General features: G+C 33.2%; 2 protein-coding genes and 1 non-coding gene across 3 annotated transcripts in view; 1 reads left to right on the top strand and 2 right to left on the bottom strand.

Annotated features, from left to right (window-relative positions):
- Positions 1–15,466: 15,466 nt before the first annotated feature.
- Trnar-ucg (transfer RNA arginine (anticodon UCG)) lies at positions 15,467–15,539 on the bottom strand. Its single transcript has one exon. It is a non-coding gene; the product is annotated as a tRNA-Arg (tRNA).
- A 33,270-nt stretch (positions 15,540–48,809) lies between these two features.
- LOC131851599 (transcription factor SOX-21) lies at positions 48,810–111,081 on the bottom strand. Its single transcript, XM_059202113.1, has 5 exons — positions 110,883–111,081; positions 95,471–95,727; positions 79,614–79,808; positions 59,833–59,975; positions 48,810–49,538 (listed from the first exon to the last, which is right to left on the bottom strand). Exons 1-5 carry the CDS (start codon positions 110,885–110,887, stop codon positions 49,089–49,091), a joined length of 1,050 nt encoding a protein of 349 aa, XP_059058096.1. The 5' UTR covers positions 110,888–111,081; the 3' UTR covers positions 48,810–49,088.
- A 32,979-nt stretch (positions 111,082–144,060) lies between these two features.
- The window catches only part of LOC131851660 (uncharacterized), a 6,233-nt gene continuing 6,114 nt past the window's right edge, over positions 144,061–144,179 (top strand). Inside the window, exon 1 of the mRNA XM_059202181.1 lies at positions 144,061–144,179. This exon is cut by the window's right edge and continues 113 nt beyond it. Coding sequence (XP_059058164.1) covers positions 144,061–144,179 — 119 coding nt within the window.

Here is a 144,179-nt window from a genome sequence, read left to right as displayed (position 1 = left end):
TTGTTCGTCCCTTTTGAGTTGAATTTTAGGACAAAAAGCTTGACATCTTAGTCCTCTGAAATTTAATATATACATACTTGGATGTATATATATACATGGATATACACATAAACATGTAGCGCTGATATTATGTTGCCTGCAACATATAAAAGTTATTATATATATAAAAATCTGTCTATCCCAGTTTAGGTAACTAGAGATAGATACATTCTCAAATCCACAAACTCCGGAACAAAACGGAGTGGGCTGTTAAAAATTAGACCCATATATTCAGTAAATCGTTACACTGCTATCGTCTCTCTAATAAATGGTCCCGGGATCATTCCGTCAATTTTACGATTGCTCTATTACTTATACCGGGGAATGTAGGTTTAGATAGTGCATACGTTCACTATTTCAGTGTTCCGTAGGCTACAGAAATAGAAATAATCTTTATAAAATAAACTTAATATTATTTATATGAACTATATTTGAATAAAGACTATTTTACTTTTGTATAATCATATTTTTTTACTTCTACCACTTCTACAGAACGCAGACTCATCACAAGAAGATTGAGCGAGAAACTTGCGTGTAGCTCATTTAAATAAGTGTATGTTGTTATTTAAGTAATTGTATTGTGTGTGAATTTTATATTGTTAAGAAACACATTTTTTAGAATTCGGTGGTAATACAAACTGCCAAATAGCTTAATAAAATAAGTTGATATATATATATAAATGAATAGTCATAGTTCTTAGAACAGACCAGTCCCTACAAGCAGCACCCGTTCACGAGTATAACGGGTGAGCCAGCCATCACTGCGCTCAACCATGTCTTTGGGACCCTAATGACCCGTCCCACCACAACACCACATTTCAGCGTACATGTCTGACTTATGATACTCTAGTAATAAGCCTGGAACTTAATATCCATTTATTCGTAATAATTAAAAAAAAAGACAGTTTACCATACTATGTGGAACCTGTGGCATTCACAGAATCACACAATACACATTAATAAGAAGGTATGTGACAATCAATTTAGAAACCATTACGCGCTTATTCTTTGTGCAATCGGATAATATTGTCAGCACTAATAGTTTTAAGTAAGTTTTTTTTTTCTATAATAACATTATTATCATTCATAAATTATATTAAGTACTAGTCTACCAGAGGTAGAGGTATAAGTCGTCCCCCTAAATACCCTGATCTCCACTATTTGAGCAGTTAAGCTGCTTTGTTGCAATTTCACGACACCATACTAGTTTTCTTGGTACATGGTATTGAAATAGGTATGTGATTTTATTACCCGTATTAGATATCAGGTATAACTGCTGATATGAACGAAACGGAGACGTGTCTTAAGTATATACTACGATCTATTTACTAGTGAAGACGTGACTATATGAGAGAACTTTAAAATAACAAATATTCTCGTTCTATTTTAACAATGCTCAATTTTAATAGATTCTTGTTGTTGTTTATTAGAAATAAAATAACATTTTGATGTTCAATTGCTTTATATGGTAATATATTATATTAGTATTATACTAGCTTGGAGGTTCGGTGTCCTAACAGCTTAGCACACCTTACTTCCAATGATCGCAGGTTCCATTCCTTGCACGGTGCATTTGTTTTCATGAGAATGATTGTTTGTATCGGCCTATACATACATTAGATTCTATGTATGTATAGGTGCAACAAAGAGGATCTAAGTTTGATAACGTTAACATTAAATAAATTTAAAATTTTGTTGATAATGTTCAATAAATCAAATCAAAATCATTGATGCATGTCGGTCATTTTAGCTGTTTATGAACGTAAAGTTTTTGTCTTAGCATTTTGACTTCCTACTGTCCAGTTCAGTATAAAGAAAGTCAACTGAATTTCTTCTTTTTAAAAGACAGTTTATTTACATTGTAGACTTATATAGATTTCTACATCTAACATTAAATGGACATCCCGTGCAGGAACAACTATTCTCATACACTTTTGTTAGTAATAGAACTTAAGTGTTAGAAAACTGGAAAAACGTGCAATTGTGTATTGTAAATATTTTAGAGAAGAACTAGAGATTTTCGCGTCTATAACATAAACCATAACACACCCCCTACGTTAGCTGTTGACGACACACGAAAGTGGCATAAAGTCATAATCGGCCCTCGTTCAGAAGACGAGCGGCAACCATCACGCAGTGCCCCGGTGGGGACCATCAGACCTTATACATTATGTGGAATGGAAATCATTTTCTGTACCAACAACGCCAAATATATAGAATGGGCGCTTGAGCGAAGTCTAAAAACGGTTACTGACAACCAAATTGCCAATTTGAAGGCCGTAGCCGTAGAGACAGTGTTCCCTCAATAGCTGGTTTTACACGTACGTTCTTTTACGCGCGAATTGGTTTTCATGCAGGAAAAAATGTGCAAGTAAATAAAGATAACGAGAAAGAACACACATACTGTGCATCCAGCGTCCTGCAATCGTGTTTGTTCTAGCGTCTTTTTATAAGAATAGAATAGAATAGAAAATCATTTATTCAAATAAACTTACATTGAAGCACTTTTGAATAGTCATCTATTTTTTTTTATCTACCGCTCATTTGGAAAGCTGTAGCATCACAACAAACGAGCAAGAAACTTGCGTGTTGCTCTTTCATAATGACCGATAGATGGCACCTACAGAAGAAGATTTTTATGGAATTAGACAGGCAATAATAACTGACCACTAGATGTTAAGTGGCAAATGTTGACTATAAATTATATAGCACTGTTGTATATGTAGATTCGTATCGGAAAAATATAACAGTATCTTATTAATGTGTATTTATTAATAATAAATTGTTAACAATGCAAATTACAATTATATAAAACAAACAAAACTGTATGTAGAAACCTATATGACATCTGACTGACATCTATCAATGATAGAACAGGCAAAGATCCTTAGACCGTACAGCCTAGTCTACGTTTAAACTTCTTTATATTTCTATAAGTGATGAGACCAAAGGCCAAAAGACGTTTTTTAGAAAATATGTTGACTATAAATTAAATAGCGCCATAGAGATTATGTTATAATGAGAATTACGATGAATGAATAAAAATTATGCACGAGGAAGATTCCACAAGTATCTTCTATAAAGGCACTTCTATAAATTGCTTTATCTATATCCGCGATACTCTGTGGTACCGTTCCTATTATGGTTTACGCTTGTAATGTTATATAGCGTTATGGTGCTATATACAACCGCGGAATAATGTTAGAAGAACCATCTTCATAATGAAATCCTCCAATCTTTGAACCTTGTATACGAAATATATATTATTTTTTATTTGATTTGTGTCTGCTATTTCCATTAATTTGAGTTAAGGGGAGAGTACCCATAATAAGTAAATGGGCATTCAATTCAATTCAATGCAATTCAAGTAAATGGGCTAATATATATATATATATATATATATACTAGCTGTACCCGCGACTTCGTCCGCGTAAATAATGAAAAAATATTTAACTCAATTAACACAATATAAGTCAAATAAATAAGTATATATATATATATTTAATCATATAAAAAATAAATTTCAAGCTTCTAGCTTTAAACATGACGATACATCTATATGACCTTGGATCTACCCTTTTAATCCTCTTGCAACCCTTTCTCACATTAAAAAGTAACCTATGTCCTTTCTCAGGATCTAGTCTATCTATGTCTGTTTCAAATTTCAATTTAAATCGGTTCAGTATTTTTGGCGTGTAAGCGAGACAAACAGATAAAGTTACTTTCACATTTATAATATCAGTAAGGTATTTAATAAACTAACCCTAAAAAGACAAAGAAAAAAGTTTAATCGTTCTAGCTTCCACAACCACACAAACAGCAAATTTCCACAATAACTTTCATTCTCTATTTTATTTTACTACCCCCCTCCCCCTAAGAGTAAACATTTTACAAACATTGAATATCATATTTATTGATATTTAAACAACAGCCTAAAAATGAGTCTCAAACTTCTAGTTTTAAAAAATGACGATTCTTCCATACAGCCTACCATTGCAACCCCCTTACAATCCTTTTTTCACATTCAAAAGTACCCTATATTCTTTGTCCGGGTGTAAACTAACTGTGTACCAAATTTCATTTAAATTTTTATTTTGTTTTGGAGCGTAAGACTGACAGAAAGACAAACAGAGTTACTTTCACAGTTATAACATTAGTGGGGTTTTTAAAAATCTACCCCAAAAGAACCAATGAAAATAGTTTCATCGTTCTAGTTTCAAAAATTACGAATTTACATAATAACTATCATCCCCTACTTTATTTTACCCCCTTAAGGGTAATTTTTTTACAAACAATGAATGTCATATTTATTTATATTTAATCAACAGCCTCAAAAATAAGTTTCAAGCTTCTAGCTTCAAAAATGACGATTTTACATAAAAACTTGCATCTCCTATTTTATTTTACCCCCTTAAGGGTATTTGTTTTAACAAACAATGAATGTCATAAGTATTTATATTTAATCAACAGTCTCAACAATAAGATTCAAGTTTCTAGCTTCAAAAATGACGTGTTTACATAAAAACTTGCATCCCCTATTTTATTTTACCCCCTTAAGGGTAATTTTTTTACAAACAATGAATGTCATATGTATTTATATTTAATCAACAGCCTCAAAAATAAGTTTCAAGCTTCTAGCTTCAAAAATGACGATTTTACATAAAAACTTGCATCCCCTATTTTATTTTACCCCCTTAAGGGTATTTTTTTTACAAACAATGAATGTCATATGTATTTATATTTAATCAACAGTCTCAACAATAAGATTCAAGCTTCTAGCTTCAAAAATGACGTGTTTACATAAAAACTTGCATCCCCTATTTTATTTTACCCCCTTAAGGGTAATTTTTTTACAAACAATGAATGTCATATGTATTTATATTTAATCAACAGTCTCAATAATAAGTTTAAGCTTCTAGCTTCAAAAATGACGAATTTACATAAAAACTTGCATCCCCTATTTTATTTTACCCCCTTAAGGGTAATTTTTTACAAACATTGAATGTCATTTTTATTTATATTTAATCAACAGTCTCAAAAATAAGTTTCAAACTTCTAGCTTCAAAAATGACGATTCTTCCATACAATCTTTCATCCCCCTTTTAACCCCTTACAACCCTTTTTTCGCATTAAAAAGTAGCCTATGTCCGTTCTCAGGGTCTAGACTATCTGTATACCAAATTTCATTCAAATCGGTTTAGTAGTTTTGGCGTGAAAGCGAGACAGACAGACAGAGTTACTTTCACATTTATAATATTAGTTTTTGTCGCAGCACAAAAATATATTTTTATCGTTTCCGTACAAATAATAATTTTACAGTATTAATCTACAAACCAACATTTTGTTTCTTACAATCAGCTAAATAATTTAAATAGTTCCATAATATATGGCACAATGAAAAGGTCATTTATTTTATAAAAAAGACTTTTAGTTTTTATTTTAGTGAAAAATAAGAAAATTCTATTTTGATACAACAACCATATATTTATTAATACCTATACTTTATTAATTTTGTGTTAATGCTTTTTAAATAAACACCCACACATTATTTCTGTATAACCTACAAAAATGGGTAAATAATTTAATTTCGGATAGTGCCACACCACAACATTCTTTAAAAAATGTAAATAATAAAATTTGAAGAAATTGTGATTGTACTGAACAACTTAAAAAGAAAACTTAATAGTTTTTTTTTTAAGTTGTTCAGAACAGGGAAACAACATTTGACATTTATTATTATTTAACATTGGATATTGACTTTAATTTTTGTAATTTATATTGTAAAACTTTAAGGTGGGCTAAACTGGGCTTGTATCCAGAGCCGTAAAACAAATTGATAAAAAAAATCGCCAAATTTGTCTCGCAATCGGCCAATTTCAGGTTTAAAGAAAAAACACATACACACGATATACGATTTTATCATAAAAAAGTGTCAAAAACAATATTTTCACTAAACGTCAACGTCATGTTTCCGGCAAGATCTTTCGTTTACATTATGTTATCTGTGGTTTTGTTCTCTGTGATGGATACCTTATTGGCGCAAACGCACGCGATGTGTTGATTGGTTGTTAGCTAGTGAAATGAAAAGATGGCGAATGGCGCAAACGCACGCGATGTGTTGATTGGTTGTTAGCTAGTGAAATGAAAAGATGACGAATAAGGATTCAACCGCATAAAGATAACCTTGTATTTCCATTTTGAACCCCTTACAACCCTTTTTACGCATTAAAAAGTAGCCTATGTCCTTCCTCTGCATCTAGACTATCTGCGTACTAAATTTCATTTAAATCGGTTCAGTAGTTTTGACGTGAAAACGAGACAGACAGACAGACAGACAGAGTTACTTTCGCATTTATAATATTAGTAAGGATATTAGGTTTTATTAGTAAACTAGCCGATCTTGAACTTTTTTTTTTAAACCTTTTGTGTAAACCTGTTTTCAGATAGTGTACAGTCCACGGAGACTAGAATATTACACGTTGAGTAATATTTTTATTATTTATGTATAAATATAAATAGTTGAGTTAAACTATAGAATTGACTTTTATTATGTATATTATACTTACAATATACATATCTAATACCTAGGTAGTTATAACAAGTTTTGTTATAACTACTAGTAGCATTTTTATCACGATAAAAATTTTATTGAATAGATTTTTAACGAATTAAAAAATTGTAATATTTAATTAGAAAATTTGTTGTAATAATTTTAAAAGTAAAACAGTATGTTACACGATGTTATCGGTATTTATGAATTAATTATTTGAATTTGAATGATAATTTTTTCAAAGTAAACAGTTTTTTTAATAATTCTCATATTAGTTATTTTTCCTTTAATATTTTAATTGAATTAGTTCTAATTAGTAGTTTGTATTCACACACTTCAACTTAAAAATGTAAAATTATTACTTTTTTTAAATTATTTAAAAAAGTAACACGCAAGTTTCTTGCATTTTCTTCTTGTGATGAGACGTCTTACCAAATGAGCGGTAGATTGAAAAAAATGAGATGACTATTCACAAAAGCACTTCTATGTAAGTTTATTTGAATAAACTATTTTCTATTCTATTAATTAATTCTAACATCTACGACATTGGTTAAGCCACAGGATATGGTCATTATTCATCAAAATATTCGTGGCTTCTCCAGCAAAGAATTAGAATTAAGTCTATTCTTAGAATCTAACAATGTACGGGTGTTATGTCTGACAGAACATTGGCTTAAACAATATGAAATAATTTGTCCTTTTGAACATTATAATATAGCTAGTTTTTTTGCTAGGAACAATGCCATTCATGGCGGGTCAATTATTATTTTAAAAAATGATGTAGAATATAAAAACCGTCAAGACATTGTAAATATTTCTATTGAGCAAACAATTGAACTATCTTGCGTAGAATTAGTTACTTGTATAATAATTTGCGTTTATCGTCCGCCATCGGCTTGTTTTGATTCTTTTGAACTGGCTATGGAGGAAGCATTGAGACGAGTCGCACGGAGGAATAAAACATTATTTGTATGTGGCGATTTTAATGTTGATTTATTATCGGAATGCTCAATAAGCTTAAGATTGATTAACTTATTTAAATCATTTAATTTGCACAATCTTTTTTTAGAACCCACTAGGGTCGCAGGAAATTCTGCCACTTGTATAGATAATGTTTTTTGTAATTGTGAAGTAAAGGTGAAAATGAATTTCGACTGTCTTGGATCTGATCATTATGGACAAAAAGTTATAATTGAAACTAAGGGATCCAAAGGGACTCAAACAATTACATGCAGACAAATAACACAAAAGAATTTGGCACGTTTTAAAAATAAAATTGAACATAAAATATCTAGTGTCATAGTACCTCAATATGACCCGGACATTGTATGTGAACATATTTTTAATTTAATTGAACATGAAGCTAGCAGTGAATTTAAAACAAAAACCTTTTCAACTAGTGTAAAATCAAAGTTTTGTGACTGGGCCACGTTTGGTATTTATAAGTCTAGGGCTAATCTTTACGAACTTTACGAAAAACGAAGCTATATATCCGATCCCTTATTTCATGAACATGTAAAATCTTATTCGAAAATATTTAAAAAGGTTTGTCATACAGCTAAGTCTCTCTATTTAGGTAAAATAATAACTAAATCTAAAGATAAAATAAAAGCCACTTGGAAAGTAATAAATAGCGAAACTGGAAAAGTTAATTTTCAAAATAGTAAAATAGCTTTAAATATTAATAACAAATTGGTAAATTCCGACACAGAGGTCGCGGATACATTCGAATCTTATTTCACTAATATTCCATTAATTACGACACAGGCTCTAAAATCTCCCCCGTCTGCTGCTGAAACTTTACTAACAGACAATGTTAGCAAGTCATCAGCTGTATTTAACTTTAGACATACATCATCAGTAGAAATAATGAAAATATTCAAACAGCTTAATAATAAAAAAACAGAGGATCTATGGGGTATATCTGTTAAAATACTAGATAGTATAATGGAAATTATTGCGCCCTCTCTTGCTTTTATTTTCAATAAATGTATAGATGAAGGTAAATTTCCTAACATAATGAAAATTAGTAAAATCATACCGCTTTTTAAATCTGGAGATAGGAGTGACCCAATAAATTATAGACCTATATCTATACTCCCAGCACTCAGTAAAATTTTTGAAAAAATAATCCTTATGCAGCTTGTCAGTTATTTCAATTTAAATAATTTAATCCACAATAGTCAATTCGGTTTTTCCAAAGGTCGTTCAACTACAGACGCAGGTGCAGAGTTGCTTAGACACGTATTTGCTGCATGGGAAACTAAAATGGATGCGATAGGTGTTTTTTGTGACCTTTCTAAGGCTTTTGATTGCGTTGATCATAATACATTGCTAAAAAAGCTTGCTTTTTATGGCGTCAAAGACCATGCTTTAAATTTAATAAAATCTTATCTATCTGATAGAATACAGAAAGTGAAGGTTAGCAACGCTACGTCTGACGGGTCACTTGTGCAAATGGGTGTACCTCAAGGATCTATTCTCGGTCCTTTTTTATTCCTAGTTTACATTAATGATCTCCCATATGCCATGCAGGATAGATGCGGCATAGTATTATTTGCAGACGATACTTCATTGATTTTTAAAGTTAATAGAATGACTAATAATTATGACGATGTAAATAGTGCTTTGCGGCGTCTCCTGCACTGGTTTACAACTAACAATCTTATGTTAAACGCTAAAAAAACAAAATGTGTTAATTTCTCTCTGTCTAAAAGTTGTAATACTAATTGCAATATTAAATTAAATGACGAATCTCTCGAATTTATAGAATCTACTGTCTTTCTAGGAATCACACTAGATAATAAAACACAATGGGGTGCACAAATTCAAAGCCTTGCAGCGAAACTAAGTTCAGCAGCTTTTGCCGTGCGTAAGGTTAGACAGTACACTGATACTGATACTGCTAGATTAGTCTATTTTAGTTATTTTCATAGTTTACTCTCTTATGGAATATTACTATGGGGAAAAGCGGCAGATATTAAAAATATATTCATATTACAAAAACGTGCCGTTCGAGCGATCTACTGTATGAAGAGTCGTGACTCATTAAGAGAGAAATTCAAAGTGGCAAATATTCTCACCGTTGCTTCTCAATTTATATATTCAAATATCCTATATGTTCATAAAAATCTTGACTTATTTCCAAAAAACAGCAATATTCATAATATTAATACAAGATTTAAAGACAAACTTGCTGTCCCCAAGTATCGTTTAGAAAAAGTTAATAGGTCTTTTATGGGAATAGGTATAAAAATTTACAATAAGATACCAAAGGATATGTTGGAATTACCCTTAAATAAATTCAAAACATCTGTTAAATCATATTTACTGAGCAAAGCCTATTACTCACTAAACGATTACTTGAATGACGAGTGTGCATGGCAATAGTTGTTCATGCACTGAATTTTCATTTAATGTTAGACATAGACACCTATATAAATATACATTGTAAATAAACTGGCTTTAAAAAAAAAAGTAATTCAATTGAGTTTCTTGCCAGTTCTTCTCAATTGGATCTATATACCGAACTGGACGGTAGGGAAAAAAATAAAATTATAATGTAAAAATTTGACGTTCATAAGCGGCTAAAATGTACTACATGAATAAATGATTTTTGAATTTGAATTTGAATTTGAATTATCTAAGTAAATTGTGATAAAAAAGAACAATAGCAGCGAAGAATACAAGATAAACATGTACCTACTGTACAGAAAAAAAATTAAAGTATCTGTATTGAATTAAAATAACTGCCAATACTCCAACTAAAAATTGTTAGGTTATAAAATTTCAAGAGGTCTTTTTACCCAAAAATAAAGTGAGAAAACGGGTCCACTGGCTTCTAACAGTTATAATAAACCTTCGCAAATATTCTTGGGGAAAAGGTATTATTTACCCAAAAAGGTTTGCACATAAAGAAATTTCGCGCCATTTGTAAACAAACTGCTATGTTTACGGGTTTTGGGAAATAGACATAAAACGCATAAAACACAGCGCCGTCCTTCCGGAATTAAGTATCTAATGCGGCGACTTTAAATACAGTGTCCTTAAGATACGTCACTGGACCTGACCGTTTCAGGTATTTTTCTGCAATTTCCATGGGTGTTTCAGTTATTCTGTACCGAATTTTTACAATATCCACTGGCATACTTTTAATGAGATCGAAATCAAAATCAAAAGCATTCACTTTTTTTTATACCACGTAGGTGGCAAGAAAGCATACGGCCCATATGATGGTAAACGGTTACCATAGCCTATAGACGCCTGAAACACCAGGGGTGTCACATGCGCGTTGCCGACCCTTAATAAACCTTAATATACCCTTCATGAAAAACCCCACGCTTTAGTCTCGTGACAAAACCTCGGCAGGTAGTTCATTCCACAATCTAAGTGTAAAACTTCCATCATATTAAAGATTTAAGAATGCACTTAAGTCTTATGTTATTCGTAGACAGGGAGGCCTGTGGGATTGCATCGGAATGCAATGAACTGGTTCTACTTAACTGATCAGACATAAAGCCTTCACTCAGATTGCTCTCGCTCCTTGTCGGAGTTATGCAGTATAAAAGACCATTATAATTGGTTTAAATATTTATGAACTCAAATATTCTTCAATTTTCAATTTGGTTTTGTATTCAATATATTTTAGATTACATGAATTAATATATAATGTTGATTTAATTTTGTTTATTGATAGTTTTTGGATCGGATTCTAATTGTAATTTATAATATATAATGTAATTTCTAATTGTTATATATATATATACATATCTATATATAAATAGATAGGGCGGTAAACCATAAAATGTTAATAAATGAAAATTTTAATTAATTTTAACGGAGATAGATAAAATCAACAAAAGCACGGACCGCTGTCTGTGGAAATAAAAAAAAAGTCTTATGTTATAACTAAAGCTTATTACTTCGTCAATGTTATTGATGACAAATTTCAATTTAATTTATATCCCTGGACAATTCACGGTTGTATGAATGTGTGGCCCAAAATCTTCTTTTAATGATGCAACACCGCAATGTCGGGTTTAAACGGGCTAGAATTGAGAAAAAAACTCGTTAACTCATACATACCAATTGTACTAATTTAAATTAAAAAACTAGCTGGGAATATCTGATTTTATTACACACTCAACAATCTTGGAAATCACATCATGGAAAATTTTCGTAGACCATACGCAAATAGCCGGTGCTCTGTCTTGACTCTGCTGCGAGTATCAAAACATTCAACAACTTTGTTCCCGAAATAGTTAACTTGGATTGCACGCTGTCATAATTCAGATTACGTCAGAGTTGGCAAGTTGAGGCACGTCAGAAATGTTGACTGTTTTATCTGGTAGGCTGTACTTTGAGGAGACGCCTCGAGGGATGCCTTTAAACGTCTGGCCTTAGATACCGACGGCACTTCACTTTGTGGAGGATCCTTGGACGTTATTTTCTTATACGATACTCATATATTACTCATATATTATCCCATTGCTTCTATGTACCTATAGAAGCAATGGGAGAACAGTTTTTTATATTGTAGGTACCTACTAACTATTTTCCGCAACTTCATCCGCGTGATAAATAACTTTTTTTTATTAAAATATCTCATTTTCTTGTTACCTGTAAAATATGGTCGATCACAGTGATGGCTGGCTCATCCGTCATACTCGTGAACGTGTGCTGCTTGTAGGGACTGGTCTCCTCTGATTTACTCTTATCTAGCTACTCAACCAGTTGGTCGTATATTTGATATTTTCTCTATTTGAATATTTAATAGAATTAGTGCTACTTAGTTTTCTCAGACTTCAACTTAAAAATGTAAAGTAACAGTAAAATTAATTAAAAGAGCAACACTTAATTTTCTTGCTCATTCTTCTTGTGATGAGACAGCTTTCCGTTTGAGTGGTAGATTGAAAAAAAATGTGTAAACAGGGTAGATTGAAAATAAATTATTTTCTATTTTATTCTATTCTTGTCACTATCTGATTAAGTGCTAAATTAAACCAGTTCAGCATAGCACTGGTTTCCCTCGAGACTGCTGGCCCCTATTAAATAAACTTTAAAATAAAAGTAAAGCCTAAGTTTATCCTTATAGCATTAACTATCTACCGGCGAGTGAAGGTGCCGTCTAAATCGGTCCAGCCGTTACAGAGATTGGCAATTACAGATTATTTTGATGTAAGAACCATATATACATATATATTTTAATATGCTTTTGTTGTTAATTTGAAATTACAAACAGACACTTGCAATTTTATTTATTTGTGTAGAGAGGTGAGTGACAATAATTAAAAAAAAATCCGACTCCAATCATTAAAAAAGGGTCCAATCTGTAATTGTGATAGTATACATACTCTTTCTATTATAATTTCGAATGGGTTTATAAATTAGCATCCGACATAATATGGTACATACCTAATACACATATATTATATATATAACATATAACTGTCTTGGGCATTTTGAAAGTCACATAAATCAGAAAATATGATAACATTAACCGCGTAAGGAGATTTTCGATCAAACCACAGTAATACGCTTGACCGGGCGGCCCGGATATGAGAGCCTTTTGACCGGGCCGGATCAACGCATCCGCTCGTCATCCGGGCATACTCGATTTACTTACAGATATAGGTTACGTTTTTGATTGGAAATATACTTATATATGTTAGGTGTACACTCCCATGAATAAGGTCATTAGTTAGTTACAGGGTTTTTTTTTATGGATGACAAGGGAATGGTGCACCCGCCTACGCTAACGGCTAACACTGGCGGGGCACCGGTGGAGCATAAGGTCAGGTCAGTTGGCCCATTGTGACAAATTCACCAAGAATTTGTCACGATGGTTTCCAGGGGAATCGCGTGGTCAACTTGACATGGTACATCGCTAGCAATAAAATCACCAGTCTATGGTGTACTGTATATATTTGTATAATAATAATTTCACATCATTACCTCTTTTCATGACAATTGGCCGCGTACAGACAATACAGACGATTATTTATAAAACAATTATTATCGCCCCCACAAGTCCACATTACTAACGATCCCCAGTCCCCCTAGGTTATAGGGGTTTGTATTTTAATAGTAATTATGGTACTGTATATATTTGTATTATAATCATTTCACATCATTACCACTTTTCATGACAACTGGCCGCTTAGAGACAAGACAGACACGTTCCATATTTCACCTATAAAATATTCTCATGTCATCCGTCACTCGCCACATACAACTATAATTCTAATAATATTTTTTAGTATCGATTTCTGTAACTTTTCTTAATATACATTTTATCATTAGCTGAGGGTCTATTTTATTCATATTATAATTACAATTACTACCGACCCCACAGTTAGAATTCACACACCGCCATCTAGTCCCACACTAAGCTAAGCTTCTGTTGTCAGTACTAGACAACTTATAGAAGTATTTACTGTTTTTGTGAGTACATACATGTAAGACTGGGGCAATTTCGTCAACGTCACAGTTTTACTGTTTTTGTAACAATTTTCATTGCAGCTCCGCTCCTGTTAATCATAGCGTGATCTTATAATCCCAATAGATAAATGGCCTATTAAACACTAAATGAATTTTCAAAATAGGTTCAGTATGTTCAGAGATTATTCTCTATGCTCAAACTTTACCTCCTTATAATAGTGTAGAAGGCGGCTATCCGTCAGGCGGGAGTTGGCCTTCAGCCGCTCCATAAATCCTTTCACGGGTTTGGAGTGCCATCTGCACTCGTTGCCTATCAAAGCTTACAGCATTTTTTTTTATGGATCATAACGGAATGGAGCCGCCGCCTGCGCTAACGGTTTACGCTGGCGGGGCACCAGTCATGCTCATCTTATCATCCCCCATTGTCAGGTCTGGCTGGTCAGATCAGTTAGCCCATTGTAACAAATTCATCAGGAATTTATTGCGATGGTTTCCGGGGGAACCACGTGGAGGTCAACCTGACGTTACTATTACTACATTGCTAGCAATGGGGTCATCAGTCCACATTACTAACAACCCCCCCCCCCCCTTAGCTAACAGCAATTTTTTTTTAAGGATGATAATGGAATGGTACACCCGCCTGTGCTAACGGTTTACGCTGGCGGGGCACCAGTGGAGGATGATAAGATGAACATGAAGTCAAGAGTAGTCCGAAAAAATATAATCTGTTAAATATCATTATGAGCAAGGTGTACGAGTAATTAACCTGGCGAGGATGTACGGGCGTAGAACATCAATAATATGCTAAGATTTGATAATGGGTATAACGCCAGCTACACAACTGAGCAGCAACAGCAAACCAGCTGAGGTAGTGTTTTGGGGGCTGGAACGGATTAATGGCATGTCAATTAATTTCAAATGGGGAAAATTGCTTTGAGATACAAGCAATTTGACATACGAGCAAGGTTACGGAACAAATTAAACTCGCACGTACACCACCATCACTGTATATATAAAATATTTACATAACTATAATAAAATTTTATGATAGATGCCATCTAGCGGCGACTACTTAAATTAATTTACATTAGTATCAATAGCACACTCCGCACTCGGTCAGCATAGAACACTTCGTTTCACAGTAACCCGGTAGATGTCGCTTTACGGATGTATATTAAAAATATTAGATAAAATTTTTATTATTAATGTGTATAAGAAAATTACGTAATTAGTAATTTATACTAATTTTAGTATGCAAAGATTTCATAAATTCGTTTATCCTAATAATATTTATTTTGACTTAGTGTACGTCGAAGTATTAGAAAAATAATAACTGTATAAAAAATTAAGGTCATTTTCTTAATACATTGCTATAAAGTAGATGCTCATACACAGTAAGTCAAAATTTAAAATATTCATGATCTAAAAAAAAACATTCGACCGTGACAGGACTCGAACCTGCAATCTTCGGATCCGAAGTCCGACGCCTTATCCATTAGGCCACACGGTCTATACAATGCCATTCTGAAATTACGGAACACATTCACATTTTCATCGATCGCCAATTTCTTATAGATTATATGGCATTTATAAAGGTGGCGTTAAATAATACGAATCTATAATAAACAAAGTGGATAATCTTAATTTTTTAACATTTTTTCATAATCTGTTAAGTGATCAAAATAATATGAAGGTTTAATACTAAATTTCAAAATTAAATTCAAATGAAAGTGATAGAATCATGTGACTAAGTATACAAATTGAAAGAATGAATTCCAGATGAAGAAATAAAAAACTAAAACTTTGACTATATTAAACTTTGTAGGATTTGTCCGTCGGGTAAACAATACCTACAATTTTAATAGCTATTGATTTCTCGAAATGTTTGTGAGAACAGTAGGCATCAAAGTCCGTCTCGCGGTTTAGAAGATGTAAACGTAGAAACAAACAGTTGAAAATGGCAACTTTGCCATACTACTAATTTGTTGTGGATCTCATGGTTTGGCCAAGTGGCCATGGTGGTAGCTTTTTAAATGAAATACCACTTATTTTGCTATAAAAAACATTTATGTAATTTTAACTGTTATTTTTGTGTCATAGCCATATACCATACTATTTACTCTGTTAGCATCCATTTATTTTATATAATTTACGAGTAGATGCAATAGCTTTCTGTATATAAAGAACCTACAAATATATATACAATAATATTATACATCACACTACTTATAGACAGACAATACTATACAAATGTTCCCTTAATATCTATATCCAAAATATTTGAAAACAAGTAAATAAAGGCATAATACAAATAAGTAAAATGCATTTTTCTATCGAGAAACCAACTTAAATGTTATATTAACTTGATTATATTTTGTTATATATAGGAATATCATGATTAATTTCTGGTGATTAAGTACAGGCTTATAATTTTAGCGTATTCAAAACAGATTCCAACATCATTATTAAAAAAAAGCGTCATTATAATCGCTAATGTCTAGTGAAAATAAATGTAAGTCGCATTTGAATATGAAAGAATTAAGAAATACATTTTTTGAACTAAAAAAATTAAACTGCGTATAGCGCCATCTATGGAGTGATGAATAAATTATTTCGCTTAAAGTTCTTGTTGCTTATGATAAGAGTACAGTTAGAAAGTCGCTACCTAGTTCTCAATAGGTAGGCAGTAAGATTTTAGAAGTACTGTAATAGATGGCGCTGTCTGTATTAATTAAATATATACGAATTCCGCTAGATGTCGTTATTATACCGATCACATATTCAATTCAATAGCAATAGGATAATTCAATTCAATGGTATAATTCAACGATATTTTTTATATAATAATTTTATCATTTTAAAATCAAATATATTACTCAGGGTGGTATAAAAACTGTTTACTGACTTCTTATTTTTATTAACGTTGTTTTTTTTATAACCACGATTGTTTTTGTGCATACATTGTCGGTACTTATATAAGTAGGTAGGTACTATATCGATTTTTATAGATATAGAAATAAAATCTTAGACTCATACCTAAATCATAAATATCTACAGAGTAGATATCTACCTACCTCTAAAATATTAGTAGAGACCTACACAACCTTAAAATAAGAAAATAAAACTGTAACGAACCTAGTCTTCACAGCCCTTCAGTAGGTACCTACATACTAGACTAGTGATGTGACATTCCTTTTAAAAACATACATTACCAATTAATCGATTATATTTAGGTACTAGGTACCATAACAATCAATATACCTACCGAAAATCGTTTATTTTTCTAAAACCCAATTATTGTAGCGGTCAAAACTGCTTATTCTAAGTCTTATATTTTTAGACAACATTGTTTGAAAACGTGATAAAAAAACCGTCTTTTTTATTAATTGTATTTTTAGTAAATTTAATCAATTAATAATCGATTTTACTAATCGATTTCTTTGTATGGATGCCTAGTTTCTATAATCGAATATTTCTTCACATCCCCACACCATCGTACAATCATTAGGTCCCCACGACTTGGCACCAGTGGCCGTCTTGAGTACCAATTTGTCGTTCCCGGGAAACACTCATCAGAATGTGTTTGCCCCTTGCGCTCTCCGTGCACAACATGCCAATTTTGCCATTTTCAAGTGTACCCACGTTTAGTTTGGTCCAATTTAATAGCTACAGACTTTATAGACCCAGGGCTGCCAGACGTCATATATTTTCGAACGAAATGTGTATGATTGAGTGGTATTCATTATAATAATTAATATTATCCAGGGTTATTAATATAACCCTGGATAATTCACACAGCGTCATATACCTAGTCCCAAGCCAAGCTTGTCTTATTACCACTAATAGACAACTGATATAAACAGATACTTAGATAATTTTTTTTATAAACACCCAGACTGATACAACCAATCATACCTACACATGAATATAAATGTTTAGATATAGGTAGATACTCTGCGCGGAACCGAACTTGAAACCATCGGAAAATAAGTCATTGTGCTAAACCACTAGAATTACTAAACTGAGGCCGTCAAAAATAACTCGCATTTTACTTCGGATGGTCGCGGGTTCGATTGCTCGCACAGTGATGTAGGTATGCAGGTATGTGTGTATGTGTTTGCATTTATAATATAGGTAGAGTTATAAGTACCTACCTAAATATACCTAAACATGTTTTTTTCGGACTACTCTAATGCTGTTGGTCGCAGCTGGCCGTTACAGCTTCACCGGACGTTAGGTGGCGAGTGCAGATGGCACTCCAAACTTGAAGGAGTTACAGAGCGGCTGAAGGCCAATTCCCGCCTGACGGATACAACTTTCTTCTGAGAGTACCGCTAGGGGTTCGAACCTCGGCTCAGGTCGCCGTAATTTCGATCCCCGTCTGAATTGGACGGGGGATCGATCGGAGGTATGTTCATATACCTACTTGTAAGTGTATACATTCCTAATGTTAAGTTGATTAGGTATAGGTATCAAATGTGCTTATGTGTAGTAGGTACATAAGTAGGTACCCAAGTGTGTGCAACAATAAAATCCTATCTCTAAGTTGGCGGCTTAATAGTGAGTGAAGTAGTTACTATAGTGCCCTATTCACTGTCCTATATAAAAATATTGATTAATTACTCTTTAACGAACCATTTGATAATACAAAACGGAAATATACAGGCAACTTTAAAAGAAACCTAAAATCAACCGCATACAGTCTTAAATCGTATAACAGACGATGAACTAAAAAGACTATTTATAGAGACCTGTCAATTTAATACGGATCAAAGTCCTGCCGGTCGATTAAGACTACCATCTGCTTATAATTCTAATGTGATACGATCAACGAACACAATATCAACTCTAATACGGACGCGTAAAGTTCAAATTGAATTGGCGGCATTTGGAAGTTAAGTGGGTAGCAGAAGATAACATCACGGAATGTGTTGTTTTTTCCATATTTGAAACGGCGGGTGGTCAACACTTGCTGGTCCGCGGTGCAGCGTCTCAGCCAATCAGCGTTGAGTTATTGGGATGAAACAATGCCGCCTTTGTTGTGGGCGGGGCCTGCATTGTTCGGGACAATGGGAAGACGGCCGCTCCCTTTGTACTCTTTGTTAGGGTTTTATTCGCCTATTGTTGTTAAGGGGAGGGCATAAAACCTTCATATATGCGGAGGAGTGGCTACACTCTGAAAGTTACATAATCTGCTACGATCTGGATTGGCGTGACATGACGAATGACATTGTCTTTACGGTGTCTCATATAGATTGCAAAGATTTAACGCAATCTAATGTGAATGTTTGTTTAGCTTCTTGGCGGATTAATTAGTGAAGCTGCAAAGGAAATTGAAACAGAAATAATCTTTATTCAAATAAACTTAATATAAAAACTTTTGAATAGCCACTTTTTCTTTCCACCACTCATTCGGAACGAATTGTCATTACAAGAAGAAGCAGGGTTCGAAGTTTCATACTTGCGTGTTGCTTTTTTAAATAAATATCGTTTTAAAGTAAATACACATTAACAAGGGTTAGGCGTGCGATAATTTACACAGAAACCGCTACGCAGGCCCAGCTATAGAATAGTTCGAAAAAATTTGTCGTAAGGACATGAATTTAAATAATAATAATAACCCAGGACAGTTCATAAAGCGCCATCTAGTTCCAAACTACAGGTACTACTACTGGCTAACGGTTTACGCTGGCGGGGCACCAGTGCAGGATGCTAAGATGAGCATGTGGTCAGGTCAGTTAGCCCATCGTGGTAAATTCACCGGGAATTTAACATGATGGTTTCCAGGAACTGCATGGACGTCAACCTGACATAATACCTAAATTGCTACCTGTCATTTTGTATGAATCTGAATGTTGAGCCGTAATGGGGACGGACGAAAGGCGTGTGCATGTGGCAGAAATGCGAATGTTGAGATGGATGTATGGGGTCACCAGGACAGAATAAGGAATATACGAGGAAGTTTTAAAGAACAGATTGAGCTGGTATGGACATGTTATGCGGAGGAACGAGGATCACGTCTTATGGAAAGTGTATAATATGAATGTGGATGGATGTAAAGGGAGGCCCTAAGAAAAGATGGATGGATTGTGTGAAAGATGATATGAATAAAAGAAGAGTATGTTTAGATATGACGACCGATAGAGAGCAGTGGAAGAGAATGACATACTGCGCCGACCCCAAATAATGGGATAAAAGCAAGGCAATGATGACTAACAATATCCTTCCTCCCTACTAAATGACTGTTTTTTTAACTATATTTGTTTTCTTTCTGTCTATGTTTAACTACTTCAGCCGCGAATTGACACTGCAAAAGTTTTAATCGTTCAATGTGTGTATCTGGAAGAGATGCTAAGTTACGACTATATAAATATATATCTATTATATTTAATATAGGTATATTAGTTATTTAACTATTATAAACACCTACAAATATTATAAACACGGAATTTTGTGAGTAGGTATAGATTGATGTTTTTTACTCTTTCACGCAAAAACTACTGAACAGATTTTGATGAAACTTTACAGTAACGTAGCTTATACATCAGAATAACACATAGGTAAGCTATAATTTAAGAATATATTATATAGATTGGGCGATATAAAATGATAAATATGAAGCAGACGAAGTCGCGCGGGTCACCTAGTACTTACTATCAGGTGCACCGACAGTTGCTAACATAAAAAAAAACACGCGAGCAGAGTGTGGTGTTAGAGACAGTCGGCATAACAATAAAATTGGTTGGTTCGGAGAGTGCCGCTGCTGTGCGGGACGCAGTGATGCCACATTCGAGAGAATCCCACTAAATTTGGGAGATTTGTAGCGTGTAAGGTAATTTTAGGACTGATTGTAAGTGGTAACTTTAGCGTATGATATATACTTACATGTACTTGAATAATACCACCACGCCATCATTCGACGCATGTGACATGCGTTGCCATTCCGGAAAACTAAGATGTCATACTTCGTATCTTATTTATCTATCTGATCTTAACCACACAATGAGATCACAGGCTATTGAAATGTATGAGGTTTGATAAATATGAGTAAAAAAAAACATGAAAATATTGATATAGGTACTGTCACGAACGTAGGAGTATGAAATTTCCCACATTTATTGTTTATATACCCACCTAGAGAAGGAGTAACGAATACTAACATTTTTTTTTATAAGTATGCACTAAAAATATATTAGACCAATATTACACAATACCATGTAAGTATTTGACACTCAAACGCACAAAAATAAGTAGGTATACTCTATTGTTTATGGTTAAAGTCTGTATTCAAATCTACACTAGATTAATATTGTTTTTCTTTAGTATTATTTGTCTATAGTCTTATTGAATGTTAAATTAATTATAATCGAATTTCGAGCACTGGACGACCACTAGGTAATAGTTAACCAAATACAAATTAATGTACCCACATTGTTCACAATACAGATTTACTTTATTTACTCTAGGTATTCTTTAATCTGACTGATTTAATCTTATTGTGTATTAGTGCTAGTTGGTAGTTTGTAATCACACGTTTCGACTTGATAAATTTTTATAACAAAGAAATGTAAACTTACAGCGATTATTTAAAAGAGCAATACACAAGTTTCTTGCTTGTTCTTCTTGTGACGAGACAGATTTCCGAATGAGCGGTAGATTAAAAAAAATGTTATAACTATTCAATAGAAGTTTATTTGAATAAAGGATTTTCTATTCTATTCTATTTTTAATGTACGATTTTTCTGAATAACAGGGAGATTTTGGGCAAAATAGGGGGGAAGCAGTACGGTAGATATCTGGCAACAGTGACGGGGCGGCCCGTGAGCCAGACAATGATATCGATCGGCGCGACAGCCCCGGAGCCGCTGTATTTGGGCCAAAGTGGGAAATGTGTGCGCCCTCTATTCTTATTTATTGTAATTTTAACCGACCCCAAAAAAAGATGTACCTATCATCAGTAGGCTCTTAATTCCAGGTTGCTTGGAAACCTTATAATCACTTTCCGTTCCACTGCCCCACTGCCAACAGTTGCCTATTAAAAATTTTAAGAGGAATAACCCAGAATAATTTACTAAGTAAAAACAAGCCCCATTGAGACGAATGCTCAATAACTGATAGAAATATACAAATACATTTTTTTCTGTAAATACGTACATAACCCTATAAATATATATCAACTGGTAGATCTGGCCACGAGTTGCTAAGGCTGCAAGGTAAAACAATATAGCGATTATAAGTTGAGATGTAAGCAACTATCCTATATTTCAAGTTGGATCAAATTGCACATAATGTGCAAATCAAATTTGCAATCGGTTCAGTAGTTCAGGAGTTCATAACGGACAAACAACGTGACATATAGAAAATACCTAGCCCAAAAACAATCATCTCAATAATACAAATGTTTGCATCGAGCGGGGAATGGAATTCACGACCATTTGAATATGACAATATCCTAAACCGCTAGGCAACCGACAAAATCAAATAATCGAGATTTTCAATTAATTCAATCAGATTAAATATCGATTATTTAATAATCAATTCAACAATCTATATTTTTCATAACAAATTAATAAAGAATCGTGGCTACCAAAATTGTTATCTAAACATATCACGTTCGAAGAATAAAATCCTTACTTAGGTATAAAATCATAAATTAAACATAAATTATACGAAATTAAAGTTTATTATAGTATAATAATACACGAACCTCATAGTCCAGACTGCGGGGGTTGAAAGGCCTGAATGGGGGCGGATGGGGTGGTATTTACTAGTGCCTACATTGTGCCTATACTGGTGAATACACTAATACGATCACAATAGACAATTGTGCTACTAAATGCTTCCAAATATACGGCTATATAATACGATGAGAATGGAAAATTTTGCTAGTTTTTTGTTTAGCTAAAATATTAACAAATTAATTTGATCGGAGAATATTATTGTGGAAATTGAATAATAGAATAGAATTGAATATAAATAATTATTATTCAAATAAACTTCTCAATTTTAATAGTCATATATTTTTATAATCTAGGTAGCACTCATTCGGAACGCAGACTCAATGCAAGAAGAAAGAGCAACAAAGTTTTATGTTGTTTTTTTAAATAAATACATATTAACAAGGAAGAGGTATGACTCACTATTTTAATAATATAATGATAAATATATAAAACACCTTACGACACCTTTATCAGTTGGGGTGGCCAGAGGTATCGTCTAATGCCTATTGTTAAATCAAATGAAGCAGGGTGCAAACCTTCTGCACTCTCTAGGATTTACATAGTTGGCTGTGTTACCGGTGTTACTATCTAAGGGTTTAGTTAGGTATTAGGTTTTACCAATGTGCCGTTTGACCAAAGTTAGTAATTCGTTTTATGGAAATTGCCAGAGTCTGTACTCAATTCTTGAAAAAACATTCAAATGTGTTATAAAATACTTTCTTTGTAAAAATGCTTATTATAAAATTGAAGAATTTATAAATGGTAATAATGTTTTTGTAGAAAATATCTAACTTAAAATTCATAGCGCTGACAATGTTATCTGATTGAACAGAGATTAAGTGAGTAGCGGTTTCTATGTTGTTTGTCGCATGCCTAATCCTTGTTAATGTAAATATAATTAAATCAATATTTATTTAAAAGAGCAACACACAGGTTTCTAGCTCATTCTACTTGTGATGAATCTGCGGTATGATGATGAGCGGTAGAATAAAAAAACTTGACTATTCAAAAGTGCTTATATTAAGTTTATTTTAATAAAGATTATTTCTATTTCTATTACTTTGTTTATTTGGCGTAATACCTATAAGTATTGTATTTTATTTAACCTAATCACATGCACATTCGGTTGCGGGCCTGGTTACCTGTATGTATTACAGATTATACCTATTTCAGTACAAGCGTCTCACGGCAATTATTTGTAACAGATTTATTTTGCAAAATACTACATGTAGAAATAATCATTATTAAAATAAACTTAACACCTATAAGTACTTATGTATAGTCACATTTTTTTTATTTCTTCTTTTGTAGGCTGACAAAGTACCTACCTATATGTTGCGCGTGGCCATATTCCAAATAAAAAACGTGTAGGTACGTACTAATCTTGTGTAGTGTTGTTGTAATTTCTGAACGTATGTTATTAGTTAAGAATATTGCCAATTAGCAATATTTTTTTTTAATAATATATTTTTTTTAATCTTACATAGGTAGTACCTACTACCGTATAGGTAGGTACCTACCTACCGTATTATTTAATAAAATATATAATATCCCCACAATATTAATACACAACAACGCAAGTAAAATATCAAAATTTAAAAGTTATCGTTTTGCGACTTTCGGGATATTTTCCTCATTTGAGTAGATCTTTTGTGTCCACCCCATTTCCCATTGAGGGGCTTATAGGCTGTGAGAGGTCAAATCTGAGATTAGTCAAGTGACCGTCTGCGGAAGACATTCAATAATATCGATTATGTTACAGCCACAGGCTTATTTTATATGATATATGTACCTAATAATGTAGTTAAATATGCATTTATATCATGTTGCAATTGAGGGTTAAGTGTGGTCTGTAATTTTAAAAAATATAATGTTTAAAATATAAGAGTTTTATTATTCACTCAATGATACGTTTCCGAGTAAACCCTTAGTTTAAACTCAAGCTGTAAGTAAAGCAAACCAATTAATTAAAATGCGATGTTGACGGCGATCTCTACGGTTTTAATTATTGGCCTATTGAACCCTGCCTGGCCGTGACGCCGGTTCCGTACACTACAATAAAACTTCGTAGCTTGCCATAATTGGCTCGCTGTATTCAATATAATTGGCCTGTATTCTGCATCTCTGCTAGCAGCCAATCAAAGTTTCGCGGCGACAATGGACCATTCAGCAAGTAATTGGCAAACGCTGTAATTCTAAGAGAAAGAGTTGATAGGGACTCTGTCACACTCTGTTTTTAAATCTATGTACACTTTATACAAAGTCAGTCTAAGTAGGCACTTTCTTTTTAGGGCCCTCACTGGATACTGTAAATTGAATAAACACATGGCAAAATTAGGCTTCAGCTTAACCACAATCTGCAGATTCTGCCAAGCAGAAGAAACGGTACATATATAGATAGTTCTGAAGATTAGAAAAAGGTCCTATTAGTTTTTGGGAAAATGATGACCTTACATGATCTGATGTAATGTAGTTTTCTCGTGATGACTATCTGATAAAACAATGGAAACTACGTAAACTTTATGTTGGGTAATCGAGGAGTAATAATATAAGTATTTTTATTCTCTATCTTTGCATAGTATCACATAAATTCGCAGTTTTAATGATAGTAAGTATAAGACGATTGCTGCAAAATTTTTATATATTTAATTTTCTACCAATTTTAAATGTATTTTCTTTATAAAATTGTCATATTTTTCATTGTCACTTTTGCCCTGCATGTTGTTGTTGTACCTTCATTATATGTATTTATCATTTTTATCCATAGTTTGATATTACGCATACATTCCATTCATATTATCGCCCACAACAATATTATGTTAACATTCAAAATAAATTCTAGTTCTATCTTCAACTAGTCATCCATCCCAACTTTGCACTGATTCGCTTTACAAATCTTTGAATTTTTCGGCTTGTTCTATACTAATTTATACAAATATATAACCACATATATATGTGGTTATCCCACTCATGCATAAGCGAAATATGTCCTTTGGAAAGTATACACTATACCCTGAGGAGATAAAAACCATCGTTCCTAAGAATATCCTTCAAATCTTGTCCCTGACAGACTAAGGTAGTGAACTTTGAAAAAATATTTGCCTATTTCAGCCAAAGTTGTTCAGTTACTATTGCCGTTCAGATTATAGCAATAGTTTATTCTTACGGAATGGAAATGACTTCACTGATGTCAAATGATAATTCAGGAGCCAAGGGCTAATTCTGTCAATTATTACTTTTCGGCCGAAAACTTCAAAGATGGAAAATATAGTAGAAGATAGTAGAAGCGTAGTAAAAGTCAGCTACGGTCCCAAGGAGTGGTACCCTATTTTTTTGAGATATATAGGCCTTATGCTCTAAAACATAATATCTAGTGAGTAGTAGACAATAAAATAAATTTCATAAATAAGAATTGAAATGAACTTTAAAGTTATAATGCCTAAGATTTTATTATCAATAAAAAATATTGAAAAGTTTTTGAAGTTGTTCTTAAATCTACCTTCGGAACTTCAACTGAGTTTCAGGATATTACTATTACTATTATAATCTTTTCTATTATAGAAGTGTCCAACAGGGTGGAAATTGGTTCATTGACATGTTGCTGGCTCACGGCCCATGATGATGGAATATAGAGGACGCTATTTTAAAACTGTTAAATGAGAAAAAAACAATGATTATGTAGATCAAAACAATACATTAATCAAATATTTTACAATCATCAATATATATAGCAAAATACCGTCATTAATCTGTTTGTGAACTGTCATTCTAAACGTCAATTAATTTCCCGCGTAAAAAATATTGAATGCCAGCATTGAAAGACCAAAGAGGTGAGAGTGAAAAAAATTTATGGCCACCGACTATAAAGTAGATAGATCCATTGACAAAACTGAACAAACGTCCCTAACAACCCGCCCGTTTGGCTAATCATTGGGTGCGAGTTTATATGGCAACACCTGCTCGTTTATTAGGTGGCTCGATATTATAAAAATGGTAACACAAAAACTGTATGAAAGGAGAGGAAGTGATAAAATGTTTTTTTGATAACCTCGCCGCTGTAAATCGGACTTGGCCGTCTTGACTTTATTTTTTTTAATTCATTGATAGCCTGAGAATGAATGATGCAAGGGTTGGTGAATTCCACATATTATAAATTTATTGATATTATATCTATTATTATATGGTTTGTAGGCATACACTTTTCTAATTATATATAATCTAACATATAACAATTACGTAATAATAATAAACTTTAATAGTTTTGTTTAATTGTGTTTACATTTAGAGCCTATTTACAATAATTAAAATATTAAAAAATATAATAAGTAATTCTACATACAATATATATGAGTATTATATTAAATATTAAACGATTTTTTTAAATTAATATTAATTTAATTATTATAGTATTTGTATTAGGCTTGCTTTTTTAGTAGAATATATTATTGGGCTAAATAATTATATTTTTGTTCTTTATCTATTTAGATATATCTTTACAACAGAAATGGCTTCCACTCTCAGTACGCCTGTAGGTAGATCTTTCAAACTACGCAACGGATTTTAATGCAGTTTTTAGCAATAGATAAAGTTATTAGACAGGAAGGTTATATGTAAAATTCATGTACAACCGTGCGCAGCCGAGGCGTCTTGTATAATATAATTGAGTGACAGTTTAAGATGAAGCTAACGGCTGACGATGATAAAAAAAGTCATTCATGAAGTGGTGGCAAGGAATGCTCGACTCCCATGGACTTTTTTGGTGTTTTAGAGGAGCGTAACTAATATCTGTGTCCTTGAGGTAGGAATCCGATGAGTCAGCTAAAGTTGTTAAGGAGGTGTTAAATGATTAACACTTGGTCTTGAAATTTCAATAGGCCTTGCTTTGTTACCCCGTCAACAAGCTGTTTGAAAACTAGTTACATATTTTAGATATGTATAGGTATTTAAAGTACCTATTTATTCATAGATAATAATAATAATCTTTTTTCTATCTATCTCAAATAGAAAAAATAGATATACGAATATTTACTACAATATTATTTGAAACTTTAAATACTAAATTAAATGTGATTCTTGACTATTTTGAAACGATTTATAAAAGAAAGTTAATATATAACAAAAAATATCTCCAATATTGCAATGGATATTGTTAATATTTTCTTCCTTCTTTTGGTCAATTCTTTCATACAGTTTCGTTTAAAACATCCTCTAGATGAAAAACGATTGCAGTCATTCGTGTATTCTATTACTACAAGAAAATACTATTTTTTTCAGTTTTGATATTGTTAATGTTTCCTTCCCTCAATTTCCTCCATACAGTTTCGTTTAAAACATTCTCTAGATAAAAAAAAGGAGTGCAGTCATTCGTGTATTGTACTACAAGAAAATACTATTTAAGTATTTTAGTGTTGATATTATTGTTTCCTTCCACTTCCTTCCCTTTATTTCCTTCATACAGTTGTTTAAAACATTCTCTAGATGAAAAAAAGGAGTGCAGTCATTCGTGTATTGTACTACAAGAAAATACTATTTAAGTATTTTAGTTTTGATATTATTGTTTCCTTCCACTTCCTTCCCTTCATTTCCTTCATACAGTCGTTTAAAACATCCTCTAGATGAAAAAAATCAGTGCATTATCGAATGAATTCCGTCACTATAAGAAAATACAATTTTGTTAAAGTTTTTCAGCTACGTTTTTCCAATTTCTTTTATATATTGTGCTAGGTCCGTCTGTGTATATTTTTATCGGGAACACAAAACGTTTCATAACGTCACAAGATAGTAGAGCGGGCGACAATGGACACCTATAGCAATGAAAATTTTAAATTTAATTAATAGCGAGTGCCGTCGTCTCCTCGATTATATTATTACGCAGGCTATTGTGCGCCAGACGGTCCCTCTCAACCCCCACCGCCCCCGCCCACGGTCACCACACCCCGCGTCGTTTGGGCGGATATTACTGAAATTTTGTTGTTCAATTTTAATAAAAAAATACACTTAGATTTAAAGAATCTTACTAATATTATAAACGCGGTAGAATGTGAGTGTGAATGTATCGGTGGATGGATTTTTGTTACTGTTTCACGTAAAAAGAGAATGGATTTTAATTAAACTAGAATAATATAGATTATATATCAGATTATTTTTTTTATTAATGGGTTTGTACATAAAACCACCTGTAGCATCGCGACCTGGATAGATGTATTGTGCTCGCCCCTTTTTTAGAGTTCGATGCCTGGGCCCGTCAGGGACAAGAATTGAAGGATATTGGGCCATTACTGGGTGCTTAGGTCTGTATTACTGCGACTTGCATAGATGTATTGTACTCGCCTTTTTATAGAGTTCCCCGCCTAGAGCGTCAGGGACCTGACTCGGAGGATATTCTTAGGAGCAATGGTTTTTGTCTCCTCAAGATAGAATATATTCTTTCCGAAGAAGATATTTCCTTATGCATTAGTGGGCTACGTCAGAAAAACGTGGGTGAAACGCGGGTACAGCTACGAGTGTATTTTATGAAACTATATTACGAGAGTCTCCTATATTTAGGGATAGCGTGGTTACCCTACAGCAGGGTAGGTACCCGAGACGCGTCAGGCGTTGCTTTGTTAAGCAAATCCGACTTGCTCTATACTGGCACAGCGTCTACGCGATAGTGTGGTGTTAAGCTGAAGAGATTCAAATATGGTAACATTGTGTTAGTAATATTACACACATTCAACTTTGTAGCCGATTCAAATCCCGATGGATTGATTATTAAATAATCCAAGAAAATATATACACAGCGCCGTCTAGTCTCAAATAACCTTTGTGCAGTCTTCTGCCCACCTTTGTCACACTTATTTTAGTCGCCAAGTAGCTTGCTTTGTAAGATGTATTTCATAAAAGGCTATTTAAAGGGTAAAAGGCCATTCCGCCAGTGAAAATTACAGGTGTAAAGCAGCTACACAACCTTCTTTGATGAAAAGGGATAACCGTTGTGTATATACTGAACAGCCCCACGGACACTACCTCATTATGTGATGTGCGACAAGAATAATATGCTTCAGAATTCAGTACTTTGACCCTTTAACTGACATATATTTTATTTTTCTAACAGAATGCGTAAAAGTCCTAGCAACGTACTGGGGAAGGCACATTTAGTTGCCATTGAAACGAAAGAAGAAGGAGAAGAAGACTATTCTAATGATGTTAGTCGTGCCTTTACAATTTCACTGAACGATAGAGCGCAACTCCAATGGCACTCCAAACCCGCTGATGGACTTATGGGAGCGGCTGAAGGCCATCTACTGCCTGATCGTAGTCGTATTTTCGTGTGAAATTGGATGAGGGATCGATCGGATCGAATCGGACCCGCTACCATAGGAACTAAAGTGGTGTGCTAAACAGCTAGACCGACAAACCACCGACTATATAACCTGCATGTCGTTTAAATAACCTGCAAAGTCTACCAAAGCACAATAACAAAACTACTATTCTACCGTAGTTTCAAGACGTACGACAACGAATTTAGCGCACAATGGCGTCGGGAGCTCCCCAAAACGGAGCTACACTATCTACAGAAACACATTGTTATTTCGGTACAATTGTAACGAAACAACAATGAACATGTACAATAACATAAATAATACAATAAAACAATGATTCCATTACAGACGTGCGTTTTCATACAATCCTAACAACTGTTATATCATAATTCAATATGTTAGATACAATGTCAATGTTATGACTGGAAGTGACGTCTGGGTGGCATAACATATTTTTAAGGGATGGGGGAAGGGGGTTGCCCTTCCCCCATCCCTTAAAAAATATGTTAGTATTGGGGTAATAGCCACATTACTAGCAAATCAGGTTTACCTCTACGCGGTACCTCCTGAGAACTATCGTGATAAATTCCTTGTGAATTTGCCACGATGGGCAACAGGTAGGAGCACCATTCTATTATCATTAATTTAAAAAAAAACAAATATTAGAGGGGTGAATGGGTACTGTTAGTAGTAAATTAGTGACCTGACATGTCATATTGCTAGCAATGTACCATGTCAGGTCGATCTCCAATAGCGCAAGCGTCCATTTCATTATCATCTATGACAAAATAAAAGTTGAGGTCATCATTGCAAATTCCTTGTTCAGACTGAGTTTCTGTTTCAATCATTCTTACCTGACGGATACAACTTTAGTCTGAGGGCACCACTTGAGGTTCGAAACTCGGGAAAATTTTGATCCTCGTTTGAATTGGACGAGGGATCGATAGGAGGGGGGCAGTGATAGCATTCAGAAAAATCCTGTGCAATAAATATTTGAATATAGTTCATAATTTTTGGACTCTAATTGATACGGGGTCTATTATATACTAACTATAATAATAATTATTTTAACATAGACTTAAGTTCATTGTTCCTGGCAAATATGGATTACCGTATTCTGAATAAAAAGTTGTTAGACTTCTACTGATTAAACTTAATCATCAAGTAATATATAAACTTATCATCAAGTATGCATCGTTCAACTTATCAATCGAGACAACTTCTTCTCTTCTAGATTTTCTAAATATAAACTTGTAGAGTTATTTGTGTGGGTATCTTAGTATCACCTAATTGTAGCAGGATCTCGCTTTATAGTTTGTAGGGGAGAGGTAATTACATACATTTCACGCACGGTATAAATATTTGTATTCATAATAATAATTGTTTGTATAGGTATGTCTGGGTGTTTTCTATTCATGTAATTATAAAAAACTAGCTACTCACCCCGGCTTCGCCCAGTTGTACATGTATTATACATATAAACCTTCCTCTAGCAGCACTCTATCTATTAAAAAAATCCATAATCAAATCAAATATCAATATAATCAAAATCCGTAACGTAGTTTCATAAATTTAAGCGTACATAGGGACGGACAGACAGCGACCGCGACTTTGTTTTATACTACGTAATGATGTATAATATTGGTACCAAATAGCAACTGATATAGTTGCTATTTGGGTACCAACACAAGCTCTACTTAGCTTGAAACTAGATGGTATTGATTGAATTATCCTGAGATGAGTCTCGACTGCGTTTGTTGCTACGATTTTCAATAGTAGCAACATACGAAAACGTCTGAATGTAGACGAATATCTAATAAATAAATAATATAATAAGAAATTCTGTATCTATTTTATTTAATTGTAATAATGCTAATAATCTATAAATTTAAATATGTAATATTAATCTAATTGTTGTAATGTAGATATTAATATATGTAATTATTAGGTTTATTAATAAAATTTGCATGCCTACTGAAAAAAGGCATATTACAGCGCAGCCTGCTACTGTTACTGGGGCTTTATTGTTATGTGCATATCTGTCTGTAATGCGAATAAATGACTTACTTACTTACTTACCATTTACCTGTTTCTCTTCAGTATAATTACAATCATGACGGTTGTAAAGCCGAAATATACAAAATAAAATCGCTTCCGCTATCGGTTCGGTTAGATCATTTAAACTACACAACGGATTTTAATGCAGTTTTTAAGAGATTCATGATGTAGGTTTATATGTATAATATACCTATTTATATCTGTGGGATCCCTAAGAGGGGTTTTAAGATTTTCTTAATATTAAGTATAAATATTGACCGCATAAAATTTAAAAACCTATTATTTGCTGAGATATTATTAAATTACCAATGAGAGTGACCACATCCAGCGTCTATACAAAAACCTTTCCCTATCATACATCAAACTCATATAATATCACAAAACTGACAATACACTTGTGTAGTACACATCACAATGTACTGTTGTACGCCAACACTCGGGCGTATTGCCAGCGGAAACTCACTCTTATTGTATTCGTCATAAAAGCCATTTCCGTGTTGTGACGTGCGCCGACCGTTTTCAACAGGACTGCTGGGGTAGAAATTTTAAATGAATTCTTACGTTTTCGTTACATTTTATGTTAATGTAATTATGTTGGGGATGAAAGTAGGTAATTACATCGCGAGGCTTATGAAATGGAGGTCAAAACATAATTTAATGACTTAAGAGGAATGTGTCCACGCAATAAAGTTACATTATAGGTATTTTTCAGTATATGTTCTATCTCTATTCAGAGACCTTGCGTCTCCCCTCACCCAAGCGCGATAGCAATAGTTTCATTAGAAATTTTGCCGTAAATATTTACGTTCCGCTCTACTCGGCTTACTCTATTATTACAGTAAATGTAAAGGTTTTTTTATCATTCTGAAAATTCATTATAATTTCAATGTCTTGCACATTTTTGTTTATACTGTCTTGGATATATCCTACGAATGAACTAAAAATGATTTTTTTTTTGCTAAAAATCAAATGTTTGAATGACGTGCTCAATTTTAAAACAAAACACGTTTAAAAGAAATGTGACTAGTGTGAAACGTCGACATTGGTTGCCTTATCTATGGACAAAATTTCGTCGCGTTTAAGGCTGCATGGTCCTGCTTTGGTGCATCATTACTCACTTGAACGCCGTTTCAATATGAAAAATATATTATTTTCAAAAATTATATTGTAAGTTACTTAATATTATATAGATTAAATAAACTATTTATCAACCATATCAAATGTTATAAAATAAATAGATACAATAATTAGCTATTGTAGAAAAAATTCTCAGTAGTACGTTTTTGTATGCAGAAAGGTCGGGGATATGCCGTCTTAATACACGTTTTTTGTAAATACATACTTTCAATAGATTACGGGAATATTATTTTTCTACTGTTAATATGAACATAATTAGATATGTGTACCTAACATTAAATTTTTAATTCAATTTATCCAATATTCAATATTACTATACAAAAATTACTTAATAACTTTATTATTAATTGTCAGACTGACACGGTACATTGTCGGGAATTAGGACACCAGTTCCCATACCTAAAATCTCCTCCCATTCTAGTAGGTAGCACAGATGGTTGTAGACTAGGGTGCTCAAATAAAGACTTAATATTATAAATACAAATTCATTCATTCATAATTTAAGAGCTACGCTCTTGTCGGTGGAGCTCTTGCCACTTTCCGCGATCTTCCATCATGCTCTTTAATTCTTGATACGACACGACTCCCATTTTGTCCTCAATTTGTTTGAAGTAGCTATAAAAAAAAAAATACAAATATAAACTCAAAAATCATTTATTCATGTAGGACATTTCAGCCGCTTAAAATGTAAATGTAAATTGGACTCCAATCTCCACAATGACTACATTTGGGCCGTAGTGCGTGTAGAGCCAGACTACTATAGTAGCCAGCCAAGCTCCTCCCAAAAGCGCAGAAGTCTCCTGATGTCTTCACAGGCTTCACGGAGCGACTTCACCGTTCCGAGGATTTGTTTTCATTGTGTGGCCACTGCTGCGCACTCTAGGATTACGTGAGCAGCCGTTTCTTCAGCTTCAAAACAGCCCCGAAACAGAGTACTGTCTCTAGCATCTATTGTGTACAGGTGCTTGTTTGAGGAACAGTGGCCCGTTATTATCCCTATCATTATTTTAAGTTTATGCCTATTTAGATTCATTTCAGCCGCTTATGAACGTATTTTTGTCTTTATAAACTGTTCATCTGTCTATTTGTCTGCCTCTTCAATACAATACCAACCAATACTTTATAGTTTTATACCAATCGTTTTTCTTCGACTAGCAACACCAACGACAGTTGTCGATTAAAACAATGTAATGACTATTCAAAAGTGCTTTAATATAAGTTTATTTTTAAATGATTTTCTATTCTATTCTATTCCAATATACCTAGGCTATAGATCGAAATGAAATAAGGAAAGGAAATACGGGACGAAAGTTTGTCCAGACGAAGCCGCAAATAAGAGTAGTTAAATAAAACACCTGATAGTGTGGGTAAAGCGCTGGATCATATCCACAATAAAAGGTGCGTAGGTTGATACATTGATCAATACAAAAGTACAATTATATCAGGATTGTGTAGCAAACGTATGACAATGGTGCTGTGGGTGTATCAAACTGAGTGTACGTACTGATTAAATCGAGACAGGTTCCGACGTACAACACTAGTTTATTAACTAAATATCACATTCAATACTAATACAGATAAATTGACGGCCTCGATGGTCTAGCGGTTTTATACATCACCTTACTTCCTATGGTCGCGGGTTCGATTCGATGCGAGGACGCACGATACAAACAATTGTATTAAAGATGTATGTATGAGTATGATTGTATTGGCCTGGGTATTTCCTATATGTATTATGTATGTGTTTAAAAAAAAATTGGTATATTTATCAGTTGTCTAGTATTCAGAACACAAGCTGTGCTTGGGATTAGATGGCGCTGTGTGCATTGTCCAAGATTATTAATACAGAATCTTATTTTAACAATGGGCATTGACAAAAAACGGAGCGTTGTTTTTTTTTATTTTGGACAACATTTTTATTCATTTAGTCCTAAATTTTCACCCTTCTATCACCAGCCCTTATTTTCTAATAGCGATATTAATTTATATATATGGTAAAACAGCGTTTTCCGGGTCAGCTAGTTATTATAAAAACAATAGAGTTCAATATTGAATTTATATAATTCACTAGTGACCCGTCCCGGCTTCGCACGTATGAATTACAAATCTTTGAATTTCTCGGCTTGTTCTTGTTCTAATACATATATTATATATACAAATATTCTTCTTGAATTACTCTATCTACTGCTGAAAACTGCATTACAATTTAAAACTGTAAGCGAACAGATAGCGACGGCGATTTTGTTTTATACCGTGTAAAGTTATGAAGATGGGAATTAAAATTTAAAACTGTAAGCGAAAAGACAACGACGGCGACTTTGTTTTATATTATGTAAAGATATGAAGAAGGGAATTAAAATTTATGTATAATCATTACATTGTATAAAACAAAGTCACTGTCGCTGTTTGTTCGTCTCTATGTATGCTTAAATATTTAAAACTACGCAACGGATTATGAAGCGTTTTTTTTAATAGATAGAGTGATTCAAGAGGAACGTTTATATGTATAATATATGTACACCCGTGAGCATCCGGGGCGAGTAACTAGTATATTATTTGACGACCTCGGAGGTCTAGCGGTCTGGCACACCGCTTTACGTCCGATGGTCGCGGGTTCGATTCCTCGCACAAACATTTATATTCATGAGTATGATTGTTTGTATCGGTCTGAGTGTTTTATATGTATAATATGTATGTATTTACGAAAAAAAATGTATTTGTATCAGCTGTCTAGAACCCATAACACAAGCTTTAGCTAACTTGGGTCTAGATGGCGCTGTGTGAATGGTCCTGAGATTATTATTATTATTATTATATAATATATAAATATTTTTGCTTTCAATCTTAATCATTAAAAAGATAAATGTAATATGCATGAATAGATGTTTGTTACGTAAGATATTCTCTGATTCATATTCAAACAGTAGGCGTGATAGCCATTGTAATTAAATATGATTGTTGAGCACGCGTCAGATACCAATCTCTATACATAATAATAGGATGGGCGTCCGTCCGTCTGGCCCGCTAGATACCAATTCTAATTTACTCACTGATAGGCTATTGTTGTGTACCAGTTATTTTTGAATTATTCAGTAATGAACTTTATTTTTGTGGTATAAGCAAATCCTTTTACAATGTTTTTTCTCTGGTTGATGTTTCGGTAGTATTTGGATTCTCTTAGAAGATATTTGATTTAAAGAGTTCTGTTAAGAAGAAATTTGATTTAAAAAGAGAAAGACTTCTGTTAGAAGATATTTTGCCTGGGTGGTCTAGCGGTTTCAAATATTTTTTTTTATTTAACAATGTTTTACTAAGTTCTATAGTTGTTGAAGACTATACTTTCAAACATTAAAATACCTGTGCCGTGAGAATCGAATCGAATCGAGAAAGAGTGAAGCATCCAGCCTTCACTCATTCAGCATACGCTTTACATCTGTCGTCAGTTCGATTTCCTGCAGGGTACGAAAATAATTCAATTACTCATTCATGAGTGTAATTGTTTAAAAAAAAAATGATATCTAAAAAAAAATTTATATCAATTGTCTAGTTCCCATCATAGCAGCTCTGCTTAGTTTGGGATTAGATGGTGTTGTGTAAATTGTCCAAGGATATTATTTTTATTATTATACTAAAAAGTTAGAGCCTTTATTTTACAGATGAAGAATATACTAATAATCTTCTAAAAGTTACTTTTATTTCGAAGGTACTCATCACCTTCCTGATCTTATCCCACTATGTCATTGATGGTCAGAGTAGTGTTTTTTCTTTTTTATATAACTCATTAGCGACACTAGCCTTAAATAAAAATAGTTAAGTAAATTCGAAATTACTTAACTATTTCTACTTAATATTTTTTGTTTATTATTATAATTAAGGTTTCTTAAAATAGCGCGTAATATATAAAATTGTCGTGTCACAGTATTTGTAAGATCCTACTCCGGACCGGTTTGACCGATTGTTATGATTTTTATAGTTTATCCAATAAGTCTGTGATTAGGACGTAAACTATTTTTGCTTACCTCTAAGTGATAAGGTTGGTCCACCCCTAAAACATACTTTTTATTTATAGGACAATTTTTTTAAGACAATACATATAGGCAAGTATTTCATAATATTTTCACCCTTCTAGCGTCAACCCATATTCATATAGCAAATCTACGTTTACCGCGTCAGCTATATATCCATAAATATATAATATTGACTATTCAAAACTCCAATAAAAAAGGTTGCTTTCTTTTTACCATTGACATCAGCGTTTCTTAATAAAAAAACACCAATAACTCAAACGAGCTCACTGTCATAATCAATATGACAATTGTAGAGGGGCAATCTTAAAGAAATAACAGAGGGTTTTAAAGTCCTCAGAGGGTGAGGACAATGGGTGTTTTTCATTCAAAACAACTCCCCCCCCCTCTACCTACTCAAGTCGACAGGATAAAATATGTGTTTTCAACTAAACTTTCCCAAGTTGCATAGTCAGTTGGCAGTTTCGATTTATGTCTGTCTAGATTTAGTTGCGTTGTTTATTGCTTGGTTCGCGTGTTAGGTATAGTGACATGATGGATACATAGTGATGGTTATACAAGAGCAAAGTCCTGGCTTTCTCTACTATAGCTTTGACTTACCTGTAAAGCTTAAAAGATAATTCTTTTAATACAAAAACTTACCTTTAACTCCAAATGTAACGTTTTATATTTTAGAGAATTTTACATTGTAATGAAATAATAATGTAATGTTTCAATTACCCGCGTGAAATTTCTTTCGGGTTTACTGTACTGTAACGTGTATATTATTATTAGTTATTTAAGTTGGAAGTTCATATGTATAATATAAACTTCCAACTTAAATAACTAATAAAAAAATATATATAAACTGTATCTATTGCTGAAAACTATTAAAATCCATCGAGTAGTTCAAAAGATCTAAGCGAACAGACAGCCGAAACTATTTCATTTTATACTTTTAGAAAGTATAAAATGAAATAGTTTCGGCTTAGACAAGTTTACGAAATTTCATATACTCCTCCGCGTAATTTTCGTAAAGAAGGGTACAAAGTTTATGCTTCACGTTGTAATACATAGATTATTATTATATGTTAGAAAGTGCATCTAACATATATATCTATTACGTATGATACTTAATATGCATGCAACAATCTCAAAATGAAATCACTGTCACAAAATCACACACACCCTTTAAATTTGACAGGATGCTGTCAAAATCCCGATAGCGGTTTAAACCGCACGCGCCGACACGTGCGTTTTGACAGTTGACATTTGACAGGTCGATTAGAGATTTTGACACAAAGAAAATGATCGGCGGTCAGTGTTTTGTTCCAATAATTGACTTTTAGAAAAGGGGTCAAACTGTTATTGTAATGTATGCACAATAATCTATAATGAGTTGGGCAGGCGGCATGTCATTATAGAATAAATCTTAAGTATAAGTTGATGGTTAATTTGAAATTCTAATATTTTATGACAATTAAAATAAATATGATTTTTGCAATTGACGATAATGGAATGGTACACCAATCTGCGCTAATTGTTTACGCTGGCGGGGCACCAGTGGAAGATGATGAAATGAGCATGAGGTCAGGTCAGAGCCCATCCTGATTAATTCACCAGAAATTTATCAGGATGGTTACTAAAGGGAATCGTGTGAAGGTGAACCTGACATGGTACATTGCTAGCAATGGGTTCTGTAGTATATGTGGGAAAGAGAAGGAAGCATTATATCGTCTCTAGCACACACTGCTGGCGTCATGCGACCATTGTGAAGTATGATATTGTTTTTTTTTTCTGGTTTATATGTATAATATTAATATGTATTCATATGTATGCATATATATGTAAATTTGTGTATGTACTATATTTTGGTTACATAAGTGTATATAATTTTTATGTTTTCACTAATGCGCCACCTACTCTATTTTTTTTGTAAATACTCTCTTTCCAAAGGTTGTCTGTAAGAGATGTGATATCATCGCCTTTTGTACTTAGTTTTTTTTTTATGTTTTTAATTTGTTCATGACCTTTATATGTTGGTGCAATAAAGTGTTATAATAATAATAATAACGGCGAGTGAGAACAATGGTGTGTCTGAGAGATAATTAGGAAGCCGAGTTCGTTACACACATCCACATTAATAACAATCCTATTCCCCACTATATTACTTTGACGTAAATATTAAAAGCCGTTATTCACAATAGCAAAAAATCTTTGTGGGTATATAGGTACGCTATACACAATGTAGGGTGAAACATTTTTACTGTATTATCAGAGACAATTTAGTTACATAGAAGTACAGCACTACTTGATGTAGTTGGAAAATCCGATTGGCATTATACATATATTTATGTTATACAAAAAATACTCTAGATGTATAATTAATATTACACGTACAATGAATATATGTTATTAAGTATATCTAGTGTGTACATATTTACATTCAATTTCTATTTAAATAAAATTCTAGTATAAACGATAGAATATTATGATTATATCACAGTAGCAGAGTTTACATAATCTTATATTATACATACATAACGCGAATTTCATGCCGATTCCTTTTACACAATTCCTCTAATTAATAACATAGTATGCCTAGATGACAATCAAATCATGGATGTCATCCTTACCTAATTGACAGTTTGGCACCTGCCATTTTGTGAAATATTGCTAAGCTACTGTCAATTTCCTTTAAGTGTTGCGTTGTAACAGCAACAGTAGGTAGTACCTACTTGTATATGTACGGTCAACAAAAAAGTGCTAGTGAAAATCCTATTTTAATATTATAAAAGCGAAAGTTTGTGAGTATGGATGCTTGTTACTCTTTCCCGCAAAAACTACTTAACGGATTTTGATGAAACTTTACAATAATGTAGCTTAAGCATCAGAATAATATATAGGATATATTTTTTATTGAAATTTATACATTGAAACTTAACGCGAGTGAAACTGCGGGTACAGCTAGTAAGTAATTTATATGAATCATATTGCTACCAAATTACTACAAAACGTAATGTTAGTTGTACCTGTATACTACGATAAAGAAAGGAAGGGGTGGCATTATTAAAAAAAATATACCAACATTTATTCTTCATGTAAATAGGTTTTACTTGAAATGACAGTACATATATGGCGACAATACAATGTAGGAACCCATTTTATTAATCCGTCCATGACAACCCATGTTCATACTAATGCGCAAAATAATTAATTTGATATTAATTTCTTTATATTACTAATATTATAAACACGAAAGTTTGTGAGTATGGACGGACGGATGAAGGTGTGTTACTCTTTCAATAATATAGCTTATACATCAGAATAATAAATAGCTTATAAATTAAAAAGATATTAAGTGAATTGGGCGAAATATAATAATAAATTATAAATTATAAATAAATTTATTTTTTATTTATTTCAAACATGTGAAGAAATTATAAACTATAAACTATATAAAACAAAACAAATATTTTTGAGGGTATACAGTTAAAAATCATTACCTCCCGTGCTAGTTAGATAACTGTGTTACGGCAAGGTAAGAATCTCGCACTATATGAATAGGGCTCATTTTTAAATGACATATCAAACGGTTTTTATAATACAATGGGATCGTCAGCCGGCAACATTCTTTTGAATAAATATCAAGTAAGTGTGATGCAGACGAAGATGCGCGGTAATTATAGTTATATACCTATATATCTATATATATATATATATATATCAGCTAGTGTTATTATTCAAAGCGTTCGTGGCCCGGGTCCCAACCAATATGCTGCCCACCTTCATGAGGGAGGACTACTGGCCGAAGGGGGTGGTCTATCGGTGCTACCGTGGCAGATTGCCGTCGTCAGTGCCGTGACCATAAAGACAATTTTATATTCATATTTTATTATTATTTCTTATATATGTTAGTCTATAGGGTATTTATAATATGGGCCATGTAGCCTGAATTAAATAAATAAATAAATAAAATAAAATAACCGTGTTACCAATACTTTTGTTGCAGACCGTAGTAGTCGTAACCGCAAATCGTAGCGAAACGCTATCATTATATGAGATCGAACATTTAACTTGCATTGTATAATCATCGTTCGAAATTATATGCAGACACCATAATAATAGTATAAATATTTATATAAAAGAAGACTGAAGAAAATTATATACCACTAGCTTCAGGGCCGACTTACCCCTGCAATTCCCTGAGTATCGCTCATCCCTTCACGCCAGGGTTAAGTCGACTGCAAAACAGCCACTGTAAAACAATATATTTAAATAATTTATTTTCTAGATATATAATTAATCGTTATTAAAATATACTTAATAGTAATATTTTTTATCTAAGTACTGCTCATTCGGAATGCAGTCTCGTAACAAAAAGAATGAGAAAGAAACTTGCGTGTTGCTCTTTTAAATAAACGTTATTTTAAGTCATCATCATTGTGATGTATTTACACCCTCGTGTCAATGTCAGGTATGGCACATTAATCTATATTTGTCATTGTCAAAATAGAGTAAGATTATTGCATTACCTATATAGAGACTAATTAGAATGGCGTTTTTGCGAATGTCCAATTGTTGCGTTAAATATTAATCAATAAATATCATTTAAAAAGCGTGGTATTTTAATTCATCGTTTCATCAGAAGGCCTGGTATACATTAATCATCATTATTATCATTTCCGCCCGGAAGACCACTGCTGGCCTCCCCCAAAAAGCTCCACGACGATCGGTCCTGCGCTGCTCGCAACCAAAGCTTTTCAGCGATCTTGATCATTTGATGACAAATTTATGTATGACCCGTAAAACATTTGCAAGTTCATTTAATATAAGAAAAGTAATTTCTAATACAATGATTTTACTAAATACTACTAATGTGACTGTAACGGGATCACTACAATTATTAAAGAAAGACCAAGAACAATTTTACGTGTATATATAAATCGCTATTAAAAATAGGGGTTGGTGATATAAGGGTGAAAATTTAGATTTGTATGTATTTTTTAATACCACATTATGATTAAAAATATAAAATAAATCTAGGGTACGAAAAATAGATAGTAGCCGATTCTCAGACATACTGAACATGCATATAAAATTTCATAATAGGTATCGGTCAAGCCGTTTCGAAGGAATATGGTAAGTAACATTGTGTCACTAGAATTTTATATATATGATATATCATATTTGTGCGCGTAATTGCAGAAGACAGTGAAACTTATTATATATTATAACGTGAACTTCACAAATAAAACATTAGATTTAGAAATTATATACCTATATACTTACCTATCTTACTAATATTATAAACGCGAAAGTTCGTGAGTATGACTGGATGTTTGTTACTCTTTTACGCAAAAACCACTGAACTGATTTTGATGAAATTTTACAGTAACATAGCTTATATATTAGAATAACATATAGGCTATAAATTTCATGCGGATGAACCCGCGGGCACAGCTAGTAATTAATAGTTCAAACATACATGTCAAAATTGGAGCTTGCTTGCTAGCGTGGGAATACATTTGACAATTTAATTTTAAAGTTAGGTACTAATTGTGAAAAGAAATATATATAATCCTTATTAGAAATATGTTCAATGTAACGTGTACACGACAAACTGATATTTTGGGTTACAGGTAAAGGAAACTCAACAACTTTCTCGGACGTGGGTGATTTTTTTACAGTACTAGAGTAAATTTCTAATTTTTACTAATAATACAAAAGATGTGCTGAAATTATTGAAGCTATACATATGTGAGCGATAAAGGAAACCAGAGAATTGTCGTAATATTTATAAGTATGTTTGACAACCTCGGTGGTCTAGCGGTCTAGCACACCGCTTTACGATCGATGATCGCGGGTTCAAATCCTCGCACGGCACAAACATTTGTATTCAAGAGTATGATTGTTTGTATCGGTCTGGGTGTTTTCTCTGTATAATATGTATTTATTTTAAAAAAAATCTATGTATATGTATCAGTAATCTATAGTACCCATAACACAAGCTTTACTTAGGTCTAGATGGCGCTGTGTGAATTGACTTGAAAAAAAAAGTATATTGTTTATAATAATATATTATAAAAAGAAACACTACTTACATGGGCCAGGAAGGGAAACCGAAAGGTACAATAGAAAGAAGTGACAATTTAGAATAGAATTTGGTACTTGAAATATAAAGCTTATAAAAAAGATCATAGACTAAATAATAATAATAACAATAGAAAGAAGTGACAATTTAAAATAGATTTTGGTATTTGAAATATAAAGCTTATAAAAAATATCATAGACTAAATAAGTGTCCTGTATTGCACTCTATATACCAAATTTGTATAGATGATTCTATGACTATAGATAGATAAAAAAATATATAAATTCGCTGTGAAATGGGAGTTTTAAAAGTTTAATCAATTAGCTAGCAAACAGCTTACACATATGTATTATACATTGATAATTCAATAATGCACTGAATTCATACACTATTTAATAAATCCTGGAAACACGGTTATCACAGACAGGAAAGCCACTAGTTTATTCTTAAATTCGCTTACTCAGTTCTCTATTACCCTGGCCTTTATTATCTATAAGTTTTATTTAGAATGCAAACAAGAATCCTGCATTTTATGCTTGTCACCAGACAATATTTTATTAATAAATTATTCATACGCATAGTTATTTTTGTTACACTTAAATACGGTTAAATTCCATGATGCCACTTGAAAAAATCAGTACCCTGGCTCTGGAGTGTCTGACACCGGTGTATTCAGTAGTGTCTGATTTTGTTTGCAGTAAAAACAATCGGTGCCTGCGACCGACACCGCGCTGTTTGTTTGTATTCGTTCGTTTTGTAGTAATATTGCGTATCACTGGGGGACCCTACACTTGTACAGGACGTATTTGTCATATCATTCTTTCATGTGTAGATATATTCAGATATATATAAAATTGCAGCTGTTTAATAAATCTTTTTTAGCTGTTAATTTTTTCTTTCAAGCAATTTTGTTCATTTGAATGGAAATTACACCAATAATCTAATAGGAGATATTAGTTTCAGTTTTATTTTTCTATTTTAGAAGAAGGAAGTATAATCTCATGGTGTATATGAATGTATGTATAGAAAAATAACGTAACCTTTTAGTTTTCCACTACTAGGAGTTTTTTTTAATGGTTATAACTTTGATCCCATCTTATCAGCTCTCGCTGCTGCACTAGCGACTGGTCGTTGCGCTAGTCGGTGTAACTGGAGTCATCGTCCTCGTCTTCGCGGACAGTGTCGTTTGTTGTTGTGGTAATGAAATAAAGACGGAGCGGTAAGAAAGTAGGAACGGAACTTTCACTGCCAGCGTATTTAGTATATAGCAACAGTGTATTCATTATGAAGTCGAATGCATTATGCATGCGACTTTATAATTACATCATCATCTAAATTACCACTATCTCTCCTAATTCTAACATAATTTCAGTATTTCGAGATTCGACCTTACGCATGATAAACCTCGGAAATCACTTTGTGACTTATGGTGACATATTCTTTTGGTGTTCATAGGTGCCGACTATCATAATGTAGAAACTCAACTTTTTTGCCAATCTAATTACATAAAAATTAATTAAACATGTTTTATTTTATATTAAATTCATAATATATTTTTATTATTTTTCAAATTTTAATTTGGGCGCGGGTCTAACAGAAGATCAGCGTTAGAAACTATGTCTCCAGCATTTTGCTGTATTGTGGTCCACATCGACTCTATTTTATAAAGTACCCACATTATTAAATTGTTGTTTATATTTTTTTAATATCATTATTGTTGTGTCCATATGAGTCAATAAATTATATTATTTTTTATGAAAAATGTCAGTATGTCTCGCAGTCTGTACAATCTGACTGTAGGTACAAGTAGAGCATCATCCTGTAAATTTCTACCTACCCATTACCACGGGGGGCATTCATTTGTTTATGTTATTACAGCGTATTTTGCCATACAAAAGAGGCCCAGTTGTTTATTTTATGCCAAATCACTACCCTCGCGAACTGGCGCAATGATATCTATCAAGTGCGCATATTTTATTAAAAAACATAGGGGAGTATTGGAGCGTTGATAATGGACTGTTTTATTTGTGATTACAGTACTTAATACTTCTTACTCTGCACCTTATAATATTAGTGTTAAGGTTGATAATATGGAGGTTTAATAAAAAATCGGTAACATATTTTTGTGAAGGATAATTGTGAAGTGTTTATTTTAACAAATTAAATGTTCAAGGCACTATAATAGTAATGTAAATGTTTGTTTATTAATTTATTATTATGACAAAATGTTGGGGTTCATCAGGGACCCAGTGGCTAGTAGATACGGCAATATAGACCAACTTTATTTATATAACTTCATTACTATGAAACAATTTTATAATGAAAAGACACTTTTAAAATCGTCCCGCCTCGTACCCTGTTCAAAGGTTTCCACAATTCCTTCCTTCTTTGTAGAGAAAACTCTATTTACAAAACTTTGCTAATATTAAAATAATGAAAATTATTGATATTTATAATTAAATGATTAGAAAATTACTAATTGAAATCGTCCTGTATCGTACTCGGGTATTGGGTAGCAGGATATCCGAGAGGAATTGCTAGAATAATCTTCCTTGCTTTTACATGCAATATAAAGAGATGATGATATAAGAGAGAGCTAGGAAGACTTATAGCTCTCTTACATCATCATATGTCAAAGACCATTAAAAAAAAACCTTTAATAATTTCATAACAGTCAAAATAATTTGATTTATTTGAGTACCTCTTGGTATTTTACTGGCTTGGATAACCTGGTCGTAATGAAATTTTTCACACGTATTTGAAAAGGATATACCTATAATTCTTTTCAACCACAAAGATATACAGAAGTCGATATGTGACATCATTAATTCTCATACGCAACTTTTTCTGGTTTGTGTTGTCGCCTCTTCCCGTTACGCGGTGCCGGTGCATGCATTGCGTTTGTGTTATCTGGTTGTTTAAATAATAGCTGAACATTTTTGGATGGAATTTTCATATTGATTTGAATTTCATATTGAATTGATGATAGACCGGCAATATTCAATTAAAAATATCTTATTTTAGTATGAAGTTGGTGTATGTATTAATAAAAAACTGAATGCATTTTAATATCTTTAATCATATATTTTTTAATTAAAATCTAATAGTCTCATAGTTACAATCGACTCAACTTTACAATGAATTTTCATTTACAAATAAACTTACATTATCCGTATATTACAATATCTATTCAAGATGTTACATTATTATATTTGGAATGCATTTACATAAATTAAATTGTTGATTTCTTCTCTGTAATTGCAATAACTCTGGTCTTGATATTACACAAGATATTTTAATAAAAACTAATAATACAGTGTAAGTAACAAAGTGGAATTAAAACCAAAGGAAGGTAGTTTAAAAGTAATATTCTATGGCAATTTATATAAATGCAATTATGGCCCTTTCACACCGGTCGACCGGACCGTTGCGATCTTCGTACCTATAAAGCGGATATTTACACTGGACAAATAAATATTTATCACTAATTTTTATTTTGAACGTGCTAATAAGTATATTATATTTTTATTTATAGTAAATTCGACGGAAAATATTTTTAAACAATACTATAATCAATATAAAAGCTTTTTTCTCTATTTGGAATGGCAACCCATCTGATAAACGGTAATCGTCGTCTACATTAACAAAACTACGGTTATCACGTTAGCACTTGTGATAATCATGTGTTGCCATTCTAGAGGACTAAGATGTCATGCCTCTTATCCGGTTATTTCAAATAAGAAGTTTGATACACTGAAATAATCCAAAGAAAGTTGAATATAATAATAAATAAAAAAAGTATTTTTTTATAATATAGGTACACATTATTCCTAGTATCGTGGACTATATATACAATTCTCTATTATTGAATAGTCGTTGTAATTTATTTTGGACTCGCTTCTAAATCCATAATAATATTAAAAGTTACTGTGATTGTTTTTTTTTTGAGTTATACAAAAACATTTTCACTATAAAAGGGAAAAGTAAAGACTATTTCATAATACTCTACTGTATTAGAGCCACAGAAATTACTGATTCACAGGTATATATACAAATAAATAAAATTGTCTGTTTGTAATTTCCAGTTAACACCTTTTCACTAAATGTATATGAAGGTATACATAAAAAAAAATTGTCACTCTGTCTGTCTGTTATTGCTATCTCTGAAACGGCTGGATCGATTTCGACGGGACTTTGACTCGCACATAGCTAATATTATAAAAAGTAACTTTAAGCAATTATAATTTTAGAAACTTTATTTTAATAAAATAATATTTAGACGAAGACGCAAGTAACAGCTAGGTAATCAATAAAAAAAACTCTGAGCATGATATAAAAATATCACAGTAACAAACATTCGTTAACTACTTAACTAATTAAAATACTATTTACATTGTATACATTATACTACGGGATATTTATCGTAACAATATTTATGAGGTCCCGATATATCGACGTCACAAGCATCCTAGTCACGGGGCGACAAACACATATTTTAGGGTATCGGTTTGGTACCATAAGAAAATAATAATAATAATAATAATCCTGAACAATTCACACAGCGTCATCTAGTCCCATGGTAAGCAAAGCTTGTAATATCTACCAGGTAACTAATATAAATACTTAGACATTTTTTATATAGAAATCATCCAGACTGATACAGATAATCTTACTTATAGATTAATTATATTATTAACCTGGTCTGACACGAATAATTTTATGGCAAATAAAGGTATTACTTGCCATAAAAATATTTGTGTTAAGACCAGGTTAATAAGGTTTAGCTCTCTCAACGTTTCATAATGTAAATAATATATATATTAAACAGAAAAGTTTAAAAATACCGTTTGTACCGTGCGAGGAATCGAACCCGCGACTTTCGATTTGATTTGAACAGTTTTCAGCAACAGATTATTATGATAAATATCCCATTTATATAATATGAGCTATTTACATCATGTAATTAATAGAATACTCACGTAACAACAATATATTGATTAAGTCTAGAACTACAAAGTGAAAATCAAAGAGGAACATTGGGAAATCACCAAAATATTGTGATCGTAACATAAAAAAAACAATATCACTGGTATACAAATTGTTTCCAGTACAATTTAAGTACTAGCAAATTATTTACATTCCTTGCTATACGATATATGTATAGTTATATATATTACGATATTCAATGAATTTCTTGTACTCATGTCTCAATCCATGGAATGCTAAGTGCGTCTCATTAAATTATTAGAAAAATATTACGTATCTATCAAGATTTCGACACTGCATGTGAATGGGTCTTTATTTAGATACATGTTATTGAATCATAGATACTGTAACTTATACGGGGACAGCTGTTTTTTGATACTATGAGCTGTAGAAGGAAATGTAATTAATGTGGTAGGTACACATATAAAACATAATTGAAAAAAAAAATAGATGAAATAACATAAGAAAAATCATCATTTTTATAAAAAGGGTAAAGAAATACGACTTTATAAACAAAACAGTTCATAATTGTAGTCATAATATTACGTTGTCAACATTTTCACAGCTTCTTTTCTCGTACAGTTTCATCGGTTTCAAAATGTGCTCCCAAACAAGCCACTTGTAGTGTAAACGTGCTTTATTATTAGAAAAACAGCAACAAAATCGCCATTGTCAACTCGCCCTAATAAAACAATACCTATAAAATTAACATATTCACAAATCAGTTCAAAATTAAGAATCCAACTATGCGTCAGGTCAAAATATGACTGTCAACGGCCTCCGAAATTCACTACCCTGCGCACCCTGGGTGTACTGCCCAGGATACTGAGGCATTAAGAGACTTGACGACCCCTGGTAATAAGGTAGCGATGGCGAAGGATTCGAACCTGATGACGTACTACCCTCAGCTCGATCCTGGTTCTTAGGTGTCACATCAGGAGATTCAGTTGGAGATCTGGGTGATAGACTAGATGGCGCAGAATTGACGGCCGAGCTTAATCCGGCCATTGCTGCCGCTGACGCTTCGGAGTACATCTTGCTTATGTCCATCGGATAGGACCTTTGTTGCTGTTGGTCCATGTACATGTAAGCTTTCGAGAGGGCAGCGGAGTCCAGGTATCCTCGAGATGGGTCAGGGTACATACCGTAGCTCCTATACTTTTCCGCGTCTATTGAATATTTAGACATGTCCATTGTTGAGCCCATCTGTAACAAAGATAGATCTACATTAGCTTCATATATTTTTATATACATTTGTATAATATACATTAAAAAATTATTAAAACCTCAAGCCTTTGCCTTTGTATTAAGTTTAGGAGTTAAATTAACAATTTACAATTAAAGTAGCAAATTGTAAGTACAAAACAAATAGACTTTCTCCCTCAAATAAATAACTACATATATCGTGCTTTTTCTATGAAATTGTATGTGTTCAGACCACGGGAAACCCTTCAATGTTTTTTTCATTCTACGTGATAACGATTCGAGATCTAATAATTCCTGAACATATAAAACGGTCAAATATACAATTCTTGATTATAATAATCTTGACTGTGATAATGGAACTATCAAGGTACATATCCTAGCAAACAAAAATTATAATTTTTAAAATGGGAATACACATACCTAGAAAAAACAAACAGTAAGTTAAAAAGAAATAAATCGCAGAAATACTAATAAAGGTAAAGATTAAAAAATTGAGAAATAAAATAAATAAGTAACAATAGAATGATTTATAAAATATTATCATATCATTCACGCTGACCATCGAATTAGTGAATAATATTCATTAGAATCAACATAAATAAATATTTTGAATGGTTCAAATGTCTAAATGATAATTTATTATAAACAATTTATCAACATAGTTTGAATGATGTCAAATCACCGCGTACATTTATTGTAATCAAATATATTAACAATATTTTACAAATAACATAATTCGTATCAAAATTGAATAAAATTTTCATTTGAATAGCATCAGAGAGTTTCTTTATAATTGTCATTAGATTTATGTCTTTAATGCCTCGTTATATGACATATAATGCGGTATGAAATGTGAGTACGTACATTTGTGTATTACGTGGTCGGAGTCACAAATCAAGTGTTACAAAGGGCTCGTATAATGGTTTTGAATGTGAAATTTTTAATGAAGTGGACCCTACACAATATTGTGAGGAAAATATCGTTGGACGATACATACGGCCAGATTGTTTGTACAATATGTACGTGGTCCAGCGACAAATAGGTATTTTTGAAGTATGACGCAAATGATTAGCCAAGTCTTTTTAAGTAGAGATATTTATTTTTATTTTCCGACACCGATCTTAAAAATTATTTTACCTTCATCACGCTACATTATCAGCGAGTAACACAGGTCGTATTAAATATAAGCAAGCAGCGACATGAGATACAACTACTTTACTAGAAAAATTATAATTAAACTACCTGTCCCGGTAAACGTTGTTTTGCCTTAAAATAAAAAAAAAATAGGGGTGGACTACCCCTAACATTTAGGGGGGTGAAAAATAGATGTGGCCGATTCTCAGACCTAGTCAATACGCTCACAAAATTTCATGAGAATCGGTCAAGCCGTTTCGGAGGAGTATGGGAACGAAAACTGTGACGAGAATTTTATATATAAGATAATGTCCACAAATAAATGGAAATTTCATGTTTTAATACTTCGATATTAGATATACCTATAAGATTTTTCAAATATAACGCCAGGAATTTTAAAATCCCTTCCACTCCCTTGTTTTTAAATATTAATTATGTGCTAGGAATTTTGGGACCCTTCTTATTCTCTTGCTACGTACTTTAAACGTGCGCTTAAAGAAAACTGTAATCGATTCGTCCAACATTCCAACATCGATCTTCGAACAATTAGCCAAACATGTTCGCCACTCACACAGCCGATATGCACCGAACATTATCGCCTAACGTACGGCCCGCGGTCACCACCAGCACGCTAAATCAGGATTAGGCGGACACGGCGACATTCAACTACACGGTTTACGGCCGTGCCCAATGCTGCCAACATACTTTATAGCATCCACAGACTAAATACTACATATAAACAGAGTGGGAGCTTGAGCACTGGCTCCTTCTTGAAACAAAATATTACAGTCTTCAAGTCACGAAAAAACTGTCTTCAAATCAAATTAAATATAATGTTTTGTGTGAATTGTCCTGTAAAGTACATGCCAAAAGCCAATGACAGTAGGTAAACGTGAACAACTTTCCCAAAGAAGCAATTTGGAAAATATTTTTAAAAACGTGTGTAATGACGTATGTATTAGGGACAGGTACATTACCGTGGTCGGTATATAAATCGTCTTTAGAATCGGGTCGGAATAGTTTTACTCTACTAGCTGCTCTGTCTCGCTTATTTTGTTGCTCTGGTTAACGTGATGTAAAAATATCGACATCGATAAAACGGATACTCGGATAAGCGACGTGTCCGCGATTTCACGGCGCATTACCGCCCGCCACTAATGAGTCGGGTAAGCAACCGTGAACCTCAATATGCGCCGTACATCAACATAATCGAATACAGAAACCACAATGGTTCGTTAATCGAAATGGCGAGCGCCCACAAACTATTCATCCGGTTCGATTTTAATGGCCAGTTACTGTGTGCGTTTTTAAATTGTTTTGTGAGCACAAATAATTGTTTGATGTAGGTAGATATAAAATGATCATGTTACCATGATTTATTCAGTGTCATAGCTGATTCAAATCTGGCTGACGCTAAAGAAAGTATTATAGTATAATATAAATAAAACTGATATAGGCATGTAATGGGTAGGAATGAAGATCATATCTTAAGAGACACCTTCCTTACATATGAATGTGGATGGTTAAAAGGGCAGAGAAAGACCGAAAAAGAAATGTGTGAACTGTGTGAAAGATGACATGGTAAGTTACGCAGTAGTCTAGTTAAATAATGAGTCTACTACGAACACATGAATGGAAGAGAAAAACATAAAACACACAAATAAATGGGATAAGGAAGAAGCAGATGATGAGTATAAAATAGTAATAAACCTGGAAGTTAATACCCGGGATTAATGTGTACTTGGATTATCTACTGAGTCTATATCTTGTCTAGCTTTAAGAACCGCTTTAACTAGTCGATGGTCCGCCAGATCATTATGGATGATAGGCTCGAATTAAGAAAAAAAACCCTACGGCGACGGAAACATTGATAACAAATCCAATTGTTTTGAGAGATGATTGAGGTTAGACAATGTACCATATTAGGTTGGGCTCCACGCGGTTTTCCCTGTAAACCATCGTGATAAATTCCTGGTGAATTTTCCACGATAGGCTAACTGACCTGACCTCATGCCTATCTTATCATCCTCCACTGGTGCCCCAGTAGCGTATACCGTTAGCGAAGACGGTTGCAGCATTATACAAAATAGAATTCTAGCTCGTTAAAACCTACCTAATCAGTGGGAGAGCTATAATTGTTTACAATTCTATTGTTTTCGATCACAATCATTATTTATAGTTCATTCATCAAACAAGACCATTCGAACCTCGCATCAAACTAACAAGCCTAAACCAACAATCGAATAAAATTTGAAACCAACCTAACCGCTTCTACATACTCAAAACTGTCCAATCATCGTTTTTAATACCACGTGAAATATTTACGTGTTAATACCACTGAATGGTAGCTGATTATATTGTTTCCAACGTTCAGGCTCCGATTCGATACGTTAATCGAAAAAAATGCGTTTTCATTCGATAGTTCGGTAGTCTATTAACTGCACAATGGATTTGATCGATCGCATGTCGCGGGCGATACTTTCCTTTTAATTAACAATTTACGATAGTGACGATCGAGATTGCGAATCGACTGATCGATTTGATGACGATCGCGATTGTTGTATTCGATATTGATGTACGATGTTTAAAATATTTTATCTTAATACGCAGTATTTCTCGCGTGAACTCGGTCAAAAAATACGTTACTTTTAATTAACATATGTAGAAAGATCTCTTTGATATTTCTTTCTATCAATCGTTTGAGTAATTTTTGTGAATTACCTACGATAAAATCGAATTATAATCAGCCTAAATAAAATATACTTCATTTATTTCGTCTTAGATGTGTAAATACATAATTCATTCATTAGTCATCTGTGGTGTGACTAGCCTTACTTTAAGACTAGCTGTGCCCGCGGTTTCGGCGTTAAATTTCAATAAACCATATAGTCTGTGTGTTATACTGATGCATAAGCTCTATTACTGTAAAGTTTCATCAAAATCCGTTCAGTAGTTTTTCGTGAAAGAGTAACAAACATCCATACTTACAGACTTTTGCATTTAATAAGATTTCTAATACATCATTCTGAGGGAAGGGATTGTTTATTATTTTATTATTGTATGAACTAATTATTTTTATTGCTAGCAATGTACCATGGTTGAGCTCCACGCGGTCAGGTCAGTTAGCCCATCGTGGAAAATTCCTGGTGAATATGTCAAAATGTGCTAACTGACCTGACCTCATTCTCATCTTATCATCTAAAATTAATGTAACAGGACCGCTGCAGCCAACATCAAAATTAGAATAGTTTGAAATAAAGGAAACTTACTATCAGGTTGTTTGTCATTCGTTAATTAGGTAATAGTAATCTTGCATATGTAATACAAAAGTGTACAGAAGGGTTAATATAAATCTTGCATATTTAATACAAAAGTGTACAAAACTCCATTGCTTCTTATTATGCTGTTTGTACCCATAATTGTATACCTAAATATATATTTAAAATGCTTGTACTAAATCAAACTATTGCTGAACGAAAATTCTATTAGGGCAACACTTGACATGACTTGGACAATTAAATCGCGCCCTCCGGGGACCTCCGGCCCTACATTTAAAAACTCCTCGATCTTTCCCCTAAGTTAGGGTTGTCACAGAAACTTAAAGATCCTGAAAAAATATACAGAAAATCTTTTCAGTGACTGAAAAATGTATATATTATTATTAATAAAAGGGGCCCAATTCTGTAACTGTGACCCTATATGTGAAGAAAGGTTCTTTCATAAGTTGGACCGATCGAGATTCGAATCCATTGCGCCACAAATATTTCGTCTCGTCGTTTTATTTACATAGTTTGTTCTGTATACTTATAGGACTTACTGAAAATGCTATCTATAAGAAGAATATCCTTGAATAGAAAAAAAACCCCTTCACTCTTTGAATGCAAAACATCTTACAAAGCATGTTGCTTGTCAGCTGAAATAGGTAAGAATATATATATGTTCTAGCTGTCCCGGCAAACGTTGTTTTGCCATATAAATTATAAACACTATAAAAAAATAGGGGTTGATGATAGAAGGGTGAAAATTTAGGATTGTACGTATTTTTGTATGTTGTATCATAAAAAATATATTTATAGAAACTAAAAATTTTGTCTAAAAATTAAAAAAAAATTTTGGCATGGTCTACACCTAACATTTAGGGGGATGAAAAATAGATCTTCATTCATCCTACTCAATACGCTCACAAAATTTCATGAGAATCGGTCAAGCCGTTTCGGAGGAGTATGGGAACGAAAACTGGGACACGAGAATTTTATATGTAAGATATAGTATCCGACGCACATGACTTTTACAGAATCTTTCTCGGTAGCTTATCATAAGGGTCTGTAATATAGTTGAGAACATGTATAAAGACATTTGACATGATGACCTCGGTGGTCTAGCAGTTTAGCACACCACCTGACTTAGGATGGTCGCAGGTTCGATATCTCCCACGATACAAACTTTTGTATTCATGAGTATGATTGTGTGTATTGATCTAGGTGTTATCTATGTATGTTATATATGTATTTATAAGACAACCTTTGCTTATGTTGGTACTAGATAGCGCTGTGGGAATATGTCAGGGTTTTTATTTTTCTTAAAATTGTTTCCTCTTCAGGGTTTTTCATACTATACTAAAAAAGAAACATTGGCAACCCTATGTGGGCCCTCTATTTGGCGTTTAATCTCGTGGATGTGACATAGACGTGTTAAACATCGGGGGAGTCGGGGATTCAGTTCCTGGCTCAAGAGATTAGTGTCGGTTTTGTAATGAAATTATATGATTGCGGTGTTTAGCGTTTTGATCTGTTTTATTTTCCTTTTTGATATTTCGGCGGTTGTATATCTTACTTCATTAAGAAATAAGAGTGGCATAAAAACATTCAAATAGAGAAAAAGCTTGTCTTTTTGAGGGCTTCTACCGCATTTATAAACTGTTTTAGTTTGTTAAGTTTTAGTTTTATGCATAGTATAATAAATATGCATAGAGAATAGGAAAAACTAATAAATAGGTAAGTTCATATTATGTCCAATTACGTACATAATTGGATCTATCTTTGATCTTTGGTTTCATAAAATGTATCCAAGCACAGTAAGTAAGCTAAACTAGTCTTACTAATTATATAAGAGACTATCGCTTGACTAATCAATTGATCTATAAACACATTCAAAAACAGATCGTCATTATAATACCTATTCTTTTTTTAAACGCACAAAGAACAATGTTATTTGTTTATTTTACATTTCGTTCTTAATTTAAATATTCAGTACCTACAGCATATGTACTGCCATAAGTAATTAAATTAAAAACAAAATGCGCACTACACAACATTGTTTACGTCCATTGAATCATATTAATTCAAAACACATAACAATTCAATTCCTCGCATCACACCGTAGCGAATCTCAATCACGGTTCGGACCCCACTCGACTATTGTTTACACTGGAGCAGTGAGTCGTCACAAAATAATTAGCGAATATCGTAAGGGCGATGATTGTACCGTGGATGTAGGTTGATATGGAAAGCTATTTGAGGCGTGCTTTGAATTTGGAACGATGTATGAAGTATGTAAATGGCCAGTTAAAAATTTAAAATGGTATAATTTTGGAAATGTAATGATATATTCTTTTTAAGTCTAATATTTGTTAAAACTTCAGATATTATAAGATTAAGAAAATTATAGATTACATAATTATGTTATTTATATTTAATATTGGTTATGTTTTATTATTAAATATATATAATTATTAAATTATTTTTCGAAAAAACGATTCGTTTTTGTGCAATTATGACTGTTTTGTGATATTTATTTATATTAGTGATGACCGACCATAAATAATGTGATAAAGGCATGCAATGGTGGTGATGATTTATTTATATTATTATAATTGATAATAAAGATTTGGTATTAGTAAAACTAGCAGAATATGATGGTGAAACGGGAAATACGTACAGATATATAACTCTATCGACTATTTAAATCTAGTTAGATAATTTTTTATATGATTAACCGGGTTTATTTTAGTGGTTGTGAAGGATGGAGATCAAGACGACGAGCAAAGAAAATGGCACCGTTATAGTCGTAAAATATTATAATGACGTATGTCATATATATAACAATATAGTGGTTATTAAAAAGTTATAAAAAAATGTTCGCAATAATTGTAAATAAAGGTTTTTACCTCTCTCGACGTTTGGTTGCACTAGCCCTGATCACGAGCTGACCACGACTAGTGCAATTCATGTTAAGATCTGGTTTATAATATGTATAATGTATATCATTACATAGTATAAAATAAAGTCGCTGTCGCTGTCTGTCCTTATATATGCTTAAATCATTAAAACTACGCAACGGATTTTGAAGCCGTTCTTTTAATAGATAGAGTGATTCTAGATTCTATCTATAATACATGTACACCCATGCGAAGCCGGGGAGAGTAGCTAGTTAAACACTAAAATATTAAAAATAGCAATGACACAAATTATTCACAGTGCTCTTCTTATAAACCCTTTTGACAATATTGCTCATAAAAACATTTTTTTTAATCTTCCATTAGTCTATAAATAGAGTGCATTTCCATTATTGTTATAACATTGTCAATGTTATTCGATATCGCCCCCTTGTAATGGATGGAGCGATTATGACGCCATCTGTCGGTGTGAATAATGAAGTGAACACCCATTACGATTGCAGGTGACAAGAGGGAAGTTTTCACAATCTGCTTACAGATTATATGGTAAGTAATTCTTAAATTAATGGATCCTAATTATATAATATTCTGTGTGCTGACAGAGAAAGTAGTATGTCATCTGTCCGTTTCGTTTCTCGATGTCGTTTAGAGTTAAGTAAAATAGTATATAGGTACTAATTAAAAAGTAATACTTAATCAATAAATAATGAAATATTGTTTTTTATTAGTATTTTTAGTTAGTCATTGCCTTGCCTTTATCCCATTATTTGGGGTCGGTGCACATAAAACTATATATATTCATACAGGACATTTTGACAATGTAATTTTTTTTATATTGATATACAACCTACTTGTTATACTACCTACTACAGCTTTAGTTGAGAATTGGCAATGAGCGAAATAAAAGGCATTTTAATTAAAATATACATAAACTAGCTGTGCTCGCGGGTGCGCGGGAAATTTATAGTCTGTGTTATTCCGAAGTATAAACTATATTATTGTAAAGTTTCATTACAATCCATTCAGTAGGTTTTTGCATGAAAGTGTAACATCCAACCATCCATTCTTCCATGCACAGTCACAAACTTCTCTGTTTATAATATTAAGATAAGTAAGATGAACACTTCAGCAGTTAATATATAATTACGGTAGTATTTTCTCTATTAAAATATTTCATTTAATAAAAAATCTAGGAAGGTAGAACTTTAAAAAAATTACTAACTGAGGACTAAATTTAATTTAACCATAAAATATTAAAATATTTTATATGTTAAAACACCTAGGAAAGTAGAGGTAAAAAAATTACTAACATATGAGGACTAAATATTTAATTTAACCATAAAATTCAAGGAAGCACCATATAATCATGGTAAATCATTTAGTTGCGTTCACAACCGTGAAATAAGGATATCGTGCGAGAGAAATGCCATTAATCTCACTGTTATATTACATCATCAAAAATATGCTGACACATCACATTTTTTGCTATCGAATTTTCGGCCTAATTTCAATTTGCCACTAATTTCAGTGGAATAAGGGAGGATGCAGTAAAAACTTCAAAAGCGCGTAACAGACTGTTAATAATTAATAGGACAGGTATGTAGGTTCGAAGTATTACTTAAGAACGTTACTCTGGCTAGACCATTCTGATAATAATAATCTCAGGACAATTCACACAGCGATATCTAGACCCAAGTTAAGCTAGCTAAAGCTTGTGTTATACATACTAGACAACAGATACAAATACATAAATAGTTTTTTTTCGTAAATATATGCATATTACACATAGAAAACACCCAGACCGATACAAACATTGATAATTTTCAGGAATGCAAATGTTTGTGCCGTGCGAGGAATCGAACCCGCGACCATCAAAAGTAAAGCGGTGTGCTAAACCGCTAGACCACCGAGGCGGTCGAATTAAATACTTTGCGCCTTTGGTATCATATTAAATGCTCTTGTATTATTATTTTCTTATACATTTTAACAAGCTAAAGTATGGTAAAAATTTAATGAAAAGTGGCGACCGTTGCCTATTCGAAGCATGTTAGTATTGGCATCACGTCATCACATGACGCGGTTACTCATTCCTCTGTACCCTGTAATTTTGAAGCCATATCACACTTTGTAATACGTCTACTTCAGACGACGTGACCCATAGAAACAAAATTGATGTCTTGTATTATCTTATATCTTCTTCAGTCGGTTAATGACTCATTATTGATTCGCAGTCAACGAATAGTTATTCATTAATTTGCTACTTATTTATTTATTCTTTAATGAACAATATAACTTTTATAAAAGACGAGTTTAATGCCGTATGGCATTCTCCACCAGCAAACCTGTTAGTATTCAGAAAGCGTTGTGACGAAAATCTGTTACAAAGTTACATATGTACATAGGTACTATCTTTATTAGTAATTTTGTGTCATATACATATATATTTAATTTAGATAAAATCCTCTTTAGAGAGGGCAGGACGGTGGTGTTAGTAATATAGCAATAATCTATGTGCAAAGTGCTGTGTTCAATTCAATCAGATCCGATATTTTTTTTATACCACGATGTTGGTCATATTCCTCCTCTCGGGACCGGGACCCGCCAGCAGAAGACAGTGTACCAGTTCATATACAAATTCAAAATATGTTTATTCATGTAGGTCTATTACAGACTATTATGATATGTCAAATCTACCGTTCTAATTGTTTTCAAGATGTGAAGAACTGACAAGACACTCAGCTCGTATTCCTTTCAACTAAATATTGTACGTATTTCAAAAATAATACAAGATTCATTTAAATTCAAATTTGGGAGAATAAACTGACCACCAGCATATGCTATTGTAAAAACAGTCTAATCAGTGTTCGTAACCTGAACAGACCAGTCCTCACAAGCAGCACCCGTTCACGAGTATCTCCATTCTCAACCATATTAGAGGGAGCACATTGACCCGATACATTCATTAAAGAGGATATCTAAATATACCTGGGCGTTAGGTGTCAGTGCTGCCGAAATAGCGTTCTGCTGGGCCGCTGCCGCCGCAGCTGCCGCCATGCTGGCTCCGAGCGGACCGTAAGCGGCGCCGTAGTATCCGCCCATCGCTTGGCCCATACCGCCTCCCGCCATGCCTGCCAACAACAAAATATCACAGATTAATTAAATTTGATTTATTCTATACCTTATCTATATATAACCCAAAGGTGACTGACATAGTGATCTATCAACGCACAGCCCAAACCACTGGACGGATCGGGCTGAAATTTGGCATGCAGGTAGATGTTATGATGTAGGCATCCGCTAAGAAAGGATTTTGATAATTTCTGTTCCCAAGGGGATAAAATTGGGGATGAAAGTATGTATGAAACTTTGTCAATTTTAAATCGATCGGGCTGAGACTTTGCATGCATAAAGCTACTATGATGTAGGCATCCTCTAAGAATGGTTTTTGATAAATTCTATCCCTAAGGGGATAAATTAACGCAAGCGAAGCTGCGTGCAAAAGCTAGTTAATATTATAAAAGCGAAAGTTTGTGAGTATGGATGGATGTCACACTTTCACGCAAAAACTACTGAACGGATTATGAGGAAACTTTCAGGAATATAACTTATACATATAAAATATATATTATAGTATAAAATAGGTTACAAGTTTAAAGTATTTAGTTTTTTATAATCAAAACAAAAGAAAAAAGGGAGCTGCACGGAGCAATTATTTAGAGAGTGTTACCAACGTATTAATTTTAGTAACTGGTAGTAGACAAAGTCAGTTTTAATAAAATTATTATTGAACCTTCGTAATCACATAGAAAGCATTATGTAGTATTTTTTTAATAATTATAAGTTATAATAGAGACACAATTTTTACTATAATATAAAACGAAGTACTATTACTTACTATTTAATTATTAATTTATTTACAATTAATAATTAAATACTACCTATTTTATATACAGCACAATTTACACTACGTTTTATAAGAGTCGTAACCGTCCTTATGAAAATTAAAACAAAATTTTATCAATGTAAGAATATGTAGAAATGGTTAAAAAAAAGAAAAGCTTTCACAGTTGTATACAAAAATAATTTCATTGTAAGTGAGGCAACCCAAGGTCTGTATTGGTCGACAATTCCATATTTCAAATATCTCCCGACAAAAGAAAAAAAAATCCTCCCAACATTGTAGAAACGTTCGAAATTCGAAATACACAAGTGGAAATTCCAGATTTGAAATATCTATTTCACTTCACACCTCGGTCGGGAAGTGGCCTTCGTAATGGACAGAACTCTATTGAGTCCAGCACAACAACTCTCATAATGGCGCGCCGGGAACTCGGATTTGAGCACCAATTAATTATTTCATTGTGCCATGAATAATCTGGCGGCCCTCGAGTGCTATTAACTAACGGTCAGTTCCTTAGAGGTGTTTATTAAATGGGTCTTAGTTTGGGTTAGATTATTAATTCATTTGGGTGAGTAGGAAGATAATTTTCAACAAACATAAATTGCTTGATAACTTGTACACCAATTGAAAACTACATTGCATTTAAGGCATCAAAATATTAATATCGATTGTCTACCGGTTATAAAAATATTAACACAGTAAAACCCAATTTGAATAATATTATAAACGATAATCTGCAATCGATGTCAATCGAACTCTCGAGATTCGATAAACATCATAATCTCCAACACGAAAACATAAAAATAACCGACAAAATTAGGATGTCACGACACGCTAAGCACTCGTATTGGTATTATATGCAAATCGAAATCCAACACTTCATGTCTTGCCGCATAAAGAATTCGAAATTCGAATTTAAATAAAAAAAATATATGAGACACCCTCTTTAGTGGTGACGTCAATCGAATCTACAATATATTATACGTAAGGACGTTGTTTGCGGTTGATATAATGCGAATTCGCCAGTTGGTGTTCTTTATTCTGTTCACGCAAGGTTGAATATAGCTATGACAATTATTTTCGCGACGGTAGACGCCGCCTGGTTTTTAAAAGGGACGATCGGGATTTTTTTTATTATATTTATAATTAAATTCGCTGTCATCTCTTGTGGGTGTTCAACAACGTCTCTGTCTGGTATTGGCGTGAAAACGATGGAAACTCACTTCGAAGTTTTTTCAAGAGTTTTATTAATTTAGTGAAATATCGGATGAGTGTTTATACCTATTTTGGCTGAAAATTTTCACGAAATATAAAGTAGAAATAAGGCAAGCTATTGACCGATTTCGATAGAAGATTTTTGATTGAACATCAGAATTTCATATTTGTTTAAGTATTAACGGTAAATAATGGCCCACATGATGGAAAATATTAATTGTATACTATAATTAAAGAATTGTGTTATACACGTCTGTTGAGATAATCATTGTTTGCATTGAACGTTAGCGCCAAAAACATTTTTCGATATTCAATCTTTCCGTCACATAATTGCCATATTCGATTTTTAAATTTCACATACACAAAAACTGAGGTTCCATATTCAAACGAAATACATATACATACGTACACGCGATTTATTACATTCCATTTTTAAATTGCTACAGTTTTACACATACACAAACAAAAATTCCATATTCAAACATAAAAACATATTTGAACACGCGATTTTTTACATTCCATTTTTAAATTGCTACATTTTTCTTCATACATACATACACAAACAAAGATTCTATATTCAAAAGTAACACTACATTATTCACAAAGATCAACAATATGGACTATAATAAAATTTCATACGCGACTCGCCCCGAGCCCCACACAATATCCCTCCATTTTGGACGTCCACCTTTTTGTGCATTCATAATGAGCGGCTTCCTTCCCAACATACCTAATATGTTAATATGAAAATATAGTACCGGCTATTGTGAATATCGAAAGGTCGGACGTAGGGTGAAAATGGGATTTTCGGGTTTCCCTTTCAAGCGCATTTCTTTCTTGAATGCGTTAAATTTCACGGAAAACTCCACCGATCAGGTGTTCTAGTGTATTTGATCTATTGATAGTGTAGTGGACGCTTTGTATAGACCACCCTCTCTGTTTTTGGTTGCGAATATTTTTTTGGGGCTGAATGTGCGGAATATTTTTTACTCATTTAAAAATAAGGAGTTTCTAAATTGGTGAATTTTTTTTATAATATAATAATATCTCAGGACAATGCATACATCGCTATCTAGTCCCAAGCTAAGCTGACAGATAAATACATTGTACATACATACATATACATAGGAAACACCCAGATCGATACAAACAATCATGAATACAAATGTTTGTATTGTGCCAGGAATCGAACCGCGACTATTGGAAGTAAAACGGTGTGCTAAACCGCTAGACTATGGAGGAGTAGTAGAGTAGTATATAAATATTAAACAAGTGATATTCTCGACAATTCTGAAAGGATTTAAAGTCGTTTCTTATCTCGATAAATTTAATTCCATTGAGTCTCTTATGGGTAATAATTTACTCAGTTACAAATTTGATCAAGCTTATTTCTGAGTGATAAATAATATTATTGGAACAAGAAAATATGTTCTATTATTAGTGTGATTTAAAAATCAAAATGCCTGAAAACACTGTAACGCTTAAAACGAGCCGCAAAACTTATAATCTAAACAGAAAGAAATTACTTTGAACTTCTTCAAATTAATTTGGTACAAAATTAGTCATTATACCGTTTTGATATAAATTTTGCAAGGATTCCTTTGTTGCCATTAAATTAAACCCGTTCGCGAATTAATTGAGTTTTTGACGACAGCGGTTCGGTTATTTTGGAGTACAATGGTGTTTGATTTCTATGGTTTCGGACCCCGACTAGGAGAAGGGTGAGTATCGTTCGCCATTCCCATAACTAAGATGCTAAGTAGAGTAACCAAAAATTAGCTGGATATAGTTTTCTGGTATAGTTTTCTAAATTTTATATATATGTGTTTCCCATAACATATATCATATATATAGTACCTATATACGTCATCGTTGTGATTAGAGCGTACACTCATATATTTGAATTCGACATAGTAATATACAGACTTTTAAAATTGCAATCGATAATAATAGTCCCGAGTTCGATTCCTCGCACGGTGCAAACATTTATATTCATAAGTTTGATTTATATCTGTCTGGGTATTTTTAATGTATTATTATGTATGTACTTACAAAAAAAATATTTCTAAGTATTTATATCAGTTGTCTAGTAAGACAAGATCCATAAGATAAGCTCTGCTTACCGTGGGGCTAGATGGCGCTGTGTTAATTGTCCAGGGTTACTAAAAAAAGTGGCAGTTTACTGTCACAGCGCGGTTGTTCTAGTAAATACTATATACATAAGGTGACACACATCATTATGATATCTAAGGCTTATTATATCTTTTTATTATTATTATATCTTTTTATTTATTTTTTATTGGGGTTTAGGGCTACTTATCGTCAGGTGCTAAGACCTGTGACTCTGCGACCTGCATAGATCTATTGTGCTCGCCCTTTCTCAAATTTCGCTGCCTAGACCCGTGAGGGACGAGAATTTAGGGATATTATTACGAGCGTTGGTTTTTATCTCCTCAGGATATAGTGTATACAGTACAGTAAGCAAATGACAAGCGAAAATTCTGCTGTTTCACAAGATACACCCCTCGTATCCACCAGACGGAGCTAACAAACCGTGGATAAATTGATAGATTAGTCACAGTTTCTGCAAATCATCGCTCGATGTATTCATTCTATAGTTTTATTGCTATAACATTTTTTTTTTCGAAAATTTAATTATTTTATAGAACTCCTTTATTTTATTTCTCTTTACTTTATTAACTATATTAACTTCCTTTAAAATGAAATGAAAAATGTTTATTTCTTTAAAAACAATTTGGTTACAATAACACAGTGTTGGGATGACCTAGTCACATTGTGTTTTTTTTTCTTTATTTAGTTATGTTATACACCTATGTATGTAACATACTATATATATACATTAACTATGATAATTGCTTATTTTATTAATTTCAAGTGTTTGAAAACTTTACGAGATTCGATTTTGTTTGCACGAATTGCATCGAAAAGATAATCTATATCCGTTCTTGCGATACAGTCTATATACTCGCCATATTTCATAAAGGTCTGTTTAGCCGTTTATAAATAACAGAGAAACAAACATATTGCCGGATTTATAATATTAGCATGGATAATATTAATAATAGCGTATTGGTAACTCTAAGATATTACAAAACAACATCAGCTTATGTTGTTTTGTAATCTGCCAAAAAAAAATTTTGAGAGAAGCTCGGGTGGGCTTTGGTTAAGTCTAGACTTAACGAGGGGGGCAAGCTAAGTTAAGTTGACTTCTACAAGAAGACGCAGGCTCGACCTGGACTAGATGAGCTGCAGACTGAAGAAAGTGGAAAATTATGCAAGAGGCATACGCCTTGCAGTGGACTAATATATGCTGAAGAAGCAGACGAGGAAGACATTCGTTATATCGCTTTTTGTTATATTTTCGATCAATTGTAATTCCAATAATTGTAAATTGTAAGAAGAGAGAACTGGTAACTAAAATACAGGTTTCAACAATGTAAAATGTAAATATTGGATGAAAATAAATTATTATTATTATTACAATTCATCAAGTTAGATTATTCTAATATTCTTCATATCAATAAAGAAAACAGTATTCTTATATTTTATCAAAATATAAATAAAAATAACTTATCATTTCCCTATACCATAAACAAAACAGACACACGTTCGTTCTCTCCGGCGGATCACGAGCGAGTGTTATGTAAATGACGTCACGTGACCGGAAGTAGTTTGGTGGAGGGAGAGGGGATCCGGCGGCGCACGCGATTGGTCACTTCCGTTCGGTAACAAACTACTGGTAGTAATATGGTAATCATGATGAGGCAATTTATTGGATTATTATCCGAATTAGTTATGGGTTTTTTGAATTAGAAATAATATTACGAGACAGAATGATGATAATTTTCATAGTCATTAAGATAGTCATATGTGATAGTGTGATATATTAAGTGTCGATACTCCAGACATACACGAAGAGTCAAACAAGCAATTCTCTTTTTATTTTTTTAATATAATATCGGAAACACATATATTCATGGAAATTAAAAAAATATATTAATGCGACAGGGTAAGTGCTATAATATATATTTACGCATAGATAGGTTCTATAGGTAAATACAGGTCGATCTAACACAGTATTTTACTAGCGATATTATTAGCAATGGAGTCTATTACTACCCTGATCGATCCCCCATCTAATTCAAATTGGGATCAAAATTAAGACGGTCTGAGCCAAAATTCGATCCTCTAGCGGTGACCTCAAATTAAAGTCGTATCCATCAGGCAGGAGTTGGCCTTCAAGCGCTCCGTAAATTCATCTGCTGGTTTGGAGTGCCATTTGCACTAGCCCCCGTATCGTTTGTTGAAGCTGTAAAGGCCAGCTACGGCCAACAGTATTAGAACATTTCGAAGAAAGAGGTCTACCATGTAAATTGAACTCTATTCTCCGGGTTTACCCTCTCATCTGGGCCGTTGTGCAAGTAGAGACGAGACTACTAAACTACTCTTCCAGGGTTTACTATTACATGGATAACTTCTAGCTTAATTATTAACAACTGATATGCACTCTGAGTTTATAGCTCAAAGGTTGAAGAAGAAATGGCATTGAAATATAGAATGAATACAGAGGCATATGGCAATATATACATACATTAATGTCCTTCATAACAGCACATCGATTTGCAAAGCAATCTGTTGCCGACCAAAATAGGTAAGATATACCTACCTACAAAAGCGACCTCAGTTGAGATTATTTTGGAAATGTATACAACCTTCAATGTAACCAATATATCTTGGACCACGTCTGTTGCACGTCTTAAGCAAACAACGAAAAGAATAACATCGACAATTCTGCGTCAATTAGCATTATTCATTATTAATAGCTATAATAATAACAATATGTTAAAAACATCCTCGAATACGTTGTATGTTTTTCAATCTTTTCATTTGCGATACGGTCGATTTTCTTTGCTTATTTTGTGGCATTGTCATACGCTACCGTATGAGGACGTGCTAATAATGATTACCAAAGAATATTCACTACACTGAAGACTATAATCTTATTATTAATATTATACACGCGAAAGTTTGTGAGTACTTACGATTACTCCTTGTCACTAGCAACCTCTTTTCCCTACTCACTATCAATAGTCGGTCAACCGTAAGTAGGTTATCTAAAACTTAATCTAATAATCGAGAAAGTTTATGTGTGTGGATGGATGGATGGATGAATGGATGTTTATTACTCTTTCACGCAAAAACTACTAAACGGATTTTGATGAAATTTAACAGTATATAGCTTATATCAGAATAACACAGACCATAATATGCAGGTGAAATCGCAGGTAGAACTAGTAACGTGAGATATATTTATTATGTGAGAATATATTTTTTCCTGAGAAGAATTTTACTTCTTTTTTTTTTACCTCTGTTCTGGTTACTTCTGTAGCATGTCCGTAGTAGAGGAATATCCGTAGTTTTTGTACATATAAGGCATCTGCATGGATGCAATATTATGTTGAGTGTGATGGCCTAGTACAATAGGGTCATTAGACCACATTACTAATAATTCCTTCCCCTCAGCAACTTGCATTGTAGGCTGTGTTTCGGTTGAAGGTTCGAGTAATACAATGCTATGAAATTATAGATTACGATGCATGACATAACCACGTGAGTGGTAAAGGATTGTTAGTAATGTGAACTAATTTTTTTTATGGGTGATAATGGAATGATGCACCCGCCTGCTCTAGTGATGTACGCTGGCGGGTACCAGTGGAGTATGATAAAATGAACAGGTCAGGTCAGTTGGCCCATCGTGACAGAACTTATCACGATGATTTCCAGGTGGAAACGCGAGAAGGTCAACCTAACATGGTACATTGCTTAATGGGGTCATGAGTCCACATAACTAATAATCCCCATTCCCCCAATGTGAAGTAATTACTACATCGCTAACATTGCACTAAGTTGACCTCCACGCGGTTTCCCTAGAAGTTATCGTGATAAATTCTTATCACGATGGGCCAACTGGCCTGACCTGATACTCATCCTCTCATCCTCCACTAGTCCCCCGCCAGTGTAAACCGTTATCACAATTATACAGGTACAGCATTCCGTGATCATCCATAAAGGGGGTAAGGCATTGTTAGTACTGTTAACTAATTACTCCATCACTAAGACTGTACCAAGTCAGGTTGATCTCCACCTAGGCCACTACTGGAGGATGATAGGATGAGCATGAGGTCAGATTAGTTAGTCAATCGTGACATATTCACCACCATGATGGTTTCCAGAGGGGTTGCCTCCCTTCGTCATGATAAATTGGTGGTGAATATGACCAACTGACCTGACCTCATGCTGAACCTATCATCCTCCACCAGTAGCCCGCCAGAATAAAACAGTAACGCAACATTTCGAAATCCATAAAAAAGATATAACCACGTTGTTTGTGGTTCTATTCACGTATACAGGCCACTTATTTGACATTCCAATGAAAAAAGAAGTATTTTAAACTATAGAATATCCAGAGATAGTCGTGTGTAGAACACTCTTTGTCATATTAGCATAACAATTAAAACGAATTGTTTTATTGCGGTATGCTCCAACAATAACCTAATTACGAAACATCATGTATTTACAACAGACAGATATACGTAAGTTATGGCTTTAATTGTATTGATGAATTATTATTGTGTGTATTATTTGAACTGAGACAGTTTTGTTCATTGTTGTCTGATTTAACAAAAGATTCTCAATTTGTTATTAATTATGGCTGTATATTGTTTCTACATACATACATACGTGTATGTTGTTACACATATTTAAATATTTGTTTTGTAAATTATTTTAAAATTCAATTTTTTTTTGTGATAACTTCGCGATTTGTAATTTCCATATAATATGTTGTTAATTGTCCTCTTTCCATTTATACCTCATCATCGAATGGTATTAAAACACCTTATAAATTCATCCATATAAAAAAATTCACAATTATAGACCAACAGATCATATTTCAATGCCATTTTCCAACAGAGCGGCACATATGATTGTTACATAAAAAAAATGTCTTGGACAATTTTTCAAATTCATCCATACAAAAAGATTTATAATTATAGACCAAGAGATCATTTTTAAATGCCATTTTTCAACAGAGCGGCATAACCGCAAAAAAAATATCTTGGACGAATGCGAGACCGCACTTATCCCCACAGCGGTATGATTGGAACGAGATAGACGTCTGGTTATACCTGGTAAGAATAAGACTGTCTGATTCTTACCAGCTATCGGTTCCTAAACCGGTAGAAACTCTATAAAGATTTTCGTGACTTAAAAAAAAAAGATTCAAGTGGAGTTCTTTAACATTACTGACAAATTTCTTATATGGAATAGTGTTAAGTTGAATGTTTCAAGCTACAGACCCAAAGGGACAAATATTAAAACGTGTTTTTTTCACAAGATAATGCCTAATATTATACTTGTAATGACTGGTTGTGCCTACTACTTTACTTGTAGGGACTGGGGGGGAAGGGTATTGTTGGTAATGTGGACTAATGAACCCATTGCTAGCAATGTACCATGTCAGATCGACCTCCACGCGGTTCCCCCTGGAAACCATCGTGATACATTCCCGGAGAATTTGTCACGTTGAGCTAACTGATCTGACTTCATATTCATCTTATCATCCTCCACTGGTGCCCCGCCAGCGTAAACCGTTAGCGCAGGCGAGTCCACTATTTCATTATCATCCTTTAAAAAAAAAACTTGTAGAGACTCGTCTGCTCTGATAACTACTGATTTATATTGTTGCTCAAGTAACTATTTATTTATTTATGTCAACTTCGCTATTTGGCAATTTGTATTCGCACAAAATTCTTAAAAATGTAATTCAGAACAACATTTATTTAAAAGAGCAACACGCAAGTTTCTTTCTCATTCTCCTTGTGACGCGTATGCGTTTGGAATTAGTGGTAGAATCAAAAATATATGTGTATTGTCTTACTCGCAAACTTTCGCATTTATAATATTAGTAAGATATATGGTATACAAACGCATCCCGTGAATGCCAAACCTTATCTCATTAATATATAATAACAAACAAGTGTGACAGTACAATGGTAGAGTACAATATCAACTGTACAACACATAACACCTGTGTCAATTTGGGTAAGTTAGCTCGTACACGCCGTGCCAATGAAAGTGGGCACGACATTATTATAAGGAATAATGAGCGATAATATATTGTACCTACCGAACTGTAAATTAGGTTTCTTACATCATAAAATATACAACGAGTATGTAATAATGTATATGAAAAGTGTAAGATTTATATATCTGTATCAGAACAGGGACAATTCACACAGCGCCATTCCACTGAGTCGGCATACAAATGAGTTGGCTAGATGCAATACCGATTTTAAGTAACTGGTCATTCTGAAGGGTCAGTTATTTTTGTCCTATATACATGAACAATACCAGCCTACTCAAGGATATCGTGTCCTTAAAAAAGAGTTTGGCAGATGTGACGCTACGTTTCAATGCGTCAGAGCACATAATTAGTGAGTTGCGCAAGATATATGGTATACAAAAGCATCACTTGACGCTACGAACATCAACACGCGCCGTGGGGCATCTCATTAATATATAATCGACAACGTCACCAGAGTGTGACAGCTACAATGGTGGAAGCAGCGTACAATATCAACTGTAACCAACACATAACACCGTCGTGTCAAAACCGGCTGCTTCAGTACAGCGGCGTGCCAAAAACGGCACTGAACATTGACCCTACGTGCACGGGAACATGATATTACAAAAAGGACAAAATGAGCGATAATATATTGTGGCCTACTCGAACTGTAAATTTCTGCTGCGTGCTTCTTACATCATAAAATGTATACATTACGCCACTATGTAATAATGTATTATATTCGAAAAGTGTAAGATTTATATATCTGTATCAGAACAACGCGACAATTCACACACTTGCGCCATTCCATGAAAGTCGGCTATACAAATGAGTTGGCTAGATGCAATATCACACAGACATTTTAAGTTTTTAAATATTCATTATGAATGTTAGTCTATAAGGTTTTTTATGTCCTATATAAATGAATAAATAAATAAATACTATGTATATCGACAAAGAAATTTTTAGAAACTGTTGGGGCAGTTCACTTTACAATATTTTATAACGTAAAAGCTTACATTGTTTATTTACTCAGTAAAAAAAGAATTAACTCCCTAAAAAGAGTACAATATTGAAATGTCAATAAACGTAGCACCATTTGCACTGTTTTAAATTAATTACTGTCTTCATCATCTTTACTTTTTGAAAGGAATAAGAACACGAGTTTCTCGTCAGTTCTTCTTATCTCGAAAGCACTCTGAACCAACCATAGATTTGACGTATCACAAGAGTCTGTATTAGACCTACATGAACAGACATTTTGTTAAATAGTTAAACAGGCACTATAGCGGTACCCGTAGTCACGAGAGTCAGCTCTTGACCTCGGCTAGTGCAACTTAGTCGAAACGTCAAGAGAGGGAAATACCTTTACTTACCATAAAATGATTCACGTTAAAACCCTAAAACCTACAACCCTTTATAACCCTTTAAGTATATTAATAATGTGTACTAAACGCGAAGGTTTATCAAAAATATATTTACATGTGATTAGAATTTCTATTTTTTTGTCCGCAAGTGTAATGAAAACAATTTTTCCATCCAGTAGGTAGTAGCAATCAAGACCAAACATTATTTCACACACAGAATCCATTAAGTGGACTATTGTTCTACACGACAGCCGGCATTATGTTGATCACACACGGCAGGAATTTTTAGTGCCAACACTACATTGTGGTGCAACGTTTGTTTTCATCGGCGCTTACACCGTTTGGGTGTTCTATTAATTAACTCTAATTTACAATTACATCGTTACTATTTACATTAAATGGTAAATACTCTTCAAGGAATTTGGATTGTAAAAAAAAGATAATCAAAGTAATTTTTTTTTTATCTGTAATTAATTTTCGAATATACCGTAGCCTGTAAGCGTGATTTTTCAAATTTATTTAACAAATTACATATTAAACTATATAATTAAATTAAATATGCCACTTGAATCTAGTTGGCTCATGTATGGTATTATACAATCCATTCTCAACTGTACAATATGAAGATACTTATAACTAACTAGGGCCCCGTCCCGGCTTCGCCCGTATGCTACAAAACTTGAAATTTCTTAGATTATTCTATACTATAATACACATATAAAACTTCCCCTCGAATCACTCTATCTTTCGCTGAAATAGCATTAAAATCTGTTGCGTAATTTATAAGTTCTAATAGACAGCGGCGCGGCTGCTACTTTGTATGTAAAGATTACAAAAAAAGAAAAATTATATAGAAATATTTATCATAACGACTTTATTTAGGTTATACATATGCATTTATCATTTGAAATGATATTGTTATTTACCCAAAATGAAGGGAAACCTATAAATTATCGGCAAATTAATCATTGAAGGCGTTTCCGTTTGCCGCCAGTGTACGGCGGGCCTAATGCTCGCGAATGTCCCGGTTATGCGACACGTGGCCGTCGCGTGTGCAATGGCCCTTTTTATAGGGCTTTTAGCGTAGATTTACATATATATGTATGTTTATAAACTCCTACGGTATACTACAATCGTTATAGATGGTAATAAAGAAGTTTGGCGTTCTTGTAATGGGGTAAGTTTCAAGGATTTTCGATACTTACGGTTTAGTATGAGTTATAATTTATATATTTATATATTATGTAGCATTTAGAATAATTTATATATTGCTTCTTATTATTACGTTTTATAAACGTGTAACGTTGTAATATTGCTGATAAAATGAATTCATATTACAATTTATATATTGTTTGTTTAATATTGTTAAAATATTATTTGTTTAATTTTGTTGACAAAGTCATATTTTTTTTTATTAATTTATTTCTTTCATAGGAAATAAAATAATGTTTATAGAAAATAAGAATTATTTATATCCGTTTTCTTTTTGCAGGGTTTACTACAATCTATACCTAGTAAGTATATGCTATAGCTGCAATAGAAAAAAACAGATTCCTAGTAAAATATACTGTTATTTATAATCAAAACTGCCTATTTAAGGTTTCTAAATTATTTTAGTTAATATAAAAAGGACAGAAAGATCTGTAATCAATCAATTATATCAGGACAAATCTTCCTATAATTGATTGAGTAAAATTTTAAATGTGGCCTTACAAATTACATTGAGCCACCCAATTTTAATGATTGCTCAGTGGTATATATATAATTCTGCGGTAACTCCCAGAAGTAGTTTCGGGTACTTCTAATTATTCACCCCAGTTTTATTTCCTGTGGTAGCAATTAACTTAAAAGCCATGTTAGAGCGGTGTGTCGCAACCCTTAACTAAGGGCCGCGACACACGTGCCGGCCCCACCTACATTTATTCCAGCGACGCACTTCCCGGGTCAAATACTTGGCGTCTAATATTTTAATCTCAGATCTCATTTAGTCCACCCCTTTTTGATAGTTAAATGTACGGATTATAATTCCAGTAGTTTCTTATATAAAACTGGAAGGAAACTATAAAAATAGATATAGACATAATGTTTATTCAAATAAAATTAATGTAAGCCACTTTAGAATAGTGATATAATATTTTTTTGATTCTAACCTTCATTCGGAAAACAGACTCATCACCAGAAGAATAAGAAAGAAACGAACGTGTGTCTCTCTTAAATAAATGTTGTTCAGCATTATATATTTAGGATTTTGTGTGAATTCAAACTCCCAAATACCGAGACTGAAAGTAAATAAATATAATAGCTATTTGAGTATCAAATTAAATCAGTCACTAAGATGTCATGTCTCTTACCCTGTAATTTTACTGCCTATTCTCACCCTTCAACCGAAACACAGCTTTCAACGCTGCGTGACAATTGAATTATATGATACAGAGATTTCCACACAGAAAACTGTGCAAAACCTACTAACGTATAAAATAATATTCCAATTAAGAAGTATTTAAGTTAATAAGAACTAAATTTAGTTACATCGAATCAGAGAAAAATTGACATAGCACAATGAGGTTGATAATGAAAAATTGACATAACACAAGACGCGTTAAAAATTCAATAACATTGTAGACATTTCGTTATTTAGAAGATGCAAGAATTAATTAGAACAGAATTTAATTACTCCGAAATAAAGACAAATTAACATAACATAATAAGGTTCATAGCTCACAAGACCCCTTAAATATTCAATAACATTGTACACATTTCATTATTTAGAAGATTCAAGAATTAATTAGAACTAAATTGAATTACTTCGAAACAGCGACAATTTGACATAACACAATGAGGTTGATAGCCCACAAGACGCATTAAAAATTCAATAACATTGTACACATTTCATTATTTAGAAGATTCAAGAATTAATTAGACCTAAATTTAATTACTTCGAAGCAGCGACAATTTGACATAACATAACGAGGTTGATAGCCCATAAGACGCCTTAAAAATTCAATAACATTGTACACATTTCATTATTTAGAAGATTCAAGAATTAATTAAAACTAAATTTAATTACTTCGAAGCAGCGCTAATTTGACATAACACAATGAGGTTGATAGCCCATAAAACGCCTTAAAAATTCAATAATAATCTACACATTTCATTATTTAGAAGATTCAAGAATTAATTAGAATTAAATTTAATTACTTCGAAGCAGCGACAATTTGACATAACACAATGAGGTTGATAGCCCATAAAACGCCTTAAAAATTCAATAACATTGTAGACATATCATTCTTCAGAAGATCCAAGAATTAATTAGAACTCAATTTAATTACTTCGAAGCAGCGACCAATTGACATAATACAATGAGGTTGATAGCCCATAAGACGCCTTAAAAATTCAATAACATTGTACACATTTCATTATTTAGAAGATTCAAGAATTAATTAAAACTAAATTTAATTACTTCGAAGCAGAGACAAATTGACATAACACAATGAGTTTGATAGCCCACAAGACCCCTTAAAAATTCAATAACAACCCACAACACTGCCCTTCAAAAACTTTCAATATTTGTAATCGCATGTCAATACTGTAACCCCACGGACGTGAAATTTGACGCACCCCTAACTAACCCCCATTGTCGCTTACGCATTGACAGCTAAAACTGTCAACTGTCAAAAGCAGCCAAGACGGTTTAAACTATTCGTTCCATTTTCGAACGCTTTTCATGTTTTGAATCTTTTGTTGGGCAGAGCCTGTGCCGATAAGGGTGGGACAATGTGAGACGCGCCTTATTTGATAGGGATAAAGGAATGATAGCGGCCGTAGTCACTGAATGGAGATAAATGTAGGTATAAAATGTCTCTGTTTACCGTAATACTGATATGTCTATTTTCGAGAACGTATTCCGGATGGCATAGTTGATAAGAAGTATAATAATAATAAAAAACAGATAATTTAAGTTTTTTATCTAACTTTTCTAAATTACTTTGCATTTAAAATTTATTTAATAATTAAATTCGTATGAATGTAAAGAAGAGAAAATAAAGAAAGACGAAGGTAGCAAGAAAGAATCTTATCTAATTAATAATAAATGCATATATTTTTGTTTACAATAGGATATTTTTTATTGCTAATATACAACTTATACAAAAACCAAGCAATCGATATAGCTTAGTTAGAGTCTAATAATTAGAGACTATTAGTTCTGTGGTATTTTAATAAGTTTTTTTAGTTGTTCTTGTAGTTCTATTACAGGATCTCATGATATGTCAAATCTACCGTCACTTCGTAGTTACTTTTGAGCTAAGAAGAACTGACAAGAAACTCAGCACTTATTCTTTTCAAATGATCTTGTATGATTACAATAATTTAGTCTATATTTATCTAAATGAAATATGATTATCCATTAAGTTGTTTAGTTGTGAAAAGGTAACAAACAGACTGACTAATAATAATAATAGATCAGAACAATTCATACGACGCCATCTATTTCTAAGTTAAGCAGAGCTTGTTATGGGTACAAGAGAATAGATATAGATATATATTATTAATATGTACCCTCATAATATACATAGATAACACCTATATCAATATATACAAACAATCATTCATGAATACATGTTTACGTCGTGCGGGAAAGAGAACCCGTGACCATTGGGAATACAGCGGTGTGCAAAACCGATAAACCACTGCGACCGTCAACTGATGAGATTGATTTACCATACATTCCCATTAAAATATTAGAATGGATTAATATTACAATTAAATATAAGGGTCTTTTTATAAGCCAATTTAATTGATGGCCATATCTGAACTTTAAATAGAGACATTAATGTCAAACTTGTAAGAAACTGTAAGAAAGTGTTTGATCGACTCCAATTTAATGGACCGTTATTATATCTAATAACAAGATTGATGATAAAAAAAAATATTTTTTCTTAAAGTTTACGTGTATCTGTGCTTCGGTTTAGAAATCACGACAAAAAATCGTGACGGTGGGCGGACTTTTTGTCGCAAGTTGGGGCGAGTGACCTGTATGCCTCATTTGAGTAGGAAAGTTCTCTTGAGCTAGTTATTGAACTACTGTCTTGTTTTGCTCAGTCTTCTTGTGATGAATCTGCGTTCCGAATGAGCGGTAGACTCAAGGAAATATGACGATTATTTCTATTTACTTTATAAATATAATCAAAATATTTTGGATTGTGGTATTCATAATATATAAGATATTGTGTCCGTATATAAAAATTATACTAATTCGACCAAAATTTTTAAAATTTTAATTAATTAAATATTATTCATTATGAACTATAGGTATAACACTAATCTGGCTACAAACAAGATACAACAAATAAAAATAGATATTAACAATACTAGATTAGTTTTAGCTGGTCTTGTTTAGTTTAATTAATATCATAGTCATCATCATCATCATCATCATCATCATCATCTTAGCCCGGTATCATATTATCATAATAAATAAATAAAATTCCTAGATAATCCAAACAGCATCCTCTAAACCTAAGCAGAGCTTTTGTTACGGGTACTAGACAACTGATATAAATAGTAAATACATAAATACGTTTTTTTTTTGCTAATACATACATAACATACATAGAAAACATCCAGACCGATACAAATAATCATACTCATGAATAAAAATGTTTGTGTCGTGCGGGGAATCCACCCCGCGACCATCGGAAGTAAAGCGCTGTGCTAAATCGCTAGACCATCGAAGCCTTTCGGAATTAATATCATAACAATGAAAATTTCAAAGTCAGTAACTACCTCAACTATCACTAAACTAAATACTAGCTGAACAGTTCAAACGCAGCACCGCGGTTGTGTAATCACAATAACATGGCGGATCCGATGACATCCAATGAATAGCTTGATAACGTCCAATGGAGCTATTGTGTCCACGTTATTTTTATATAAACTTTTGTTGTAAAGATTTGCCGTATTTGGTGTAACGGGGCTTGTAATTTTGATATATGTACGTATAATTTATGAACAGACCCAATGACCTAGTGGTTAACTACCCCGTCTTATAGACATCGAAGGTCTTTTTTATCTTATGGATGATAATGGAATGGTGCACCCGCCTGCTAACGGTTTACATTGGCGGGGCATCAGGAGAGGATGATAAGATGACCATGAGATCAGGTAAATTAGCTCAATGTGGTAAATTTATCTTGAATTTATCACGATGGACCTCGAAGGTCATGAGATCGAATCTGGTTGACCCCAAGAGCATTGTATGTAAAAAAAATCCAAATAAAGTCCCTGTGATGGTAAACAGTGATAAGAAACGATATAAATCAGAGACCTGGACACCAGAGGAGCTCCCTCCTGCATACACTTAGATTATGGTATGAACTACCTGCCGAGGTTTTCTCTAAAGATCACACCTCGCATAGGGTTAGCAGCACACCACACCTCCGGTGTTTCAGACGAGGCTAGGTCGAACGTTTACCATCAGATGGGCCGTATGCTTAATTGCCACCATCGTAGATAAAAAAAATGACAAGTAATCCGTTACACGCGTCATGCGTAAATGCTTTTGAATGTCAGAAACAGACTAGCGAAAATAACCCTTTCTTTTCTAGTCGTGTGAAAGGTATACGGGTTTGTATGTAGGTATTGTATATAAAAGCTACTAAAGCAGTTTATAATGCACTAACATAACACTTAATCGCAACACAAACGACTCAGTTTTATAACGCGTAATGACAGCCACACTGTCAAAAACTGTGACAAGCACGAACTAGAATAACGCACTGTGGGTTCCGTTTAGTTATAATAAGCAGCTATTTGCTACCGCTTACAAATACGCACACAGAATAATATATTTTAGTAATATTGTGCGAGTTGACATAAATAGATTATACCTACATATTATATTAGATTCAAGTTTCAAGCAATGCCAAGACGTTTTAATTGTATATGTATACCCTTCTTTATAGTAAACTTAAAATGTAACTATTTAACTGAGTCAATTATCAATTTCTTTCTTCACTGACATTCAACCAAGCCAAAAAAAATTTTTTTTGGATGGTGGAAGCTTATCGAATAATTGATTAAGGACCTTGAACCTCAATTAAGTCTTAGTCTATTTAGGTCTTTAATCGACGTTAACGACGTCATCTACGGAGTCATTTCTAACATAGTCCGTGGCAGAAAATCACAGCTGTTGTTATAGAGGAAGCTATAAGTTAAAAAAAGGAAGAAAATTATTTAGGTTTGTTCAAAGCCCACAATCTTAGTTTGATGATTAACGGATTCTGCTATAAACCTGATTTTCCATATATTTAAATAACATATAAATTTTCCATCGCATCCCCGAGACCATGGAAAGGTTTCGCGTTAGACTTTTACGGATCCCTAAATGTGGCAATTTTAGACCCCCGGGGTATACCGCAACAATGGGTATCTGACCGAAATAACCGACGCGTTAAAATGATACGATAAAAACTAAATTGCAGTAGAACATTGTAGATGTTTTGTAAGCATTTGTATCATTTGTAGACACTGACCCGCTTGTTCGTAAAAACGCCTAATAAACCTTATTTTAGCAATTTATCTAGTTTTGTCCCTTTCTATAGAGCTGCTTTTTTAATGTGAAAGAAAGTGATGAAATGCTATAATTGTTAAAAGCTGTTTCAGTTAGTTTTTATATAGATAAGGGGTTAATTGTTCGTAATACAGAGAGCTACGGGTGTTCTAAATGTTTCTGACAAATAATGAACGGTAAAAATCTTAGCGAGATCAATATATAGAAGATACAGATGTATAATCGCTATTTATTTATTTATTACCAGTTTAGTGTAGCAAGATAAAATAATTAATACAAAAAATAATTAACAAGAGGAAATTATTAAATAATTAACAAACTCACTAGTCATTTTTTTACATTTAACTATTCACTTTTCACATTTAACATTCATTGACTTGAATAATTTACAAAAAAAATACATGTGGTCAACTTTAATTATGAAGCAATTTAGCTACTCGTAGTTTAAAATTAATATCATGAATCAATTTAAAATTTACGAGTAATTTATATGTAGTGGACTTTGATTGTGGAACTATTTAGTTGGTTAAAAAATAATATAAATATACAATTTAAAGCACTACTTACCAGCTCTCAAGGCATCCATCGGCACGCTGGGATAAGGTATTGAGTACGGATAGCCCTCCTTCCTCAGGGTCTTGGGTTTCCTTCTCGGCCGGTACTTGTAGTCTGGATGTTCCTTCATGTGCATGGCCCGGAGTCGCTTGGCCTCGTCAATGAACGGCCGCTTTTCGTCTTCCGTTAGTAATTTCCATTCCGCCCCTGAGAAAATTATGTATTTTAACATCGACAGCTGTGGTGCAGTTGTTCGATACACTGCCTACTTGATGGTCTTGAGTTCGATTTTTATTACAATAAAAGTAATGACATTATAAGGTTTATGTGAGTTACTACGTGTCGTCAACTCACATTACCTCTTTATCAGTCACATCATCTCATCATCGACGTTATCTCGATCTTCGATGATCCTCATTACTAATTCATTAAATTAAATTAAATTATTAATTCATTAAAACATAGCTGACAATAAGATGTTCGTACAAAGTAAATATGAATTGAATTATTATTGTTTTAGGTATTTGGAAAAAAAGCAAACAAGATGACGGTCACTAGAAGGATCGTATTATATCTGATGGATCGTCAGCTTATTTCATAATTAGCACTTATATATATGCACAACAGAACAAAAGAAAAAGGAAAGAAAAGAGAAAAAAAAACGAGACATTGTGAACTAAGTTTTTATGCTTCCATACTTCGTACTTTCAGTGCTATATAACTTTGTACAAAATCATATTTATAAGTATAATCGACTTAACCTACTTAAATATTTGTAGTTTGCTTAAGAAAATTAACTAAACAAACGTAACATATCGTGTTACCTTCTAACAAAACAATATACACCTGTCACAGGCTATTTAGAAGACAGACACAAAAACAGAAAAGTAATTTGCTCTAACCATCCCTCATTGCAAAGACAATGGCATTGAATCGATACAATATAATCGAAGGCACGAACGACCTGTCTCCCAGCTCGATTCAAAAGACCAACCCTTTGTTCCCCTACATTTATAGAAGGCTGTATTGAAACGGTGGAGGGGCGCCACCGTCCATTCAAACAGACAAGACAATCCCGATTCAGGCGGGCATAAAAGCGAAAACAATGTCTCCAACATAGAAAGGAACAATCCGGCTCGGAGGACCATCTGTTGTCTTCTTCTTGCGTGCACAGCGTCTAGTAAACGAGACGGGGACAACAACAACAATGGCGGAAAGCGCCGCCTAATGACGAATTTGCGCTTTTCATTCCGCAACACAAGTTTTTGCCGGTTTCTCATTATTCTGTCGATACTTCGGGGAGGGTTTCAGCTTTGTCGATGCTTGATAAGGATCGTGTATTTACGATAATAATACATATAATGGACGTACTGTCACAGTGTGATGGTATTTTGAGTTTTCCAAATAAAATTCTCCTTATTTCCTAAAATGGATTTTTGATATTTTATAATGGCGTATTTACTCAATTGCGAAACATCCACCCAAATTGTGTCTTTTAAACTATGCAACGGATTTTAAAGTTATTTTCAGCGACTGATAGATTTAAGTGAAAGATTGCTGTAAAATACATGCAATAGTACAAAGAAAAGCTGAGATATTCAAAGATTTATAATGCACCTGTGGGATTAGATCTTGTAAACTACGCAACGGATTTTAATGCAGTTTGCGCAATAGGTTCAAGTGGATGGTTTATGTGCAATATTGTAGAACAGAAATAACAAAGAAATTCAAAGATTTGTAATTAGCGGCAATATAGCGTTTTGCGTTAACAACAAAGAGAAGCTTAAAACAAACACGAGTCATACATCTAACAATAGATCTATATTACAAACGGCTTGTAACTACACCCGTTTTCCATCAATCGCTCAGTGCACACCAGTCACTTGTCCGCAGCGACGAATTCACGACATTGTGCGACACAATGACGTCTGTCACCATTGGAGAGAACAGTTTTCTGCATTTCTTGTAAATTAACAGTATCGTCATACGATTGTGATGGTAATACCTATTTGAAAGTCATACATTGTTAATGTTCTTGCGTTAGTTTGTGTGTATTAGAAAAGGTAATTGTTGAAATACATACGTCTATAGCAATAGTAGCGGCCACCCAGATTTAGTCATAGCTTTGTGTGTTCGTGTGTATTAATATATTGTGTCTGTTCTTCTTCGTTATGTGCCGTCTCCTACTGGAGGTTGGAGCATGGCGTTCGTAACTTAACTTAGTCTTTGGTACTTAGAGTGAATTTTAAAAAGATGTATAATCACTCGGTTTGTATTTATTTATTTACGTTGTCTAGTTACATAGTTAGAGGATATCAAAGGATGGAGGGATATTTTAATATATCTATGACGAAAATAAAATAATGTACATATTAATATTTCATAAAAAATATACATTATTTACATGTGATTTTTTTAACTTATTTTCACTAAACTAACTTAGTTAATACAATTTCACTTTTGGACGATAAAAGGAATAAAGTAAAAAGCTGCTTTGCGGCTAGATGAAAGGATTCCGACATAGATAGCCACCCAGATGATATTGTAAAAGACTAGCTTTGATATTTAACCGTTCATAATAAACACTTACAAGGTATAAGGTAGATACCGCAAGCAGCACCACGGAAAACTGCTTGTATAAAAAAAGAGAACTATAATTAACTATGTTTATATCATAAACTTACAGATGAAGTAAAGATTGTAAAGTTGAAAGCGAAATCGAAATGAAATATAACGACTTTCATCAAGAGAGAAAATCACTTGAAACTAATAAATACATTCATAATAACATCAATATACTGAGTTTAATTAACATTGCCATTATCAATGGAACTCCTACAAAGAACACGTGGCGGCACTGCAGTGTTGCCACTTTACAATAATTATTTCCTACAGTTCGCCCGCGCAGACAGAAAACAATACAAGCGCTGGCAACACTGGACAATGATCTTGCTGCATGCCGTTGTAGTTGTGGAAATAGGTATTAAACTATTGTGTCTTTAGTATTAATTGCATATATCTTTTTTTTTATTGTACAAGTAAATTGTAGCTGACCGTTAGTCTCTTTTAATGGATGATAATGTGAAGGTACACCCATCTGTGCTTAAGGTTTATTGTGGATGATGATAAGAATAGCAAGAGAAGACTGATCTACAGTTAGCCCATGATGGCAAATTCACCAGGAATATATCACGATGGTTTCCAGGGGAAACTGCGTGGAATTCAACACGAAATGGTAGATTATTAGCAAATGGGATATTAAGAGTCCTCTACTTTCCGATAACCAATAGCTATGAGTACAGCGGCTTAACCAGCGTAGACTACAACAAATACTACTCGCTAATAATGAGCTACCTTTACAGAGATAGGTTTTGTAACTACACAGTAATCTGCATTGATAGTACTGTCTACCATAAAGAAATTGATATGAAAGAATCTTAGTTCTCGGAATCAAGGCATGTGGAGTAGCACATGACGAAGTCAATTCTCCCACATTGCTAACAAAACCCCGGAAAATATATCCAAAGATTTGAATTCAATAATTAAGAAAAATGTTAGAGCGCGACAAAATACAACCTACCAATAAACTATAGTAAACCATCCCTCAATCTTCTACATTACCTAGAGTATTGTCGCAAACAATCAAAAACAACAAAGAATAAACAAAACGAAAAACAAGGGCACATGTAACACACACACGTTAGGCACAATACTGCTAGCAACAAAGAAGTTTCCTCTCTGTGCGTTGTATTACAGCTGCCATTGTGTTCAGAATCGGACGAAAATGCTCTTCATTACTCTGAAAGCTTGTGTGCCATGCGACAATGGTGGAATGGGGGTTTAGGGAGTCAGGGGCGGAAGGGGTGGGGGGCGGACACAAAGACGCGTGGCGAAGGAGCGCCCACCCTTTAGTCCGGAAAATTGAAATGGTAAGAAATGTTATTTAGGTCATGATTATTAAATGCTAATAGATTTTTCTTTAATTTTATTAAAGAAATGGTGTATTATACCGTCTATACTTAAATGTGGAAACTCTATCATCTTTCATGTTAAATTTACAAATCTTCTCAATGTGGTCAATTTGAAATTATGTTTGTTTCAAATTCAAATTATCTTTATTCATGTAGATCTATTATATACTCTTATGATATGTAAAATCTACTGTCAGATCGGAATGATTTCGAGATAAGAAGAACTGACAAGAGACTCGGCTCGTATTTTTTTCAAATAAATGTTGTACACGTTTACAACAGTACAGATTCATTTCAAATCTGGGAGAATAGAGTTACCTACAGCATATGCTTATTGCAAAAGCAAATAATCTAATCAGGGTTCGTAACCCGACAGTTTCCAAAGCAGTTTGCTATCTCTTTGCATAATATAATCTTCATAGTTGGTATATGTGTGAATCTCACGAGGTGCGTGGATGTAATCGTTGAAAACAATTATAAAACACTAAATTTTTAATAAATCTTAATTATATATTTTTTATTAAAACCTCGATATAAATCAGCGCTGTAACTGATATTGAAGAACAGAAAGCAAATGACAATCGTAATCACACATCACAACACAATCTTCTATATTTGAATATTATGAAATAAATTATTGAAGAGGTTTTAATACTTGTTTTTGTTGGATTTTTTTTTTGTTTGTAGTTTCCAACAGTATACACTTTATGTGGCATAGAGATAACAATAGGGCACTTTATATCCCGGTTCATGAATTCGATAAAGTCATGTAACATCTGAAATAGTAGGTTCCTTGCTATGCGATCACGTATGTAGATGGCGGTGCATGTAAATATTTCTCTATAACACCATCACCACTACTCCTGGAACACACTTAATTGTTACAATATAACACACAGTAAGTCACTTTATTGAAGCACATTTAACTTTAGTTATTTTTAAGAATTTTGAAATGTTAAGTATGGTATAGGTATAGGAGTATGTCGAAAGTGTACCTTAACGTCACTTTTGCATATTTATATTTGGTCAAAGGCTACACGGTTAAGCAGATGAACCAGTTAATCAACATAAGCGTCTAGTGAAGTAATTTTGGCAGACCCTTTCCTGATCGGTCAAGAAGAAAGAGGAAATAAAAATAACCCCTAGATAACAAATGGAGAGACACAATCTGACGCGTTTTATTGGAAATAGTGGATAATATCATAGACCTGGGTCTCAGTGGTCTAGCGGTTTAGCACACCGCTTTACTTCCGTTGATCGCAGGTTCAAACATTTGTATTCATGAGTACGATTATTTGTATCAGTCTGGGTGTTTACTATGTATATTATGTATGTATTTACAAATAAAGAAATAAGTATATTAGTTGTCTAGTACCCATAACGCAAGTTGTGCTTACCGTGGGACTAGATGGTGCTGTGTTAATTGTCCAGAGTTATTAATAATTATTTATTTATAGACTAATTTTAATCTCGGACAGAAAATCACGCGGACTAATTCTGACTAATAAATAACATGACACTATACAACTAAATCCAATTGCAATAAAAAATCAACTAGTAACTATAATTTTACGTAACAATCGTTAGTCATTCAAATCTTAAACGTATTCATGCATGAAACATGGCAGAATGGCACAAAAACGTGAAAGACCATTATAGTCCGGGAGCCGGTACAAAAATACAACACACAAAAAGCATCTAGTAATTAAACAACGAGAAACAAACGGCCCCTTTCGCGAACAAGCAACAACGACGGCTACAATAAGGAAACAACAGTATTTTTGTTGCGTGCCCCCGACAGTAGGGCGCGAAGCCTGCGTCGGAGCGATAAGCCATTTTGTTTAATGTATATGTATTATATATATTTAGCTAATATCAAAGTTGGCTGGGATAATACTAGATACCTATTGAGAGTATAGTAGCCCTGTGGAGTGTCGAGATTTTGAGGAATAGAACTGAAAATTCTTTTTAAAAAAAAAATTACATTTAAGCATTTTTCTATAGTCATTACTAGGGGTAAGGGGTTATTAGAAATGTAGATTAATAACCCCGTTGCAACGTATCATGTCCATGTGGTAATCCATCCCCGTAGACACCATCCTGATAAATCCATCGTGAATTTACCACGATGAGCTAATTGACCTGACCATGTTCATCAATTACATACCTAATTACTTAATCTACCGCTCATTCGGTAAGCTGTCTTATCACAAGAAGAACGAGGAAGAATCTTCTGTGTTGCACTTTAAATAATTTAGTTGTAACTTTACAATAAGTTGCAATGTGTTAATACAGACTACCAACTAGCACTAATTCATTACAGTCAAAATAATAAATACACAACTAACTGGTTGAGTAACTAAATAGGAGTAAATCGTAGTGATTACAGCAAACAAGTCCAAGACCAGACAAGCTGCACTCGTTCAGGAGTATGACGGATGAGCCAGCCATCATTGCGAGGGTGTATTATAACTGATTTTTTTGAAGTCTAAAATAAAAGAAAGGTCTTCGTCGTTGTATACAAACAGCTATTGAGGTTTAACAACCCGTTGTATACTATTGTATACATTCGTTCTCAATTCAAGTCTAGACGCCGCATCTGCATTATTCGGTATATAGCGACAATGAAACGTTCTTCGCCAACAAAAAAGCATGTAATTGATACGATATCAGTTACCAATATAAAGAGTCATTTAACCGACCCCGTCTCCCGTTCTAACAAAATAGTTATAGTCATTCTAACAAAATTTACAGCACTTTATTTCCTTTTAATAGATTCCAATGCACAATGGCTGGTTATTTGAGTGACTGTACATGCTTTTCATTGTCAACGAAAAAAGCGAACTTTTGTAAACGTACAAGAGAGTTCTTTATACGATTATGTACGGTGTTACTATTGGGCATGCCTCGACGGTGTGCCGAGTTGCAGCCAATAGCGATGGCTAGGACAGGCACGGTGCTTAATTACTGTGTCTACCGAAAAAATGGAGCGAACGTTGAAACAAAAAAATACGATGAAAAAGAGCGGGCAAAAAATCGGTGTACAACGGTGGCTATGTAAGGTGGAGCGAGGAGAATCGTAGTAAATTAGTGTTAGTGGCGAGCAACATATGTTGTTATTGTTATGTAATTGTTAATTCCGTGAGTTTGGTATCGGTGGCGTTAGATAATGATTGATAGTGTGATCGGGGGTTGGAAATAGTGGTGTATTAATTTGCGGCAAGTCACTGAGGGCAGGTGATATAAACCTTTGTTTGATGACTTTCGTGTTGTAATAATGGTTTAACTCATTACCTTAACTCGTTATGGTCGCAGATTCGATCCCCGTGCAATACTAATATTTGTATTCACAAAAAACAAATATTTCTATCTACTATTTAAATGTTTTATCTATATATTTACTACTAGCTATTCCCGCGACTTCGTCCGCGTGGATTTTAACTTAATTTTCCAGAAATAAAATAATTTTGATAAAATAAAAGTAGCCTAAGTTACTTTACATCAGCTACCTACCAAAAAGAGTCCCGTCAAAATCGGTCCAGCCATTTCAGAGATAAGCCGGAACAAACAGACAGACAGACAAAAATTGTAAAAAATGTTATTTTGGTGTATATACTGTATTTATATTCCTATGCAATTAAAAACGGTTATTTCAATATTACAAACAGACACTCAAATTTTATTTATATGTATAGATGTGACTAAAACAAGAATTTACTTTTGACTCCTTAAAGCAGGATTAGAGTTACCCAACACAAATAAGATATAAATACCCACGTAAATAATATTGTAATCTCTGGTATCATGACAATAAACACTAAAGAACTGTGGACGACTCATATGACACCATCTAGTTTTATAAGCAGCAAATAACTAATATAATTGCTTAAGTATAACCATTTTATAAATAATAAAAAACAAAATAAATAACAAAAAAATATCAAGAGCAATACAAACATGAGCACATAAGTTTGTATTGTACGGAGATGTGAATCCACGACCATCGTAAGGTCGTATGCCTACCTATCGCTAGACCACTGATATTTATGTTGGTCTGTTACAGACTTTTATGATATGTCAAATCTACCGTCAGTTCGGAATGCTTTCGAGATGAGAACTGACAAGAAACTCAGGTCGTATTCTTTTCAAATAACGTTTACAATAACAGAAGTTAGAAACTAACGTGTAGGGGTGTAAACTAAAATCCAACAGTCCGGAAATATCGTACACTCCTAAAAGTGTTGTTCGAAACCTATTACACGTACTACAATACCCGCCCCTACCTTAATTAATATTAACTGCGTACTGAATAGTAGCAACGCCCCCAACAGTTGGTGGATCGAAATTAAAGGAAGGTAGATGCATCAGACAGCGATGAAAACAAACAAACGTGACACACAGTTGCACAGCCTGACGAACAAAGGACCGAACAATCGCGCACATATTGATAAAGGTGGAGGTTAAATATGCAAATGGTTCGTAGAGAAATGGTATATAATTGTGAAAAATAAAGCTTAATTAAATTATCTACCAATTTAATAATTATTATTTATGTAATTGAATTAATTATACATGTTATATTTTGTAAATTTTAACATATGTATCAATATTTACACGATTTTTGTATTTTTGCAATGCTTTTTGTTCTAAGACACTTAAAAATCTATATTCTAGCAAATAAATATCTATCTATCTCTAGCATAGGAAAAGTATAACATGCAATTGTGAATTTAAAATGCAAATAAAAACTTTAATACAAAAACTTGAATCGGTTTGTTCAAATCAATAATTTAGGTAAAAAATATGTTATTGTTATTCGATAGACAGTTCCATGTTGACAAATCAATACCAAGAAACATCAAGACATTCTCTCGACAATGATAATAAAGCACTACTTATCGACCATTGCATGATTAGTTTCATCATTGTACTGAGTACTCCTCTACTACTCCTATTTGTAGTATTACCTGTAAGTATGAAGTTTTATTCGTATTCACATTTTATTATACATTTCTATAATGTTGTATGAATAAAATATACATGTATTAAAAATATATTAATAGGTATATTTATATATTGTATCTAATGGTGTATTTTTTTTAATTATATACTCTACGTCGTTACTTTATTATTATCTTTTCTTGCAATTATTTGCAGTTCTGTGAACCACACACCACTTGCAATGTCATACTTAGGTTGACTGAAAGACATCTCATTTAGAGATCTTCCTTTGCTAACAAGATTTCTAATATTCATTTCATTTTTATAATTAAAAGTTCAATAAAGAATATATAAAGTGTCCTAATCTTCACAACTGTATGTCAGACAATAAAAACGTACAGGGTAAAAAGTTCGTACGCATCTATTGTGCATCCAATACCTTTTGTTGTACATTGACATTTGCGAAGCGACATTTCGATTGATTTTGTAAACAAAACGCGTTTTGTACTTCGATTTATTACTACCCAGTGCTTGAACAATGAACGCGCCGCAATACCGTACGCCTTATTGACAGGTTGCTGCACAGATGCTTTGTTTGTCCGTCTATTGTTGATTATGATAATCAATAGCTAATTTACTCAATACCAATATTATACAGTGGAAAATATTGATTTTTTTATGTTTGTTTGCAATGGATTATAAAAACAAATACTTGACAGATTTTATTTATTCTTATATTTTAATTTTCTTTATTTATATATTCATTAATATGCAAAGCGAAGAGTACCCATTTTAACGAAAATTGCAAGGACAGTGTCTTATAAGGCAAAACGTTTGTCGGGTTAACTAGTAATATAACAAAAAGCATACAGAATTTGGAGGCTGAACATCTTAATCTCGATTTACGTTGCGTATTTCGAGAACCTAACATGCCGTAAGTACGAGAACTGTCTGTGTATAGCTTACAACTTATCAGGTGGGTCATTCCAGTGATATAAAAAACAATAAATAAATATTAACATCCCTAGCTCTGGACAATACCTAATATATAGTATACAGTGCAATCTAGTCCCAAGCTAAGGTAAGTTAAGCTAAGGTAAGGTAAGCTTGTGTTATGGATGTTAGATAATTAATATAAATACATTTTTGTAACACATTTAATATACATAATAAACGCCCATATCGATATAAACAATAATATCACGAATATAAATGTTTGTACTGTGCTAGGAATCAAATCAGGGTCCATCGGAACGAGGTATAATAAACCGCCAGCCCACCGAGACTGTCGACAATAGAATATATACCTATTTATTTACAGCGAAATTACTGTACAAAGTATAGAAGATTGACTTTAGTTTTCTCCAAGCAAACAATTTCTCCAAAATGCAGACGTATTCCGTATCTAAAAGACAGTATTATGAATAAAACATGGCGTTTGTACAGGACAAAGGCAGCACTTTTACGTAAGCGCGCTTTGTCGGCGCCTGTGCGCTTCGTGAATAGAAACTAGGGTCATTGAATGTTGGGTACGCTGTCGCGTGCAGCAGTGTGTCTCCGATTGTTATAGGTATGTATACACACTGTTATTATGTATGGCAATTATTTTAGAATTTTACACACTTCGTAGGTTTTTTTTAAACGATAGAGAAGTATATAATTATAATTCATTAGGATTCATTTAGGCTTTCTGTCATGAGAATGCAACAAACATTCAAATAGATATATCTTTTTCCTTTGAAAACTAGTAAAGTCACAGACAACAACTAGTTTCTTGTGGTAGGTAAATCATACCCTGGTTTACTATACCTATAAGGGGATACTTTAGACTCATTAGTAAATACGTAAATTGAGAATGTGCGATTCGATAATAGAAACTATGAGTGTTGGGTACGCTGTCGCGTGCAGCAGTGTGTCTCCAATTGTTATAGGTATGTATACACACTGTTATTATATATGGTAATGTCTGCTTCTTTTTAAAAAATCAAACAAACTCTACATTGAATGTTGGGTATGCAGTCGCTTGCAGCAGTGTGTCTCCAATTGTTTTAAGTTGGTCCAATATACATATATCCATTGTGTGTCTGTTTGTATGTAACATTTTCACTGCTGATCTGATCATAATGAAATTTAATATGAAATAGATTATATCACGGGGATGAACATATTCTTACTTTTAACTCAAATAAGTCCCTAATTTTGCAATACATACCTACATATTTATCTATTGAGAAAATTAGCAACAAGTAACAAATGTGTATAAGAAACAGTTAGCCAATAATAGATCTAAACGCATAGCTACTGTACATAAAAACAAGTACTAGAGACTGGCAACAGTGATAAGAAAATCTATACCAAAATATATTTGCTTCTACCTATACCTACTAAGGTGAGTTTTAACTACAAAATAACGGCATCAAAAGTATTACAATATCTCCAGATTAGAGTGTCTGTTTATATAAACTTTAGAAACATACGTACAATAAAAATGTACATATACGATTATTGTTGTTACTCTGTGAGAAAAAATATTATTGAAGAACCTTATCAACGTAGTTGAACCAAACACTGATGTTCATGTCTGTTTTTGATTTGACCTTTGAAACGGCTTAACCTATTTGAATGCAGTTTTCAATGCATGAAAGTTTGTTTGTTTGTAATACTTTATTGTACAATAATATTATAAATAAAAGGACACAATTGACTTAGAAAAAGAAACATGCGTACAATGGCGGACTTATCCCAGAAGAGGGATTTCTTCCAGTCAACCTTTGAGTTACTGAGAGGAATTGCGCAGTGGTGGAAATAGGTACAATAAATAACGCGTCACAATGACATATATAGACAATAATATATACAGAAAATACACAAAAATATATATATATATATACATACATACATATATACATTCACATACACATACATATACACATACACACACCAGAAAGGAAAAGAAAAATAATGTAAATAAGTGGAGCATTAAAAAAGCGCAGATTCAGAATGACTCCAGAGCTTAATAAGGTGCCTCTTAAGAGAACTGATCGAAGGCGATAGTCTAATCTCTGTGGGGAGTGAATTCCATAGGCGTGCTGTTCGTACAGTAAAGGATTTCATCAAATCATCAAAAGTAATCATTATATAATATATTTATTCATTTTTACACAATGTCACTAATTTATAGGCCGTACCATCTGTGCTAGGGAATCACTGTATTATAGATGTATGATATGCTTTTACTTATGCAAATAGAGTATACAAATTTATATTAATTATATATTGGTATATAAACGAGATAAATCTGACTATTATTATAGTTATAAACGCGAAAGTCTATAACTATGGATTGATGAATAGATGTTTATTACACTTTCACGTAAAAACTACTAATCGGATTTTGATGAAACTTTACAGTTATATAGCTTACACATCAGAATAACACATAGAGTATAGATTTCATGCGGATAAAACCGCAGGCACAGCTAGTATCTACCTAAATAAAACTCAGCTACATTAACAAACAAGTCTCCAATAAATGACAGTAAACAACGGTAACAAAAAGAAAAAGAAAATACCGCTTCCTCGCCGTCACCACCAGAATGACTATGGGGAGCTATGGTTTTATTTCTCCATACGCCGTGTCTCCCCGTTTCTGGGCATTTTTAAATTTTCCCGTTGGGGAGTTTTGCTTACTTTTGCCCGTTGATTAATTCGGTGGCGTGCGTCCCGCTGTGTCGCTTCAGCGGTTTGATTGCGCTTAATCTTTTCTTTCTTTTTGCCTATATTGTATACGATTTTATCGTTATTTATGTATATTGGAAGTTAAGGTACGTTTTTGAATAATACAAGCTGTGTGTATTATTCATAATGAAGCTAACATTAGCCTCATTCGCCTAATGAGGCGAATTTTAGGTTCATTCTGCCATTTGATTACCTAGTTAACTACCTTCAACTATAACGTAATGCTCCTTTTTAATATTGTAATCTTGTGGTTGTACAAATAAAACATTATTATTATTATTATTATACATAATCTCATACCTAATCATAATATCAAGACAATTCACACAGCACCATCTAGACCCAAGTTAAGCTAGCTAAAGCTTGTGTTATGGGTGCTAGATAACGGATACATATACATAAATATTTTTTTTTGTAAATACATACATATATATAAAAAAAACCCAGACCGATACAAACAAATATACTCATGAATACAAATGTTTATGCCGTACGGGAACCGAACCGGCGACCATTGTAAGTAAGGCTATGTGCTAAACCGCTAGACAATCGATACCATCAAAGATATGACATATAAATATTTCATTTACATTGCTATCTAGTCCTTAGTTAAATAAAATGAGTTAATAACTGATAATGGGGTCGACGGTTTAGCGGTAATCACACCTCTTTACTTCCGATGGTCGCAGTTTCGAGTCTTCCAACGGTACATTTGTATTCAGGAGTACGATTATTTGTATCTGTCTGGGTGTTTTCCACTTATATTATTTACGCATAAAAATGTATGAAAGTATCAGGTGCTTAGTACCCATAATCGAGCTCTTTTTACGTTGGGACTAGATGGCGTTGTGTGAATTGTCCACGGTTATTATTATTATATTACAAAATCAACCTTGGCGAATGATTATATATATAATTATACTATGTAATGATATATATATGGGTTTTTTCTATTAACAATTGTTAAATTTGATTACTTATATCTTTGTATCGACTTACACGCACAGCGGCCCAAATGACTGGCTAATTGCAGAGAATAGAATTCCACTTTAAATATTGGTATATGTATCGACTATTTTGTGCCATAATAAATGAAAGTATATACCTATACATAAAAATATGATACAAACGTTAATATATTATCAAATGAAATCAAATTAATTTATTCATGTAGGACAATTTAGCCACATATGAACGTCAAGTTTATTGTATTAATATTTTCTCCCCACCGTCCACAGTTCAGTGTATAGTTTCAATTAAGAAGAACTGGCAAGAAAATCGATTGAATATCTTATTTCTTTTTTAAATAAAAGCCAGTTTTTTTTTACTTATATAGGTAGGTCTATGTCTAAAAATTCCCTTGCATGAGGATTCTAGGTTTGGCATCCCGGGTCTTCATTATTGTTGTATTTTATTATATTTGTACAGGTAAGAAAAAGAAAAGGATTTGGTATACGGAGAAAAATTTACATTAGGATAGACTACTGACACAACAGAATAGAATGAAAGTGAAGTAACAAACAAGAGTGTACAATAAATGGAATTACAGAATTTAGAATATAAAATACATTTCTTATTAGCCAGTTACAACAATTTATGCATTCCAATTGAGAACTGAGAGAAGAAGAAATTCAGTTAAGTTTCTTGCCAGTGCAGTCACTGCTCTGGCAAGAAACTTAACTGAATTTCTTTTGAAAGCAATGAGTCCACTACTCCCATTACTAAACCCCCACCACTCTAATACCCCTTGCCCTTGAATTAGTACCGGTGCGTGTAGAATTAACTACATTACGTTGAATGGAGATTACATTAAGTATTCAGTGAGAGAGTGAATCTATTTGCAATCAAAATGAACGCCTCAACAGAACCTTAGTTTAGCATATTAATAACACATTTCAGAGAGTATTGAAATTCAAATTACAATTATAATTAATATAAAGCGGCTGCTTTACGCATAGACAAATTACCAGAGAGATCTCGATGAATTGAATAGAAATAAATAAAATTGTAAGATAACCTCATAGATTCGAACTTATATCCTTTGGGATTTATAAGTGGGGGTAACATAGCGCCATGATATTTTCATTTTATTTAGAAAAATATTGCGAGAAATCTGTAGTAACAAATTTAATACCTCAATGTTTTTTTAATCTACTTTTATTAATGCAAGTAGATATCTAAAGTATATTAAATATATTTTATTTACTGATTATCTCTAATTTTATTTAATTTTATCTTCAATCATTATATCACTAATTATTTAAATTTGCTTAGGTATAAAAAAATTACGTATGAAAAACAACTGAACGGTAACAGTTTCGTCGTCTATTTTAATATAATAGCACTACACGTTATCACGTGACATGATATCTGGTGTCATATGATAACGTGATGATACCGTAACGTACCGATACCACTCGGTTGCCATTCCCAAGGGCTAAGATATCATGCCTCCTATCCTGTAACTTCACAGCCCAGTCGTATCGTGTATGTAGCAAGTCTGACAATAGAACCTTAATAATATCCATTACAAACACATACAGAAAAATAAAATCTAAATATATATAACTCAAAGGTGACTGACGTAGTGATCTATCAACGGACAGCCCAAACCACTGGACGGATCGGGCTGAAATTTGGCATGCAGGTAGATGTTATGACTTAGGCATCTGCTAAGAAGGATTTTGACTAATTCTACCCCCAAGGGGATAAAATTGGGGATGAAAGATTGTATGAAACTGTCAATTTTAAACCGATCGGGCGGAGACTGTGCATGCATAAAGCTACTATGATATAGGCATCCCCTAAGAAAGGATTTTGATAAATTCCACCCCTAAGAGGATAAATTAACGCGAGCGAAACCGCGGGCAAAAGCTAGTGTTAAATATACTGATCTGACAATAGAACTAAAAATACAATGGCAGGTAGAAACAGTGAAAATTTTCGTCCACAGGTGGCATTCCAACATCCCAACACTAGCCTTAAGATATAACAATTTCACCCACATACTTTCATACCGACCGACCGATAAAAAACAATCATACTCATGAATACAAATGTTTGTGCCGTGCAAGGAATCGAACCCGCGATCATCGGAATTAAGGCGGTGTGCTAAACCTCTAGACCACCGAGGTCATCAAGCCGTTAATAATGTTCAAACTTATTATTTAAATTAATTATAGTCTCTAGTATTTACACATTCAGGATAAAAAAACATACCTAATCTCTTAGAAATCTCCGAATTGTGCATCTTAGGATTATCTTGAGCGATTTTCCTCCTTTGTAACCTCGACCATACCATGAAAGCGTTCATGGGCCTCTTTATGTGTTCCTCTTGGGACTTTTTCTGTTGGACCTGCCCGTTTATGGCTGATATGGAACTCATGGTTCCTATAGCACCCATAGACATGTGGCCCATTGGGAAGTGGCCCATGGAGCCACCGAAGCTGGTCCGGTCACACATCGCACCAGCGGCACTGAAAGTAAAAATAACAGTTTACTCATAATTAAAAAAAACATCAATTATGTTGGACGTCAACATAGTCAATTCAATTTAACAAATATAAATTCAATTTTTTATATTACCGCTCATTTGGACAGTAGACTCGTCACAAGATGAACGAGCAAGTAACTAGCGTGTTGCTCTTTAACTAAATGTAGTTCAGTATTACATATTTAGCATTTTGTGTGGATACAAACGGCCAAATAGTAGGACTAACAAAAATAAATAAATATTAAAAGCTACTTGAGTATCAAAATAAGTACACTAAGATGTCATGCAGCTTACCCTGTAATTTCTCTGTTTATTCTCAACCAAAACACATCTTACAAAGCTACTTGGCAACTGAATTAAATGACACAGAGGAATAGAAGTATAGCTGTGTGCTAAACCGTCAATATCTCCATATACATTGCAGAGAAGCGTCATGCCTCTTACCCTGTAATTTCTCTGTCTATTCTCAACTAAAACACATCTTACAAAGCTGCTTGGCAACTGAATTAAATGACACAGACGAATAGAAATAAAGCAGTGTGCTAAGTAGGCAATATCTCCATATACATTGCAGAGAAGCGTCATGACTCTCACCCTGTAATTTTTCTGCATATTCTCAACCAAAACACATCTTACAAAGCTGCTTGGCAACTGAATTAAATGACACAGAGGAATAGAAGTAAAGCTGTGTGCTAACTCGTCAATATCTCCATATAGATTGCAGAGAAGTAAATAAAAAATATAATAAAAAATACAAAATTAACATTCCAACTGATGAACACAATGGAGTACCATAAAAAGGGACGCGGCCTGCTAAATCTGGATGGAAAATGGCGATTTATCAAACCTCCCTCCTTGTACTTAATATTAATATTTTCCACTCATCCGAGCACGGTAATTGTCGCTCCAATATTAAAAGTTACATGCACGTGGGCTACATAGGGGTACTAACAATGAACACCTAAGGGATTTTACTTATTACATTTTTGAATGTCTGATTTTAAAATTGGAAGCAATTATATATACAAATTATTGTAACTGGCTGATTATAAATGTTTTTTAATCTTTTATAATCGCCTAGTGGTCGAAATTCAAAAATTTCAAAAAGATCTTTGAACCAGCAAAAACATATTAAACAAAAGAGTATAATAAAATATAAGCGCGTGTGTTAAATACAGGGGTAGTGTATGTAATGCTTTTTTATTGATTTAATGTATTATTTATGGATAATTAATAAAAATATTAGCTTTCTGCACTGAGTCTCTATAAGTGTGCAAAATTTCATACTCCACCGTTCATGCAATTTTCGAAAAAGGGGACCCACAAAGTATTTGCTTCGCGTATTAATATCATTTGTATTTATAATAGTTATGGTCTTGTACAATTTTAATTTCATCACTTCTTGACAATCCGTCAAATTAATCACCGTACTCCCTGTACTTTTCTTATTCTTATTCTATTAACATTTTTTGATATGTTTTGGTCTATACCATAGTATAGACCAAAACATAAAAATAAATGTTTTTTCTTTAATATAGACATTTAGGTATTGTTTAAACATCAGCCGCCTTACAATGCCCCACCTTTAAGTATACGTAAATAAAACTGTAGTTAAACTGCGAACGTTTTGCCACATCCCCGCGAGTTAATTTGACGGTAGCTCGTGAACTGTGCAAACGAACAAACAACCACAGGAGATTGTTGCTTCAGATGAGTCTACTTTGACAACTGCTAAAAATAGATTTTTTTGAAGACGATAATTTGTTATACTATGACCTTTTATTTAGTCTTGAAAAACGCAAATGTTTTTGAAAATTACACAAACGTATATCATAGGAAACAATTTTTATTTTTGAGGTAGGTATAGATCATAGATAACATATGACTATTTTGTTTTTAACAAGAGGCTAGTGTATTGCTGTAATAATGCTATATATATCGACGGCCTCGGTGATATGGCGGTACCTATATCACACCGCCTCACTTTTGATGTTCGCGGATTCGATTCCTCGGACGGTTCAATCATTTGTATTCCTGAGTATCATTGTTTGTATCGGTCTGAATGTTTTGTATATACATTGTGTATGTATTTAGAAAAATATTTATGTATTTATATCAGTTGTCTGGAACCCCGAATGACCCCCGAATCCCACAGGGTTCATAAGTATGATTGCCTATATCGGTCTGGTTATTTTCTATGTATATTATGTATTTAAAAACACTTGTGGTAGTAGTAGAGCCCTGTCCGAGACCACATAGGTTCCAGCGCTTGGGGATGGAATCCCAGTAGATGACGAGTAGTGCAAAGGTTACTATCTTTTCTACCTACTATGTTTTCGTCTTACGGACCCATTTGTTTCGACTACATCCGAAAGGCTTCATCAGTATGAATACGGGGTAATCAGTGCGAAAAAATGTCAAAAAAAAACATAGGTAATCATAACAAGTCCATTGAATTTGAAGTCGGTTAAAACCAATATTATACTCGGCACACAACACCTCGCGAGGTCGTAAGACACCAACACCGGCAGAGTCGTAACAAGGGCCCACTTTGCACAACCAATTAGTGTGAAGATGCGGAATACCAGACTCAGTTTGGATGCTTAAAAAACCACGGAACGGATGATAGGGATGTCTGGGACACAGTTACGGATATCTATTTATTTATACTCGAATTGTAATCTAATAATTATAACTTTAATCTTTATATATGTATCTTTCTGTATAAATACCATAATGCTACTGGTTCAGTTTATTTATTTACGTCACTTTACAGTTTCTCAATATGTTACGCAAGCCTAGTATAGAAGGACTGCTGCATTTGCACTGTCCCCAATAAACATTGCACGCGGCACCAAATGCTTGATCAGCAATGAGCATCACGCCATATCGCGTCATGCCTATAGTTACATTTCATTTTTATAGAATTATATAAATCAATCTTATTCTGTTCTAACATCGAACTATAAGCATTGTAATTATTATTTTATATTAATAAATTTAAGTTAAGAAAAAGGTTGGATTTTTTTTTACAACCTCCGGCTGTAGAATCCATAATTGGCGCAGTCGGTAGGATACTCATAAAAATATATATATAATATATTTGAGTATTCGAATTCTACGGGATTTCTACAGTGGAGTTATTCAAAAATTCGAAAGTGTATCAAGATCCGCCTGTACCTGTTCTACGTTCGAGTAATATGCAGTAAGTACTTAGAATCTTTCTCAGTCCTTACTTCCCATACTTTAATATATTTTAATATTATTTTATATGTGTAATTTTAAGTATCCAAGATTTTTCATCCTAGAGAATCACGGAATATTAGGATAGGTAGTAGTAAGTCAAGTAATAGTAGAATTAATATTTTAGACCAACATAGAAATTTACATATAGAAATGAATAGCAGCGACATCGATACCATATATAAGTCCCTTAGGTTAGTACCGGAATTCGACGGCAATCCACATATTTTAACAAGATTTATTAATATTTGTGACCAGTTAGTTTTAACACACTGTAATACTGAACCGGGCAATGAACTAGCTAATTTAGCGTTAATTAACGGAATATTAAATAAGATTTCGGGACAAGCTGCTAGACTTATTAATTCTAACGGGTTACCAGAAAATTGGCAGGGTATTAGGAGTGCATTAATCAATAATTTCGCCGATCATCGTGATGAAACAGCTTTATACAGTGACTTATCTGTACAGACGCAAGGTTCTAGCACCCCCCAGGAATTCTACGAGCGTTGTCAAAATTTATACAGCACCTTAATGACATACATATCACTTCACGAATCAATTCAAACAACTATAGAGCCTAAACGCGCGCTTTATAAAAAGGTTACTCTTCAAGCGTACTTACGTGGTTTAAAAGACCCCTTGGGTTACAGGATACGCTGTATGCGCCCTGAAACCATAGAAAGAGCCCTTGAATTTGTTCAAGAGGAGCTCAATACCTTATATATGCAACAGCGCTATGAAAATACCGTACAAAAAAAGGATTGGCAACAAGCTCATAATTCGCATAACTTACCCCTAAATAACTTTATACCGAAATCCATTCCTTTCAATATGCCGGGACCGTCTAGACAACAGGGTTTCAATACACGGCAATCTACAACTCAACCGCAACCAAACCAAGGGTGGAAACATAATGTACTACCACACGGATTACCACCACGAGGTCCCACTCGTACTCAACAAATTATGCGCGCACCCCCACCAAACTATAACCCTCAAAGTAACGTTTTCCGACTTCCTAACAGGCAGCCGCCTCAACAGTTTAATTTTAAAAACTCGCCGCGCCCAATGAGTGGTGTTAGCACGTATGTCCCTAAAGTATTACCTCCTCATGGACATGACTGGCGAAAATTCGGGAACCCGCCGCCTAGTAACTATTTTAAAACACGCGAAGCAAACTTCAACGAATTTTATCCCGCATATACCGATAATTATAGTACATTTATTATTATCCGGAATACGAATATGAAAACTGTTATAATTACGACCAATATAATGATTATTACTTTAACACCGAACAAGATTTCAATACCGATATGCCGGTAATGGAAGAGGTTGAACAAGCATCACATGTGCAGGACAATTCAAATTTTCAGGAAGCTATAACATCAGAAAAACCAAAATAGAGTTAAATTTCCATATACAAAGACAATTAGGGTATATTCAGATTAGTAATCCACCTCTTAAATTTTTAATTGATACGGGAGCAAATCAATCTTTCATCAGTCCAGAAGCTGTACAAAAGTATTTCAGTCACATTCCTCTTAATTACGAACCATTTGAAGTAACAAATGTACATGCTACCAGTAAAAATGATTACTCTATTAACTTGCCTTGTTTCCCAGAATTTAACGAAAATGATAATATAAAATTTTTTATATACAAATTTCACCATTATTTCGATGGATTATTAGGCTTTGATTTGCTTGACATATGGGATTCAAATATTGATTTAAAAAATAAATTACTAATCACTCGTAATACGCAGATACCTATACAGATGTATGATTCACGTAACGTAAATCTCTATGAAGAGATTATACCAGCAAACTATTCAAAATTAGTTAGATTACCAGTAAATACCAAGGATGGCGATGTACTAATTGAAAATCAAATTATTTGTAACTGTTTAATTTCCGATTGCGTAACAAAAGTAGTTAATAATAGAGCTTGGGTCGAGTTAAGTAACACTACGCGTAATGATATTGTCTTTTCAATGGATCGACCAATTGAAGCTGAAATATTTAACCATGAATGTGAAAATACTGAAACTTTATCTGATCGTACTAAAGACGTATTATCTCGCCTCCGTACAGATCACTTAAATGAGGAAGAAAGAATTAATTTACAACAATTACGTGCAAACTATGCTGATGTGTTTTATCTTGAGGGCGAACCACTTACATTCACCAACAAGATCAAACATAAGATAAAAACTACAGATGAAGTTCCAGTACACACAAAAAGTTATAGATATCCATATGTTCATCGACAAGAGGTTAGAGACCAGATTCATAAGATGCTTGAACAAAATATCATAAGACCATCTGACTCTGCATGGTGTTCACCGATTTGGATAGTACCCAAAAAGGCGGATGCATCAGGGAAAGTCAAGTGGCGTCTTGTCGTTGACTTTAGAAAGGTTAATGAGAAAACGATTGATGACAAATACCCCATACCTAATATAACAGATGTTTTAGACAAACTTGGAAGGTGTCAGTACTTCACTACTTTGGATTTAGCTAGTGGATTCTATCAGGTAGAAATGAGTTCAGAGGATATTCACAAAACTGCTTTTAATGTAGAGAACGGTCATTACGAATTTTTAAGAATGCCAATGGGTCTTAAAAATTCACCATCAACTTTTCAACGAGTTATGGATAACTTGTTGAAAGACCTTCAAAATGACATATGTCTCGTATATTTAGATGACATAATAGTATACAGTACCTCACTACAGGAACATATCCTAAATTTAGAAAAAGTATTCACTAAATTAAGAGAATCCAATTTTAAGATACAAATGGATAAGTCTGAATTTTTAAAATTAGAGACTGAGTTTTTGGGACATGTTATATGTAGTGAAGGAGTGAAGCCTAACCCTAATAAAATCCACGCTATTGAGAATTACCCCTTACCTAAAACTACAACTGAAATCAAACGTTTTCTTGGCCTTCTAGGGTATTATAGAAAATTCATACCAGATTTCGCACGCCTCACTAAACCGTTAACTCAATGTCTAAAAAAGGGTTCAAAAATAACATTAGATCAGACTTATATTAACTGTTTTAATCATTGTAAGAAACTATTAACTAATGATCCTATTTTACAATATCCAAATTTTGATAAAGAGTTTTTGTTAACAACCGACGCATCTAACGTCGCTATCGGTGCAGTATTATCTCAAGGACAAATAGGTTCTGACAAACCTATTGCATATGCGTCCAGAACACTCAATTCTAGCGAGCTTAATTATAGCACTATTGAGAAAGAACTTTTAGCTATAGTTTGGGCAACAAAGTATTTTAGACCATACTTGTTTGGCAGGAAATTCAAAATTATAACGGATCATAAACCACTCCAGTGGGTTATGAGTCTCAAAGAGCCCAATTCGCGTCTTACCAGATGGCGATTAAAATTAAGTGAGTACGATTTTACAGTAGTTTACAAACAAGGTAAACAGAATACAAACGCCGATGCGCTTTCACGAATTGAAGTGCATAATGACGAACTTGTGTCTATTATAGTTAATCCCTCTGAAAATGCACCAACCGTAGACGAATCAAGAACATTAACCGTCGCGGATGCTACAAGTAATTCTAATACTGTTACTGTGCATACTGACAACGAAAATCCAATTTTAGAAATACCCATAACAGACGAACCATTAAATAAATTCACGAAACAGTTAATTCTAAACATCGTAGGCGATATTAAAGGCAGACCGATTTTAACAAAACCTTTCGATACTCATACACGTATATCAATACAAATATCTAAATCTAATCTCGAACAAGATATCATTAATGCTATAAAAGAATATGTTCATCCAAAAATTAAGACAGGTTTACTTATAAATCCATTTCTAGATATGTACACTATAGTACCTATTATACAAAAAACATTTAAAAATTCATCTATGAATATTTTATTAACAAAAACAGCTGTTGAAAATGTAAGAGAATATCTGAGGCAACAGGAGATTATTAATAAGTACCATGATGGAAAGACGAATCATCGTGGCATTAACGAATGTCATTTAGCTCTATCTCATAAGTATTATTGGCCGAAAATGCGGAACAGATTACTAAATTTATTAACGAATGCACAGTTTGTGGTCAAGCAAAATATGACCGCAATCCCATCAAACAACAGTTCAGAATTGTTCCACCAGGCACAAGACCATTAGAATTAGTTCATTTAGATTTATTAACTATACAGAGTGAGAAATTTCTAACTATAGTAGATGCTTTTTCTAAGTATGCGCAAGCTTACCACTTAAGGGATGGCACAGCCATCAGTGTCGTGCAAGGGTTGTTAAACTTTTGTACACATCATGGCGTACCTCTAACCATAGTTACTGATAATGGACCGGAATTCACCAACCAACTTATATCAGAATTCGTCAGGGTTCATAAAATTCAACACCACAGAATAGCTCCTCATACACCGAATGAAAATGGTATCGTAGAAAGATTCCATTCAACTATTCTAGAGCACCTTCGTATATTAAAAATAAATAATAAATCTGAATCGGTAATAAATCTTATGCCATATGCCCTTCTGGCTTACAATAGTAGTATACATAGTTTTACAAAGTGTAAACCGATCGAAATTATAACTGGCCATTTTGATCCTCGAGATCCATTTGATATAGATCTCTCAACTCATTTATTACAGCAATATATCAATAACCATAAAGATAAAATGAAATTAGTATATAACTCAGTTCGTGAACTCTGTAATTCCTCCCGTCAAAATATTACTGAAAATCATAATAAGGATCGTGAAACTGAACTTCAGTATTCACCAGAACAACAGATTTTTGTAAAAAATCCTTTTGCTTCCCGACAAAAGTTAGTGCCCCGTTACACACAAGACGTTGTAATGGCAGACCTCCCTATACATATTTATACTAAGAAAAAACGTGGTCCTGTAGCTAAATCTAGATTAAAAAGAGTCCCTAAAAGCGCCCAATTGTTTCAGGACGCTCCTGGTTAATAGTAAAAAGTATAACGAGGTAATAAAATCTCTCCAAGATAATGAAAATAAAATAGTATCTGAATTTAATGCACATGTTAGTTTATCTAAAGATTGGACTGCTCAGTATTCTAAAATCATAAGTCATAATATAGTAACAAATCAGAATAAGATAGACATTTTAGTAGGTAAGATAAAAAAAAAAACGAAGCTACACGAGACTATGATTTAGTAAAATATGCCCATTTATCTTAAATTATAGATATAGTAAGCTATAACTATAATTAACTATAATAGCTTTTATAAAAACTTCTACTATATATGGTACAGATATAGTAGTAATAGATTTAGTACTAGAGAAATATATGATATAATTAAGTTAGGTTCATATTATATAGATAATAAAATAATATATAAAGTTCCCATCATCTATCCTTTTACGTATGATATGTATAAATTATGTATAATACCCAATAATCACCACGAGATCTTATCACCACCCCATCCGTTCCTTGTTCTTCATGAGAAAGATTTTAAATACATAGAGACAGAATGTCCGAAGACGAGCAGATGGTACTTATGCGGCGCACCCAGCAATATGCAGAATCAATCACCCCAAGACTGTATCCAGAGGCTCATCACCACGCAGCAGCGGGACCGCACATGCAACCCCATCACTGTTTCTCTAACAAAATTAGCTTACGAGAAACTCAACGATAGGCACTACAGTGTGAGTTTTCCAACTCCAACGAAAAGACATTTATGCTGCGGACAAGACCTTTACAAAACCCTGAAACCCGCATTCAAACTGGATCACCTGCATGAAACAAATATGAAAATGTCAATAGCACCTCCATTGACACTGCAGACAGAAAATAACAGCGGTATATATCATACGACTATACCGATGTATGCAATACTAGTAAGTGCTTGCGTACTTGCCTGTGGCATTACATATTATAAATTCCGCATAAAATACCTCAACACCAGGCAAGCTCATCCAGTCAACCATATGGAAATGGAAGGAATCTACACTGTTCCTGAAACAAGGAGAGTTAACCCAGAGCAACCCCCAGCTCAATTTACGACAAACGTCTTCAATAGTCGCTGTTCTACGAGGGGAGGTGTTACGCAAGCCTAGTATAGAAGGACTGCTGCATTTGCACTGTCCCCAATAAACATTGCACGCGGCACCAAATGCTTGATCAGCAATGAGCATCACGCCATATCGCGTCATGCCTATAGTTACATTTCATTTTTATAGAATTATATAAATCAATCACATTCTGTTCTAACATCGAACTATAAGCATTGTAATTATTATTTTATATTAATAAATTTAAGTTAAGAAAAAGGTTGGATTTTTTTTACAACCTCCGGCTGTAGAATCCATAATTAATATATGCTCCATTAGGAAGATTGTATACAAATACACACATTTATATAACTGTTTATAAATGTGTGTATTTGTATACAATCTTAGGTATATGATAAAAATAAATATAGTTATGTATTGTGAAGATTCTGCCCTACAGTAGATATTGTTTCTGAAGCGAGAACTACACACATTGTATAAATGATTGTATTGCATTAAAAAGTATAATATTGTGAGAAAGTTGTACTTATGCCTAGAATGGATCTCTTCCAGGCAACACAAAATATAATACTTCTAAGATGGTATATATTGCGACAAATCTGTCTACCCTGTTTAATATTCCGGAAAACTCAAGTTTTCAAGTTCAATATTAATATATCTCAAATGAAAACAAAATTAAAAAAAATAACAGTACTTTGTAATAGAAATAATCTTTATTCAAATAAACTTAATATAAACACTTTTGAATAGTCACATTTTTTATTCTACAGCTCATTCGGAATGCAGACTCATCACAAAAAGAATGAGCAAGAAACTTCTTCTTTCTACGACTCATCTCATTTATCTTCAATACTCGAAAACGTGAAATAGAGTATAATCAAAAGTTGAAAACTAAAATTGTATATTTCATAGTTTCTTTTACAATACGTCCCCTTTCTATTGTCTCATAAATCCGAGTGAAATCGACTCGGGCGCCGCTAACCTGATGCGCAAACTCAGCATGATCGATTGTTTGTGAAGCGGCGAGAACACAAGATCACGCATGATTAACATAGTTATGCAAACGTATGTTTTCAATCATATCTCCTTTGCGAGTATGTCAATAATGGTTACATCCAGATTAGCTGTAACCCGCGACTTCGCCCGCGTGGATTTAAAGTAAATAAAATTTCAAAAATAAACGTAGTCTAAGTTCCTCTTTATAACATTAGCTGTCTACGAGTGAAAATCCTGTTAAAATTGGTCCAGAGATTAGCAAGAATAAATACACAGATAGAACAAAGAGAGAAAGACATAATATAATGTATAATTACTTTTTTAATGTAAGTATATATATTCTCTTTTATATGCATTTAAAGAATAGCTGTTAATTTGAAATTGCAAACAGACACTTAAATTTTATTAATTTCTATAGATTTGTATTACAGAATACAGTAAAAATATGTACTAAAGCATCTTAACACTGTATCACAGTCGCATTATTGATAAATTGAAACATTATGACTTATTATTAACTTTGATAGTGTAACCTAACGCGTAAAAACAGATCCTTATATCCCGTACGCAGTAGAAATGATTAGCAACTGAGCAAAGTGATGTACCTACTACAGTTTTTATATACGTAATTATCTGTGGTAGGCGCAGTATGTTATCTTCCATTGATACATCGATAGATCAACCATTATATCTAAGCTTACTCTCCTTTTATACATATCATCTTTCTTTTCGTCACCCTCTCCCTTTCCTCTCACACTTATCCCTATTTATTACCTCAAACAATTATTGCTCAAAATAATTACTTGACCACTTTATTCCTTTAAATCATCGAACACTTCAATTATAATCGTATTTACCCCATTATCATCACAAATCCCATGGTTTAGGGTCAATAACACTAATATGGGTGCCATCAGCTGTCGGCTCGACGTAAAGGCTTAACGATCATTGTAAAAGTGTAAAAATAATAAAAGCACTTTTACAACAGCCTCCATAAAGATGAGACGATTGTGCCTTCATTAGTACTTTGGTAAAATGCCTAATTGCTTATACCATGTTGCTTCCTTTGTCTTTATTTTTTTCTTTTCCCGCCAAAATTTACTCGAAGTAGAAGATAAGGTGTGTTGGTATTGCTAGTTTTAGTATGCGGGTTAGGTAATTGCTTTATTAAGATTGCACGTCCTAACTAAAGTATGAGTGCGTAGCGATTCTATATTGGTTATTGCATGCCTCTATCTTATTAATGTATATTAATTTAAAACAACATGTAGGTATATAAAAGAGATTCTTGCTTATTCTTCTTATGATGAGTCTGCGTTCTGAATGAGTGGTGGAAAAAATATGATAATTCAAAATTTTTATTTCTACTAGACACTCTGCGTACAAAACTTGCTACTACGAAGATTTTCTACAACAACTAAATAATCTCGATGAAATTTTGTCTATAGGATAAGGCAGCCAAAATCTTTTCAAACAAGTTTGTTTTAGAATTACATGTAATTGAAAAACCCTATTTTCAACAAAAAAAAAAGAACATCTTTAGCTCTATCGTATGAACAATCCAAACATTATAAAAAAAATGTGCAAGAGAATGAAATTACAATGAATTTTCAGAGTAAAAATACCTTCATATTTACTGTAATAATAAGCCGAGTAGATGGGATCGTAAATATTTACGGCAAAATTTTTATTGAAAATATTGCTATCACGCTTGGGTATAGGTAGACGCAAGGTATCTGAGATAGAACTAATACTGAAAAATACCTACGTTGTAAAATTATTGTGTGGATACACTCCTATTAAATATATTTAACCTAGTTTGTGTTTATTAATAACCCCATTGCTAGCAATGTACCATGTCAGGTCGACCTCCACGCGGTTCCCCCTGGAAACCACCGTGTTAAATTCCTGGTGAATTTGTCACGATGTGCTAACTGACCTGGACTCATGCTCATCTTATCATCCTCCACTAGTGCCCCGCCAGTGTAAACCGTTAGCGCAGATGGGTGCTGGTGCACCCGTCTGCGCTAACGGTTTACGCTGGCGGTGGTTTTTTTGTGGATGATAATGGAATGGTTTCCATTATCATCCACAAAAAAAACACCATAGGAATTGCAAGTGCGTTGCCGGCCTTTCAAGAAGGTAGTGGAAGAAATTAGGAGATTCAGATATAAGATTCCTGTTGCCGATGACAACTTTATAAATCTGAGTAGACCTGAACTTATGGGTAGTATGTTATCATGTAGGTATCACGTAACTTAAATGATGAAAGAATGTGCAACTAAACTTGACAGTTCCTGTATTAATGATCTATTTTCTACGATAACCTGCTAATTCTTCTTAAATTAATATAAGTTATTAATAAGGTCTCTTTACGACTGCAATTCCAGGGTAATTAGAGACATTGTTATTCTCATCCAAGTAGGTATATTATAAAGACTAATTAAGTAAGACCATGGTATATTAATACCACCATACCATACCATAGGTATATTAATCTTCTTACTACTTACTAATGTTTATTTCTATTTCTACTTCTGATACTGTCGATTAAATATAAGTTTATCTAATAACTAATTAGTATCCGAGACCGTCACCATTACAATGAGAATAAAAAAAATCGCGTGACGTATTTCATGAAACCAAGTGTAACAATAGGTATATCTTAAGCAGTTGATTTTTGAATTGGACTGTCAAACTAAATCTAATTAGAAAGGAAGGTATGTCCGTACAAAAATAAAATTAGTTATTAGTTATACCTAATCTTTATTGCACAGATAATATAACAATATTATAAATTAGAGATAATGTGAGCAAAGGTGGACTTATCCTGAGAAGAGATCTCTTCCAGTAAACCTAAAACAGTGGCATAGGTTACTGAGTGGGTAATAACTGGTGCAAAAAAAATGTCAAACGATACTAACTAAAATAATTATAATAAAAATTAAATATAATAAGCCTTTTGTAACTAAGTACGATTACTTATTTTTATGTAACTTAAATGATAAACAAACTGAGAGTCCACCTGATGGAAAGCAGTAACACACTTTTTACTCACTAAAAGTGTTTATATTACCTATAGGTGCTACTACTTACTATATTAGGTATAGGTTTATCTATTGACAAAATATTAGATTCTGTACACTTAATGTGACAAACAAGCTGACGGTCCACCTAAAAGCGGTTATCATCGCATTTTCCACCCCCTGAAAGTGTTTATTTATTTATTTAACTTCAATGCACACAATACAATATATAGTAGTAGAATTTTCTACCAGTCAACCATAGTTGGTGCAGAGAATGATTGTTGGCGGTGCAAATATGATAAACTAAACAAAATCAGTTTATATTAGGTATAGGTAGGTGGGTAGGTAGGCTTCAGTGGTCTAGCGATTTAACACACCATTTTACTGATGATCGCGGCTCGACTCCTCGCACAGTACAAATATTTGTAGTCATGAGTAGATATGATTGTTTGTATTGGTATGGATGTGTTCTGTGTATATTTTGGGTGTATTTACAAAAAAATGTATCTATCTATGTAAGTATATTTATATCAGTCGTCTAGTAGGTACCCACAATACAAGCTCGGCTTAGCTTGGAACTAGATGGCGCTGTGTAACTCGTCTAAGAATATTCTAGTAATATATTATTGACAAAGTTTTAGGTTATTTACACCTAAGGTGACCATTCATACTGTTTAAACCGGGACCGTCTTTTTAGATTCTGCATTCTAATATCCCCGAAAGGAGTCTAATGACGCAATACTGTCCCGTTTTTAGAAACCGTCCTTTAAATGGCGAGTTGGCAATACTTTATTTTTTTTTAAGGCATAGGGCACAAACAAACTTACTGCTCACTTGATGGTAAGTGATTACCGTCGCCCATGAACACCCGCAACACCAGGGGAATTGAAATTGCAAGTGTGTTGCCGACCTTTTAAGAAGAAATAAACCCTTTTCTTAAAGATTAATTCATAATTCATTATCATATTGTAGCTAAAAATAATTAGATGAATATTTCAATGTGGGACCATGCTGGTATATTTTTTATTATGGATGGTAATGGAATGGTGCACCACCTGCGCTTACTGTTTACGCTGGCGGGGAACCAGTGGTGGATGATAAGATGAGCATGAGGTCAGGTCAGTTAGCACATCGTGAGAAATTCACCAGGAATTTATGAGATTTCCAGGGCGACCCCGCGGAAGTTAACCTGACATTGTATTTACATTGGTAACAATGATGCTTTTAATCCACATTAGATACTAACAATGCACTTCCACCCTAAAAGAATACTAGTAGTACCTTCCTACCAAGGTACCTATTTGTAGGTACTTATATTATGCAATGTCAATCACCTACTTACAGGAAAGAAACAATTAAAAACCGATTTTCACAATGAATAAACAAATTGATTATTTATAAATCAGTAGATACAAGTAGGTAATTAGAATAAAATCAGAATCGAATTGGATACGAAAATAAATCGATTTGATACAAGTTCAATGACATTATTCGATTGTTGACTATTGAATCATTCATTCATGATTGTTTTCCATTAATTTGCGTAACAATAGTTCGAATATTCTCATATTTATGTAAATGTATACCTACCTGCAATACTCTTATAAGTTTCACCTTCAAATAAGGATAATAAACTAACAAAAAAGTTGGTTATGTTTGTTATTATTTTACATAGAAACTATTGGATGGATTTAAATGTAGTTTGGAATACAGATAGATCATCTTTTAGATACTTTTAAGAAGAGTAAATGCAGGTAACACCGCGTAAAAAAGTAGTTATGTCAATAAATATACCTCATAAAGTGGCCGCTGGCACGTTGATGTAGATCAAGCTCCACGGTGTAGCCTTGTATACACTGCTATTAAATGTAAACCAGTCCCGCCCGCACTGCACAAACACTGTTCCAAATTCAAAAATACTAAACATGTAACTGTTAATTGTTTTAATCGTTTACACGATCGATATGCGATTAGATTTATCGATAACGCGCGTGCGAATCTAGCGGCCGTCGCGCGTCCGCTTTTTCGCTAAGCACAATGGCGACAATCGACAATCGTGCGGCGCGACTGCGGTGACGACGCTCCCAACAAATCGAGTGATAAACCCGCTCTAGTCGACCAATCGGAGACCTCCAATACGCCCACGAAAATGCGCCGCGTGTCCCTATTGGCCAAGCAACTGCCATTACCTTACGGATGTTATTATGCAGAACGAGACCAACTGTTCGAAATTTGAAAAAGAATTTAAACGTTTACCAGCCGGCGTACAATGCAAATTGGTTGTGCGCGCTGTGTCGCGTGGTCTCTTTCTGCTGTTATGACGTTTGTCTTTGTTTTCTTTTTTAGTTTATGGTACACTGTCTTCTATAAGTCGAGACTGGGTATGACTTAATATAAGATCTCGATTGTTTCGATCCAGTCAGTGAATGGACCACTTAGCGTGCGTTTTGAATGTTTATCACTTGAATTAAGAGTGGTTATGTGGTAACAAATATCAACTGATTAGAATATAGGTACTAAGTGCCGTTTTATCTTACTTTCTATTTCTATACCTATCTGTCATAAAGTATTAATTAATGAATAAATCATATCTTCATGATTGTCATGCCAGATGGGGTAGCTAGAGATGCTGATATTTCGTATTTTTATATTTTAATCTAAAGAGGAAAGGGCAAGCCTACCTTTCTTTAAGATTAATTTGGATTGTTATAGGTGATCCTATAATCAGAGAGTAATAATAATAATATTCCTGACCTGTTCACATAATTTCATCTAGTCCCAAGCTAAGAAGAATTTGTGTCATATATGATAGGTGCTAATTGATATATTTTTTTGTAAATAATATACCTATATAAGAATACCTATTACATATATTATGTATAATATACATAGGTATTATGTATTATTTAGAAAACAAAATGTAGGTAAGGTAAGTTGTACCTAAGTCGTAACGGTGTTGGAATCTGTCTAATGTAAAAATGAGTCTTATTACATTTCTGACTGACTCGGTAGTCTAGCGGTTTAATATACCGCTTTACATCCAATAGTCGCGGGTTTGATTCCTAGTACGATGCAAACTTTAGTATACACAAGTATAATTGTTTGTGTTGATCGAGGTGTTAACTAAGTACCTATAGGGATATGATTTTTGTGTACCTATAGAAAAAAAAGTATTTGTATATATATATATATAACACTAGCTCTGCTTAGCTATGGGACTAGATGGCGCTGTGTCCTGGGTTATTGTTATCGTTATATAATTTCTGAGGGTTGCGACCATACCTACTGTTATGATTTCAAAAACAAATTGATTACAATATACTAGTACTTATATCTACATAACAATGCCTGTCAGTTAGTAGGTACATCCCGCTGTTACATATTACCATATATATGTGTTTTAAAAAAAATTACATACTTATACATTATTTTCCTTCATCGGTACCAAAAGGTCATTACCATGACAAATCCAAAATCATTACTTACTTTGGTATTCTCAGTCCTGTTATTGTGATTTATATTGTAATCCACCATTTTGTGACTATCACAAAAAAGCGTGGTCATCGAAGTCTGAATTTTTAAAAAATATCTTGAAATATTTTGTCAACTTGAAATCAAAATCATATACCATTATCGTAAAGTTTCTACTAGCCATGTCAATTTCAATTGTTAAGAAGCGGCAATGAAATCCAATCCATCTTAAAATATTTTAATAAAACAAATGGCGTAAGTTTATTCAGTACCTATGTATTTCTAAAAAAGAAGAAAAGAGGAGGTACCTAATTAATTATAAAAGCATTAGATAATTATAATATATATTATATTACATATTATATGATATTACATTTATAATTAATACATGTAATACTTGCAAAATTATAAATAAACAAAACACAATTCGATTGGCAATAAGTATATCTACTTACCTACCTATTATGGAGTTGATATAGGTATAAAATCCTTAGCTGTAGGAAGTCCAAACATGGGAATCATATGATGGTTTATTCGGAAGTGATTTTAAAGTGATACTAGAGGAAGCATCGAGAGAGGTAAATGTCTTTATTTACCATAAAGTTATTCGTATATGTTAAAACCAGTTTAACTATATTAATAATGGGTATCCATTAAAGGATTAGTATCCTTTAGTATTAAAGGAGTTATTTTTATGAACATCGATCGAATGATCATAATTATTTAATATTATATGCATATACATTCTGTGCTACTTGTATTAGGTATAGATATTTTAAATATTTCTTAAATATGTAGAAGTTTTTTAATCTGGTAAATCGTAAAAAAAATCTGGTAAATACAGATCCACACACCTTTGCGTACGCAATAACTAAAAATAACGTATAAAATTTACAAATGAATGAAACACCCATCTTGAATCGGTTACTTGAATGTGTCTTATTAAAGAATATTGATTGTGATTCGTTATTGAAGTTTTTAAAGTTATAAAAAGAATTTCAAATCAAGATCGGATTCATAAAGAAGTATTGAAAATTTTCACATGAATAGATATCATAACAGTAGCAAAATGAAAGAATAACATTCCACCATTGCTAGCTGTTATACACTTCCACTCATAGAGACTTCAATAACTTCTTAAACGTTAACGGAAAAATATCAATGGATATCTATGGCAGAAATTTACATATGTCGATCATCTTCAATATGATCCAATAACTGTACAATGCAATAAAATGCAAATCCGAAAATGACACCAACGATGCAATTCTACGTTGAACATCAAAATTGACATTCTGTACTTTGAAATTCAAATTAGGAATCCAAAAAGCAGTATGGCCACCGTTTAAAAAATATGTTTATGAATTTGTCACAATGCAACCGTTCGATAATTGAATTGTAACGATATGTGAAATGTTGGCGACACGAGGGCAGTGGGTCGCGCCCCACGGCCCAGGGCGGTGACAATGTCACAAAGTGCGGTCTGCAATTCAACATACGCAAATTAACTGCGTGCGCGCATACAATTTTTGTTCGCAATAAAAAAAATGTATTCACAGATTCGCGGCGCTTTGTGCATGCGCCCCGATAAAGAAATTTTAAATGTCGATAAATGATTTTTGCATATGACAGGGTGTACGAATGTTCGTGTAACTTCTGTAACATGTGTAAATGCAGGTACTGTTGTTATTTTATTGCCGCTACTGTAATTTAAATTGGATTGTCGGATTTACAACGGCATGTAACAGACCGTTACAAATTCGGTTATTGATAATGTGATATAAATACCTATTCGGTACAAATGTTCTTTTATTGCTGTAACGACATTAAATGTTAATGTTTGTTCAGAGTATTCGTAATGCGCGACAAATTATTCATTTTTTATTAATATATATCTATTGTATTGTATGATGCTATAATTCGTATACAGTTTTCAGTAAATGTATGTTTTATTTAAATTGTTACATTTATGTTACATTAAAGAGTACCTAATTCTGGAAACATTGAAACTATTTCTATGTACAGAAATGACACACTTCTCCACATAATATATTACTATTACTTGACTATGAAAATGGTGTAATATGGAGTAATACCTATAAAAAAAGGAAACATCTAATCTAAAAATAATCTAATTTATATTGACTTAGTATATATGAAGTTAGATAATCTGTAAAATACTATGACCTACCTAATAGGTTAGATATAGAACTTTCCTTTATGAACATTTTTCCTAAATAACTGACTTCCTCACTAGGTAGTCGCTGAACATTTAAAAAAATATTGCGTAACTATTAAAAATTTTTTTTATGTGTTCTAATATATCTTCTGTCACGTACCTACCTAATGTATTTTTTTTTCTGACGACAAACCTAATGGTAAACTGTCACAGTCGCTTATACATGAACAGCACTACGGAGATCTCGTCATCATCAAAGGAACTAAGATAACATGACTCTTACTCTGTAATTTCTCCGCCTAATCTGTACCCTACAACACACACAGCTTACAAAGCTTGGTGCCTGAAACTGGTGAGACACGCAGACGTAAAAAGATTTACAGTCTACCTCTGGTACCCATTATTGTTTAGACGCAAGAAAGAAAAATAACATATTTTAATTTCCACTTGATTAACATTTTAGGTTACTTCAATAGTTTTTTAAGTACAGCAAAGCTCTATCTATAATAATAATCTATATATAATAATCTTTAGAGTAAACCGTTCTTTTGGAATAAAGATCCAACCAAGAAGAACTAAGTCAAGAATGATGCATGTTGTTCTTTAAAAAAATTATATAACAATTAGATACAAGAAAAATACATCTGTTTCATTAGAAAATGTTAATTTAATGAAAACATTGCCAATTTATCAATTCAAAAACATGCTTGCAGGTTAGCAAAGCAATTCTGCACACTATCTACACAATGAACCATGTTAGCATATCTACATCGCGATTTAATACCTACACACTCGCAAATAATGGTAAAATTCGATTGACGTACGAAACCTATCTGCCATTCACAAATTTGTACCGCATTGTGTTCCGTTTTGTACTGCGTGTAAATCCGTTGACTAATATTTTCATGCAAATTCGATTTTTAAAAATCGTATCAATTTCTCGTTTGCTTCCATTGTTGGATAACGCGCGTAGAAATGACAGCAGTTTAATTTTTAAACGTTTCAAGATGGCCGTTGCAACGCTATTCAATTTTTTTTTATTTAAAACCAAGACATGTAGCAGAATCTTTTATCAATGATTTATTGATATTTAAATGGCATCTGTGCGATTTAGTTTAAATTTATTGAAAAATAAAAATACAAAGTTACCTACTTTAAATAATATGATTATTCTTATCTGACATGTCCATATAAAGTGATATTACTCGGATTAATTTGATTTTCAACAATGTCTTTCATTGCTCTATGAAATTTAAAGGACATTTACTCTATTTCTTACTTTATCATGCTTCATTAGATTTTATATAGAATTTAGGAGGACTACTGGGCAGACGCGTGTCTTATATATAAAATTCTCGTGTCACAGTTTTCGTTCCCATACTCCTCCGAAACGGCTTGACCGATTCTCATGAAATTTTATGAGCGTATTTATTAGTTATTAGTGTAGTCTTAATTAGTGTAGTCCACCTCTACATTTTTTTTTATTTTAAGGCAAACCAACATTTGCCGGGATTAAAATATATAAAATCAATATATTATTACGTGAAGCCAAACTTTATACCCCTTTTGATGATAATTGCGCAAACAGAGGATTATAAAATTTGGCACACTTATAGATAAGTTATATAGAGAAGGGGTTTTTATATTTTTAATTATGAATAAAAGATACGTTCATGCAATAAAAATAACATTACACACAGTAACATGTATTTGACACACACACACGCACTCTTTTGTTTATTGTTAAATATATAAAAAAATATATTATTACACACAGTCACATGTAAACATACACGCATATATACTCTTTTGTTTATGGTTAATGTATGTTGATAAATTAAGAATAGACTAATATTGTTTGTCATTAATATTTTTGTTTATAGGTTAAATTAATTCAAATTCAAATTCAAAATATCTTTATTCATGTAGGTCTATTACAGACTCTTATGATATGTCAAATCTATCGTCAGTTATATATCGAGATGAGAAGAACTGACAAGAAACTCATGTATTTTTTTTTCAAATAATAGTGGAACATGTTTATAATAATATACAGTCATAAAAAAATTTGGGAGAATAGTTCATGCAATAAAAAGAACAAAAAATAATCAGTGTTCACACACAGACCAGTCCCCACAAGCAGTACCGTTCACGAGTATGACGTTGACAGCCATCACAACCATATTTGACATATATTTATAGCGAGCATGACTGTTTCAGGTTTATACGTCAAATATATTATTTACAGTATGTTGATAAATTAAGAATATTAAAATATTAATTATGGTCAATATTCAAATTCAAACATTATAAACTTTTTGTGAGTTCATGTACGTCAAATAAAATATATTTGTTTATGTAGGCAGACTCTTATGATATGTCAAATCTACTATCAGTTCAGAATGATTTAGAGATGAGAAGAACTGACAAGAAACTCAGTTCGTATTTTTTTCAAATAGGGTTATACAACTACTGATTTTAGTAAAACTTTATAATAATATAGTTTACACAAAAGAACAACATATAACATATTATCTAATTCATCATCATCATTATCGCGGCCCGGAAGACGTCCACTGCTGGACATAGGCCTCCTCCAAAGATCTCCACGACGATCGGTCCTGCGCTGCTCGCATCCAATGCCTTCCAGCGATCTTGACCAGATCGTCGGTCCACCTTGCTGGAGGCCTTCCCACGCTGCGTCTTCCGGTCCGTGGTCGCCACTCGAGGACTTTACTACCCCAAATTATATCTTATTAATATTATAAATACGAAAGTTTGTGAATATGGATTATAGATCGATGTTTGTTACTTTTTCACGCAAATGCTACGGATTTTGTTGAAACTTTACATTGATATAGCTTGTACATCAGAATAACACATACCTAGGCTATAAATTACGCGGGTGAAATCACGGGCACAACTAGTAGGATATAAATTTCACACAGATGAAACCTGGGACAACAGCTAGTTATATATAAATACGATAGTTATACATATTATGTTATCTGTGGTTATACTGACAAGTTCTTCAAGATAAATACTCAGCCCATAAAAATGTTAACAATGTTACAGAAATTACACGCAAGTAACTCATTATTTACTCTTCTCACTAGTGAGGGGACGGTATCGATTGTCGGTAGTGAGTAAGTATCGATGGTTTTGTCGTTGAGTGGACGTGCGTTTGATGCCTGATCTGATTTGCTGAATGGCTGTTGAGGGGAGTGTCGATATTATATTAGGATAAATAGATAGAGGGGCTAAATGATCAAAGTGATCAAAGTACATTTCTGGTATTGGTATAATTAATTTATATACCATATTATAGTCTAAATTACTTAAAAATGATATTATTTAACATTCGGTTATTTAACATTTTATTTTATTTTATTATCCGCGTTTGATTAGAAATAGACACACTAAATATAGTTTAAATTCATTTTATTTATGTGCATTTTTTTAATGGTATTAAAATATGTGAATTCGATATTCAAATTTCTCGACTTGTATCTACAAAAATTTTATTAAAATTGTATTTTGAAATAGAATAGACATTAATATTCTTTTTAAAAAATAATAATTTATAGTTTTACAGACACAATTAATTTTTTTTTAAATAATAATTTAGTTCCTTCTTTTATTATAATTTTCAATTCCGATTTGCACAAAGCTGAAGTCAGCTGAAAAAAAAACAAAGCTAAAACTCCAAGGAAAAAATGTATACAGCCAAATATTTTCTTTCCCATCACTAATTTGAATCTGACAAAAACTTAACAAACTCACTACTGGTAATTTAATTATTACACAAGGAGGTATCATCTCTGGTTTACAGCATCACTTTGAATTCATATGTTTTGTGATTCGCTACCATCATTGTGTGTTACGGGCGCCCCATTAAATTAAATGGCTTTTGATTTCCGATCAAGCGAGACATCGACTTAATCTCGGTTGATCATTTAGCGTGTGCGATTGCGGGTATTCGAGTTGTGCCAAAAGTAGCGTTTTGTATTGGTATAAGTCATAGGCGATAGGCGGAAATATTTTACGGTGTCAGAAACTTGTAGATTTTTTTAAACACAGAAGAAGTTAGTGGTTGTCTGATAAGAACACATTTTATACAATCTTACTTAACGTATATGTACATATAAACCCGAAAAATATGATTTTGTTAATAAAGTTGCTTTAGCAAGAGAATTTATTAATTCTACTGCTATAGAAACAAATAATTATGTTTCATAAAAAAATATTTATTATATAATTCTTGTAAAGTTTCTAATTTTTATTAAAATCTTTGTTTATTTTGGATTCTGATTCTACAACTATTATATTATATATACTGATCAATTGCAGTTATAAGGATTGTTTAAGCAACAAGGCCGCTAATAAACTAAATATTTAGATGATTAAACATTAAGCTTACGAACGTAATTTTAAGATTTTAAGACACAGTACCAAATAACGTCACCTCACTTTTTCTCTTATAGTCATTGTTGGCGACAGACCAACTCTTTTTTATAAATATTTATATTTTTAAACCATATATTTTTTATATACAATTTTTGACATATATTTTTTATTATATTGTTTTGCTACATTGTGTCATATACTCTACCACTAAATACATCACTATAAGTTTGGTAAGTAATTTTATTTATATTACCCTATTTCACTGCCGTTAGCAGCCGTAATAGTCATATCAAGCCATACAAACTGGCAACATACATTCTGTTGTGTCACCCATGTATGAATACAATCCTGTAATGCTATTTTTACAGGAAATACAATTTCGCTAAAGTTTGTGCACTTGTACCACAAAAGAAAACCCGCTGTGATAAATAATACGGATAAATAACGCAATAAAGAAATCCGATCTCACAACCTTCGCGTATTACAACTTTATACTCTATATCATTAAAAATAAAGTTCAATATTAACTGTTTAAAATTTTAAATGCATTTGTTAATACCATATTTGTTTAGGTGCAATGATAGGATCTCGTTGCATTCGGTGCATCACCGATTTTGTTTGTTAAATCTCGCGTAAATCGGTCGCATGTGAAACCTGTTGGTTACATTGCTAATTGTATTATAGAACTAGTGATTCACCTCGATCTCGTACGGATTTACACTGTCACATTTTTTTATTGTAGTGGCAAACTAATATCTGAATAATATAAAAATAAATAAAATACATACAAAAATAATACTGAAGACAACGGCTGTATGAGCTTAGTCTCTTTGCCTTTCCTATAAAATACATAAAATTAAGTTTGGACTGAGGCCGGAACATGCTCGCTAAAAGTATAATAAAAAAAAACCCGAATTACGACAAAAAGTGAACTGCTTGTTGTCAACTCACCCGGCCGGCCAGCGGTGGTTCTGGGCCAGACGGATAAGGTCTGCCTCGGTGCCACTGTTAGGCAAATTGTAACATCTCGGCTGGAGGCTCCTCTGGAGTTGTACAAAAGTGGAAATTAAAGAAATATAATAAATATAGAATGTATATGTCTGTGGAAAATTGTATACAAAATAAAAAAAAAAAACATGTGACGCTCGCGCATGATACTACTCACGCGTTGCCATTCGAGATTAAGTCAGGCCTCTCATCCAGTAATTTGTCTGCTTAATCTGTATCCTATTGCAGATTAAGTATTATATGTAAGCAAAAATTAGAAAATAATAGCAAATTACAAGATAAGCAACTTGCTTTGTATTTCCGTTTGTCTGCAGCTGTGTTTCTGTTGTAGGCAACAGAAACACAGCTTACAAAGCAATTTGTTTGCACGCTGAAATAGATGAGACTGATGTACTCACGCAAACGACCTTTTAACCTACTTCTGATATTCATGTGAGACTAGCTTACATAAAAAAAAAATGTTCTACTACCTAGTTTAGCTCTACATAGGTAAAGGTCTATAAACCAACAATTAAAGAATTATTAAAATCAATAGTTCTTTTATGGGAATAAGTATAAAAATTTACAATAAGATACTAAAGAATATACTGGAATTACCATTAAATAAATTCAAAATATCTGTTAAAGCCACTCACTAAACGATTACTTAACTGACGAGTGTGCAAGGAAATGGTTGTTCATGCACGGGATTTTCATTTAATGTTAGAGATAGACACCTATATAAGTACATGATGTAAATATATGTAAATAAACTGTCTTTTAAAAAAGCAATTAAATCTGTACTGAATTGGACGGCAGGGAAAAAACTATACTACAAAAAAATGACGTTCATAAGTGGATAAAATGTCCTACATGAATAAATGATTTTGAGTTTAAATTTTGAATCCACTGAATCTGTCGCCTACAATATGTACTACATAATATCAATGAAATATATTTTTTTAAGAAAAATCGTATGCAGTAACTAGTCAAATAATAATGAAGAGTACTATGACAGATGTGTCTCATTTAAAGAAATTGAAGCTTAATACTTCAAGTTTATGTAGTTACAAAGCCATTTACCGTTATACACTCACAGAGCTACTAATAACTCGAAAACCCATAGAAAAGGGATCCATCTGCTTAACTATTATAATTGACATAATGAAGTTCAGTCCAGTACGATTGAAAACCTCTTACAGACGTCTATATCACACAAACCATTATGTATCCTATTGTTTTCAACAAAAGGTACAAATTCAATAGTTCCATTTCAAACTGGTAGGTACTCCAGTCAATGAAGTTATCGCTTCCGATCGTATTTTCTTCCATAAGCTCTTGACTCCACAATAACATTGTAACATTCAAATTACATCGAGCATCCAATAAATTACTTAAACTAGCTCTTAATTCAATGTTATTGAGTTGAAATTGCAAATGAACGACTTTTGGATAACCAGTTAAAACCGGATACAGAAAAAGTGACCACATTAAGGTCGCATTAAAGAGATAATAATCTAATTCAGGATACAAAGTTTGCATTCAGATAAGGCTACCGGGGATATGTTCTCACAAACGCGCTAAAAAGGCATTGTTCCTTAATGCATTGGGAATAAAATTGAAAATAGCAGTAGCCTATTGTGTGCTGTCAATTCACATGAAAAGTTATCGACAGATATGTTACGTCGTGCGGTAACGTTTATTTCTAGTGTGATAAGGTTGAATTTCGTACATGATACCAGTGTTATATTTAGTAAAGGATTATCGATGTCCGATTCTTGTTACGGGTTCCCATTGGTTTTGTTTGTTCGTCCACTTCGGTCATGTAAAAGGTGTTACTTTTTTTAAGAATTTATGGGGATCAAAAACCAGTATTTATGATAATTTCGCCTAATCATCTCTAATTGGTATAAAAAAATTGCTGCCCGCGTCTGTCTGTTTCTTCGTTCACTTCTAAACCATACTGCAGATTTAGTTAGGTACTGGTTGATATTAAGATTAATAATAATCAAGAATAGAATAAAATAACATTTATTACTTTACAATAAAATTCAAAATATCTTTATTCATGTAGGTCTATTACAGACTCTTATGATACGTCAAATCTACGTATATGTTAATAGGTATATAAATACAAAAGGAGTGTTAATGATTTGTTGATTAATTATTTAAGTTATTAAATATAACATTTAGCAATTACTTGCTTATAATAATTATTATAAATAATTTAATACATTTGATTGATATTTAAATTCTTTTATTAATTCAAATATCACCTCCTGTATATATTACATTGTTCAATATCACTAAAGCTGGCAACACTGTCGGCACTTCATTAACAGAAACGTTTAATAGCAACAAATAATGCACAGATTACCTATTCGTTAAACCACAATATGCAACAACTGCATTATGACGACCAAAAAACGTGTGTTTATCATTAGAACGAGAACCAGTAAACGTTTATTGAAATTAAACTTTAATTAGTATCAACATAAAATTGAAATCCATTTGGAAGTAATATAAAATTTTTCAACCACGAAAATATAAAAAAATGTCAACTATATTTAGTCAGCAATAAAGGTCATTTTTATTTGTAAGTTTGGGGAATCGAAAAGGCTTTTGCGGCAAGATTAGGGCAAGGTGTAACAAGAAATGTCATTGTAAGCTCCGATTAGTATTGCGCTGTGAACGGAAATGGGTAGTATATAGTAAAAATTGTTTAGTTGAGTGGAAATAGAATTAGTGGTAAGTCCGGACGTGTGGCTCTATTCATGTCTTTGTTCCTGCCGATGTCCAGACCAATAACACGGCGAAATGAATATGGTACTTGATTCAGATAGGGTTTAATATAATTTAATCTCCATTAAAAGAAAAAACCCTTTTTTTTACGTTGTGACGTCCATGTGACGTTATTTTTATATACATAAAATAAATTGCATCACGCAAAAGAGAATCTTGGGGCTACGAGAATAAGGTAACTGTAATAAAAATTTTTATATACATATAGGTGACTCTCTGTATAAATAAATTGCATATTCTTAATAAAATGTTACGCAAAAGAGAATCTTCGGGATACGAGAATAAGGTAACTGTAATATAATTTTTTATATACATATAGGTGTAATATATAAATTGTATATTATAAATATATAATTTTAAATAATACTAATTGTTACAAGTATGAATGATTATTACATTATCATTTTAGATAAACACAGGACTTTATTATGTAACTAGGTGTCCTGCGCAACTTCGTCTGCATGACACGTATCATTATATTACGCTAAATTTACATAATATCTTTTTAAATCATAGCCTATGTCCTATTCTGATATATAAGCACCATCAAAATCAGTTTAGTAGTTTTTGCATGAAAGAGTAACAAAAATCCATACTGACAAACCTTCGCATTTATAATATTAGGAAGATTGTAATGTAATTATAACAACAGCGTTACCACTTACCATCAGGTGTGCTGTCAGTACAGCAGACCTGATGGTAAGTGGTAACGCTAACCTAACATGCGGTGGAAGGGGACATCAGTAACGTGGACTAATAAACCCCATTGCTATCAATGTAAACCAGAGGTTCCCAAACTTTTTTGTGTAGTAGACCTCTTGCCATATTTTTCGGTTTTGGGTAGACCCCCCATTCTTACCCGGTATTGATCTTTTTGTAAATTTCTAACTGTAGTTAAAGTTTTGTGTTAAAAACATGAAGTGAATACAACAAGATGACCCCTGTCGTAGACCCCTTGCAGTTTGTCATAGACCCCTGGAGGTCGACCCCCAGAGACCGACCACTTGGGAACCTTTTGGACCAATGGACTAACTGGTGCCCCGCCAGCGTATACTGTTAGCGCAAGCGGGTGCAATATGTTTGAACAGAGCTACGAGTATCAAGTTATGTGACGCCTATAATACCACTAATACATTGCGTTACAAAGTCTTTATCGGTAAATCAATACTTTTTAAGATTATTGTTACCTACTGTGTTTTTATGTGTACTCAATTTGCCAGAAAAATTATTCAAATGTGTCATAAAATATTTTCTTTGTAAAAAAGCTTATTATAAAATTGAAGAATTTATAAATGATAATAATGTTTTTGTAGAAAATATCTAACTTAAAATTCATAGCGCTGACAATGTTATCTAATTGAACAGAGATTAAGTGCGTAGCGGTTTCTATGTTGATTGTCGCATGCCTAATCCTTGTTGTTAATTAAATGTAAGTAAATCAATATTTATTTAAAAGAGCAACACACAAGTTTCTTGCTTATTCTTCTTGTGATGAATCTGCATTCCGAATAAGCGGTAGAATAAAAAAAACTTGACTATTCAAAAGTGCTTATATTAAGTTTATTAGAATAAAGATTATTTCTATGTTTATATGCCACGTTTATGTTTTTACTGTACAATACAGTGTTATAAACAAACAAACTTTTTACTCTAAGTATGATGAGCTAAGTAACTAACTGAATAACTCGCTGAATAGTACATTTACCTGTAAATTTACCTGAAAGTAAGTTTGTTATCAAAGCACCTAATTATTCTAAACACTTATTTTCCTGAGATTAGATTATTTATATATACTTAACTCAAGATAATTTACACAACGTTATCTAGTCCCAAGCTAAGTAGAGCTTGTGTTAGGGATACTAGAAAACTGATAATAGACATATGAAACGCCAAGACCAATACAAACAATCATACTCATGAATACAAATGTTTGTATTGTGCGAGGAATCGAACCCGCTACCATAGGAACTAAGACAGTGTGCTAAACTATTAGACCACCGAGGCTGTCAACATATATATATGTAGTTTTAGGAGAGAGGCTACTTTTTAAGCTGGAGAATAATTGTTTTCCAGGCTCATGAACGAAATTGCAGAAACAATCTTTATGCAACCAAAACATAGTAATACTTTTTCGTTCAATCTTTGATCTGCCTGTCATCGGCTTCGTTTCGATGGCTGTCAGCTGTCCGCGAGGTACTGGGTTTGATTCTCACGCGGCTATAGGTGCGTGTCGTGCCCCGTGACCTGTCACGACGATTGTACTCGCAGTACTTGCTTATTGTGTAGTTTGTGCGTATGCGCGCACAGCTGTAGGGCTGTCAAAAGGTCGTTTATGAATTTTTAAATTATTTATTTTTAAACTCAAAATTATTCATTAACGGACCTTTCAGCCTCTTGTCCACGGCATTTTTTTATCACCATTCCTATATACCAGTTCAGCCAGCTAGTACAGTCGAGAAGAACTGGCAAGAAACTCAAATGGTATATTTTTTTACTGTCATTATTAATTTTTTTAGTCGGTTTCATTATTAGCTGTTTTTATCTAATATTATGAACGTGAAAAATTGTAAGTACCTATTGGGTGGATGGATGTTTGGTATTCTTTCACGCAAAAACTTCTTAATGAATTTTAATGAAACATTAATAATATAGCTTATAATACATCAGAATAACAGAGCTGGCACAGCTCGTAGAAAATAGAATAGAATAAAAATAATCTTTATTCAAATAAACTTTAATAATGCACTTTAATATTTACTAAAATCTGTCAAGTTCTTTAAGATACACGTTGCGCCTCGGATGCGCATGTGTTGTAGTTTCATTTTATTTGTGTATTTCTAAAACGAAAAGATTAGATGTACGGAGATATATATTAGGAAAGTATTGACAACAGAATGAAGTATAAAACGAGAATGTATAGTGCCTACATTCGTGTTTTACACTTCATTGTGTTAAAATAACTATAAATTCAAATACAAATTTAGAATAACAAATACATTTCGTACATTAGCCAGATACAAAAGTATGTAAAAGTACAGATACAAATATTGTATATATATATATATATATATATGTTACATAGTTTTGTATCGTTACATATACGAGTATGATCTTAAGTATTTTTTCAACAAATTATTACACTCAATATTTGAAGATTCTTCAACAGTCGGTTAAAACATACAAGACATCGTCGACAACCCTGTAATAAACAGGAAGTACAGGGGTGTGAGTCAGTATGACCTCAAGTTACCCATCACGCACCCTCAACGGAATTTGTTTTTTTTTTCACCTCTCTTCTTCCATTGTTGGGATATCTGGAGCATTACACGCTTTTCAATCGATACGATTGCAAAAAACGCAATAAATATCATTCGTTTGCATTTATAAAAGGGTTTTAAATTTAATATAACGATTGGGGTACGATTGTTGGGAAAGACAAGAGGTGCAAATTCGAAACGAATGATTTTCAGCATTGATTTTTTCTCTCGAGACAGTGCGGTCTTTTATATCGCCATCTGTCTTTAATTTTGCTTTCGATCTTTTCAACCGACTCTAAAAAGGAGGACATCCAATTGTGTTTTTTGTTTTTTTTTTATTATCTATGAGTCGTAATAGAAGCGTGTGATTTGTTAGATTTTTAGCTGTATAGATACTCTTACACTAAATCCTATTTTTTTGGTATATGAATAATAAAATTGTACTTTCAATTATGTCATATTGATAACAAAATAGCGCTGAAGAGATCGTTATCTTCGATAATGACATTTTAAGTATCTATAAAATGAAGTCGCTCCTGCTGTCTATTGGCTTATATCTTTAAAACTATGCAACGGATTTTAGTGCAGTTTATATTGAAATTCAAATTCAAAATATCTTTATTCATGTAGGTCTATTACAGACTCTTATGATATGTCAAATCTACCGTCAGTTCGGAATGATTTCGAGATGAGAAGAACTGACAAGAAACTCAGTACGTAAAGCTGTAAAAAGAATTTTACATAAATATTGTACATGATTACAATAATACAGATTCATTTTTAAATAGATAGATTGATTCAAGAGGAAGGTTTATATCTATAATATCTACATGTACACCCGTGCAAAGCCAGGGCGGATAGCTGGTATGAAATAAAACACAGATATGCTCTTTATAAATATTTAAAAGCGAAGATCGCTATTTTTAAATGAAGAGAAAATACCAAAGTTACCTTATTACCTACATATAGTACTTGTATTTGCTTAGAAAAATTTTATAAGCCCCTTGAAACATATAAATATACCTATTCATTATAATGTAATTTTATTGCAATTCTTATATATAATTCCACACATATTATGCTATAATTATCTATCTTGGTTAATAATGATTTCTTCTTCTTCAGTTTGTTCTTTGCCGTCTTTTTTCTAATCCATTCGAACTGCGACGTTTTGATGCATCGTCAATGCTAGACTTTAGTGCATAAATCGTTTTTAGATATTAATGTAGTAGATATATATCATTAACAGGTAAGTCATAAATTTGTTAATAGCAAAATTTAATTTCCTATTCTATATGCAAAGTGATTGGCAGTAAAATTCTTAATTTACTTGAAATATTTAGAAACCTATTTAATATTCAAATTAGATAAGAAGTTGTTATTTATAAAGATGTAGTAATTATATCATCATATTTCGAGCACTTACAATATATATAATAATTTTTATAAATGTAATATAATTTAATTAAGTGTAAATTATTAATAATTATTAATAAAATTATTAATTACAATTATTAATAAAACGTTATAAATACACATTTTAAAAACGAGTTCGGGCTCATCTTCTAAGTCTTCACTTGTTAGTAGAGGCATGGTATCCGGGAGCTGGTGGTATTCATCTTCTTAATTATTAATGTATATGTATATTAATATATATTTATATATAGTATGTAAGTGTATGTAATTAGTGTATTTCTTGTATTAAAAAGTAAGTCAATTCTATTAATATATGTACGTATTTATGTGTATTATTTTTTTAATTATAATTCTATTAGTCGCATTCAAGTATCTCTGCACATCCCAAAGGTTGACTGGGAGAGAAAGTTATAGCATTAAGTCCACCTTTTGTACCAATTATAGTGGTCAATAAAGCAAATAAATAAATAAAATATTTATATACATAGCTATATGTTTATATATATAAATACTAGCTGTCGCGGCAAACGTTGTTTTGCCTTAAAATAAAAAAAAATGAGGGATGGACTACCCCTAACATTTAGGGGGATGAAAAATAGATGTTGGCCGATTCTCAGACCTACTCAATACGCTCACAAAATTTCATGAGAATCGGTCAAGCCGTTTCGGAGGAGTATGGGAACGAAAACTGTGACACGAGTATTTTATAGGTATATAAGATTTTTTCTTTTATGATAATGGAACGGTGTAACCGTGGCACCAGTGGAGGACCACCAGTGGAGGATGATAAGATGAGTATGAGCTCAGTTAGCGCATCGTGGTAAATTCACCAGAAATTTATCACGGAGAGCCGCGTGGAGGTCAACCTATCATGGTAAATTGTTAGCAATGGGGTTATATATTATTAACAATCCCTTCCCCCTACATAAATATGTATTCACTGTTATGTAGGACTTAACCTAAGATTGTAATAAATTATTATTATATATTTCTGTTTAAAAGATCATAAAATACACTCTCTGTGTGCTGATCTATCCGCTCGATATACGCAGACAGGTCATCTATGAAGGTTGAAAGGATGTGGAAGATGTCAGGTCATCTGTAAAGGATGACAGGAATTTTTAATAAGCACTGCCAAAGAGTGGAACTCACTTCTAGCTTTCGTGCTTCCAGAGAAATATAAACCGGTTTCTTCAAATCTACGGTGAATAGATTTCTTTTGGACATAAGAGCTACATCCTAAGTCTTGCCATCATTCTCGTCGTACGTCGCACGAGTCATGGATGCGATTCCTCAAACTGTATAAGAATTTATATTCACGAGTATGATTGTGGATGTTTTCTATATATATTTCTATTATGGATGTTGTTACGGAAGGAAGGATGGACTGTATTAAGGCTGGTTAAAAATGAGACACGTTCTTAGGTGAGGTAAAATAGATGTAATCAGCTCGCTAGCAAAAATATAAAGACAATATGGCATAAGAAAACAAATAGTATACAAAAACAGAACGTCAAAATATAAAATTCAAATATATATAAAAAACATAAAAACTATCAAAAAGGTTGCCATCGGCAACATCCTCCCAATTTAGCTGATGGCTGGCTGACATCGATGAGACTTGCCAGGGTACCGCCATCGTTGCCAGTGTGGACCGCCGAAACTCTTTTAAGTCAGTACCTCGAGGAAGGTTAGGACTGACCGACGTCGACGACGCGTAGGAGACTGGGCATTTCAATCAGTCCTTGATTTTGGTATTAATTTTAATGTTCTTAAAACCAGCGTGCACAACATGGGAACATCAGAGACATGGGTCAAGGGACGTGAATTGGCTAAGATTTCTGCATCTACAATAATAATACTTGTCAGCATCCCTTCAAAAACTCGTAGCGTAAATGGAATGATGAGTTCATGGCGCATATATACAAGGCGTTTTCAAGTGTCACCCATAAACGGTGCTACAGAAGGAATAATGCGTAAAAGGTGTTGCAATTGCCTGCTGCATATAAATACTGTATAGCTTACTCAATGTCTCAGGAACTCTCACAGTACTCAAGGCTGTGCAGTTATCCCAGATAATTTTGTAGTAGTGTCCCTCTTCTCGCAACGACTCAATATTGCAACATCTATTTTAATACCTCGAGGTGTTGGCAAAGTAGCTTTTGCTGCTAGCTCTTCGGTGCATGAAGATACCTGGCTCTAGCATCTCTTCAGTTGTTGAAGAAGGTAAATGTGTGAGGCTTCTTGAAGCTGCCGACCTCGTAGTTTGGTTACGGCTGCCCATCAGTTGTGCCGAATTTAATAAAATAGAAACCGCTCGCGTGTCTGCGGAAGAGGTAGACATTTTAGTACCTATTCCTGTCGGGTCTAATTTAAAATTATTTTTATTTAATTTGTCTATTTCTAAAGTGTCAGAAGTTGTTACATAATTTACATTAACTTCTGAATCCGTCCCTGGTACATTATTTGACGAATGTGAAAAACCAAAAATGACCCAACCCAATTTAGTTAAGTATGCCACGGGTTCAGAGGGACCATTCTCTCGAACTTGTGAAGGAAGGGATAAAAACCAATTATCAATACCTATAATAAGAGTTGGTTGCACATTTTCATAAGAAATAATATTTTTCAAATCTGACAAATGAGAAAACCTTTCTAAGTCAGTCGCACGTAACGTCTGTCGTGAGACACCCAATCTGGCAATGGAACGCACTCTACGTAGTTTAAAAGCATCACCACCAGAATTGTTTAATACATATGTCGACAAACTCTACTTCAGACAGTTTTGAGAGCCCCCCAATGCATTCCACCTTGAGGCTAGCCTTCGGTCCAGATACCCCGATAGCGCGAGAAATCTTAGAATCAATAAAGGTAGAAGTCGATCCATCGTCCAAAAGAGCAAATGTGTCGACACTTCCAGTGGCCACTTACTGTAACCGCCACAACTTTTAACAATGGCCGTAAAGTCTTATATTCATTGACAGTCTGACCAATGAACGTATGACCAACTGTCTCGTTAACGTTTTTATCGGTTGTCATTATCGGAGGACAATCTGCGGAATTCATGGAAATGTGCGCTCGTAGTTGGTCCTCCTGAGCTATATCCTCTATAGTAACATAATTATTACTGACAGAGGACCCCGACACACCCGACAAAAAATGTAAAAGTTTATGATGCTTATATTTACACCCAGAAATATTACATAAATCCTCTCTAGTACAATATTTATATCTATGTAAACCTTTCTTAGGGCATCTGTTACAAACTTTTTCATTTTTACACCACTCAAACCTCTTTTGAGGTGTGAGAGAAAGAAATTTTTTACATATATCTATTACATGACACTGCTGACAATAAAGACATATTAATGTCTTGTCATGTATTATCAACATTGTCACTCAAAGAAAATGTACTAGAATGTGATGAATTTTTCATTTTAGAGTTTATTTTAGAACAATTATCGAAAGAACTACTAGGATAATTATTAATTATGCCAAATTGTAACTGAATGTTTACCTCCCTAGTCAAAAAATCAGCTAAAAGTTCAAGTTTTGTTGGTGAACCTACAGACGTGTTGGAGGTGAAATTTTTGTTGGAAATAATAAAATCTCCACCGTGATCTCATTATATATAATACAGAGTTAAAAAGTTCTTCTAAATAAGTTTAAGTAATTTTAGAATTTCGACACTGTTACGAACGCGACAAGCAAGGATATGTAAATCTCTCGATTGTGTGCTGATGTATATGTAGCACAATGTACTCGATTTCTAGCTGTGCTATGACTGGCGCAGGGTCGTGTGCTGTTACCAACAATACAGCAACGGCCTCTCGTGCACTACCACGTAACGCCATGCCAATACGTGCTAAGTTTTCAGCAGGCGTGTACGAAGAGGCTGACTCTTCGAAAACTCTTTTGAAAATAAACCAATCTAAATGTTTACCATCATAGGGAGGTAGTCGATCATCCCTGTGTTTTGAAGGACGGTTAACATTTGTTAAAGCTGTTATTGCATTTGCTAATAAATGAATATCTGACACCTGTGTGTGTATTATTTTTTTACAACAAATATTAATATTTGTAGTTACTGTTCCCTGAGGACACTGGTAACTACACTGTGCCGATGATTCAGCCAGCACCGCATTAATAGGACCTGAAGATTGAAGATATGTAGATTGGGGCTCTGAAAAAGTCAAATGTCTGTTAGTGAATTTATTAGAAACAGAGACGCGATCCACAAGGGCAGACGTACCGAGGCGCGAATAAGCGACCTCCGAAACAGGGGTACGACTGCGGGGACATTGTATAAATCCACAAGAGCCGAACTACCGGTGGCTTGAATACCAACAGGGGCAGTACGACTGGGAATGACCACCTCCCTAGGCTCCGTTGCAACATCCACACATTTGTTGAGCCAACCCTGGACATATTTAATAGAGGAACGTACGCTACGTCGACTGTTACGTTCATCTTCAGCTTCAATCTCAGCTAGTTGAGCAGATAGCTCCAATTCGAGTACCTCACGTTCTCTTTGTTGTAATTGTCGTTCTCGCTCCGCTTCTCTCGCAGCTGCGGCTCGTTCCAAATCCAAAAGCTTTTTCGCATGTTCGACTTGAGCGGCTACGGAACGGGCTCTGACAGTGGAAGATGAAGTTGTGGAACCTGAAATAAAAGAGCGTGCTGCGCCCGTTGTTTCGAGCGGCGCGCTAGGTTCCTCACCAACTATATCTGCGGAGGATTCCGCTCTTGGCTGACTACTCTCACCCTTCGTTTGGGAACGTGGTCGAAAAAAAATTTAGAATTTTTAAATATATTATAATACTAAGGACGGCGAAAGAAAGGACCACAATGTTGCGGAAGGAAGGATGGACTGTATTAAGGCTGGTTAAAAATGAGACACGTTCTTAGGTGAGGTAAAATAGGTGTAATCAGCTCGCTAGTAAAAATATAAAGACAATATGGCATAAGAAAACAAATAGTATACAAAAACAGAACGTCAAAATATAAAATTCAAATATATATAAAAAACATAAAAACTATCAAAAAAGGTATCGGCAACAGATGTATTTACAAAAAAATGTATTTATATCAGTTGTACCTATAATAGAAGCTCTGCTTATCTTGGAACTAGATGGCACTGTTGAGATATTATTAATAAAATTATATGTTATTTTTATAAAGTCTGCTCCTGCAACTTCATAGTGCAGTTCAAATATGGCGGAGACATTTAACTGATAAATAAACATGACTTAAGCAATCATTTTGTATAATAAAGCAATAAATGTCAATAGTGTAATATTCCGTTGATAATATCATTACAACTAGAGCTATTCGATTTGTCTGTCTCTTTCATTGTCAACTGGGAAAACAAGGGTAGAAGACGGAAGGGTTAATAGTCGCAATATTAGGGGAAAGTGGGCGTAACTTAATGTCAAATTTAATAAATCGCTCGGAAGAAATGGCACTTATTGTGTCTACTGATTTACTGTACAAGTAATGTAACGATCTATTAACTATCTGTTTTTTTACAACTGGTTGCTGAACTGCTGACAAAAGTGCTGAATTCAATTGTATTTTTAACAAACTGTCCATTGTTGGCGATACGGTAGTTATTAGTTATTTTCCCAAAATGTTTTCCTAAAAAGAGTTTTTAATTATTCTATACTAATTTACTAAATTCAATCTTACATACATTGTATAGGTAGGTACTAGAGAATAAAGTCAAATTCCTATACAAACTAAAACGTGGATGAAAATTCTTGTACTGAAAGCAAAAAAATTCGTATTTGTACAAAGATTCTTGTACAGTTGTCATCCCTGGTTACAATACACTTTATAGTCAACTGAATTGTCATTGCTTAGTGAAAATAATGCGAAATATAAGAAAAAAAAATGTTTAGTAGTCACAGCATCATTGACAGACTCTTTTAAATAATATGTTCAGAATTACATATTTAGGATTTTGTGTGAATACAAACAGATAAATGATGGATAAGAAAGAAATATATTAGCTACTTGAGTAACAAATATAATCAGTCATAGTTATCAGCCCCTACAAGCAGCACCCGTTCACAGGTATAACGTGTGAGCCAGCCGTCACTGCGACAGCAAAAAGGATAAATTAATCTAATTAGATAATAAAACTATTCCTATTGGAGATTCTTGTCTTATATTGACAACTAGAAATGTAATTAGTTATTACTATACGCCCTTTTTAGTCTAGGGCTCTAACATTATACTTATTACTAACATTATACTTATTAATAACAACATTATACTATTTATGCATACTGCATGAATATCCGATGGATGTGAGTTCGATTCCCTCACAACACAATGTTTATATTCACGAGAATCTGTTTGTTGCGTTGATCCGGTACTTTTCTATGTATATTATTTATTAATACAGATAAGCAATTATCTATGACTACATATATCTAATACACATAAACTAGCTCTACTTAAAGTGATCTAATAATGAAAATACCACGCTGGTTGTTTATGGTTATTTACGTTATTAGTACGTAATAGAAACTAAACAAAAAAACTTAGGTGTTTTATGGGAATAGATATAAAATTTACAATAGGATACCAAAGGGTATATTGGAATTACACTTAAATAAATTCAAGACATCTGTTAAATCATATTTACTGAGCAAAGCTTTACTCACTAAATGATTACTTGAATGACGAGCGTGCATGGCAATAGTTGTTCATGCCTATACCTATACAAAAATTGTAAATCAACTGGCTTTTAAAAAAGTAATTCAATTCATTTTCTCGCCAGTTCTCCATTGAATTAAAAGTTAAGAATATATCAAATCAATATGTCTTTTTACAGTATTTTTTATTTTCCCGCTCAAATGTATGCGCCACATATACACAATATTGCTCGGCGCGCAACCGCAGTAATATGACGATCGCATCATAGCTGTTTGCTATGTTGGTATGTATGAGTACGTATGGACAGTCCCCTTTGTCGGGGCTGCTTTGAAGCCGAAGAAACGGCTGCTCACGTAATCCTAGAGTGCAATCCTAGCAATGGCCATACAACGAACACAAATCCTTGGAATAGTGAGGTCGCTCCGTGAAGCATGGGAGGACAGCAGGAGGCTTCTGCGTTTCTGAGAAGAGCTTGGCTGGTTACTTTAGTAGTCTCGGCTCTACAAGCACAACTGGCAAAATGTCTCATCCGGGCCTTTGCCTCTGCTTGCTTCTAGCGAGTAGAGCGAAGTGGACTACACGGAGAGACCTCACCATTTGAAGGACTTGAGTTCGTTGTGTGGCTATTGCCAAACTCTAGAATTATGTCAGCAGCCGTTTCCTTGGTTTCAAAGCAGCCCCAACTAAGGGGACTCCAGGATTACGTGAACGGCCGTTTCTCCGGCTTCAAAGCGAGTAGAGTCAAGGCTAAATGCTGAGATTAGAGTCCATATTATATTACATTATATGAGTATGTATGATAATAATGTATGAGTATTAACAACTCCAATAATACTGTCTGACAATTAACACTTACACCTTTTTACGACTTCGACTATCAACCCTAGAATTACAGAAAGCCATGTTACAATAAGAAAAAGGCGGGCACTGCAACCGAATCTAATTAAATTGCCGCAAACAATGTAACACAATAAATAATATATATAAAGGGAAACTATATTTATGGGCCGTGTTTTAAATCTTATTTTTATGGGAAATGTGGTCGGCGCAGCTTAACGGTGATTTGGCAGGTGCCGAGGGTCCGACTATGTCCTGTGTCCAGTTATATCTGGCCATATCCGGTTTGGACGGATGGTTTGATAAATCATTCCGGTAGTTTCGCCAGGTCATTGTGACACCCCTATATGGTTGCGGCTCTTGGTAAAGTGATGAGTGGTGTGTTAGAGAAATTTACGTGAATATAGCTATCGTTAGTTTACATTTACAGCGTATATTTCAAAATAAGTAAGTATTTTAATTGCAAAACAAATAGACATACATATATATCTATCTGTCACAGTGATATCAGCGGCTGTGCTCTACATATTAGAGTTTTTTCCTCATTATTCCTTTTCTTAGTAGGCAGGCATTTTTTTATTAATAGAACAATTATATATACATTTAATATGTAGCTATTAATTTGATATTAGACAAATTAAAATTTATTATTATAATATTTTTATAATTATCATTATCACCATCATTATGTAACATTTAAAATAAAAGTTGTTATTAATCAGGGACAAGTGACCACATTGTTAGATTGAACTCCATCTTGGCTCTCCTGGTCCACCATAGTGGTTAATTACTGCTAAATTTCCCACGATGGCCTCATTGACCTGACATCATGCTTATTCTATTATCTTCCACTGGTGCCCTGCCAGCGTATAGGTACTGATACCACAGACAAATACCTGTACAGAATGAAAATATACTAAATATTATCCAATAATTTGGTTACGTATCACCTATTTTGGTATCTGGTATGGATTCTTTGAAGCAGTATATTAGATACAAAACCGATTTTAAAAATCTTTCATTCAATTCTTCAATTAGTACAATTACAAAACGAAGCCGAAGGTCGCAGCAAAACATACCAATATCTGATACTGGTTTATCCAACTAATTCTAAACTTAAGAGTAACATACCGAAGTAGTATAGTAACATAGTATGTATTAAAAATATGACATCTCTACAGTAATTATAAAACATAACCGAAAGTCGGTGCCAAACACACCAATATCTGATACCATTTTCTTTAACTAGTTATGAACGTAAGAGTAACATACGAAAGTATTACAGTAACATAGTATAATGTATATTAAAAATATATATAAAGTAATCACAATGCGAAGCCGAAGGTCGCTGCAAAATATATCAATACCTGATACTGTTTTGTTCAACTAATTAAGAACGTAAGAGTAATATACCGATTAGTACAGTAACATAGTATATATGCAAAAAATATATAAAGTAATTATAAATCAAAGCCGAAGGTTGCTGCCAAACATACCAATATCTGACACCATTTTCTTCAACTAATTATGAACGTAAATATTTTTTTCCTGCCATCAATAATAACAGAATTCCAGATCGGGTAACGACAAACAAAACTCGGGCCCATATGTTCGTAGGTCACAATATAAAAATTGACAAGTCACTGTGACTGTTCCCACGTCGGGCCGGGAGCTGAGGAGGAAAATAAAATGCGTCTGCCGATCCTCTGTGCATTAATAACGCCTATAATAAAAACGGGTCTGATCACTTTGCGATGCGCGAGCGCTGCTGTCGGCACAGACCATACTCTAATTATAGACAAATTTTAATATAATAATAATAATTTAATTACATTTTTGGTAGTTATTGATCGGTATCTACAATCCTCGGATATATGATTGACGACCTCGGTGGTCTAGCGGTCTAGCACACCGCTTTACGTACGATGGTCGCGGGTTCGAATCCTCGCACAACACGAACATTTGTATTCTGAATATGATTGTTTGTGTCGGTCTGGGTGTTTTCTATGAATATGTATGTATTTACGAAAAAAAAATATCTATGTATTTGTATCAGTTGTCTAGTACCCATAACACAAGCTTTAGCTAGCTTAACTTGGGTCTAGATGGTGCTGTGTGAATTATCCTGAGATTATTATTATTATGATTAAATGACCGATTTTAATGATATATATTGGAAATTGGTCGGTATTACAATTCTCGAATATAGGTATGAGTATCACCAATAAGAAGTATGCATCACTGATATCCACAAATTCTGTAACCAGATGTAATTAGTATGGTATCATGTTGATGTCTATACATAATCTATATAGATAGAGATAGACCACGTCATATTCGACAAACAAAAACAAAAAATGTCAAATATTTTTAGTTTATTAGATTCTTGTTAATTTGAAATAAAATGACGAAACATTGTAATCATTGCAATGACTAAATATTATATTATTATTTTATATGGATAAAGGAAATAAACGGAATTGCTTATTAGCATTATCATGGTTTACGTATCACCCCTTGGTATTTTGATATGCAGTACGGATTCTTTGAAGCAATTTCTAATTCCCAATTAATTTTTAATAAAACACATCTGACAATCTCACATATACTGTATCAGTTTAATACTCGATATATCCAAAAAATATCATTCCTCACACTTTGAAAAAGAAATAAAAAACGTTAAAAATATAACCCTCATCGAAGATAACACTCCATAATGACGTGGGTCAGTGCGGGCGGCTAGAACAAACAAACGTACGCGCGCCATATTTTTTCATCGTTCCATTCAAAAATGAATCTTGCTGTCCCTTTTATAAATGACATTCTGGTGTGCGTGGGAGGGAGATAGAAAAGGGATCACACCAGGTAGGTGCCATAATGTCTGCCATAGCAGACGGAAAGGCACCAGGCTTAGGAATTTTGAATATGTTTTTATAGAAATTTTGATTGTAACTATTTGGAACACAAAGTTCTTTGGGGATCAACTGAAAGAATAGATATTATACTTTTGTGTGACACAAATGGATTGGACTTGTGCTATAAATATAGAAGTAACTTTGTCTGTCTGCCTAATTTTCGAGGATATCTTGCATCCACAGAAATAATAGGTTATATTGTTTTACACTCGTGAAATCTGACATAGGGACTTTTAGAATAAACTACTTTACCTACATTAGCAATAAAGATATTGGGATTTATACATGAATGAAAGTCGAAACTAACTCCTGAAATATATAAGTACAAAATCTATGTTACGTCTTATCATATCATTTGGTTTTCTGAATGTATTGTACATTGAGTACCATTTTTGTCTTTTGTCATAAAAAAACTTTTGAAATCAAACAATTACCTATAACAAAATTTAATTATAATAAAATTTGGCTATTATTATCCCTTTTTCACATTATTTTCATTGTAACGATATGTCTTTTGCATAATACAATAATTTATGTAACTTTTATATAAAGTAGATACTTTAAATGAAAAAGCGACTTTAGTTGCATTATCAAGGACATGTTAACTTCTGATCAGAATTTGATCGAATAATATCAGAATTACTAGTTAAAAAAAAAAAAACTATCATACACAAAGTTGCTTCACGTTCACTTCCAAAATCGTTCTTAGGAGACGCGCATAAAAATATTACAATTTAATTGTAAACTTCTTATTTTTAAATCGGTTGAAAATGCAGTATCCCTTTTGATGATTATCAAAGGTCGCACCCACTTTCTTTTTAGCAAACCTTTATACTGCTGTTACCAAACAACTACAATCGGATTATTAACTTTCAGCTTTTCAATTTAAACAGGCGTCTAATGTAGTCAAGAAGCCGTTTAAAATCACAAACATAATTCAGTAAGCCCTCAATAAGAATCAAAGGTAAACTGAACGAGTGGTTCGCGCAAGTGGCTTTCCCATACAACTTCCATATAAAGTCCTTTTGATCTGGCAAAAATGTGAAGTATTTTAGGAACAAACTGGCTCCCTTTACGAGAATGCTAGTGGAGGACTCTTGAAATCATTTTCCGGTGTGGCGGACAACTTTGGTGTCCAGTTATATTACGGCGTATAGGGTATCAAAGGTCTGCTTTATGTGGGTTATAATAAATGTTATTTTAAGGGTCTATCATAAATTTAAAGTAATAGAATAGAGTAGAAATAATCTTTATTCCAATAAACTAAGCACTTTGAGTAGCCATATTTTTTTATTCTACCACTCTATATTATATATAAACTAAAAAGAATTTAAAAAGATAAGTTAAATATAATATTTGAATTATTTAGTGTACTTTTAAATGAAATTTTTAAGCTAAGTCAATAGACTTCTAAGACACAAAGCTTACTTAAAAAGTTAATTAAATTACGAAGAAACAAGTAACCATAGATTAGTTACTAACTTTTTATGCGTTACATTAAGGAAGCAATCTCTAAGTTGATATGTTTAGTTTATCATTCTGATGATAAAGTAATTATTGGTTGTCCAGTATGTAATACTCTTGATAATTCTTCCTCTTAATTCCTTCAATAAGAGTTTACTTTCTTATTCTTGATAAATAATTTTAGATATGATTGTTTGAATATGAATTTATTTTCTTTAACACATGGTCTCCTTTAAAATTTGTCAGTCCAACGTTAGCTTGGTCAGTTCAGCAATAACATGTAACAATCGGGCACTAAAAATACAATAGCACCCACGTAGGTACCGTGTTCTAACCTGTCGAACGAGTAACAATGAAATTTTTCCGAACCAGTTCTAACCCTGGGACATAAAATGACGTCGTCTTTTTCATTGTCCATGTTTTAGAGAAGGACAGTATATGTTGGGCTGTTTTAAAGCCATATACTTAGGGTATACTAAACTTGTTTCATAATCTTAGCCTCGAGGCGTTTGCTTAGGATCCGACACGGTTCGACGCCTAACTAAAAGAGGGTGGTCAGACAGTGATAAATATGATAGATTACCCTTAGAATAACATTGTTTCTTATTATTTAATAGGATAACAATAGTTAGTAAAATAATATAGAAAACCAGTGGACGGTTTAAAACATTCTCACGAAATAAAACGAACACTTGGTAAGATTAAGAACAATATTTGCTCTATGGCATTATTATCAGGACCAACAACCAATATGATATTCAGAGTAAAACCTAGCTTGATTACAATGCGCCATTGAAGAGGAGATCCTTTGTGTTTATTTGTAAATACATTTCAGGAATCTCTTAAAGTAGCTTCATTGACAAATATATAGAAATGCGGATTTGGCTACTGTTCCTGACTTTGAAAGAACACCGCTCTATTGCTGTTACTTTTATGAAGTTTCATTCATGTTTGTCTAGCGGTCCGTAAGCTGTTTTTGGTGTTCCCATAATCCTTGCATTGTCCACGACATTTGTTAGTTCATTCATAAATACCGTAGTAGTTATTTTAGCTTTATCATTATTAAATTAAATTAAATTAAAACTTAAATTTAATATAACTCAGAACATTGATGCTATGAATCTACGGATGTTAACAAATCTTAATATTGAAATATTTGACGTTCTTAATGGTATGTATATTAATAAATATTTATCTACAGCTACCTGAATAGATACTTCACAACATCATAATATCGAGAATGTCATTCGGCATTGTAATCACAAAGTTTAATTTAACATCACGGAGCGAGCATCAATGGTTACAAAACGCCTCATTCCGTTTCAAGTCACAAACGCCATTATCGGCAATGAGCATCGTCCAAAGAACTCTCTGTTGAGTTTCATTTGATATTTCCATTAAATTTCAATTTTCAAACTCATCTCGAAACACAATGGCGGACGCCACAATAGATTCTCAGTGGCTGTCTACCGCACCTCTATATATGGAAACAACCGTTCGTAATAAGACTTAGTGCGGAGAAAGCGCAAATTTCACGCTAGCTTACGATTCCTAAGTCTCCTGGTCCAAAATCTTTCCCAGAATATAATTGTCGTTCATATTCATTGATGCTTTTTTCTATGGAATCCACGCTCCGCCCAGAGACTCATTGTGACGGAGGCGGCCGATATAAATTTTCTTATATCTTTTTCTTCTTGCAACAATGATGTGCTATTGTTCGTGTTTGTATTTTAATATCGTGCCGAACACACGACAAAATCGGGATAGATAAATAATGGCCGGTTTTTTTATAACATTTGTTAGCTCGAAGACTCGGTTCCGAAGAGTCTGGCGTGTCCTTATTTGGTCAGTTATTAATGGCCGTGGATGGGGTCCATTCATAGTTTAGTATGCATTTCGTTGTAGAATGTGTGGATATTCGTCATTTATGATGTCGCATACAATGTTATTGTTAGTATTTTGAAGGGATTCAAGTTTAAAGAGCGTCTTGATTCTTAAATTGCTTTTACTTGTCAACTTCAATGCTTGCCTCAATGATATTGTATAATTAAAGTTGATGACTTTATAATAAAGATTTTGTAGCGTAATGGTTCTGAATATAGCGTGTAGATCGTAATAATAATAACTCAAATCTGAAGGCAAGCAGAGCTGGGTTATGGGTACTAGACAACTGATATAAGTTAACAAGTAATACTTTCAATACATGTTTTGTAAATACATACATAATATATATACAAAGCACCAATAATGAAACACCAATTGATGTGATTTTTTAATTTATAATGAAGACGATATTTGTGTTATATCTTCAAAAGTTTTAAGATTATAAAAATGTCTGTAAATCAAATAAAGAGATACATATAATGAATTACGTTTGAGAAAATATTTAATATAGCAAATATTTCAGCTAATTGTGAGTATCTGATAGAACAACAATAACATATATTCTGTTATAGTAAGTTAAGCTCTAAATGGATTATACCGACTACAAATGTTAACGAATGTTTTTTAAAGTTATTAAGTGAGTATACAATAGTTGCATATAATATACACTGCTAGGTTACGCTCCCCTATCAAATTACCATACATTTATGATACATCCGGTGTTCAGTGGGTGGATGATACAAAATGCTTATTGATGACAATGCCCGTACACCTTACGTGCTCTTTTTTGTAACATGTAATGATTATACGAAAAAAACTCATGTTCATTTTGATCCGACTTGTAAATTTGTTTCATTATTAAATATAAACAAAACTAATTGATTTATAATCTTATGTTTATTATTATTAATTCTGCTAACATTAACATGTGTGAGATCACAAATATTGAGTGCGGAAATTTGACCACCGCTACTGGAAGCGTTGCGTTACGTTAGCCTCCTCTATTGCTGATTAAATTCCGACCGTTATTGGATCTACAACCCATTTTGCGTCACGTGTTTCGCCTGTGAACGAGGCATCATCAGGCAATGAATAGAGCTCGGTTATAGCTCGAGAGCATCCGATTCGATATAAAGTATATAAAATTAATAGAGTGACATTAATTTTGATATAAATAACAACTTTTTGACAAACACATAATACAAAATATTAATAAACTAGGACTATTCACATAGTGCCATCTAGTCCCAAGTTAAACAGAGTTTGTGAGATAATACTTAACTAAATTTATGATATTTTTCTTACGAGAATATATTTCACCCAAAAGGTAAATATTATTTTCATATAGGTACTTATAATATATACAGTGTAAACAACTGTTTTTCAAAAGTAGGTACGATAACACTCGCATATGTTTAATAAACAGCATTTTCACAACTGCATAATTTTGATATAAATGATGATTGACCACTAGCTGACCCGCGACTTCATCCGCGTAAAATGTAACTTTATTTTTCTAAGATAAAAGTTTTTTTCTAAAATAACAGTGGCCTAATTTAGTCCTTATTACATCAGGTACCTGCCAAAAACAGTCCCATCAAAATCGGTCCAGCCATTTCAGAGATTAGCCGGAACAAATAGACAGACAAAAATTGTAAAAAAACGATATTTTGCTGTATGTGCAGTATTTATATTCATATGTAAAAAAAACTGTTATTTCAATATTACAAATACTCAAATTTTATTTATATGTATAGATTAAATAATTAAATAATCTGAAATATGTTACGGTTATATGTATAGCTACTATTAACGACACACATAAATACTAACCGATATATGTTTAAAGTAGTGGTCGTACCCACTATAAAAATTTCCTTCCTATGATATTGATGTCCTGAATTAAACGTACTGTATAGTATAGTAACGTACGTATAGTATGTATACGTATTGTATAGTACATCACTTTGCTCTATCTCTATCAAAGATTTCTATTACATAGGTACGTGATATATGGTAAAGTGATTTTTTTTTTCAAAAGTTACATTACTTAAGTTTTTATATGGATCCCTAAAGTTTATGAAAATATTCTATTATCTATGCTATCAGGGATAGGTAATATAGGATTTTACTGATAAAAGAAAGTCTATGTTCATCCGTGATAACGTAGGATTCTGATCGCAAAGAATTTTCCAAATCCGTCCAGTAGTTTCAATGCAAACAAACAAACAATCAAATCTTTCTTATTTATAACATTAGCATAATTAACACTTTCAGCGTCTTGAAGTGTCTTTGTAATTTCAAGGTCAATCACTTAAATCAATAAATTTATTTTAAAAAGTGTCTCTTTGTCTATTCTTCCTAATCTCTGAAACGGCTGATCCGATATAGACGAGACTTCACTGGCTACTTAATATTAAAAATAGTAACAGTAGTAAAAATATAAAAGTAGTCTAATACTTTGATATTTTTAGAAAATTTATTTATTTGAATGACTGAAACGTCTAGTATAAAATATATCTTAAGTGTATTTACCATAAAATGTAAACTATGCATGTTAACACAATTCCATCGTTATGACTTTAGAAATATTTCAAAAATCGATAACAACGATGTAACTTTAAAAATGTATATATATAAACGCAGTTGTATATGAATTTATCACAATAGAATTATAGACACCAAGTAATATGTTACTAGTAACTGTACTGTTCTTATATGGAAGTGCGCTAGTAGTGGCCAAGTTGCCAAGAAAAGTATTCTACGATATAGACCAAGCAGAAATATTATTCGAGCAATTCATACAGAC

Source organism: Achroia grisella, unplaced genomic scaffold (genome assembly GCF_030625045.1).
Source record: "Achroia grisella isolate CSIRO2021 unplaced genomic scaffold, CSIRO_AGI_Agris_v1 utg794, whole genome shotgun sequence".
Classification (NCBI taxonomy): Eukaryota; Metazoa; Arthropoda; class Insecta; order Lepidoptera; family Pyralidae; genus Achroia; species Achroia grisella.
Note: the sequence above shows the minus strand (reverse complement) of the source record. Positions and strands in the feature narration are given on the sequence as shown.

What these genes read in the sequence shown, in the direction of transcription:
- LOC131851599 (XM_059202113.1), bottom strand. An exon ending in GGAGATTTCTAAGAGATTAG is followed by an intron (nt 79,809 to 95,470) that starts GTATGTTTTTTT and finishes TAATTTTCTCAG; the next exon opens with GGGCGGAATGGAAATTACTA. An exon ending in GATGGATGCCTTGAGAGCTG is followed by an intron (nt 59,976 to 79,613) that starts GTAAGTAGTGCT and finishes TGTTGTTGGCAG; the next exon opens with GCATGGCGGGAGGCGGTATG.